This window comes from Erpetoichthys calabaricus, chromosome 1 (assembly GCF_900747795.2).
Source record: "Erpetoichthys calabaricus chromosome 1, fErpCal1.3, whole genome shotgun sequence".
In the NCBI taxonomy this organism is placed as follows: Eukaryota; Metazoa; Chordata; class Cladistia; order Polypteriformes; family Polypteridae; genus Erpetoichthys; species Erpetoichthys calabaricus.
The window spans coordinates 277,582,686-277,726,864 of NC_041394.2; the positions used below are offsets into that span (position 1 = coordinate 277,582,686).

The 144,179-nt window shown below is 37.2% G+C and overlaps 1 protein-coding gene across 2 annotated transcripts; it reads right to left on the reverse strand.

The window, feature by feature from the left end:
* Positions 1 to 10,838: 10,838 nt before the first annotated feature.
* On the reverse strand, positions 10,839 to 83,497 carry nudt4a (nudix (nucleoside diphosphate linked moiety X)-type motif 4a). Of its 2 annotated transcripts, none has more exons than XM_051935270.1 (5): positions 83,006 to 83,497; positions 33,929 to 34,039; positions 18,232 to 18,276; positions 17,852 to 17,939; positions 10,839 to 14,513 (listed from the first exon to the last, which is right to left on the reverse strand). In XM_051935270.1, the coding sequence occupies exons 1-5, from the start codon at positions 83,102 to 83,104 to the stop codon at positions 14,308 to 14,310; spliced, it is 549 nt and encodes a 182-aa protein (XP_051791230.1). In that variant the 5' UTR covers positions 83,105 to 83,497; the 3' UTR covers positions 10,839 to 14,307. The 2 variants fall into 2 exon arrangements, with proteins under 2 accessions (XP_051791230.1, XP_051791240.1); XM_051935280.1 differs by having other exon boundaries at positions 17,852 to 17,936; positions 83,006 to 83,492.
* Positions 83,498 to 144,179: the final 60,682 nt, after the last annotated feature.

A 144,179-nucleotide genomic window follows, 5' to 3' on the forward strand; every position in this document is an offset into this window, starting at 1 on the left:
ATTAAAGGCCTGGATCTTGGTTTTCATCCAGGACACTCACTCCTTGCTCAGTCTCTCGAGGGCCCTGATCAGAACCTCCATTGACTCCATGAAGATCACAGCATCGTCAGCAAAGTCAAGATCAGTGAATCTTTCTTCACCAACAGATGTCCCACAGCTGCTGGATCCCACGACCTTGCCCAACACCCAAGTCAGTGAAGAGCTGCTCAAAAAGGAGCAAGCACATCAACCTCTGAGCAAACAAATGCTAAACATACAGAGAAAGAGTAGGAAAACTAGGAATGCTCAAGTCAATGTATACACTCCATGTTATCGTGCAGTGTGCGGTTACTGGTTTCTTATAATTATAATGGTGCTTTACTAACCACAACACCATTTCCCCTTCCCTGGTAATATCAAGATGCCACACTTTGAATATGTAGTCAAATGTTGTGATTATAATGGAATTAAATCAAGATCCAAAATACAAGCTCGACAAATGTGTACACAATTCATAAACAGGAGTACGAAACAATGTAAACAACAGTTAGCAGTCCAACAAATACTCATCCTGACGATTTGCAAGTTCAATCCACAATCATAGGACGCTCAGGTAAATGAAATTGTTGCATATGCAAGATGAATGGTAATCTACTTGCTGAAGTATCGCCGGTATCTAACTTAATACGCAGAAGGAATACGACTTCTCCTGCATGATTCTCCAGTCATTAGTTTGCCAGCAATCGAATGTACAGAGTTTTATCATTTATAAGTGTGTGCCATTACATAGGCTTTATTTCTTGACTGCTAATTACTTCTTTGAACTACTACTGTCCTTTGGGGAGTGGATGTATGTAAATTGTTTTGTTTGATGTATGCACGTTGTATTGACGTAAGGGCATCATTGTTTTATTCTGCTAATGACGATGAAAAAGATTAAATATAGATGTATACTATATGACATAAGGTTTTGAAGAAAAATGCACGTTGCATGAAAATGTTACAAAATTTTGCAATTCTTTTTATATTTTAGATATATTTTTTCCCCCAACCGACTCCTCCACAATAACCCTTTTAAACTTGTCACAGAGCAACAGGCAACCCACCAACCTCCGGATGGTGAAGAACAGGCATCCGTCCTTGTAAGTTGTATTTCCTTCGACTACAAAGTTTCTCTCTTCCCACAACTGAATTGGTCCTCTGATGTTTGAAAATCCTTCCACTGCTAGGGGCTTTTGGTTTCTTTCAAACACCTTCCTGCCCTTGCAGCAAGCCAGTCCAAAGGCCATCTTCCTTAAATATGGTAGATCTTACTTCCACTTTGGGGCAAGTCAACACAGTCAAACGAATAGAAAAGCAGTAAGGGGAGACAACAACACTGTTGTGGTGACCGTCAGTTTTTATCCACTGAAACATTAAACTGGACTTTTCTAAAGTTGTGTTTCTAATGAAGTGGCGCTATTGTTGAGCAAACTCACTTTATTTATCACTATTTTAACAATTACAACCACTGGGAATTTAATTACAATGACGGTACAAACTGACATTTAAAAATGATAAAACCACTAATCATGGAAGTAATGTGCAAAATGCATGCAAAAATACAGAAGTATTGCAGCATAACATGTCTAGTGTAACACACTGATGAAATTTGTGCAAGTTTATTAGAAAGAAAAAAAAAAAGTGTTGTCAGCATTTGCCACCATGGCAGAAGTTTTTCTTATAAATTTGAATTATATTTGTTCCGACAGCCCTAGTGTGAACTGCAGTCAGCCTACACAAGAGGGTATGTCACAGCCCTGAATTAGATAAAGTGAATTTGAAATATCAAAACTTAACCTTGAAAGTGGTACGAATAATTTTTTAATGACAACACTAACATTTGCTTTAGCCTTAAATAAAACAAACCTGGCACAAAATGAACTTCGTTTCGAATGTGACACAGATTTGTAAAGATGTAGAGCACACTAGTAGCAAAAATGAGGCCACTGAGAATTTAAACCCAGCCCTAATTCTGCAGTTATTCTTTGTAAAAACTCCACATAGCAGAATGTATTTCTTTGCTACATTGCTTTTACAATTTATGTGGACACAAGTTGTCGCTGATCATGAAGAGGTAAACAGAGCACTGCACTGTCACAGGGGATTTCATCTGCAGGGTTTTTAATTCTTGTTGTGCCTGAAAAAGAGACCCAACGTACATGTTTTTTATCACTTACTGTTTGATTACATCAGTTTAAGCATGCAGAGAATCTGAAAATGTTCTCCTTAGTAAGTTTAAATCAATGACCTCATCAGCTAAAGGAGAGACAGCCCCATCAGCCATCTCCTCTAGAAAAACTAAAAAGCCTGTTTGCTCAGTGGACAGAAGGCCGTCCATTTCATTAATCATAAAAATACAAATAGGAAATCACTTGCAAGGTCAGCCTAAGGTGATAAACGTTTTAAATACTGTAATGTTGCATAGCATGTGTAGGGTAAGACATGCCTGAAAATTAGAGGACTTCTTGCATTTAATATTGTGGGGGAAAATAATGGATCCAAAAAGTTGAACTGTACAAGTATTTTGTACTGAAATGTGTGCAGCCATGCTAAGGTTAGCAGTTGCCATCACTCCTCTAACACAAATAAAGAAAAAAATTTCACAGGATATTTCAGTTCTCTCAAGGGGGAATAAAACGTCGTGTGCCATCTAAGGAACTTCAGAAGCAATGTATTTTGTTTAGCATGCATCAGGCTGGATTAAAATAAACCCTTGGTGTTAAAATACAAATTAAAAAATGCACATCTGTCAGCAGTGTATTAACAAGATGGCCCAACAAAAACGGTTGCCTTTCTATTCTGTATTGGGCTTCAGTCTGGTTTGAAAGAGTATTGTGATCTCTGTTTTTTACTACCATTACTTTTTGTCACGTGCACCAGCAGGGCCTGGCGACCCCTTTAGTGACTTACAGTACATGTCAATATTGATATGAAGTTCCAAATATGGATAACTAGGCCGCTATGATTTCTGCTATGCTAAAAGCATGGACACATGGAAATGTGTGGAATTAAGAGATTAAAGGGGTGACTATTACAAAACTTCCCAATAATTATATATAATAATAAATTATAATTATATATAATAATCGAGTAATCTGTCTTTCTATCATCCGGATACTAACCAAGACCACAGCATTCTGCGCATTGAGATAGGCAAGAAAACATTTGGCTGTATAGGAATTTTCTTATGTAGGCAGCTCTGATTGTACAGAAAGTATTTACTGTAAGTTATTGAACTGATGGGAATTGTATTTAACAGGTATTAACAGACTTATAGAAAAAATGTTATTAGTGAACTGCATTGGTTGTTAAAAGGCTCCCTTTTGCAAATTAAGAGCAATGTTTCTGGATTTAATGTTTTGTGCAATGGTGACGAGGCATACAGTGCATCCAGACAGTATTCACAGCGCATCACTTTTTCCACATTTTGTTATGTAACAGCCTTATTCCAAAATGGATTAAATTCATTTTTTCCCTCAGAATTCTACACACAACACCCCATAATGACAATGTGAAAAACGTTTGAGGTTTTTGCAAATTTATTAAAAATAAAAAAACTGAGAAATCCCATGTACATAAGTATTCACAGCCTTTGCTCAATACTTTGTCGATGCACCTTTGGCAGCAATTACAGCCTCAAGTCTTTTTGAATATGATGCCACAAGCTTGGCACACCTATCCTTGGCCAGTTTCGCCCATTCCTCTTTGCAGCACCTCTCAAGCTCCATCAGGTTGAATGGGAAGCGTCGGTGCACAGCCATTTTAAGATCTCTCCAGAGATGTTCAATCGGATTCAAGTCTGGGCTCTGGCTGGGCCACTCAAGGACATTCACAGAGTTGTCCTGAAGCCACTCTTTTGATATCTTGGCTGTGTGCTTAGGGTCGTTGTCCTGCTGAAAGATGAACTGTAGCCATAGTCTGAGGTCAAGAACGCTCTGGAGCAGGTTTTCATCCAGGATGTCTCTGTACATTGCTGCAGTCATCTTTCCCTTTATCCTGACTAGTCTCCCAGTTCCTGCCGCTGAAAAACATCCCCACAGCATGATGCTGCCACCACCATGCTTCACTGTAGGGATGGTATTGGCCTGGTGATGAGCAGTGCCAGGTTTCCTCCAAACGTGATGCCTGGCATTCACACCAAAGAGTTCAATCTTTGTCTCATCAGACCAGAGAATTTTCTTTCTCATGGTCTGAGAGTCCTTCAGGTGCCTTTTGGCAAACTCCAGGCGGGCTGCCATGTGCCTTTTACTAAGGAGTGGCTTGCGTCTGGCCACTCTACCATAGAGGCCTGATTGGTGGATTGCTGCAGAGATGGTTGTCCTTCTGGAAGGTTCTCCTCTCTCCACAGAGGACCTCTGGAGCTCTGACAGAGTGACCATCGGGTTCTTGGTCCCCACCCTGACTAAGGCCCTTCTCCCCCAATCGCTCAGTTTAGATGGCTGGCCAGCTCTAGGAAGAGTCCTGGTGGTTTCGAACTTCTTCCACTTACGGATGATGGAGGCCACTGTGCTCATTGGGACCTTCAAAGCAGGAGAAATTTTTCTGTAACCTTCCCCAGATTTGTGCCTCAAGACAATCCTGTCTCGGAGGTCTACAGACAGTTCCTTTGACTTCATGCTTGGTTTGTGCTCTGACATAAACTGTCAACTGTGGGACCTTACATAGACAGGTGTGTACCTTTCCAAATCATGTCCAATCAACTGAATTTACCACAGGTGGACTCCAATTAAGCTGCAGAAACATCTCAAGGATGATCAGGGGAAACAGGATGCACCTGAGCTCAATTTTGAGCTTCATGGCAAAGGCTGTGAATACTTATGTACATGTGCTTTCTCAATTTTTTTTATTTTTAATAAATTTGCAAAAACCTCAAGTAAACTTTTTTCACGTTGTCATTATGGGGTGTTGTGTGTAGAATTCTGAGGAAAAAATGAATTTAATCCATTTTGGAATAAGGCTGTAACATAACAAAATGCGGAAAAAGTGATGCACTGTACAAGGTACACATTTGCCTATTCAGTTTATAAACTCGTCACTTACAAAATTGGGCAGAAGTGTGAACGTCTCGTCTCCTAAGACACAAAAAGCTCTTACAACCAGGTCTCCTTTTTTTTCCTGTTTAATTGCTGGATTTAGGCTCTTTTGGATTAGTTATCATATGCTTTCTAATTATTTTAACATGTGTAGCAGACGAAGCTACAGACGTAAAGAATTTTAAGCTATAGATATAACGGACATTTTCAGCTTGTAAATATCTAAAGTTTATCAATCATTAGAAATAAAATGACAGAATTACAATTCCAGGTACTGAAGACCAGTACTTTCTGGCAGATGTCTTTGTGTAGAGGTATACCTTTTCCACTTCTTTCCAGCCAGTACATCAGTCCTTTCAAAACAGCCAGCTAAATTTTAATGACATTTTAGCAGTGGCTTTAGAGAATGCATTATACAGTCTGAAAAGTGTACCTGGAAGTTTTAAAAGCGGTTATGCATAACAGTTTGCATTCAATCTACTTGTGTCATGTCATCAGTTTGGTGGGAGAGCACTAAAAATACTTTAATGAGAGTGATGTGGGTGAAGTCTGCCTCCTTCAAAAAGCCTGCCAGGGTAAGAAGATGGGTAACCTCTTGTCAGTGAAGGAGGCTATGCAGACAAAGGTCCTCCCAAGGCAGGAAACATCAGGTGGAATTGCAGGCTCAAATCAGTATGGTACCACACTGAACATATTCATTTCTACAAAGATTTCCTTCTGGCTGAAAACTCATCAGCTCAGAGTAACAAAAAAGGAAGTAAACCTTCAACTCAGTGGGTTGCATCAAGCTAGTTACCATTCTGGATGGCACTCACCATCCTACTGCAGTCTTGGCATACAACATCATGGAGGGTCTAGGCTCCTACCTGATAAATGGAACTGCAAAAAATGATGGCCTTGGTATCAAAAATTGATGAGCTGTTGAATAAGATGGGTGTGCAACAGAGGGGAGAAGTGATTGAAGACTTGCATGATGCATTTCACCTGGCCCCTGATAGGGGTTGAAAGCTCAGGAATAAAACTATTTTATGATACGTGATTCGTTTTTTCTCCCTTCGTGGATCTCCAACTGCAAATATATAAATATAAATAATCACATATAGTCATATGAAAAAGTTTGGATTTTTGTTTATCATTGGCTGAGCTTTCAAAGTAGTAACTTCTTTTTAATATATGACATGCCTTATGGAAACAGTAGTATTTCAGCAGACATTAAGTTTATTGGATTAACAGAAAATATACAATATGCATCATAACAAAATTAGACAGGTGCATAAATTTGGGCACCCCAACAGAGATATTACATCAATACTTAGTTGAGCCTCCTTTTGCAAATATAACAGCCTCTAGCCACCTCCTATAGCCTTTGATGAGTGTCTGGATTCAGGATGGAGGTATTTTTGAACATTCTTACATACAAAACCTCTCCAGTTCAGTTAAATTTGATGGCTGCCGAGCATGGACAGCCTGCTTCAAATCATCCCATAGATTTTCAATGATATTCAATTCAGGGGACTGTGACGGTCATTCCAGAACATTGTACTTCTCCCTCTGCATGAATGCCTTTGTAGATTTTCATTTTTTGTTTTGGGTCATTGTCTTGTTAAAAATATTTTGAAACTTTGTGACTGATGCTTGAACATTATCCTGAGAAATATGTTGATATTGGGTTGAATTCATCCGACCCTCGACTTTAACAAGGGCCCCATTCCCTGAACTAGCCACACAGCCCCACAGCATGATGGAACCTCCACCAAATTTGACAGTAGGTAGCAGGTGTTTTTCTTGGAATGCGATGTTCTTCTTCCACCATGCAAAGTGCTTTTTTGATAGATAGATAGATAGATACTTTATTAATCCCAAGGGGAAATTCACATACTCCAGCAGCAGCATACTGATACAAAAAAACAATGTTAAATTAAAGAGTAATAAAAATGTAGGCAAAAACAGACAATAACTTTGAATAATGGTAACGTTTACCCCTTTGATGATCCCATGCTGTCGCTCTTCAGAGGAGAGTCAAAGGGAAGCACAACTTGAAACTGACCACCTTAAATACCATTTCTCATGATTGGACACACCTGTCTATGAAGTTCAAGGCTTAATGAGCTAATCCAACCAATTTGGTGTTGCAAGTAATAAGCATTGAGCAGTTACATGTATTCAAATCAGCAAAATTACAAGGGGACCCAAATTTTTGCACAGCCAGTTTTTCACATTTGATTTAATTTCATACAACTAAATACTGCTTCAATAAAAATCTTTGTTCGGAAAACACCCCAGTACTCAGATGTTCCTAGGAAATGAGACACACCACTGTTATCTTTTTGGTTGAAAGTAAATTATTACACAGGCTGAGAGGGGTTTCCAAACTTTTTCATATGACTGTATGTTAAATATATATATATATATATATATATATATATATATATATATATATATATATATATATATATATTTGCATAGTTTACTGTCAAATAATGGAAAGAGTACGCGACACGTGTTTTGCCCTTATTTGGGCTCATCAGGCGTACACTCTCTACTGCTCCCCTTGTGGGGATCGAACCTCGGATGTCAGCGTCAGAGACAAAGTCCTTTTATGCTGCGCCACGGCATGTAGTTTGTTTATTTGACAGCCTGTAGATATATATATATATATGTGTGTGTGTGTGTGTGTGTGTGTGTGTGTGTGTGTATGTATGTATGTATTTGTTCAGTTATGTCTTGAACTTTTTTTTTATTCATTAGTTTATGCCCTGATTTTCTATCCATTAAAGTACAATAAAGTATAGTTGTGCTAATGTGCCATTTCAATAAAATGAAAACAAAGTGTAATTTCACTATTGTCTGTTTTATTACCCATTTCTACTTTTACAGTACAAAATGAATAAAAAATTAATAAAACTCAAATCTGAATCAAAGCAAAATAAAATGAGAAACTGAAAATTTGAAGGAAAAAAAAGGAATGTGAAAAAATAAAAACATTTCAAAAAGCCCTATATACCATTGCTTCTGGTGACTTCAAAGCAAACAGGGAATGAGAAATACAGACAATGAGGTACCCGAGAACATTTTTTCACAGAACCCATTTTTAAAGTGCTGTCCAATGGCACAGCCTAAAGCTACACCTACTAGAATGTTATGACAGTTTTTTGTAAACAGAAATTTTATACATGCGAGACACTTTCCTGCAAAGACTAGTGTGCATGTTGAGAAGAACTGAAAATCTCATACTGACCTTTAAGTATTTTGACACTCTTGTTATCCTTCTGCTGTGAAACATTCTGACCTGTCATTATTTACACGTCTTAAACAACTATCATCATACACTGATAAATACAGTAAATAATAGATATAGATAATGCAGAAATTATTATATTACATATCTTATACATCAATATTGCTGCTACTTCTTTGTCTTGTCTTTACACAATGTCTCGTCTTGTTTGCGTTTTAATTTTAAATATTAATTCTATTTTTAATTTATTATTTGCACTTCATGTTGTTACACTGTGGACCCTGAGCTTCGCAATTTCGTCTATCTGTATACTTGTATATGGTTGAGATGACAATGAAGTTCACTTTGACTAATTGGATTGATGAATGGAGGTCCGGGCATTTTACTGACGACTTTAGCCATATGCAGTTTAGAAAAAGCTAGCCGAGCTCACACAGTTGCATGCAAAAGTGTGGGCACCCATAATTAAGCTGCACATTGTGCTGCATCTTTAAAATGGAAAAAGTTATATGAAAGGAAAATTTTTTGAATGCGACACATTCCTTGATGGCTTAATGCTGAATAACTAGGAGAACTATAAGTTTGGTTACCTTTTCCATTTTAGTCAAAAACAGTACACTAAATCCTCCAAAAAATCATCTTCCTCTCAATATCACTATGCTTCTCAATGTATCTAACTGAGGACATGGAAACAAAGAACAATAACACTCTTACAAAGTATGGGAAGGCTTTAAAAATCATCTGAACTTTTCCAGCTTGGGCATGATGTGCCTATTAAGTGGAAATTAAAAGGAGCTGCTGAAATCAAGAAGTTAAAGGTAAGACCCACAAAAAGATTTAACAAACTTTTTAGGAATCACAGATAACTGCAAGAAAGGTTCAGATGACATCAGAGCACAGCCCTACAGTATGGTGTTGCCTACAAAAATGATTTCCATAAAACGGTTCAGAAGATCATCATTCCTTTGACTTCATCACAAAAGTTAATAGGTGAAGTATGCAAAACAACACTTAGGTAGGCCAGAAAATTTACTGATGAAAGAAACTTTTGGCCAAATTTGCAAAAGGTACACAACTAACCAACTGTTAGGCATCAGGATGAAATCATTATAAATGCATTATACTCTAGAGCCGAGTGGCATCCACTAGAAGGAAGAATGGATTAAACTAAAAATCAGTATAAATTCTTTTAAGTTAACGCCTCCGATTCAGTGATGAGACTAGAGCTGAAATAAGGTTTGGTATTTAAGCAACACAGCTTAAAAATGCTTAAATATCAACCATGTAGTAATTACTGGGTTGAATGATTAAAGATTTGGGATGACTTTCACAGTCTCAGACTGAAAATTGTGTGGGAAGATCTCAGACATGCAGTGTGTGCAAAAATATTTCAGATTTAAAAGACTTCAGCACGTTAGTGGAGGTGGAAAAAATGACTAAAGGAAGTACAGAAACGCCTATACATAAGTGAAGTGTTTGTAAGCAACATTCTCCAAAGAGGGTCTTACCAAATCCTTACTGAGCCACTTTTTTTTCATTTTTTTAATTTGTTCAATTCAGCAAATGCATGAACTTTAATTGAGCATTAAAAGTGTGAAGAACTAAAAGTTGGTATCATGCACTGGTTGTATTAATGAGGTACAAAACACAATTTAAATAGGCATGCCCAAACGTCAATATACAGCTGTTAGCATCATTGTTTTGTGGTATTTTTGTGCTTGTAAATGTAATGTGTTCTTGGGCACCATTATAAAGTCCATGGAGTACTTAACATATTACAAAGTATTATTCCTTTAAAACTGCAGAACATGAAGTTGTATCCATTTGTCATCAGGTTTCAATGCCATTTACACTATCTACCCTTATTATAGGGTCACAGCAAGCTGGACAAATTGGGCACTAGACAAGAAAATGATTATGGACAGGGTACCAATACATCATTAGGGACACTCATATCCACAGAACAGCATTAGACACCAGTGAACATACCATCTGCTATGTGCCGTGCACACATCTGGGTGTGTGAGAGGAAACCAGAAAGGGGAACATACAAAGTGCACGCAGGATTCAAATGCAGTACTGTAGAGCTATGAGGTAGCAGTGAGAATCTCTGTACCACTGCACACATAAAGGTGAAACCAATAGATCACAACATTCAGATATGTATTGTTTTGCCTGATTCACTTAATCTAATAAAATAATAAAATGTTACCTTGTGTAGCAGGTCTTTATTCTTAACTGCTGTAAGTTCAACATGCATTTTGGACAACTTCACAGGTAACACGCTACCACACTCTTGTGCCTGTTCCTTGGAGTTTAGTAGCTACAAAGTAAAAAATTAGGTCAAGCATCAGTGGAATCCACAAGAGACTGCTTGGAATACTGTAAAACATCTTTAAGAGTGCAATTGTTGATGTCCCTCATTTCTGAACAACACTTTTCATCTTGACACAATCCTTCAATTGGCAATGCTACTATTTAGTTCAATCTGCAGAGACAATTAAAGTTACTCTTCTTTTCCCATTCAAATCACACCCTTAGACATGTTTCATTGCACTTGTTCATTTTATTTTTTTGAATATTTCAAATATAAAAATTCAAAAAGTATCTTACACCAACCATTTTAAAATGGAGAAAAAAAATGACAAGACATGCAATGCAGTCATATCACATTACAATTTAAAGAATACACCCATGTTCTTTAGTGCCATTGCTCTAAAAAATTGAAATTAAAAAAGCAGCAGCACAGCATGGATTTGAGCAGACGGTCCAGCTCTGCTCAGTAACAGACTTGTTATGTACTGTGGAAAAACTCTCACCAGTCCTGTATGGCAGGGTTTCATTAATATTTGTAATTGTTTAAGTTTGCCTGAAGAAAGCGATTTACCTGCACACTGCTTAAAAAAACAGCAAGATTTAGAACACATCAATAAGTTATATTAATTTGGAGGAAAAAAAAAAAAAAAAGAAAAAATAAAGAGGCACAGTGGTCTCCTAATACTGTTAAAATCAGCCTTTTAAGTATACAACAGGCTATAGTCTTTTAAAGGTAACTGCTTCCTTCTGTATAATAATTCACAACATCTGATACCCAAGATCAATGACATTGTCTTATAAAAAATCAGCATCATCTTTTTGACTTCTAGATGTAACACATTTTTACAAAGCCTCGCAAATTTCAAGAACTGCTTATATACATAAAATATATATGTAAGCATGCAACACCCAAACCAAGAAAAACAATCATTTTCATCAAATCCAGTTACATTTGCAAAAACCCAGCATCTCTAAGTTAACCACAGTCAGTCTTGAGTTTCCAGACAGTATGAGACAAAGCATATAGTACAATATTTCAAAGCCTCCCAAGAAATGCAAGCAGATGTGCTGTGGTGCAGTAAGAGAAGCATAGCGCTGTGTGCACTGCCACCTTGTGGTGTAAGGCCAGTATATATTTACAAGAAATCCATCCAAGAAAGTGAAATTAAAAAAAATAAATAAAAATGTTCACATCACTTAATAGTCCGTCACAAAAAAAAGGGGTGTTTGTTGAAATTTATATAACCTCAAGCGTGGCTTGACAAAAAAACAAAAAAAAAAAACACAAAAAATCTTAGCAACTGAACAAGATTTTGTTGCGTGCAGCAATACATTTTTAATCATTATTATTATTAATAATAATGCTGATTTGTGGTTTCCCTAGGTGTACACTATATTGTAAAGTCTCCTTTCAAACATTCATTTGCTTTTCCTGCAAACCATGAGATTGTCTTCTTGTAGCTGATGTCTACACGTGGGTCAGACAGGAGTTAACCATATTTCTCTTATACCCCATAGACAACTTGTTTTGTCCTGATCAGCTCAAAGTAATAAGCTATTTCAAATACTTTTGATTTCAGTTATTTGTCCAGCCTACAATTCAGATGACCACAATTGCTCTCTTGCCTTCTGCAGCTTCCAGGCGCCTTTTACCAGTAAACAGCTCACTTGTTGTCTTGTGCTGGATGGGGTTTCACTCAGCTTGATTTCAGTGTAAATTGCTCTCAGTGAGCAGTTTTGTCCTTCCTAAAGCCAATAAAAGTGTGTTATTCATTGACAGCTTGACTTTTAGTTCAAATGGAATAAAATATTTCTAACAGGTTTCCCCCACAAGGAGGGGACAAAACCACACAGAAAACATACATATGTAATGGCATTTAAGAAAGGAAAAACTGCATGTGTCACCTTAACCTTTCTGCAGAAAGCACATTTTTGAATACAAAATAAAAACCTTTTTCTTTTCCTTGCAAACTGTTCAGCATATCCATGTATCCTTGGTTTTTGATTCAACTTCTCAAAACCAAATTTGCTCAGCCCTTGAGTAACACTCTCAGTCTGCTTCATTTCCATTTCTTCAGTTTAGTACTTTTGTTTGGCATTTTTATGATAAAAAAACAATAAACCATGGCATACTGTTTTACAAGCATAAGTTGTGAAGTAGGACTGCACACAGAAACAAAAACACAATGATATTTGTAATATGGCTGTGTTTTCCTTCCAGCGAGCTGTGGCTCTAGAGTTGCACCAAAAGTGACACTCATTGCAAAAAGGGAGACAGAGGGACGGGTAGGATGGGTGAAGAAACACGACAGTGTGTTTAGGCCTTTTTTTTTTTTTCCCAGCAGCATTTTTAGTAAAATATTAACTATACAATAATAAAAAAAAGAAATAGAAAAAATGCAAAACTATTCAACAGGTTTCTGTTTTTTTTTTTTTCATATTAAAGATACAAACTGCCAAAACCATTCCAGTCCAACGGTTCAAAATATTTACAAGCTCCACTGTCCACTGTAAAAATGCAACTAGGGCACATATTAGTATATGCCACTCAACATGAGAGGGTGCAAATGAAACAATTGGGACATCCCCCCCAACCCCCCACCCCCAATATCTGCTAAGTGCTGAATTCATAAATCACAGAAAGCACGGCAGCTCATAAACAACTTTAGGAAGTTTGCTGTAACTTCAGCTCTTGCCAAATAGTTACAGTAATGTACACCACTTCAGGGGCATATAGTGATTTATTCATCAGGGATACATTGTCTCTCATTAAATCACCTACCAGACATCATTTCAAAATTAAACATACATAGCACCTGATGTGTTACATTTGCTGTTCAAGAAGATCATGTTTTAGAAGTGTGCATACTGAAGCCTACTTGTGTGAAGCTTTAACTACACACGTTATTCCAGGTCTTTCCGTATCTCAGACATCTTATTTATACTATTACAAAAACACTTGTAGGCACAAAATTTGCCATTTCAGTTACATTTAAATTTGGTTTATGGTTTTATATGCCAATCAAATGGATAGCTGATTGCACTCATAGTGAGGTAGTAGAAGAAAGCCAACAATCTCTTATTATAAAAAAGATCTCTATCTACCTAAGTTCATAGAGCAGCTTGCTGTGAACCACATTTACGAAACCTTTTGGCTAAACAGCAACAAAATTAATTCTCTCCAAACCAGCCTGTAGTAGTAAAGTAATTAAGAAATACAAACTTCCTTAAAGCTACTTATTTTATGTTTATAGTGCTCCTTTGATGCCTCTTAGCAAAATGTGTTCCCCGATAATATGAGTTCACACAGCTCTGTACTTAGGAGTAAACGGATGTTTAACTGCAAGCCTTCCAGTTTCTGAATACAATACTTATTACTCTAAAAAAAGTCTGCTTTCTGTTGAAAGCTTGCAATGCTAAGCAGGAGTATACAAATTCCCAAAAAAGCACCCTTTAAAAAGGCCAAATAAGGCAAAGTATCAATAAATGTCAGGTATGGCTTTGGTTTTTGTTTTCTTTTTTAAATACTATTTTACAAATTACAATAAAAAAATCATAAACCCAATCACCAATAATAATTACACCTTCCCAAACCCCCCTCCCCAAATAACAACTTAGTGTCAACACTGCAAGAGTTCACGCTAAAGTCTTTTTTCTTTTTAACCCTTAAATGCACATGAATGCAGACGAGTATTTGTCCTATCTCACTGTTGGAGGCTTTCCTGGAGTCTGTGAGGAGGTCACATACAGAGAGGAGTTGTCATCTGATAGGGTGGGAACAACTGAATTTCCATTGGTAGGAGAGCAGCCCAATTTGAGTTTTTCCAAGTATTCAGCATGAACTGGTTTGTGACACTGTAGAATTTTAATTGCATCTTCTACTTTAAACCATTCTCGTTTTCTTCCTAAAAAAAAAGGGAAACATATGTAAAAGTCAATTTGGTGCACTGGACTGCTAACTATGCAGGTGTAGCTCCTGCTTTGAGTAATGCACTGGCAAGATAGGATCCAGCTCTTTGCAACCCTGAAATCTAGACAAGCAGGTTCAGAAAACTGATGTATGAATAGATGTTGGTTAAAATAAAAGGGAATTTTGAGTCAAAACATTAAGACAACTGTCAATGGATGTACAAGCTAACATTTAGGGATGGCTACATTAACGATACCTTGTAATATATGTGTCACATTTCTCAAAATTAAATTCAAACATTTGTCTATTCACCATATTATACATACAAACTCGTTATGGTACATGCTTATACTGGCTCTATTAGTATGTTTGCATATATACATACACATATTTTATATATGTATCAGAATGTACGGCAGCGTATTTCAGCCACAGAGGAAACAAAAATTAGGGACACAGTGAAAAGGTCTATTTTGTGATTAAAGTGAAAATTTCTGCTTTAATCTCGTAGTTAGACATTAAAGTAGACTGTCACAAATGTCAAATTATAACCGACCCAGTTGTTAATCGCTATGTGCTTCTGGGGATCCTCCTGAACTGACAGCAGCAGCAGGCAGCGATTGCCACACAGAACACATTAAATTTATGATATTCCAGCTCTCTGCACATTTGGAATCATTAGATTTATACTTGATATCACTTTCATGATAAAATGCATTAAACTAAACTATGTATATTACATTTTACAGGTAAATCGTGAACTAAATGTATAATGAATGCTGTTAATAATTACACATGTGGAGGCGGCACAGTGGCAGAGGGTAAGCGATGCTGCCTCACAGGGAATCATGTCCCTGGTGTTCCTTGCCAGAAGTTTGCATGTTGTCCTGGTGGGTTTCCACAGCGTGCTCCAGTTTTCTTCCAAAGACATGTAGGTTTGGGGATTTGGTGATACTAAAATGATGCTACTGTATGTGTGTGATTGTATTCACCTTGCAATTCTCACCATGATGATATCTTGCCCTGCCACCTAGTGGAATCTTGCAGATTTACGTCAAGTACACATGCAAGTATAAACATTACACCGCTTGTGTAGAAGCGTCCGCAGTAGTGCACATTGCGTGAAGTATAAACCTGGCCTTACTCCTCAAGCTGGATTGTACTCTTGAGCATTCTCATATATATTAACTTCAACGAATGTGGGGGCACCTTGATGGTATAATACATGCAGTATTACAAAGAGCTGGGGCGTCCCCTTCAAGGTCAGATCATGATGTGTTGCTACTCTCTGGTTCACAAATCACAGTCAGAGAAATGCCTTGGTCATTTTAGTCACTTGTAGAGTTCAGTAAAGGGGTCAAGCTCTGACAGAACAGATAAAGCTGGGGGACATTACTGTAGTTCACAATTTAAAAAAAAAAAAAAAAAAAAAACATTCTTATCTGTACAGTGCTGAAACCGTTAAGTTCATTCAATGGGACATGTATATGTGCAGCCTGTAAACATCTACGATTGTATATAATAAGTTAAAGGAAACAATAATTCAGTGTATGGTGTTTTTGATCTAAACCTTGTACAAGATTACACATCAAATCATTACATTCAAATCTTACTGAAGCTACCACTTTTACAGAATCTTCTACGTGACGACATTCTATTTATACCCAGAATTCCAATTGTTCCTACTAATTAACTGTTTGCATTTAAAAGTATACAGTTTCCTCTAAAAAGTGTTTGCAATGACCATCGGCAAAGTCAAGCCACTAGGAAAAGCAAGAACTGATCTACAGCAGGAATATTTTACACATGTACAATTGTATGTAGCATGTCCAAGAGTGGGCAGCATGGTGGCTCTTTGCTGCCTCACAGTAAGGAGAACAGGGTTTATGTCCCAGGTTCTTCCTGCATGGAATCTGCATCTTTACCTTGCGTCTGTGGGGGTTTTCTCTGGGTTCTCCAGTTTCCTCCCACAGTCCAAAGACAGGTTAGTTGGACTGGTGACGCTAAATTGGGTGCTATGTGTAGGAGTGTGTTCACCTTGCAATGGGTTGATGCCCTGTCCAGAGATTTTTCCTGCCCTGTGCTTGCTGGGTTAGGCACCAGCTTCCATGTTACCCTGCTCAGGATTAAGTGGGCTTAAAAAATGGTAAGCTATGTTCAAAAGTAAGGAGCTTCAGTGAATTAATAATATCCCCTGACAAATATTGTATACAGAAAAGTACTGAGCTAGTTACATACTGTAGTACTTCTGACACTGCTGCTTAATCCTTGGTACTATAAACAAAGCCATTTTCATGGGTGACAATTTTCCAAGGAACACAGCTAGTAATATAAGAAAAAACAAATATATGCCAAGATGTGAATCAAATTACTCAGGGTCTCACAAGTTCCAATGTACATCCTCTAAAAGAGGTATGGATCTTTGTTTGGGTGTTTTTTTTAAATTAACTCAACTGCATTTCTGCAATGTATGAAAAATGCAGAATATCCATACCCATAAATGTCCCTATTTTAGCAAGATATTTTTCCTGAAGCATTATTCAATTTTAGTGTGTTCATGTTGAAGCCAAAGTTAAAATGAAGTAAACAATAAATAAAAACAGAAAGTGTTACCATCCCTGCAAGACAATATCGCAGGTTTACTGCTGTGAATGCAATGTTTTGTTTTGACTGGTACAGGTCCCAAAGCACTGTACAAAAACCGTAACTCATACAGGTAGGAAGGAAAAAAAAAAAAGAAATAAATAAAAAAAAAAGTACAGCAATGCAGTATTTTTCTGTGGTGATACATTATTGACATGCTCAGAACAAGTATCAGGATTGTTTTTGTATATTTATTTTTCACGATATTACAGTGAAAAAAATTGCATTTCGCAAATACTATCAAGTACTCTGCCAATGTAGTACTGTCTCTCTAACTAACTTGACACAAGTGCTTGTCAAATAAAAAACAGCTTTCAACTGTAATATATTACAGAAATGTCTAACACTTAATAAAACTGTGAAGCGTTATGTTATTATGATGAAAGTTTCAGAATAATTTTGTATTGTGGAGTCCCTGGCAATTCCCACCTTTAGCATAAAATGGTCATAAAACAGCTTGCAGGACATTTAATAAGAAAACTTAGAGGAAGATAACTTCTAAAATGTCATGAATGGTCTATGCAAAAAATCCTAAGGACACACTGATCATGTTTACTTTTCCACCTAATTCTGAGAAATAATAAACATTTAACTTTCCAAAAAGCATTTAGTAGCTGTAGCTCAGAGACTACCTTCAGACAGACATTTTCTGTACATAATCAGGCAGCTCAATAAAACCCACCAACTCACCAATATTGACAGAATCCTCCCAGTCTTCCAATGTCTCCGTCACTGTTAGGACATAAACGTATGTTCTGTGCTTCCGATCTTGGTTCTGCTTAAGAAAATAAAGTTAACAACATTTTAAATATTTTTCTTGATTTTTATTACAACTGTTCTTTTCTAGTTTCATGACGTGTGGGCATGAGAAATGTATTGGTGTAGACAAGTCATTTGCAAAATAAAATAGTATTTCTTACAGGATCTCAATGTCTCTAAATCCTCAGCTAGCAAATACACTTCTGTATAACAAATATTTTGAACATTCCCTACAATGCATGCAACATCTTCCCTTCCCCAGTATGGTCAGCATGTGAACCTTAAAATATTCTCCCTCAAAAGGTACTTACCTCAAACACTCCAAGTAGTCTCCCTAACTTGCCTTTCACACCAGCCTGTCAGAAAAAAGAAACAGCCACTTAGTTCAATATAGTACAGATAAGAGTAATATAGTGATTTATATATATTAAAAAAAATTATAGTGCCAGAAAAGATAAAAATGTAGTTAAAAGCTGGTTATTACACCCAATGTAGAGATCAACATAATGAATAGATAAGATAGTTAAATAAAAATACCAAAAGGAGCAAGCTTCAACAAAACACTCAAATAATAATAACAACATTTTTGGCTGAGTGAGGAGGATCTGCTCAAACTAGGATAGTGAAGAAGACAGAAATTAGATAAAAGCTTTAGTGGTTCATTCTTTCTTAACTTTGCTTTCTCTGGCCAATAGATATAGATAAATATGAATTAGAACTGATGTCAAAATTCATTCCTAATCTCTTCTAAGTGGCACTTGCCCAGTGAGGTAGGGGCCTCATGTTTAAAGTAGACTCTCTTGATCTAAAATAAAGTGTTAAAATCCAAAATAGTGCTTGCTAGTATCTGGCATCCCACAAAAAGACATTTTACATATAATGAGAAGGGCTATCAGCCAATCATTGTATCGTATGGACTGCAAAAAATGAATTGAAGTTAAAGCTATACTTGATACTTGAGAACATGTGGGTACATCTTGTGACGGTGCAGGTCAGCTCCACACTGCCAGGTCCTTCCTGTGAGCCTCTCAAACCTGCTACCGCTGATGATGTACCTGAAGGGTGAGCCTAGCAAATGAGGACACTCACACATAGCAAAGGGTAGGTGCAAAGTGAAAAGTGCTTTTATTAAAACAACACCAATTAAACCAAAGTGTTCAAAAGTGCAACGCTCTCTTCTTTAAATAAATAATCCATAAAAACAGTGATGGGTCTGCGAGCTTAAAATCCACATCAAAACCAACAGCGATCGGCTCCTTCATATTCTGTCAATCAAGCCCAGCACCTCTCCAATTTTGTCTTCCCAGCTCACCCATTGCTTGCTCAGCTGGCAGAGACACAAGCAGCCACGGACCTCACCACCCGACCCCTGTCTTAGCTGCCTCCAAACAGCGCCAACCAGACCAATTGTCCTCCGGTCTTCCTTCTCGCACCCCTGGCATACCTTGGATTCCTGTCGTAGGATGCCACCATGATTATTCTCACGCTGCCTCACACCCACACTGCCTGGCACATCCTACCTCTCTCAACGATGCTGTTCTCGCAGCTCTCCCTGTCCGTCTTGTTTTCCCCCCTCCACCCTCTCTGCTCGTGCAGGCTTCTTTTAAACTAACACTTCTAATGGGACACAGGTATGCTCGCACCACTCCCTCTGAGGAATTAATGAGGTACCAGCCTGACATGCACACTTGCACACGTCTTCACAATCAGGCAGGCACCCCCCCCATCCATCCAAGGAGCAAAGTGTGTTTACACACCTACCGGTGCCGGATTAAAGCCTGCACTTTGCAGGGTCTGATTACCTCTTTAAAATTAGCACAACGCCACGGACCACTTGCCACACTTTTGACATTGGGTGGGGAAAATGGTGACAGACGTATATGTAAATACAGAAGACAGACAAAGCTTGTTCAAACAGAACTGGACAATGACAGTGTTTAAGATTTCATTCATCCTCACAAATACATCAGATCATTATGAAACATGCTTTTATTGTCTAATGTTCTTGGTGTACTGATACATTGATGTTTACCGGGATTCTCTTTGTGTATTACAACTGCAAACTTATTAGCCTGTAGTTTTATAACTATTGAGCAGAATATTTTGAAAAATGAATAATTCTGATTTATTACTAAAGGTAAAATTCCATTACAACGAATATCTTTATAACAAAGTATTTTTATGGTCCCAACAGTTTCCCCCTATGACAGAATCTATAGAAATTTTGTTACTACGAAATACATTCAGCAGATACTTTCATTACAACGAAGTGCCCTTGAAATGCCTGAATGAATCATCCACAGAGCAGTTAGTTCTGTGGTTGCAGCTCAGTTGTGCACAACGTTCCCCAAACAGAAACACTGAAATTTTTTTTTCTTTCTTCAAACTTTCCTCGTACTTTTTTTTGCCGTGTTTGTTTCCTGTGATTTTCACTGATACCTTTTGCTTATTGCTTGTCAACATTTGAAGAAGATCCATTGGAATTTAACTCATTGTCACCCTCCTATAGAAATGGCAGACACGAAAAAACGACAACAGTTCACATTAGAAAAAAACTTTTTTGCGGCTCTTGATTCCGGCAAAAAGAAAAAAGCCAGTTATTTCGGAATTTCGCCATCGACACCGTCAATTTTATTGAAAGACTAAGCAAAAAAAAGAAGAAAAATATTGGGTTGCAAATGTATGTGAACTGCTGCATTTGAAGACATCGAAAAAGCAGTTTTTACGTGGTTCAGTGGTGTGCCACTCATTCAAGAAAAGGCACAGTTACTGCTGTGAGGTTTCTAAAGTCTCTTGGGACCTCACCCAATGGGACAACACGCAGAAGAGCATCCGAAGGTGCGATCTGGCTCAGCGCCAAAGCAAACAAAAAAAATCTCGATGGGTGATGCAAGGAACATTGTAAATGCAGGGAAAAGCATTACTTGGCCACTAACCTAGTCACAACCCTACCTGACTGCTGTGTCTGAGTATAGAAGAGTGGCAGATCCCGCTACAATAAATAACCATGTTGTTCCTGTTTCAACTGAATAAAGTTGGTTTTGCTAAAGTACTGAGACACAGCCTTGTGTTTTGGGGTGCAAGACAGGGACTTCCAGCACGACCACGATCTTTTAGGATTTTCTTCTGTGGTGCTTCGCTGCAGCGCTGTGAACCTTTTGTTTGTCCATTGCCGGGGCAGGGCAATCTTCCACAGATGCGGCAATCGCACTTCGGGACGCACTTCAGCGTGTTGTCCCGTTGGGTGGGGGGGGAACCCAAAAGGGTTCAGATACCCCACAATATGAAGAAGAAGAAAAGGATGATTCGACTTCTGATTGATAACTGTGCTGCCCACAACACGCGTCCACATTTAGATAATGTTCGCGTTGAATTCCTTCCACCCAATTGCACGGCAGTGCTTCTGCATTTGGATTTGAGTATCATTCGCAGCCTGAAAAAGAGTACTATTGCAAGGAAATGCTGAGAAAAATTCTCATTAGCATAACTTGTAGACAGGAGGAGATTAAAATTAACGTGAAAGAAGCTGTTGAAACGCAAACGCCTGGATGCAAGTTAAAGAAAGCACTACAATGAAAAATACAGAATCTCATTACTACAAAATTTTCATTACATCAAAATATTTTTAGATCCCTGGCACTTCGTTGCAATGGAATTTCACCTGTATATACACAAATAAAATGGAGGTGCATCTGGAAAGAAATTTAGATCTAGTCAACACTAAACACATAAATTTGAAAATACAAATAAGGGGGGGGGGTTTGGTTTGGAAGATTTTAGCCTCCCATCCAAACTGAAACAGTGTTGCTAACTAAATGGAATAATTTTTAAGACATTCTCCAAAAGATGTACCCTAAGTTCTTGTCTATAAGCCGCGGCTTATCTAAGGAAAAAAGTTGTGAAAATGAAAAAATAGAATATCGGCTTATACATAAGTCCGGCTTATACATCCATCGCGGGGGTTGCGTTCCAGAGCCACCCGCGAAATAAGAATATCCGCGAAGTAGAAACCATATGTTTATATGGTTATTTTTATATTGTCATGCTTGGGTCACAGATTTGCGCAGAAACACAGGAGGTTGTAGAGAGACAGGAACGTTATTCAAACACTGCAAACAAACATTTGTCTCTTTTTCAAAAGTTTAAACTGTGCTCCATGACAAGACAGAGATGACAGTTCCGTCTCACAATTAAAAGAATGCAAACATATCTTCCTCTTCAAAGGAGTGAAGCAAACAAATCAATATGTCTGTTTGGCTTTTAAGTATGCGAAGCACCGCGGCACAAACCTGTTGAAGGCGGCAGCTCACACCCCCTCCGTCAGGAGCAGACAAAGAGAGAGAGAGAGGGAGTTTGTTTTTCAGTCAAAAATCAATACGTGCCCTTCGAGCTTTTAAGTATGCGAAGCACTGTGCAGCATGTCTTTTCAGGAATCAGCTTTACAAAAGATAGCAACGTGAAGATAATCTTTCAGCATTTTTAGACGAACGTCCGTATCGTCTAGGTGTGCAAACAGCCCCCCTGCTCAATCCCCATACGTCAGGATCACAGATAGTCAGCGCAAGAGAGACAGAAAAGTAAGCCGGGTAGCTTCTCAGCCATCTGCCAATAGCGTCCCTTGTATGAAATCAACTGGGCAAACCAACTGAGGAAGCATGTACCAGAAATTAAAAGACCCATTGTCCGCAGAAATCCGCGATATATATTTAAATATGCTTACATATAAAATCACAATTTAAATGACCGCTACGCGCTCGTGTTGACTCGGCGACGCCCAGAGCAGAAAGAACGCGCTCCGGCCGCTCCAACCGCGCCATGCGGGGAGTGAGAGAGACGCCAATATCTCACACTCTCTCCCCCCTTAAAGAAATTAAATGGGCGCGAGTGAGACCACTGACCTCCCTCCCTTCTATTAGTTATAGGTTATAGTACGTTCGGCTTATCCATGAGTCCGGCTTATCTATGATACGATTTTATTTTAAAAATTCGTATGATTTTTGGTCTCCGGCTAATACATCAGTCCGGCTTATAGACAAGAACTTAGGGTACTGTATATTTGAATACACTAAGTCTTGCACAGCAATGAGAACTGAGAAAGTCAAGCTTTTCAAAAATGTTGATATATGTTTGTCATGTGATCAGGTACTGTCTCCAGTTTGTTCTGGTAATCCTTTTGCGCTCTTCTCATTAGTGTGAGGACACTCCTTTCCTAACTTCTCTTTATCAGCCGATGGATACAGTGCCTTGAAATACTGCTATATTTTGCTATTATTTATTTCGGTAGAACTTCCTGTTTGTGATTTCCAAGACTTCTGAAGGCCTTATTACTCATTTATTTTTAAATTTTAACAACAGGTCACAATCTGTCCACATAAACAAGTAAATTTTGTTTCCCCCCCCACCTCAGTCTTTTAGTATTTTGATTTACTTTGGATTTACCCTTTACATAATCAGCACTCTTAGCTAATAAACCATGCATATCAAATAGTCAAGATTTACATGGTTTTGCTCTATTAGAGGGGCTGACAAACTTTTAGACATCCACCCTAAAACATTAATGTGGACGGGAATGTTTTAAAACTGCTGCTGGCTATCATGAAGAATGCCACACATTTTCAGTATTACCGTATTTACGTGTGTACCGCACGCACATTTTTTCCCCGAAAATTAGCATTAGAAAAATCATGTGCACGTCATCCATCCATTTTCCAACACGCTGAATCCGAACACAGGGTCACGGGGGTCTGCCGGAGCCAATCCCAGCCAACACAGGGCACAAGGCAGGAACCAATCCTGGGCAGGGTACCAACTCACCGGAGGACACACACAAACACACCAACACACCAAGCACACACTAGGGCCAATTTAGAATCACCAATCCACCTAACCTACATGTCTTTGGACTGTGGGAGGAAACCGGAGCGCCCGGAGGAAACCCACGCAGACACGGGGAGAACATGCAAACTCCACGCAGGGAGGACCTGGGAATGTGCACTTCATAGACAAGGAAATTTTTTTCTGTAATGTTTACTTCTTCTTCTCTCTCTCTCGTTTTTGAATCAGTTTGCTGTTGTCATTCAGCATGGATAGTAGCAAGCGTTTACGCTCCTTCATGGCAGCAGAGAAACTAAAAGTGATTTTGGAAGCAGAGAAGAAAGGAAACCGGGCAGTAGGTCGCAAGTACGGTGTTCCAGAGTGGTAATGGAAGAAAGACAAACTTTCGTCATGCAACAAAAACAAAAGGGCATTTTGCGGAAAACGTGCCCTAAACGCTTCCTATACAATCACAACGCACATCGTACACGGGGTAAAACGGTTTTCGCGATTTTCTTTGTAAAAATTAGGGTGCACGTCTTACACGAGGGCGCGTGGTACACGAGTAAAAAAGGTCAATATGTGAATATCCTCCCAATCTCTTTGATTTGACTGTGACTGAATTGCGATGATTTGAGATTTCACTGTATCAGCACCTTTTATTAGCATACCGGTGAGTAGCTAAACAACTTTGTGAAAATTTAGAAAATCCCTACTTCCCCCCCACCCAAATCTTTATATAAGAGTACTGAATAAAAGTACTGCCTGTAAATCTGCCATCAGATTTTAAAATAAAAAACTTGTTAGACAGTGTTTTTAAATATCAGCATACTATGAGCATTAATATATTATATATTTATTATATATATATATATATATATATATATATATATATATTTATTATATAATGCAGTGCTTGTGTATAGCTGATTGCTGTTAATATGAAGGGGCTGCTATAACATTGCAGTTTTCACATGGGATCAGTAAAGTACCAATCCATTTATCTAATATAAGGAGTATTCAAGAGGGACAGAGATCACATACACACTAGTATCTAAAGCAAAAGTGGCCGGCTTGACTAAAGATACTATTCTATTCAGTATCATCTTTAACATAATGTCTCCATGTTTTTTTTTTTGTTTTTTTTTTAAATATTTTTATTTTATTAATTTTCATTGTAATCGTTACATACAAACAGATCAATTTATAACCCAACAAATTTGAAAACAAATCAAACCCCACCCCTGAGAAGGAGAGCTTAGCTAAAGGAAAATTTCTTTAAGCTTTTTAATAAGGCAACATTAGACAAAAGAAGGGGAGAAGTAAATATCTATATAAATAAGAGATGGAGAAGGGAGTTAAATGCAATAATAGTTAATTCTCTTATTCTAAAATAATATTGATTAAATCCTGCCAAGTTCTGAAAAAATTTTGTACAGATCCTCTAACTGAAAATTTGATTTTTTCCAATTTCAAATAATATAAAACATCGGTTTCCCACTGACTTATAAGAGAAGAATTAGGATTCTTCCAATTTAACAAAATAAGTCTGCGTGCCAAGAGTGTAGTGAATGCAATCACCATTTGCTTGTCCTTCTCCAATTCAAGTCCATCTGGAAGGACACCAAACACAGCTGTTAGTGGGTTAGGAGGGATTGTGATACTGAGGCTGTCTGAGAGGCACTTAAAAATTTTTGTCCAAAATGATGTTAGTTTGGTGCAGGCCCAGAACATGTGACCCAGTGAGGCAGGAGCTTGGCTGCAGCGCTCGCAGGTCGGATCCTGGCCTGGAAACATTTTGGACAGTTTTAAGCGAGACAGATGAGCTCGGTATATAATTTTTAGTTGAATAATTCTATGCTTTGCGCATATAGAACTCGAGTGAATTCTCTGCTTTGCTACCCTCCACTCCTTTTCTGATATATTGATTAAGAGATCTTCTTCCCAATGTCCTCTTGGATCTTTGAAAGGTAGGGACTCTAATAAGATTTTATATATTACGGAAATAGTGTTTGATTCCTCGGAATTGAGCAGTATTTTTTCCAGCATTGTGGAGGGTGCAAGGTGGGGGAAATCAGGCAATTTCTGTTTAACAAAATTTCTAATTTGAAGATAGTAAAAGAAATGTGTAGCTGGGAGGTTAAATTTTGAACGTAATTGTTCAAAAGATGTAAATATGTTGTCTATATAAAGATCTCTGAGCATTTTAATCCCAAAACTTTTCCAGGTATTAAAAACTGGATATGTTTGCGAGGGTTGAAAGAGGTGGTTCTCTTGCAGAGGTGCCACAGATAAAAGATTTTCCATCTTAAAATGCTTCCTAATTTGGTTCCATATTCTGAGTGAGTAAAGCACAATTGGGTTATTAGTATATTTGCGATAACTTTCATTTATTGGAAAGCAGAGCAGGGAATATAAAGAAGTACTACAGGATTTTACTTCTACTGCAGACCAAGCCTGTGTATGTGCATTTATTTGTGTCCAGGTTTTTATGGCTTGTATGTTTGCTGCCCAGTAATAAAACTGAAAATTAGGTAAAGCCATGCCACCTTCTGCCTGAGGTCTTTGTAGGGTCGCTCTTCGGATACGTAGGTGTTTTGAGTTCCAAATGAATGAGGTTATTATTGAATCTAACTGTTTAAAAAACGATTTATTGATATATATTGAAATGTTTTGAAATAAAAAGAGAAGTTTAGGAAGGATATTCATCTTAACAATGTTAATTCTTCCGGCTAGAGTGAGATGAAGGGTTGACCATCTATGCAAGTCTTGCTTAATTTTTTCCATACAGATGCCAAAATTTTGTTGATAAAGAGCTTTATGTTTACTTGTGATATTTACCCCTAGGTATTTAAACTGATCTGCTATGGTAAAAGGTAGGGTGTCTAATTTAATATTATATGCTTGTGAGTTCACTGGAAAGAGTATACTTTTATTCAGATTAATTCTAAGACCAGATATCTTTTGAAATTCTGTTAGTGCTGTTAAAACAGCAGGGACAGTGTTTTCTGGGTCCGATATATACAGTATAAGACCATATCATCTGCATATAGAGAAATTTTCTGTTCCAGTCCTTCTCTGACAATCCTCTTTATCTGATAAGAATTTCGGCAGTGAACCACGAGTGGTTCAATAGCGATTGCAAACAACAGTGGCGACAAGGGACATCCTTGTCTGGTACCACGTTCTAGTTTAAAGTAGTCTGAGCAAATTTTATTAATACAAACTGAAGCTTCTGGACTGGTATACAGTAGTTTAATCCAAGCACAAATATTCGGGCCAAACCCAAATTTCTCCAATGCAGTGAAAAGGTAATTCCATGTAATGTCTCCATGTTTTATACTTAAAACTCAAAAAAGATATTTACTGTATTTTTGTTTCAGCTGCTAATGTCTGTTTTATCATTACTTTTAAAGTAACAGAAAAAAACACATCACCATGAAAAAAACTTAATAAACAACAAAACCTGAAATAAGTCATATATTAAATTTTGCTGTTTAGTAGGTCTGAAACTGAACTTGAAAAGCTCATATTTAGTGTACTGTATATTACAATACATTTCTGTGGATAAATGGTGATAGGTGGGGGTGGAAATAAATGTTTAAAAACATTTGGGAAATTAAGTCTTTCATATGGTTTGCTCTTTACCTTTCCAAATATGTCCATGCTTGTTAACACTATCACAAGAATGCAACCTGACCAGAGACTGGCTGACAGTTTAAACTACTCCCTCAGGTTAGTGTGTTACAGAAACCTTCTGGCTATTTTTCACTCTTGTAAAGCACTCCACATTGGCACTTTTAGTTCTCCTGCCAAAACGTACAGCTAGCAGCTATAAGTTTACTGTAAATGGTTCTTATTTCAAGGTTCAGAATAGTAGTACCAGATAACTGAAAAGGCAGTAAATGTGAAAAGCAACAATTCAAAATATGATGCTAAAGCTACTAAAAAAAGAAACAAACAAAACCAAGCAAAAATGCTTGGGCCAATATTTTTCGTCTTAAAAGAAACTATTTATATATATATAAATAAATATATATATAAATAAATATATATATATATATATATATATATATAAATAAATATATATAAATAAATATATAATATAATATAAATATATTTATATATATATAAATAAATATATAATATAATATAAATATATTTATATATATATAAATAAATATATAATATAATATATATAAATATATATATATATATATATATAAATAAATATATAATATAATATAATATATATATATATATATATATATATATATATATATATATATATATATATTTATATATATATATATATATATATATATATATATATTTATATATATATATATATATATTTATATATATATATATATATTTATATATATATATATATATATTTATATATATATATATATATTTATATATATATATATATATATATTTATATATTTATATATATTTATATATATATATATATATTTATATATTTATATATATTTATATATATATATATATATTTATATATATATATATTTATATATATATATATATATTTATATAAGGCTTCATAAGCTCTTTTATGTTCAATGTTGTACTTAATAAGTACTAATTATCCCAAACCATCATCTTTGAATGTTGCAAGACTTTTGCCTTGTATGTAGATCGGGGTAATTACATTCATTGCATTCCTAGTCTGAATCACAATGTGATTGTATGGGTGGTTACCTGGCACTGTAGGGTTGCCACCCGTCCTTTAAAATACGGAATCGTGCCGCGTTTGAGAATGAAATTGCGCGTCCCGTTTTGAATCAATACTGGACGGGATTTATCCCGTATTTTTTTTATCATTTTTTTTTTTAAAGCAACGTCTCATGCAAATCATCCCACACGCATTTTATGAAGATGCCTCCTTTCCTACTTTTGATTGGGTAATACTTGATGTCATCGTTAGTTTGATTGGTGTTTTTAACTGTCCAGTGAGGAGGGCGTGTCTTTTAAGTACAGTCTGCAAAGTGTTGGCACTGAGATGTGGCGTCAGCGCCATAGCTGAAGCCCCTAACGTTGCGGTCAGCAAGTCGGCTAACATCCGCCATGTGCCGTCTTTCAGTTGCGAGAAGCAGATCATAGAATGGTTGAAACTGTTGCCCCTAACGTTGCGCCACGGCGTGTGGTTCGTTTATACCTCGTGTCTTCTCATTAAAGTTTTATCTCGCGAATATGTTATTGCAATCCGCAGCGGGAGCGTTTCTATAAACTTAATTTAAACTTACGTTTTACACCGTGCTTTGTTTCCCTTATGAACATGCTTGTATGCTTCACTCGCTCCGTTCTCAATTGTTTAATTAATTTTTTGCTGTTCGCTGTTTGCGGCTCTTCCTCCATTTCCCCCTACTTCGTTCTTTTCTCTCGCGAATATGTTATTGCAATCCTTAACGGGAGCGTTTCAATAAACTGATTGAAAATAGTTTTGCATTTACCTTTTTAGTAAAAGGTGAGCTTTTAAGCCTGAGAAATCACCCCGTAAATGCACACGTTTAATTGCACATGTGTTAATATGTATGCTTACACAGTATTAAAAGACAGTGAACAACGTCAGTTACCTTTGTTCCCGCGTTTGATAAAAGGTGAGCTTTTAAGCCTGAGAAATCACCCCGTAAATGCACACGTTTCATTGCACATGTGTTAATATGTATGCTTACACAGTATTAAAAGACAGTCAAAAATTAACGTCATTTACCTTCGTTCCCGCGTGTGACTCGTGCTGTAAATCTCTTCCTTGTTTTTAGTTCACGTGATTACGTAGGAGGCGTGATGACGCGATACGTGACTCCGCCTCCTCCATTACAGTGTATGGACAAAAAAATATGTTCCAGTTATGACCATTACGCTTTGAATTTCGAAATGAAACCTGCCTAACTTTTGTAAGTAAGCTGTAAGGAATGAGCCTGCCAAATTTCAGCCTTCCACCTACACGGGAAGTTGGAGAATTAGTGATGAGTCAGTCAGTCAGTCAGTGAGTGAGTGAGTCAGTCAGTGAGGGCTTTGCCTTTTATTATTATAGATATATATATATATATATATATATATATATACACACACACATACATACACATACATACATACATACATACATACATACACACACACACACACACACACACACACACACATATATACATATACACATACATACATACATACATACACACATACATATATACATACTCAGTGTTTTGTGTGGGAGAGACTGTGTGAGGAGTAAGTGAGGAGTATAAAAGAATGATCTCAGGAACCAAGCAAGAACAAAATAGGTGAAATGTATACAATATTCAAGGCTTTTATTATAAGGGAAGTTTAAAACAACCTGAATAATACGAAGTAACAAAAAGACCCAATGCCCCTAAATGACCTACATATACACATAGTCGTGGAGTGTACAAACAAAATACTCTAATAAGCACTCCCTGCTCACTTTCAACTAGAACACTTTACCGTGTCCTAGCCTTTCTTCCTCCTACCAAATAAGGCTTCCAAAGTATCCTTCCAACTCCATGCTCACTTGTAGAATGACAACTTGACCCTTAGGCCCTGACCAGGAACCATTTTTAAGTATAGAATCACTTCTGGCTAGCTAATAGCTCACTCCAGTCGTCTCAAGTGCTCATGTACCTCTATGTTTTATCCATTATAGAAAACCAATAGTTTCCCCATCTCCAGTATCCTAGAAGAGTAATGCACATTGAATGGGGGACCTATATATCCTTCTAATCCTTTGGGGGACTCCCAGCATAGCAGTGGGGATTCCCCAGTGTCCTCCATTAAATATTTCACAGCCTTGTAAGGCTCTGTAGTTGTCCAGTAGTGTCCCCTGGTGGTTACTGCTGGTGTTACTACGATTTATAACAAACAGGACAGTGTTCCCTTACTGTGTGTCTTTGCAACCAGAATGACACAAAGGAGACACATATTAAATACTCTTTTTTGAGGTTGAGGTTGGATGTTAACTTCAGTTGACATCCAGGGGCAGAGGGTAATAATCAGCTATAGACGTTGACAAAGCTCACCATCACGTTACAGGTAGACCCTCTTTGCTAGGAGGACTGTTAGACTCATTGACTTGACATCGAATCCCTGTGTGTGTGAGGAGCGTAGAGTAAACAACGTCTAGAATGGCATTGACATCGGACAAAGGAGCAAAGCGAATGTGCAAAGTAAAATACTCCGTGGGCATTATTCATTTTTTTGCTTTTTGCATATTGTTGCTGAATCAGACCGTGACTTATCAAACTCCGATTTTGATGTAAGTGATCTGGAAAATCAAAAACGAAAGGCGGGTAGCCGTTTCTTTTCCAGATAGTGCCTTTCAGAATAATAATGGTTAGACAAACAGGAATGTAATATGTAAGCAGTGTTACAGCTGATCTTAGAAAGCTAATGTTTAATGTTAAATGCATATAGTGTTTGCTTTGTATGCTTTTTAGAAAACAAAGTTTTGGGGGAAAATATTCAGACCTGAGAGAAAATGGGAAAAAAGCAGCCCCGAGAGTTAATCTTCCACAGGCTCAATTTTAAAAAGGCAATATAATACCAATTTTCCTATCCCGTAACCATGTGCTACGCCTCTGTGACATCTCTCACTGTATAAAGAGTATCAGACAACCCCAGCGCCTGCCATTTCGCCTGCCTTCTAGCATCATAGGGAAACATTACCAATTTCCTCTTAAGTTATACCACTCTTTTTTATGCCTTCATGCCTCTTACCATTGCCATTTCAGAACACCTAGCATGTGTACAGTGTCTACCATGCCATGGTGGAGCCTCTTATTTCCACTCTGGTAGGCCTACATCCTACCTACAACTATGGATATTTCTTTACTGTTTGGCAATCTGGACCCTGTTCCTTTCAAATGTTATTTTTCCTACCAAGCAAATGATTTCACACCTTGAGACCCTTCAGTGTAAAAAGATTGAATGAATATTGCTTATAATCCAAAGTCATTACAGCTAAAAAGAAAACGAGCATCAAAAATAAAAAAATGAAGAAATGGGAGCAATATTTCCCAGGGTACATTTATATTAGACAAGCACTGAATATTCTTTAACAGAGTGTCACTGCCATTGTATTGAGAACACCCCTGCATAAGCTAACATTTTCAGACCTGGAACTTTAATAAAATAAGACCAGTGATAAATAAAATTGAGAAGGTCCATATAACAACCTTTTCAGACCTTTAGGTAAAGCTTTAAATGCCTTACATTTTACCACTACTTTGGAATTCTCATTTGAACATGTTAGTTGAGTATCAAATAAAAAAATAAAAAATGCAGTTATACAACATATCAATTTCAATTACCAGCCTGAAGAACAAATATAAAATACAATATGAAAAACAATGCTCAGTGTGTAGTGCAAAATGACTGAACAGAGTTCAATTATGGTGCTTGAGCTCTATATAACAAGTACCACTCAGGGGTTAAAGTGTTTTTAAGTTTGTTGGTCTCAATTATGGTGCTGTAGTTTCATTAAGGCTGTTAGAATTGAGTACAATTTGTGCTAGAGTATCTGAAATCCTGCAGTATGGCACAGACATTGTTTCAAGTGGTGACGCAATAGACATCTACAACTGAAGCCAAGTCAATTTTTTTAAGCTAGTGTAAAATCCTTTTGTATGACCTAACTTGTGGCTGTGTTACCATATCACATGGTGTTGCCACAGTCAGGATGTTTTTTTTTTTGTTTTTTTTTTGAGAACAAATCAAGGCAGTATCTGATATCGGTAAGCCAAGGACAGTCCATCAGTGCCGACATATAGTGGAAGGCATAAGGAGTTACTTCCAACTTCTTTAATGAATAATTTTGTCCTGACATTCTTGGTCAGGATGTTGTCACAATACCACTTCTTGTATTAAGTCATTATTTTTTGTTAATCAGTCCAATCAACGTGATGTTACTTGGTGATTTTCATCCCATAAACAAGCCAAAGCCCAAGACAGAAGCCATTAGGTTCTCTGGTTTTTAAAATCTGTACAAATGCTCTTTTGTCTAGTTTTTCTTTCTGTAGTCAACTATTTAAAAACCCTATCTATAACTTATAGATTTATAGACTTAATAAAGTACTTTCACAGACAGTTTAAAGACAAGCTTAGCGGAAACATTTGTACAGATTTGAATCTGATAAATTGGTATGTATTAGCAAAAAATATTCACTGCAATAGTGAACATACATATTAAACTGAATCGTGTGGGTGGGTAAATTACATTAACAAAATGAAAGCATTTGCCTCCTTATTGTCTTGCATTATTCATTTTCAACTACTTAATTATTTAAAATTACTTGAAACTATGTAAATTTGTTTTGGCACTGCAGTACAATCTTTGTCCCCTACAGAACATTTTAAAGTGCAAGTAGAGGAGCTACAGTTAACAACCTTAATTGTAACCCAGTTACACATATTTTATTAATTTAACTGTACTTGCATTGCTCATACACAAACTTTTGCTAAATATAAGATGGCTATAATGTTCTATAGAAATAATTTTGCATATTTCATGTGACTATAAACAATTTTTAAAATTAAATGTTTCCCATTTCAGTACTACCAACAAAGGCAGAAAGTATATTTACGATATTTCCTGTAATTTGAGAATTTATTTTGCCTTGCTTCACTTCATGCTATTTGATAAATCTTTTTTAACTATGGTACTTATTGTCTAGCCTGGAAAAGTACTAAAAGAAGACTATCAGAAGAAAGTTTGACTTTCCATCATTGCTGTTGAGACATTCAATAAAGGCAATTGTGTTTTGTAAAGCCATCAGTGGAAGTTATTTTTCTAAATTAGTTGACCACTGGACTCCTTTTAATAAAAAAAGGCAATGTAAAAACCCTTGGGGATATGTATTTTTGTCATTCTATATTAACTTCATACACAAACTCCCGAGTACAAGAATTTTGCATTTACATGTTCTTTTAGAGTAAGCTTATGGAGACACAAGGAAAAGCAAAATCAATGGCATTAATGCCAATGGCATCCTGCGGCAAAATAATGTTTATCCACCTGCCTAAATAAATAAATAAAGATTTATGAAATACCACACTCCTCTCAAAAAAAAATAAATAAATAAATAAAGGAGTAAATATTATTCTGAAGAAACTAGTATTAAACAAAACACGAAGCATAAATTTACCAATTACCTCTTCATACACCTCACGGACTGCTGCACCACCGGGCTCCTCCTCTGGCTCCATACCCCCTCCTGGTACAATCCACTGGTCTGGATGTCGACTACTGCTCACCAGCAACACCTGTGACAGAGACACTCTATTACTAACAGCCTTAGGGATTATTTTAGTGTTTCTAAGTTGAATGTGTAACAAACAACACAACAAAAAGAAGACACTTCTCTTAGTAGGGTGTTGAATAAATAGTACTGGGAAACAGAAGCTGCGGCAAGTAAGTAAGATAAGAAATTAATTTTGGACCATTCATGGTCTTCAGAACTGGATGTCATAAATCATAACAGCATGTTACCATTAACTGTTTTTCATATACACCACAATAACATTTTCCATCTTCTTTGTCTGTCCAGAGAATGGCTCTCATTAAACATTTTTGGCATTATATTGTTCTCACAGCATGCATTCTCAAACATGTTTATTCAAATGCACATTCCCATCTAAAAGATACTCATAATTATAATAAAAAGGTGTTAATTAAAACCCAAGTATAACAATAGACTCTGAGAAGTAAGTTGAAAAGAGTACTATCTTCAACGATGCCTTTGCTAGAATGAAGGGCTAATTATACCCCCACCCATTTGCAGTCTGTGAAAATAAGATCTTACAAGTATCCAGGGATGTTCCTGCATACTCAGTTATATTTTTGAGCAAAATCTTCCATAACTTGCTCATTTACAACTCGCAAATAACAAGATGTACATAAATTACAGGTCAGCAACCACCCCCTGGGGAGATGGGATATTGTTGAATTAGAATTTCCTTTAATTGGAATATAGCCATGTTAAGAAAATGGTCATGAATATCTCACCCCACTAAGGTCAGGGGAGCAGGAGGAACAAAAATGGTGGTGCACATCAGCTAACACAATTTGTATATTATCATTGAGATCTACACAGAACAGCACTAAAAATTAATGCAAGGTCAAAATAGGTATTTAATAAAAATGCTTTTAAAAATTGCTCAACAACAAAAACTCCTGAACAAAATTTTGGGTTTTGAGATGCTTTACACAGTTTCTGTTATCCTCTTCTTTGTGAGTAAATTAACAGATCTAGTTCCTTGTATGTTTTTCTTCATTTCTTACTTTTCTTCTAGAGAAATATTCCAATCACAGTGCTGCATAAGATTATATATAATGCTATAATTTGCAATTTCATTGCTTCCTTAACAGGATTGCTAGAGAGTGCATGCATGGTCTACAGCTACAGTAGTCCAATATAAAATAAGACTTTTTGAGATGTATATGAAAAGGAAGAATGAAAAATGACTAACAAATACAATACAAGCAGGAAGTCTCTTAACTGTTGGGCCTATCCTGGAGGAACGTCATTCACAATTATTGTTGGGATAAGATATAGGGAGTCTGTTCTCAATCTGCTATAATAATAGCACACATTGATTGTCTCCTGCAGACTTTACTACAGTTGTAACAAGAGGATTCCATCACTGGATTCTGTAAAGCTTTCTAGTTCTATTAAGAGGTGCTTAACACATTTCATCGTCTTTCGCTAAAGGAGATTTGGTGGATTGAGAATGAATGTACCCATTGACACCAGATAATCTAAGGCAAAACAATTAACTTTGCTTTTGTATTTAGAAATGCACATGGATGTTGAGAGGAAATGTAGTGTGCCACAGTCTCCGAGTTCACTCGAAGGCAGCATGACATGAAGAAAGCAACCATTATACAAAAAGACAGCATAATATACTGTAATACTTCAAAATAAAAAGTCTGGTGATAGTATCGTGGTCAGAGTATATTTCTGCGTAGTGGCATCTGAACAGTTACATGGAAAAGAAACAATACTACCTAAAAAGGTATACAAAATACTGTATATTCATTCACATTTTAGATTTTCATTCTATTTCAAAGTAAACTCGCTAATGTTATAGCCGTGGAGAGCCCACATTTTTATTTCACAAACTTTGTTTTTCATTTTTTTGTCTTTATTTTAGAAATATATCTGTAATGCCCTGGGAATAGCTTAATTATTTTAATTTGGAATTTTGCATTTATTCATTATCCTTTCCCTTTATGAATTTCACTCTATTAGTGCTTATTAAAATAGCTGTACACTAATTTACACTTTACTTACAGTATAGCATTTTAAGTGTGTCATTAATTTAGCATACTGCTTGAGAACAATCCTCAGTTTGGTGTAATCTCATAATAAATTACAAACAAAAATAAATTCAGACCTCAAATTAGATTACAACAATGGAAGAATTAAATAAAATTAAATACCTAGGGGTCAATTGAGAATCACCAATTGCCCTGCTATGCATGTGTTTGGGATGTATGGGAAAAGCAGAGCACAAGATAGAAACCTAGTGTTGACATGGAGAGAACTAAAGACTAAATATGGACCATTACTAGCTGTAGGTTATGAACCCATTACAGTATGCTGGATCCATGAAGTAGCAGCACTAATCAGAATGCTAGCTTGAGAAAGCAATTAAAATTGAAAGCAACCTAATATACATGCACAGTCTCACGATATAAACATTTCCATTTTCTGAGGCCCTCTTAAAATGACTTGTTATAAAAATACAAGGAAATGCAAAATACACTAATTCAGATCAACTTCAGGAAACCTGTGATATTAATTACCACACTGGTCCTTCAAAATTCTATTCATTAAGCTCTTTAAAAACAACAGGAGTTGAAACCAAAAGTACTGTGCAAACCATATACCAGGTAATACAATAAAGTAAGAATTTAAATAACAATAAATAAATAAAACAAATGACAAGACAATTTTAAAATCAGGACAATAGGTAGACAAACAACTCTCAAACGAATTTAAAAGCCAGGGAATAAATGTAAGCTTTAAGATAAGATTTAAAAACAGGAAGTGAGGGGGCCATCCTAAAATTCAGGGTTAAGCCATTCCACAGTTTCGAAGCCAGGACAGAGAAAGCCTGATCTCCTCTCTGTTTAAGTCTTGCCTTTCGAGTAGTCAACTGAAACAGATCAGCAGACCTGACAGACCTGGTTGGGGTGTATGGAATAACCAGGTGATTAAGACTGGTGCGGGCCAATCCTTTTATAGCTTTGAAAGTAAAGATGAGAACCTTAAAATTTATCCTAAAACTGTATTGGAAGCCAATGGAGGGATACAAGTATTGGGGAGATACACTAAGAAGTGTGACCATGAGACATGCTGCAGCATTCTGTACCAGTTAAAGGCAGCAGAGGGAACCCTGACTGAACCCAGAATACAGTGCATTGCAGTAAATAATGAGATAAAAGCATGTATAACTTTCTCAAAATCATCAAATGATGAAAAGGGTTTGACTTTGGATAAGCATCTTGTTTGGAAAAAGCTTGACTTTATCACCAAGCTAATTTGATTGTCCATTTTAAAATTGTCATCCATAATCACACCCAAATTCCATGCAGAGGACTTAACAAAAGATTTCAAAAGACCTAGGTTAAAATAGGGGGTTGAAAAATGACAACCTCAGTTTTACTCTCATTAAAGTTAAGAAACTTGAAGACTTTGATGTCCGCCAAGCAATTTTATGAGGCAACGTGAGTAAACCATTCTACTGAATATTATTATTATTATAATAAATGCATTGCAGGGGCAAAATACTACACCTTGCTCCAATGCTGCATTTTAATCTCTAAGTGTGGTACCTGAAATATCTGAAAATCCCTTGTATCTATCAGCTGTTCTAACATTGTAGTAAACAGAATTTTTTCTCAAACATACAAACTTTATCTCAAGCATGTGCTTGGCCAGAATGTTGAAAAAAAAAAAAAAAAGTTACCCTTCCTAGCCTACAATATTTGATTGGTTAGTTTCAACTAAATTATAAATTATTATATAAGCTGGTAACACATTTTTATTCTATTATTACCCATTTGCTGTGTGAACTCTTGTCCAGTTTGGTAGAAAGACAAGTGTCAAGAAGTGAGAGTGGTAATGTTCACCCTAACATTTGTCTTATTTGGCACATCTAAAATAGTATATGCAGCTAACCGTAGAAGGGTCAGGTAAGGTCATGTGTCAGGCAAAACAATCTATGTGTGGGCAAGCAACAAAAATAATAAAAAAATTACTGTACATGCTATAAATCAGGGTTGCCCAATACGTTGATCGCGATCGACCAGTTAGATCGGAAAGGTAGTACAAGTAGATCGCATTGTATTCAAAAACAATTATTTTTAAATGTTAGTCCATCATATATCCTCCCTATGGCATTTGCCACTTGATTGACATACAGGGTGGCAAGTCTGAGATCTCTTTTCTTCTAACACACTGGTCATCCCACACGCACGATCAAACGCGTGAGCTACTGCAAAACTCCGGCTATTTAAGTGATCTAGTTAGCCTTCCAATTTATATCGAGTAATAAAGGGATTTAAATAAAAATTGTTGGTTGGGGAGGGTATGGGCTGGATGTGGAATTGGAAGAGGATTTTTTTTTCCCCTCACAATGTCACAATCAAAGCTCGGACCGGAGGAAGCCATAGAAAAAAAGACGGCACAGAAGACGGTATGTGAGACTTTTAAAATGTATCACGTCATTACGATCGGGAATATGTGACGCTTGAATATAAAAGGTCCACAAATGTATTTGAATGTCGGCATTTTGCTTCACCACATCGAACCATTCATCAAACATCGAATCGCGCACACCGATCTCGTAGGATCTGCAAAGCGGCTTTCTGTCACATGTAGGTAGTAAACAGAGACTCTGACGTCACATTTTAACTTTTAGCACACTGTGCCCCCCCTACTTTTTGCTGGTACTGCAACTCGCGCACACGTTGCATTAATTTCCGAGTATAGTATTCTGAAGTATAAACAAGCCCTTAGGGTCAGAGTCTCTGTTTACTATCTACATGTGACAGAAAGCCGTTTTGCGGATCCTACAAGATCGGTGTGCGTGCTTCGATATTTGATGAATGGTTCGATGGGGTGAAGCAAAATGCCAACGTACAGATATATTTGTGGTGCTTTTATATTCAAGCGTCGCATATTCTCAATCGTAATGACGTTTTTAAAAATCTCACATACAGTCTTCTGTGCCGTCTTTTTTCTAGGGCTTTCTCTGCTCCTGACAGCAGTGGATCGCCACACTGAGCACATTAAATGTATGATATTCCAACTCACTGCACATCTAGAATCCTTAGATTTATACTTGATATCACTTTCATGATGAAAAGCATTAAAGTATGTGTATTACATTTTACAAATAAAATCGGTAATTTCGTTTAAATAATGAATATTGTTAATAATTACACACATGGGGGTGACACAGTGGCGGAGCATTAGCGCTGCCATCTTGCAGGGAGTCACGTCGCTGATATTCCCTGCCTGGAGTTTACATGTTCTCCTGCTGGATTTCCTCAGTGTGCTCCAGTTTCCTTCCAAAGATACACAGATTTGGGAATTTGGTGCCGCTAAAATGATGCTAGTGTATGTGTGTGCTTGTATTCACCTTGCGATGAGCTGAGGCCTCATCCAGGGATTGTTTCTCACTCCTGCCCAATGCTTGCTGGAATGGATACATCCTGGATTTAATCAATAAACATCCTTTTCAAAGATATTGCGGTAAGGTGTCATCGGAATTTAATGGGTGTTCCAGGCAATTCACAACACAGCAAAGCCGAACATGTTCTCACCGTGATAATATCTCGCATTGCCACCTGGTGGATTCCTCCAGATGTACGCAAAGTACGCACACAAGTATAAACACTACAACGCTTGCGTAGCAGGAGCGTCCGCTGCAGCATGCGTCACATCGCGTGAAGTATAAACCCGGCCTAAAACTCCTCTACAGTGGAGGATGAGATTTTGACACTACAGGATGACATTCAGCTGAAGTATGGGGCTCATGGACAGTTTTGGAACTTACTAACAGAGGAAAAGTACCCAAACATGAGGAAATGTGCTACCTCCTTGACTGCATTATTCGGCTCTACTTATTTATGCGAGTCAGCCTTTTCCCACATGAAGATTATTAAATCCAAATAGCGTAGTAACCATAAATGTATTGAATTGTTATTGTGCCATAAGGGTTATTCAGTTATGCAAGGTACGACAACATGTATTTTATGTATAAAGTATACTCAGTATATACATACACATACATTATACATATATTATATTATATATTATACATATATTATATTATATTATATATATAGTGCATTTTTGATGTAGGTACTGTAGATCATTTTCACCTGGTCATTTTAAAAGTAGCTCGCAAGCCAAAAGCATGGGCAACCCCACTATAAATCATCCAATTTAATTCCTCTAGACTAAGCTATACCGCCCAATGTATTTAATAGGCCTTTGCTGCTGTCAGAATTGTGACCCTCTTTACAAAAACAAACTTTAATGATTTTTATCCAACTTTTAAAATGGGATATCATCCTTTTAAGGCTATATGTGATGAACAAATGTCAAAGTTAATAAACACAAAGCTCAGATTTCTAAAGGAAGTCAAACATCTGTTGACCAGCACACTTTCGGTAATTGCATACACTTTCTGGTTTACCCAGTGCTACTCCGATTAAAGTGTATTTTGCTGCTTTTCTTACAATGAAAGTCATTAGCACAATAATACACAAAGTTGAGTGAATCATCATTCATCGAACAATTCTATGCACTCCACTGTACACACTATGCTGGACTTGCACAGATTTATTTATTTATTTATTTTTTTAACACAACCATAAATAGGATAAACTCATTGATTTATACAAAAATAAAAGTGGATAGGAGAGCTTAACAAAGTATATATACAGTTTCTCAATCCTTGCTCTTAATTCCTATCTCCATAAGACATGCAGTACAATGTACATTTTCAGATATAAAAGATCTGAAAAGCTCTTACTTCCAAGGGATGCTTATGCACATACAGTATATACACTTGAGTTAACTTCAATGTTTAACATACTCTATAGTTTGCATAATGTATATACTTGCAGATAAGCCAACCAACAAATTTGTAACCAAAATATCATTAAAATGAGGCACTTGCAGATAAGCTGAAAATGTTTAAAAATTAATGTTAGGTTTTCCAAAACCAAATTCATTTAAGTAACAAGTAACCTAAAGCAATACTTATTTTATATAAATAAAAATCTGTGCATTACCTAAAAAAAACAAAACACATACTTTATGTTACTAGGGAAACTTATAAAAAATGCCATGTTATTTTGCTGAAGTTTTGCCTCCTTAAGATGTTGCCTGCTGCTCTCAGTGAAACACTGTGCATGTGTGTGCTCTGGCCGTTTGATGGCAGTTACTGAGGAAGATGTTCTTGCATAGCGCACAATCAAGTAAAAAAGAATTAACAAAAGTTATACGTATATATTTAATTCTACAAATGTGGAGGGATGAACAGAATCCACCTAGTTTATGGTGAAAGGGAGGCAGTGATTATTGTGGCAGTACTGAGTGTAATGCACGAAGCAAATATAGTATGCCAGTCTATTGCAGGGCATAGTCCTCACAGGTGGCGCAGTGGTAGTGCTGCTGCTTTGCAGTAAGGAGACTGTGGAAGATTGTGGGTTCGCTTCCTGGTTCCTCCCTGTGTGGATAGCGCTTTGAGTAACGAGAAAAGCGCTATATAAATGTAATGAATTATTATTATTATGATTACAATTGTACAGCCAAGCAAAAAAAATAAATAAATAAATAAAGTGTGCTACACGCAATACATTAATGCTCTGCATACACTGTGGAACTTAGGCACGGATTAAAACCTGATTTTCAGCTGTAAACAGATTTTCTCAGTCTGCTTGAAATTCAGCCAGACCAGCCATAGTTTCACATGCAGTATAAGGAGTTGCTGCGATGCCCCACTGAATTTTACAATTGAATTGTTGTTAGATTGGAAGAATTTGTGTCTTGGTCAGAAATTTCAATCTGCAGTCTTGTAGTGTGAAAAGTTTCACAACCAGATTTTCTGATATCACTATAAAATTTAAATTGTACATTGATCACAGGATATTATACACTGGGGTATATCACTGTCATGCTCATTTTCATTTTGATTTAAAAAAAAAATCAAAATAAATTATAGCAACACACACAAAATTGAATGGCCAATGATAATAGCATCTTGAGAAACCTTTACTGGAGGATCCCAAAATAAACACACACAGTGGTAAATTACATAAGACTATGTACCTCTAATTCTCTGTTTAAAATAAGCAGACAACATTGCCCATGCCTCAACCATCCACATATCCAGTTACACCTTTTTCTTTTCACAAAATGGCAAGAGTAAGGAATGAAGACCTTTTCCTTGTTGACCATCATGTTTTTTTTAATGGGCAAACTGCCTATCAGGTCAACATGTTCATACAGAACAGTTTACTCAAGATCACTCATAAAATTGCCTGAGGTGTGAGTAATTCTCAGGTCTATTTTGGTGGTAGGAGGACGGACAGGCATCCCGACTAGGAAAGGGGATGGTCTACTACCCAGATGGGAAACCAGGATGGAAACAAATGTTAAATTGCCAAGCAGGACAGAAAGAAACCCTCATGACCAGCTGGTATAAAATAATGGAAGGACCAGCGAAAGCCAAAACTGGATTGGGGTACGAACCTGGACAGGATGCCCATAATGTAAAAGGCCAGGAGAGAGCAAAGATTCCTGCCTATTGTTTCCTTCCATATACTAGATGGCAGCAGCCTTGGATATCGGTACTCATCTAGACACCTGCAGGGAATGTGACTTCGATATGATACAGAAGTGCTTCCAACGGGCAAAGCCCTGGCATCAGAATAACTCCCTGGATCTCAAAAAAAGGGAAGGCAAGTCAGAGCTGGGAGGAAGGAAGTTTAATACTCAACTGAAGAAGAGCACTGGGGTGGTGAGAGGGGAGAGGTGAACTGGAGGAAAGATACTTATAATTTTGTGCTTGTGTATACTGAGGTATTGTGGATTAAACACCCTTTGTTTGAAGCCGGGACTGTCTTGTGTGTTCGTGTCTGGGGCTCACTGGCACCCCTTGCCTTCATAGAGTATATTCAGTAATACTCAATTTTAAACGATCAGCACATCTTCCAAATGTACATTCTGATAGGAAAACTACATCTGTCTGCATCCGGGTTTGTGCCTAACTTAGACTAAGGTGAAAAACTACAACCTGCAGTGGTATGTAATTAGCAAAATTGGACAATACATTTGTAATATAGACAGTATTTAAACTAAATCTTATATATATTTTAAGTGCCTTTAATATGAAGATGTAATTCATGTAGACAACAAGACGACATGTAAAGAACACTAATGCAATTCAGGTACAGAGACAACAAGTTCTGTCTCTGTCTGCCAACTCAACCAATCTATATTACTATATAAAGTTCTGTAAACCAAATACTTTATTTTAGCTAAACACTTAAGCCTTATCCATGTGCAATACAATTTCAATCATGGAAATGCTTGCATAGTCAAGCTTGGAGCAACATACCACACAAGATAAGTAGGTCCAGTGAGAACAACATCAGCGATGCACTCATGCACTCTCTTCAGGAAAACTGTGGTCACAGTTACCATATTCACACCCAGATGACATTCTGGTAGATTTAAGACTACTAAGCATAACTGGTGCGCAGCTCCAGAAAGACGTGTATTCAAGGTGGCATTGTACACATTATTTGATCTAGAATCCCCTAGCACAAAAACAGCTTTATTTGAATATTCAACAAATATTACAATAAGGCATATCAAATTATCCAATAATTAAGGTTCAAATATTAATATTAAAAATAGTTTAAAATTCTAGGTGCTACATGTTCATTTGTAGTTTTTCATGCATTATTATATGTATACTATTAATATTTATGTTGCTTAAACGATGCTCGTGAGCACTGAAATTAACATGACAATCAGAAAAACAGCCTCCCTGAAGAACATGATTCTCTCTGTACATAAAGTGACATATCAAAAAGAAAGCAGAGAAGACAACACCTTGCACTTCCTGTACTGTACATTTGAAACCCAGACTAAATATTTTTAATCCAGCCATGCTTCTTTTTTCTCCTAGAGGTCAGAAGGTGTAGTTTGACCGCTCATTTCTCTTTTATATAAATTTAGACACCAAGTGTCTATACATCCTTCACAAATGCATCTTCAGTGGGAGTAAAATCTGCCTCAGACTAACTAAAATTAGGTAAATGAGGTCTGCAACTAAAAATCACTGGAAAGTCATGCAATGTGACAGGGCCTTAATACAATTGATGAAAGATGAACTAGGCTGCCAGCTGAGAAAGATGAAATGTTAATTTTTCTGAAGAATACTTTGCCCATCACAAAATAATCAGTAGACTAGAGATTTCTGTAAAAGAGGAGCCAATAATTTTGTTTTTAAAACTGTTAAAGCTGAGGCTGCTATGTCAATAAGTTCAAGTGTTATACACAACCGTTAAATTAATAATTGTTAAAGTGAAAAACTTATTGATTAGTATCGCTACTGGCAGATACTCAACATTTTAAAATTGGTATAGTGATAGGAAAAGAATAAGTGGTATTCTGCTCTAAAATAATTCCAATGATTTCAATCGTACAAGACAAAAATAAATCATTTAACAAATCTGCTTTTCCCCCCAAAACAAAGAGGATAACAAATAAAATTATAAATTATTAATTGTTTATTTTTTCTGTGGATTATCACTGCCATCTGTACATTTCACTGGTATTATATTATCAAACATGGCATAAAACACTGCTTAAAAAAACAACAAAAAAAAAAAACAACTATCAGATACCTAAAAGTAGAAGTAGAAATAAAAAGCAACAATTGATGTAAAATTCACCAATGTGTCTATGTAAATAATCAGAATGTCTTCTTTGGTACTAGCAGTGAGTAGACCAATGATGGGAACTGCAAACATAGATGCATGTAAACGTATCCCATTTTGGTCTATATTGTTTCAGTTACATCTGTTTCTGTTAGACATTAAACAGTTTATTCTTAGACTGTGAAAAAGGAAATACATTACACAGCAATCAGTCAAAGCTGTCAATAGTCATATGACAAGAGGTCAGCTCAGTCCTAAAATAACAGCAAGCTTATCCAGTACACTTTGGCAGGGCTACAGATATGCAGGCTGCCCTCCTCAAATCAGGCTGTGGCAATGCAATGCAAGGTTCCTGAATGCCAGAGCACAGTGCACACTGGCAAATTTACACAAAGCTGCTGAAGTACTGTCATTTTTGTAGACTAACAGGAGCTCTAAGTCTGTATGCTCAAAACTCTATGAATAAAAAAAATTGTTCTACAGTAGATTCAGAGGTAGAGAGAGAGAGAGAGAGAGAGTTACTAGAACACAGACTGCAGGAAAGGGATAGGCACAGATATGGAATTCACAATAGTTAAAAGCACTGCATACACAAAATTTATTGGACATTTTGCACCAATATATATGAGAAATCAGGTTAAGTTTAAAGACACATGAGTTCTTCAAGAGGTTGACTGTCCCAGAGGATAAACTGAAATTCAAATGGTAGGCACCAACATTAAGAATCTTGAAAAGAGTGTAAAGCAGACATATCAGGCCAGTTAAGACTGACTTTACAGGGTGTACTTTTACATGTTGTGCAGCTCACCAAGAAAGACAAGAGTCCAGTAGATGGGATAAGTGAAATACCATTAGTAAATGGTAATCCTACCCCATTTGATGCATTTTTGTAAAGGCCACTTCATGGATTACAGGATCAAATTTGTTGCACATATTTACAACTATAATGTATGAACAATAAACCACAAACAAATCAATATTTAAAAACAAACGAGCACAAGCATAGTAAAACAGGACAATTTCAGTGATTACAATAAAAATTATGACAATAAAATATCCATTAACATTATAACTGAGATGTGGCAACTGAAAAATGAGGATAACAAAACTTCCACTCAACAGCATTCTTAGAGCAAATGAACCTCTGGGAATCCATTTCCCATTTGTCCAACATTCTAATTCTCCTTAGTTCTAATAACAATAATCATTTTATAATACCATATTCAGAAATAAAGAGAATGAGTTTTGTTTTTTTTTTTGCACTGGACTGGATTAAAAAAATTTTTTTTTTCAGAAAAATAAAACATACGCAGAGGGACTACAAAATGTGAACACATAATTTTTACAATCCAAATTTTCAATTATTGCAAGAAATGACTCCTAACTAGGAAATAGATTAAAACATAGTATCTGCCATTATACCCATCTTCTAGAAACCAAGTTGCCTACTCAAATCATCTTTGCCTTCTCTTAAATATTCTTACTGTTACACTGTTAATTAGCATTTCATGTGCTCTTTGTTCTGTTTTGGTTTTCCCTTGTTACCATTCTCCAATGATTTGTTGTACCCAGAGAATTCTTATAACATACAAAATTGTGTTATAGCTACAATATGCCCTACCTTACCCTCATGTGGTTCATCAATCAACTGCATTTTCTGTTGTTTTGTTTCTCAGTTTCTTATACAGTAATTCGACTTTACTTTTACCACCAGGCGGTGATACTGCCTACCACAGTGAGAGGCTTTTCACCCCCCCAATAACGTTTGTCAGATTCACACCAAATGTTTGTTTCTCTAATTAAAATATTTGAACAGCTAATTGATTATAAAAATAGTTACTAGGTGCTGCAATAAAGTAAATAAGATTTTATTATATATTATATTATACTAGACATTACAGCCCGTTACAATAATGGGAGCTAGAACAGTAGTGCATAAACATTAGTAGGAACAGTCTATATTAAACGGCAAGGGACCATCTATTTTCTGTTACAGTAATCCTGGCTTGTATGTGGCTGTAATATGCGTCACTGTATTGTGTGCCTTTAATTTTCTCTCGCAGTAATACGTCTCTCCAGCAAGTACTGTGCAGTTCCCCATCAAGTATTTTAATCTGTGCTGGTGTGCAGCTGATTATTGTATGTGTGGCATCTCCCCAGCAATGGATTTTATGTGCACGAAAATAAATCTACTTTTAAAAGTCATCCTATTGTAATATCATGAAAATTCGTATATTTAAGAAAACCCCTTCAACGACTGACACTTTACACTTTACCGGGCCAAGTTTGTTAAATCGCAAATCTGACATCCTCAGAGTGAACACTTGCACAACAACAAACACTAATCCCACCTCTTTGAGGAAGCTGGTCTCCGCGTCTCAATACCCGATTGGATTTTTCGTGCGTTATGTTTTAGGTCTTACCTCATTTATCGAAATCCGATTGGATCAGCCGCCCGATATTTTATAGGTCCTGCCCTCTCTGTCTTGTGTGACGCATCAGGCGGCCTTTGAAGCATCGCACTTCACCAGACGACACACACACAACACAGACACATGGACGCACACAGGGGTTTTATTAAAGACGACTATATAGTGGAACCTCGGTTCATGACTGTAATTCGTTCCAAAACTCTGGTCGTAAACCGATTTGGTCATGAACCGAAGCAATTTCCCCCATAGGATTGTATGTAAATACAATTAATCCATTCCAGACCATACGAACTGTATGTAAATATATATTTTTTTGAAGTTTTTAAGCACAAATATAGTTAATTAAACCATAGTATGCACAGTGTAATAGTAAACTAAATGTAAAAACATTGAACAACACTGAGAAAACCTTGAACAGAGAAAACTAACACTGTAATAGTTCGCACTATAGCGCTACCAACCGCTGGCTAAAAACTTTTTAAACCCAGTGAAAAAAATGATCTTTTGAAAAAAATCCGTAATTTAATAAACCACCAAGAAAAAGTAACATTGCAACAATGCACGCTACGAACCGATCACTGTAAACAGAAGTGAAAACAAAATCAACCCCAGTGCATTCTTTAACTGCCTTCCTACCTTATGCATCCAGCTCTCCCTCTCGCGCTGCCTGTGAGTGCGTCTCTCTCTCTCTCGCGCTGCCTGTGTGTGCGTGTGTGTGTGTCTCTCTCTCTCTCGTGCCTGTGTGTGTGTGTGTGTGTGTCTCTCTCTCTCTTGCTCGCTGCACAGGAAATGCACAGGGAGAGACTGAACATGTACAAACCGAAAGGGAAACTGGCTTGTTCGTATACCGAGTGTGTGGTCGTAAACCAATTTGTACGTGTACCGAGACGTTCATGAACCGAGGTTCCACTGTACCTTGAATGTGTATGGCTCTTGGCAAGAGGAAGCTCAATTTACAGAACATAGAACAATTGACTGATTAAGGAACTTCATATACTTTCCAAAAGTTAATGTCAGAAAACAGCTAGCAATGTTACACAGATAACTGAATATAAAGAAATTTTCACATCGAAATAAAACCATCCCGCTCAAGTGCAAAGAAATGCTATTGTCCTGTCCATTATGCTTCCTAATCTTAGCCTAGCAACTCATGCATGGCATTCTTATTCTAAAAATAAATTGAAATACAAAAAGAAGGGAGGTGCGACTATGAAGCATTTGTTACAGAAAAAAATTGAGGCAACAGAAATAAAACTGAGCAACAAATAACTGACAAATTTACAAAAAAAAAAATTTAAAAAATTTTAAATGAAGCTTAGGATGCCTCTTTACATCAGTTGACATCTACCTATAAATCTAATTCTATTAAGTCAGAGATTACTAAAACAATTTCTAAAATGAACATCCTTAGAATTTTTAATTCACAGAAATGTGCAGCAAAGCGGCACAACAACATTCAAAATGATTAATGATGGTTCTTTCTAACTGATTTGACAAAAGCTCAAGGAACAACTTGTGTAAAAAATAGTTTAGCTCTGATCTAAAAGATTACATGCAAAAAGACAGTTTCATTGGACAGAATACATCTGAAAAAACAGCCAATCAAATGTTTAGATGCATTCACCACAAGGCAACACAACTGTCTCCATGGATAACAAAGAACACAAATAAAAGAATGCAATGTTAAAAACAGCTTCAGCAGCACCTCTAACAGGTCTATGTTATGCTAAAATAATGGTTTTCAAGCTTGATTTAAATGCTGAGATTGATAAGTTTCTAGAATACTGTTAGGTAAAATGTGAAGATTCTGCTTCCTATACTTGTTTATTTTTGAAATTTTAACGATACCTTCATTTTGATACTGCAATGTGCGCTTTAGAGTATAAGCAATGTGAAGCACTGTAATGTAAAGGTCAGGGGCTAAACCATGTACAATTTTCTACATGAAACGGAGGGTTTTAAAAATCAACCCGAAACTTAACTGGAAGCCAATGAATGAATTTAAAGATGGTAGTTACAAGGTCCGACAGCTGTTAGTTCTAGTTAATCTTTGAGTAGTAAGTGAACAGTTCAAATTGTCTGATCATAAAGTACTGCATTATAATACAGTGATCCCCCACCTATTGCAGAAGTTATGTTCCAGACCCATCTGCGATAGGTGAAAATCCGCGATATAGAAAGACCATATAAATAAACTTTTTTTTTTTTTTATAGTTTAAGCCTTAAAATACCCGCTTTAAACACATGTAAACTTATTAAAACACACTTTGTAAACACATATGATATGTGGATGTCAGGCTAAGGATATGAGTAACATAATAATAATAATAATAATATAATAATGTAGCATACCATCGATTCATTCAAGCTGTAATGGCACGCGACATCCACATAACGCTTTCCTTCCCGAAGCATATCCAGGAGTTTTACCTTCTCCTGAATGGTCAAGGTGTTCCTCTGGCACTTAGGCTCACTACTACCAGAAGGCTTAGAAAATGCAGGACGCTTGGGAACCATCATAAGGCTTAAAACAAAACGAAAAGTTCACAAAAAGTTTGCTCAACAATCAGACCACAAGCAAGGTATGTGATACGCAAAGAACTGAGATGTGTCGGGGACCCACGCTCACTGTTCTTGCGAGATTACACCAAGTTAGCAGCAGCCAATCAGAGCCCAAGAGAATGAAAATCCCGCACTGATTGGTTGAGTCTCCTCTTTCAGCCAATAACGGGCCTTGTAAGAAATCAACTGGGTACTGTAACGCGAAACTCTTTGTCTACCTTAGTGTACCATGTACGTATATTTATTGATTTACTGTATTGCTTAAATGTTAGATATGTTCCACAGAAAAATCTGCAAAAGCTGAACCGCGATATAGCGGGGGATCACTGTACTCAATTTTGCAACAAACAAATATACTAGCTTTTCAAGAACTACATCCCAAAAGAAGCATAACTTTAACAACTGAAGATTAAGTACAAGCCAAAGATAAAATCTATAATTGTGAAATTGGCCAGAAGGCATCTTGTAGTCACCAGTTTCAATTTAATAAGGTGGTAGGTGCAAAGGTTGACATGATATGGATATAGCGCTTGATCTGGACAACGACTGCTCAGTCTGTAATCAAATAGTCTATAGTTATTGCTAGGGTTGCCATGATACCAAAATTTCAGACTCTGATATATATGATATGATATTAAGTCATGAAATTTGCAGGGCAGGAATCAGCACTGGATATACTGTATGTTGGTATCAAGGATCTTTCATAGCACACACCAAATAAAAGCTTTGTTCTGGTCATTACAATAAAGGAGATATTGTGAACTTTGCTTTCCTGAATCTTACATTTACAGGGTTACATTCAGCAGTGACATTAATCACATCTTCCCATTTAATATAGGACATAATTTTTTAATGCCTCTTAAAGTGGTACGGTGTAGCACAATGACTAATTGTAAAATAGAATAAAACAGAATGGCAAAAAGCATCAAACCATACAGTTTGGGTAGCTGTTTTCTCATTCTTTGAACTTACTGTTTTGAAGAAGTATCTTCATAATATATGTAAAAAGTTAACAATTACAGAAAACCATCACTTTAACAGATGCTGATAAATTCCTTAAAAATTTGCCTTTACATGAGAAAATGTTACAAGCAGAAGTTAATCTTTTCAACCATATTGACCTATATCTCAGAAGCATGCAACATTAACAGAGATTCTAAAAATGTAACAATAATACCAATGTAACAATACTAAATAACAAAGATGCCACATGAAAGATACACCTTGCTCCAGCAATTACCACTAGAATTACCAGAGTCTATGAAAAAACTCTTAGATCCGGCCCACCTTAAAACCATTCTCACCTCTCCGCCAGCGTCTTTGGTCTTCTAAATGTGCCGATTAAGACACGCAGCGAGCAGCCGGTTATTCCATTCCCCACCGTCGCAAAACGTTCACTAAGTTTTCCCAGCTCACGCCTTGTTTGATTATCTGGTAGTGACTGAACTGCTGGAGTTTTAGAATGGAAATAATAAATCGTTATTTGGAACACACGCATTTCATGTGTGTTCCGTTTCTACAGTAATCTGTGTAAATGCATTGTTAAAACAGAAACTTTTTCATATTTTAGTAATAAATGTTGTAAAATGTAGGCATAAACTATATAATGTGTGAAGCCTGAAGTCCAAAGATCAAATAAACACTTTTACAAAAGGTTCAAGAACAATACAACACCTTCAGTGGCGTAACGCTAAGATTTGCTGACTCAGAGTACAGCAGCCCTGCCGTGCCTCAGAGACCCAAGTTCGATTCCCCACTGGGGAGAAAGTGCTATTTTGTTTTTCTTTTTAACCTCAAACAGACATAAAATTTATAAATTGGTATGCACTGTAAATTGTTAAGTTTAAAATGTTGATCGTGGTTATTTCTGTTGATTAATTCATGCTTTTTACTTAGAGTCAGAACAGGAGCTTATTCAGCTTCTGATCTGACTAACAGCTCCAGTATAAATTCACACCTGATCTGGCGCTGTTCATTTTCACATAATATTGCATTACTTAAACAATGTTTTCTGATTGGTACTGTTCGCGTCATAAAATGGATTTCTTCAAAACGTCACATATATTTATCTTTTTTTTTTTTTTTTTTTATAGAAAATGTGCGTTGATCACCGCCAGCATGTTGTAGCACATAGCAACAGGTCACCTGCATGTTCTTGCGCGCACTGAATAAGACAGCGCTATATGCAATCATCAGATTCAAATGTTAACAGTTCACACACACGCAAGGATCATCTTTCCTACATTTACAACGTGTGTACCTGTTACAATGTACACACCTCTCTATGCTGTGGTTTCTATTATACACCTGAAAGAAAGAGACAATATATGTGAAAATATCATCACACTAATGCAATATTATTTGAAAACAAACAGCGTCAGATCGGGTGTGAATTTATGCTGGAACTGGAAATTCTCTGATGTGGCATCAGTTCTGTATGGTTGTGTGTGTGGGTGTGAGTGGTGGACATAACTGGGAATTACTGTGAATGTGAGTGGTGTTTTGAGATTATGAATAGAGCTGCAAATTACAGGGAATTCTCAGATGTGGAATTCTCTGATGTGGCAAGATAAAACCTGACACACAAACATAGGTGAATCAGTTGTGCTTGATTATTATTTTGAGTGAACAGACACCGCAATAGCCACAGCTCTGTCACGAAAGAGGAGGTTGTCCCCTTCGGAGGCTTTGGCTCTGCTGCAAGAAATGGATGATTGCGACTCAGACGGTGGCGAGGAACTTATTCTTGATATCGAGGAAGACGACGAGACAGACACAGAGGAGAGTCTAGATGAGGATTCTGTATCAGAGAAAGAGAACAGAAGCCCTCCGCGCAAGAAACGTCCAGTCCAACATAAGAACAGCGCAGCTACACCAGGCAAAAAGGCAAAAGACGGCACCATTTGGATACAAAAAAATACACGTGTAATGCCACGAAAAGAGCATGCAGACACTTCAGTTCACAAGCATTGGTATGAGAATGCAGTCACAAGTACACTGCAGAGCTATAGCGAGTCTTTATGTGAAAACAGCTGTGTCAGATGGGGAGTGTCTGATGACTGCATATAGCGCTGAAGTTACTGCTCTTTACTATTCTTTCCTCTGCATGTCCTGGAGCACAAAAGAAACAGCATACAGCAACATGTGGGGACTGGCAAGATCGGTGAAAATCCTGAACGCAACTGAGAGAATGAAAAGTGAATAAAAAAAAAAAAAAAAAAAAAAAAAAAAAAAAAGCTAACCTTTACAAGTATCATAAATTACACCGGCTGTTACAGACTGAAATCAAATGTATGTTTTCATTCTAAAATAACAGCACCTCACTTCTCAAAAGGGAGTCGTGCAGGATCAAACTTGTGACCTTTTGATTCCCAGTCAGTAACTGATAATGTTGCACCACGGTGGCAGTCATAATAAACGCGTGTCAATGTCGCATGCTAAGGCAATTTTTTTTCTCCAGTTATATTTTTGAACGTATAATTATAATTATAACAACATATAATTATAATATTAAAACGTTTGTTTTAAAAATGTGTTTACACAGATTACTGTAGAAACGGAACACACATGAAATGCGTGTGTTCCAAATAACAATCTATTATTTCCACTCTAAAACTCCACTTCACTCCCAGATAATCAATCAAGGCATGAGCTGGGAGAAGTTCGTGCACGTTCTAAGTCAGTGGGGGGATGGAATAGCCGGCTGCTTGCAGATTGTCTTTATCTGCACATTTACAAGACAAAAGACGCTGGCGGAGAGGTGCGAACGGATTTAAGAAGCGATTTAAGGTGGGATGGATCTACATGTTTTTTTGTAGGCTCTTGTAATTCTAGTGTTAAGAAATCTTAATGAAATTTTGGAAAAGAAAAAAACTACACAGCTGCAAGGAAAACTGGACAGAAGTGTTACTAAAAGATGATGCTCTACCTAGACAGCAGTTTACTGCTCAGCATTTTGTGCACATTGATAAACTAATGTTTGACTTATTTTTCCTGCCAACTGCAGGGATTGCTATTAAATAACCTGTTAGCAATAGCAAGGCCTGCTTCCAAACTACACAGTTTTTCAAAACAACTTGCTTGAACTGTTTTCCCAGGTAAAACCAAACAATCTGCAACAGCAGAGCTATCCTTACTCTGAACACTGTGATATTGGGGTTTGCATAGATTGATTTTTTTTTTTTTTTTTTTTTTTTTTTAACATCGAGTTGAATGAAAAATTCAATATATTGAGCAGCCCTAAAAATGGGCTAGTGAACAAAGGAAAAACTCATCTAGAATGTAAACTGTGTTATCAATTTGTAAAAATACAAATTGTATCTACAACATTCTATAAATTACATATTTTCTGAGAATTGTATATTATATATAGGATAAATAAAGGATATATATATATAAAATCCAACATCTGTCTATATGTCTGTCTGCTTTTCACGAGAGAACTACTTAGATCATGTTTTTTTGCCATAATTTGCTTGAACCGGTTGATTTTGCAACTTCTCTCATTGCGCTAAGTATTATAGTTCGGTTTCCAGCAGCAGTTTAATTGCGCAATTCCGAAAGAGAGGCTGCGGGCCGAGTGGAGGGGGGAGCGGGACGTCAGGAGTGGGGAATTGGGCAGGGCCCTCCTCATTCATGCACTAGGCTCCATTCAAGTTGGTCTACCTCTCGCTATGTTGGAGCATACTTTGCCTTCGCTTAGCTAGCGATACCGGTTTGTTCAGTAGACACTGACATCTAGAGATTGTTAAGGAGTAACGTTTGACGTTTTTGAGAGAGACAGATCACAGCTACATGTGTTTTAGAGGGTAGCTGCTCACTGGCAGAGATATCACGGCCACGTGCTCTCTCTACAAGGGAGACACTCTACTATCAGAACTGAATACAATCAGATACAGTGCAACGTTTGACATTGGATTGCATCTACCTTCCACTTGGCCAGAGATACTTGGAAACTTTTTACATTTTTCGCAAAAAGATCATCACTACATTCTCGCCCCGATAGCAAAACCAAAAATATTGTACATCAAGATATGAAAGCTATCAATGTAAATTCTTCTCAATACAAATTTATTTATTATATATATATATATATATATATATATATATATATATATCATTTTTTTTTTTTTTTTTAAAGAAAGCTGTGGTCTAAAACGGTCTATGTCTCTATGTACAGTTTTGTTGTATGTTGCCTTCCTGATCATAAAACTATCCGATATATGTTCAATAGTGTGTCACCAGGTTCTTAGATAAACAATTGCTTAAAATTAAACAAAGGATAAAAATCAGAATTAATGGAAAGGATAAATTGTTCACCTTTTTTCATTTAAGAAAATGTTCATATACAAAATAATGATGTTTATACTCTAAATTTGGTTGAACCAAATCTAAATCAAGTTTGAAAATAAGAGTGGTTTACATTTGTTACTCCCTATATTGGAAAATATTTCAATAACATTAAAATTTTCTCTCACAGCATAAGAGCATGCAATAATCTGAAATGCACTGTATTAACATATTTGATACAATGCCTAGTCTGAGACAACTAGTTTGTAATACCTGATCACAGTTCATACGGTTTATATGACTCAGGCTCTTCATCTTAAGACTAAGAAAAATAATTAACAATTACGTCAGAATAAGTAACCCTACTTATAAAATGCATGTGGATAGATAAAGACACTTTTGTATAAAACTAGTTTTGGAGGAAGAGAGAAATGAATATTGTGCTAGCAAGTGAATAATTTAAAAATGTCACTAGAAACTCTTTACACTCTCCACACTGGTCTCCGACAAAATTAAACTAAGTTGCTAGCAATTTCCTACAGATGGGATGGCTCTGTCTGCACTGTCACCACAGGCAATTTACAGCACTAGCTTAGCCATTTGATACAGAAGGATAATTTCGACTATACAGAAAAGAAAAAAAAAAAAAATATATACTTTTACTGTAATGAAAAGTTCAATTGTAATAAAAACTGCAAAAAGCAGTTCCTTACAGCTTCCTTTACTGCTTTATCGTTTGATAGATTGTACAGTGATACATAGAAGGTTGTACTATGAATATGGTTTCAAATCATTACAGAAAAATAAGCCCCCTTCGAGTTTAATTTATTCCAGTCAAATGCCTTCAAGCTGTTAGGACTTTGGAATAAAAATTCCAGAAGAATACTTTACTCAACAATGAGAGCATGCAATTAATATAAGAAAGAACATCTCCTATCTTTTCTAACCTTTGTATATCTGGTGGAATTGTCTTAATGGCTAACCTAGCTAACCTAATTAAATTAAGATACGTTTCACCAACACTATTTTGTCATATCTATATTGATAGCCAGATGCATACCAGTATCCACAGTATTCAAATCGTGAGAAGTATAATACTGTTACAATTATTGGATCATGCCTAGTGTTCACCACAGCTTATCTCTCAGATGAGATTAAACCCACTGCTTTGAGCTCATATCCCATCAAAACAAGAGTACTCAATACACAAGTAAACTAACTGGCTAAACTAGAGAACACCTTTGGATCAGCTAGCCACTGCACAGTAACTTTTAACTTTGCACTTACAAAGCATTATCTAGTCCATCTCATTTAACACAGAACATTGCAAGTGTATACAATATTGATAATACACAAGTGAATAAAGAAAATTATCTTAAAAAGAGCAGAGCTATTATTCACATTCATGTTCCTAAATAAGGGTACATAAAAGGTCATACACAAAAGTATAATTTCTTCTTAAGCTATATGACATGCTTATACAATTTAACTGCTAATGGAACAGTAAATTCATTTTGCCCAAACATATTTATATGCCACCTACTAATGTTTTGTAAATGTCCCTTATAATCCTCTTATTTTGGCAGTACCATCCCTCTAAAAGATCCATTTCTTTCCATGTTACTGGCCTGGGTCAATCCACGCCAACATGTGGCCGATGCCAACATGGGTAACTGTATAGAATTTTTGGAGAGAAAAGGTCAGTACCTGCTACAACAGGAACAATGCAAAAAAATAGCTCAGAATCAGGAATCTGTTAGTTACTATAAAAATGAATGCATACATTGATAACTTAATAGTTAGTAAACAATCTGGCATTAATTTTATGCTCTGCTAACACTAAGTCAGCAAAATAACCCTTGAAGTCAACACTGGATAATATTGATTAAAATGTATTAAACTGCAATTCATTTATAAAACAGACAGAAACTGCTAAATAAGACTTAAACGTACACAATCATATGAAATTTTCTGTTATTGGATAACTAGGAGCGGGGTTGACTGGGTTGTCGGGGTAAAGAAAGGCTTTAGCCATGAAAAATTGTATCTTAAGTTATAGAAAGATGCAGCTGCAATTCTAAAAATTCCACTTGACAGACTGCTAGCCAAGCAACATCTTGCATGTTAGGCTCCTGAACTACCAAAAAGGTCACATGCCTGCTTAAACGATCAGCACCCTGTCTTGCACTCAAACACCATCCTTCAGGAGGGAATTTGCTGAATCTATGGAACAGTTAATGGTTTAGAATTCTCCCAGCTTGAAAATGTAGCAAATGTTGCTAGAAATTTAAGCTGCTGAATTGCAAGGAGGATTTGTGACAACTTTAGAAAGAATAAAAGCTACTACCCACCACAACCACCACCTCCTCCAAATATTTCTGGTCTTATTGAAACCCTCTTAAGTGTTCTCCTAAATGTGGATAAACAAAAATAAAAAGCAGCATTGCTTTTAGCTTTTCTAAGAGAACTATGTAGTGCAGGTATATATTCTATGTTACTCTTCAAAAAGCAGATGAGCTTCCTTGGCTTCTATACTTCCTGCTTCTCACTTTACTGCTGCTTAACCTACCTGACTATTATTCCCTGCAACTGCCTGTGACCTCTTGAGTACAATTATTGAAACAATGAGAATAAACCTAACATGACCTACTTAGTCAGTCTCCTTTCATGTAAGCCATTCCAAGTTAAATTTTAAAGTAGCTTCCGGGAGAGCAGAAGCAGCAGATAGGTAATAATTACCTCTTACATGAAAGACTTTATTTCTATGGCTCTGCTGTTCTATAATGTACGAACAAAGGTAGTACTCTGCCACAGGTACAAGACTGGAACTTTTTTACAACTAACAAATATAAACAGATTGTCTATCTTATTTTAACTGTCTGTAACTTATCAAGGCTTTGGAAAACAGGAAATAAACTGTAAATCATCTACGGAACAACAACCAACATCCTACAGCATAAACTGAAATAAAACATAAATAAGAGCTGAATTGTTGAAAGCTGCATTATTAAAAGCAGCTATCACAGTGGTACTATATAAACATTCTTAAACCTGCTTAATCCACTTGAGCGTCAAAGGGGGCCAAAAGTCTATCCTAGTAGCGCTGGTCGCAAGGCATTAAACAGGTCTGCACAGGGTGCTAGTCCATCATATAGCAATCTGTTGCCCACATCCACATACTAACATATGGTCAAAATTAGATAAACCAATCTAAATCTAACCAGGAAGTAGAAGAAAAGCTAGAAAACACAAAGGAAAATACATACACATGGAGAATATGAAAACTCCACATAGACGACAACTGGGTACGAACATCAGCACTGGACACCAGATCCTTGATTAGCAGCACTGACTATTGCCATACCATGCCTCTCTTGAATTACTATAAATAAAGAATACTTAAAAAGAAGATTAAAAGACAATTCAACTGAAAATATTAGTAGATGAAAGGAAGTAAATTAATTATTCATTCTAGATAATGAAAAAAATTATTATAAACAATTATGAACTTAAAATTGATAAATTCAAAGAAACGCCTGCATCCTATCTTACTTTAAACATACCAGGTCATATGTTAAATATTTATTAATGTAAGACAAAATAAGGAATGCTAATTACATAAAAATAATGCTTTAATATCATTCAATATCACATAGTATTATATAAAAAATAGTATATGGTAATATGAATACCATTTATTCCTTACAGTAGGAGCAAGAAGCTGATACTCTATGGCCACTTATGGTCTGTGGGAGTAACCCAGACTGTTCCACCACCTTACCAATTGCAGTAAAGAATAAAGTTAAATGGCAATCATATTATAGCAACATTAATATAAGATGTACACTTGGCCACAGGTCTTGGCAAACAAAGGCAGTTGCATAAAACTAATTAGACCACTAATTGCTGAATTACTGTATATGAAGAAAAAAGTGCTTAATTTTCAGCATGAAAAAAAATTTGCTTTATCGTTCATCTTCTAAACATAAAATGGTTCTCTAAGCTTGAGTGCAAGTTATAGTGTATTCTAGCTCAAGGAAAGTGCTTATTTACAAAACAGAAGTTCCATACAGAAAATACAAGCAGGCAGCCCCAGCAGGACTGCATTTTAAGCATGTCTAAGAAAAACAATTAATTACTGTATATGTCATCTCCATCAGATTGATTAACATAATAAACATAGCACTGATACAAGATGTAACATATCCAAGTTATATACATTTATTATTGAAATACAGATGGACTGCATGATAACACTTCAAATGATGCCTAGGACAAAGGTTGTACAGCTCTGACTGTGCATTTTAGCTAGCCCAGTGAGAGTGCAGAGCAATCAATTTGCTTAGGTCCACCAGCCTAAAACAATTTTTCCTATAAAGACTATGGGCTTATGGGTTTATTTTCCTCTCTCACTCTACATTTTTCAAAGAAAGACAAGCTGAGTGGATGACCAAAAAGTTTAATGAAAAAAGGTTACATAAATCTTAAGACAAAGTTGGAGTACTTCATTTGACTGTTTAAAAAAAATGTAAAAATGGGTCAGTGACCCATTTTTCTTACTAGCCATTCAAAAGTGCATTACATTCCAAAAAACTAAAACAAGGAAAATTCCTGTTAAAATTTGTGGAAGGTACCACTGTTTAGAAGGCTGAAGCCAAAATTAAGGTTTCTAAAAGTATAAAATAAAAACAAGTTGTCTACATTACATAGAAATGTGTCTCAAATCACCTCATGTCTCCAAGCATAAATTTATGTTTTTTTTTTTTTTTTTCCTGAAAGTAACTTCATGCCAATACAGGAAGGCTAGAGATGTCCAGGGTGAACATATTCAATACTCTTCCAAGACACTATACGGTAGACAAATCAGATGCCCAGCAAGCTGTTAAAATAGAAAAATTAAATGGTAAAGGAAAAGCACTTACAGCAGGCCCAAGTGATTTTTCTTTAAATAGGAGAGGATATGCATTGACACGTCACTTAATCCAGCAGAGGGCAGCTAATAAGTAATTGGGCTCATACTTTTCAACTAAAAAGAATGCACATGCATATTAAAGCTCCAGTCCACTTCTTCATACATAAAACAGCAAAGATAGGGATCTCTGAAATGGCTCAGGCCTCAACTAGCTTTAGTCAGATTTAAATCAAAAGTCTGCACGCCTCCAAAAAATGAAATAAATTTCCTCAGACTGCAACCCACCACAATTTCAAAGGAATAAACAGCACAGATCACCAAGAATGGCAAATCTCTACAGCTGTTTGTGTGTTACAACATGTACATTTAATTAACACTAGTGAAGCCTTAAATTATTTTCAACATCATAGTAGTATTACTTGAATATTAAGAGAGACTATGTTACAATGCACCAGACTGTTGAGAACAGTATTTCTCAGAAAGACATTTTGAATCTATCAAATAATCTCTAATTATAAAGTTGTTAAAGAGTAACCCTATTAAATACAGAAAAAAAAGAATACAGATATAGCTGATATAGAAATTAAATATTAGAAAAAAGTAAACCATACATAAAAAAAAAAAAAAAAAAAAAAAATCCTCATATTCCACAAGAGAAACACTACCTTCTAAAATACAAACTGTGTGCAAAGTCATTGTGTACATGTATGTAGCAAAATAAAACCACTAAATATCTATTTTGATAATGTAATATGTAATTATCGATATTCCCCTATCTATACATATATATATTTTCAAGATTTTACTACAACATAATATTAGAGGTTACAATTAAAAAAATACAACATTTAAAATAATGTAAACTACATCCTACAAAAATAGAAACCCTGGGAAAAGCTATATGCCCAAAGGAAATGTTATAGTGTCCAAATAAAATTACTAAATGAAGATTAAAATAAAAATAAATTAAACAAATAAACAAATTCCATGCCCCACCCCAGTGCTGAATGTTGCTCATTACCGTTCAGTACTGCCATAGAATGTAAAGATTTTTCAATTCTAAAATAACTTTCACAACAAATCCTTAATTTAATCCATCCATGTGTTTTCTTAACAATCTATCCAGAGCAGGCTTCTGGGGCAGCTGGAGTCTTATAAAAAGTCATATTTTACCCATGATTAAAAATGGTATTAAAATAGTATTAATATAAATAAAACCAAAACTGTATGCATCACTACCTCACACCCCTAAACACATAAAAGACATAAGGAAATTGGTACATTAAGACCAACTGCTCTGCTGGAAACTGATTTTAAACTCTTAAAAATAAAAACAGGCCATTAACATAAGCACAGTCCTTCAGAATAACTGTAAATATTATAACTACACATTTCAAAAATTCATCCATTTTAAACAACAGCAATTAAAAAGCTTCAAAGTGTTAAATTCATACAAGCCAGAGACAGGGCAGACTTTGGTATTCAATAGAATCTCAAACATCTCAATACTAACATTAACAGCACAAGTCTTGGCAGATCTGTTGAAAAATGAAAAAAAAAAAAAAAAAAAAAAATAGGCAACAGTGTAATCTGCTGCTGCATCCTACAATCCTGGCACTGAGACGACTATGCTGTACCAAACATTCCTTTGCAAAACATACTCGTTTATAGTAAAACTTTGAACAGAAAACAAGTACAATCTAAATCTAAAGTAGAACTGTAGCTGCCACCAAATATCACATATTTTTGTGGTACATGCTGATGCTCATCCACCCTAAACACTTTTACTACATTAAAGTAACTTGATTGAGCTAGAGTTGAATAAAGTGGTAACATATTATTCATGATCCACAAGTAAAAACATATTTGTCCATTGTATGCTTTCTTTGCCAGGTCTTTTTAAAGAGCAAAAGTAGTCTGTATGATTTAAAACATACATACAGAGGAGTAATAATAGTTGCTAAAAAACTACTGGTGAAAATCTTAAGATTTTCAGCACAAAAAGACTGCAGATTATGCATGTAAAAAGTTTGTTACATTACAATGAAAGAATGGTTCTAATTTGTTTGAAAGTACATTTATGTCAATCATGCTGGGAAAAACTTACTTTGAAAGAGACTATTTTGTCAATTTGTGAAATAAATTGACAACACCACAAGTTATCAGAACTTAAAAGAATGGAGAGTAACTGTTATGAACAATTATAGAAGGGTACAAATCAGAGTCAACATACTTGGCTACACAAATGCGAATATTATAGCTATCAATGTAATGCACAAAGCAATACAGCTGTCAAACTATATAAAAGGTACAATGGATCCTTGCAGTAACCTCTCTCTCTGTATGTATTATATATATATATATATATACATATATATATACATATATATATATATATATATATACATATATATACATATATATACATATATATATATATATATACATATATATACATATATATATATATATATACATATATATATATATATATATATATATATATATATACACAGTATATATATATATATATATATATATACACAGTATATATATATTTACACACACACACACACACACACACACACACATACATACATATATATATATATATATATATATATATATATATATATATACATCATACACACATATACATACATATATATACATATACACACATACACATATACATACAGTACTGTTCAAAAGTTTTAGGCAGGTGTGAAAAAAAATGCTGTAAACAAAGAATGTTTTCAGAAATATAAATAATGATTGTTTATTGTTATCAGTTTACAAAATGCAAAGTGAGTGGTTTGCCTTCAAAACAGCATCAATTCTTATTATCTTAGGTACACTTGCAAAAAGTCAATATTTTGTAGAATTATAGTCAGGTGTATGATGAACCAATTATACCAAACAGGTGCTAATGATCATCAATGTCACACGTAGGGTGAAACACAGTCATTAACTGAAACAGAAACAGCTGTGTAGGAGGCTTAAAACTGGGTGAGGGACAGCCAAACTCTGCTACCAAGGTGAGGTTGTGGAAGACAGTCTCATGTCATGCCAAGATTGTGTCTTGTTGCTGTGCTCAAGGTAGTTATACTGCATCAGCAAGGTCTCTCCCAGACAAAGATTTCAAAGCAGACTGGGGTTTCAAGTTGTGCTGTTCAAGCTCTTTTGAAGAAGCACAAAGAAATGGGCAACGTTGAGGATCGTAGACGCAGTGGTCGGCCAAGGAAACTTAGTGCAGCAGATGAAAGACACATCAAGCTTATTACCCTTCGAAATCGGAAGATGTCCAGCAGTGCCATCAGCTCAGAACTGGCATAAACTGGCAGAAACCAGTGGGACCCAGGTACACCCATCTACTGTCTGGAGAACTCTTCATGGAAGAGTTGCAGCCAAAAAGCCATACCTCCGACGTGGAAACAAGGCCAAGCGACTCAAGTATGTACGAAAATATAGGAACTGGGGTGCAGAAAAATGGCAGCAGGTGCTCTGGACTGATGAGTCAAAATTTGAAATATTTGGCTGTAGCAGAAGGCAGTTTGTTCGTCGATTAATGGTGTTCTCAATGCTGAGAAATATAGGCAGATACTTATCCATCATGCAATACCATCAGGGAGGCATATGATTGGCCCCAAATTTATTCTGCAGCAGGACAACGACCCCAAACATACAGGCAAAGTCATTAAGAACTATCTTCAGCGTAAAGAAGAACAAGAAGTCCTGGAAGTGATGGTATGATCCCCACAAAGCCCTGATCTCAACATCATCGAGTGTGTCTGGGATTACATGAAGAGACAGAAGGATGTGAGGAAGCCTACATCCACAGAAGATCTGTGGTTAGTTCTCCAAGATGTTTGGAACAACCTACCAGCGGAGTTCCTTCAAAAACTGTGTGCAAGTGTACCTAGAAGAATTGATGCTGTTTTGAAGGCAAAGGGTGGTCACACCAAATATTGATTTGATTTAGATTTCTCTTTTGTTCATTCACTGCATTTTGTTAATTGATGAAAATAAATGATTAACACTTCCATTTTTGAAAGCATTCTTTGTTTACAGCATTTTTTCACACCTGCCTAAAACTTTTGCACAGTATTGTACATACATATACATACATACATATACTTATATACACTAGGGAGCTTTGCCCCCTACTCGCTTTGCTCGCCAACCCCCGTGGTTGGTTTTCCGGATACACACTTTTAAGGTTTTTTTTTCTTTGAATTGTTGCTATTTCATTAGTCTCACTTTTATTTCAAAACTTATGTAAAAACAATATTTGGAATCTTTCGAGTCCCAATATGCTGAATGTTTTAAATGAGGTCAGTGAGATGTGTTTAATGACTTTGTCAGGTTAGAGATAATGAAAACTGGAATTCAAAAGACTCAAAAAAAACATAGGCACGAAACACATGCAGAGCAAGATACAGAATATGAAAGCAGAAAAAAACAATGTCAAAAAAAAAGTAAACATCACATTAACGCAAAAAAAGAGAAATTATTACTCGGAGAAATAACGAAAAGGCAAATAGAGATCGAATATATGGACACAGGTGATATGTCAGATATAAATATTGTAAGGCTTTGAAGTTTAAGTCAGAGAATTTCAAAAACGGGGTTTACCTCACATGCATTTATTGGTTACTTTGCAAAAAAAGTATTAACTGCTGATATAGATTGCTTTGTCTGTGCTGAAATTCCAAACAGAGAAACCTATCCTGAATGATCTCTAACCTGCTCTGCATGTGTTTGGCCCTTTATTTTGTAACCTCTTTATGATGTTTTACTTTGTTTTCTACTCTGTCTTTTATCTCTGACCTCGCTTTGTCCTGCTTTTTTTTCCCCCAATGACACCTGGTCTGTGGTAATTATTTTCCCTTTTTTGAGTATTAATTTCCGTTTGTTTGCGCTACTGTGATCTTTACTTTCTTTTTTTTATACTTTCTAATTTTCCTACTTTCATATTCTTTAACTTTCTCCACATTTGAATTGCGTATACATTTTTGTTTTTTTTGGAGCCTTTCGAATTGCACTGCTTTCATAGTCTGCTCTGCATTGTATAGCGCCAACGTTTGTGAATGTCTTCATGAAGTTCTACTTTGTCTTTTAGTTGGTCTTTTAATTCTGAGCCCGATTGGATGCGATTTGTTTCAATTCCTCTTGTTACAGGCTGATAATTACTTGCCTTATTTTCTGAATTTGCACCTAGATTATTTTTTCTTTCCAACGCTTTTGAGTCTCTTCTTTCCACGCTGCTTTCTTCTTCGCTTATTCATCGACGTTTCATTTATAACGTATTGTCCTTATACGCTTTATATGCGCTGAGACCCTGGATCTGTATGTGCTCAAATCCTTCACAAGACTGAATGTTTTGCTGCCCCGTTGTCTTATTTGATAGATTGTAAGTAGGGTGTGTCTTGCAAGAATCTCATGTTCTACGTCATCGCAAGACGGTCCTGGGTCAATCTCTTGGCACAATGTCTCATATTTAAGGTCCTCGCAGGTCTTTTAACTATCTTCCGTGATCTTAAAGTGAAGGTCACATAAAATCCCCTAGTCCTCCACTCCCACAGGATTTTTTTTTTTTAATAATAGAGAGATACGCACACTAATATATATATATATATTACACACACACACACACACATATATATATATACATACATATACAGTATCTAGAAAAATCATTATTTGTGGAAATGTGAAAATGACAAAAACATTTCAGTGACATTTAAATCACAAACTCATAGTGTATCATTTTGTTCTTCTATACCAATACATACATGGCTAATAATTTAATATAATGCTTTGTGATATATTTTTGGTTTTCCCCTTCAGCCCATAAATGTATAAATGTTTTGGTGTGCCCACTCTAAAGCAAGCAACATTCAGTTGACCATGGGAAAAGCAGGACTTTCTAAATTAATGCCTGCTACCCAGAGTGACTGTCCTTCAGACTTATTTATAGTCATAGCAAATGCAAGGCGCACTGGATATTGCAGTTGCTTAAAATCGAACGGCATGTCAGTGGGTATCATAGGAATGCATGGAATGAACACATCTTCTCCTTCAGCATTTTCAGTTAAAATTGTTGCTTCTATCATGGTTGGGAGGACTTTATTCACACATAGCCTTACTTCATTGCACAATTTTGGTGGGTCAATAGCACGCAACACCATTAACGGTGATCCAGTTTTAAGATACAGCTTGCTCACGATCTAGAAGAGTATTGACAAATTGTTATGCTATGGTGGAGCCTGGAAGCTTATCCTGCCTTCTTGTTATTGTTATAAAGTCTTTTATTTTTAAGCGGCAGAATTCCTCATTCGCAAACCCAATTATTGTTTTTAAAGTTGTTACGAATGTTTGGGAGAACTTTGTTCAGAACATCCTGAACTGAGGGCACTACTTTGCAAAAATCTGATGGAATAGAAATTAGATTAGTTATAGGATCAGTAGACAATTTGCTAGCACTGAGGGGCAACAGTTGCTCTGGAATGTTCTGTTCGGTTATAACTCCCTGTAAATGAACTCACATATTAGTAGTCGGTAACATTTTTTGAAAAACCTTGTAATAAATTTGACCTTGCACTTTAAAAGTAGGCATGAAGCCAGTTTCTTCAACTTTTGTGGTTGCACCTAAAGATGTCATTTGGAAACATAAATTATAACTCTTTACATTTTGTAGGAAGTGTTTAGATTCTGAAGTAGTTCCTGATATACAGGACAGGAGTGGTTTGGGAGGCAGTTTAACTTTCCACTTGAGCAACACATTCCAGGTGATTCAGTTCTGATGTTTTTTGCTTGACAATGATCACATATTACATCCACCCCCACCCCCAACTATAACTCTCAAGTAAAACTAGCAATCGTAATTTCAAATCATAATTAAATGCTTCTAATTTCAAATTGAACCACATAAATGTTAACCTTGATTAGGCATGTTGCATGCAGTCATTTTCAAGTCAGGGTTCATGCTATTGAACCATTTCAGCACCTCTTGACTCAGTATGTCACATACAGTCATTTTCAAGTTGGCCTTCACACTGTTGAGCCCTTAACACTTCTTACTTGGCTTTCTTCAAGTCATTAATAATTCCACTTTTCTTGGATTGATTTGTCCAATAGATTTTCACCTTTCAGGGTCATTTTGGAAATAAAAAGTGCTTAAATGATGTAACTCTTAAAAGGCAGGTCACAGTTCAGTTTACTTCAGTGTTCAGTGCTCATGAAGCGATATGCGACTAGAAATAGTGCTCTCAAGGATAGGATTTAAAAATTATATTTTTATTCTAGAAAAAACAGACAGTTTTCTATATTTAAGTCAATCTGATGTTACTAGTAATAAATACTAAATGTGTCAAAAATGAAAATTACAATATTAAAAACTATAATACCTGTGACAACTAAACAAAGACAATTGCAAATTACAATCACGCAGTATTGGGAAAAGACCCTGAAAGGCAACTAAAACACGTTTTTAACATTTTTTGGGGGGGGGGGAGGGGGGGGGGGGGGGGGGGGGAGAGAGAATGTGAAGAGGAAAACATTTGACAAAAGAACCATTTCAATGAAATAGTGGTGAAATTTAAAAATAATGACCTCCAATACAGTACCTACGGTTTTCATTTGTCAAGGGGATAAAATCAGGGGAAGGGAGTGGAGTGTCTAGGTTTCATGGTACCCTATCATGTCCATATGGTCCTAGAGACTAACTGTGCAAAGTTTGGTCCAGATCAGTCAAAGGGTTTAGGACTGTATATGGAACCCCCTCCCTAACTCAAAACACTCCTTACTTTACAATCTAAAAACAATTTGCTTTTAAAAACAACTTTCTATATTTATATTTATTGTATTTATTGATTAGTGAATATTGAATTTTATTAAACATACATAAAGTACTGCAGAGTGACCTGTGGTCATGTGTTTACGACCAAGCGATTATATTACAAAGTGATAGCCACCACAATGGCACGAAGAAGAACAGTAGCGACATCTCCCGAGTGTCAAGCAAATCATACAAGGTCCTTCAGTGACAAAGAAAGAGACAAGACCATGAAGCACATAGGCAAGCAAGGTGCATTTCATTATTTCATTTTTGTATTTTTCAGAATTTTGTTTCAATGAAATGATTATTTGATTTCTAGGATCATTTACATATAATGTGTGAAGCACCTATTGCAATAACCCATGTTTGTGTGTCTATCTGTCCATCCGCATGAAACATCTCGTCCCCCAGTGGACCAATTTTGCTGAAATGTGGCAAACTTATTCTTCAATTAAATTTGGTGTGGCAGTTCAATTTTCATTGAGATATCTCAAACAGATTGCCCTACACAAAGTTTTAAAATTGAAAGGCATTGGTGAATCTGTGAAATCTTATATCTTAAACAAGTGAAACATTCTGAATGACTTCAACTATAAATTACTGTTTCAATTCTACCTTGAGAACAGTTACAACAATTTGTATACTTTCCTCTTTTTCACCTCTGATAGCTTCTACAAACAACTAACAGATCCCCAATACAAGATAATGAAACACCAGCAGACTTGCTCTAAGTTCAAATCAGAAAACTCCCAATAGTGGACAACAGTACTGTCAGATTACTGAAGGAACAGAAAGATAAAAAACCCAACAACAATTCCCATTCTACTTAAAAGAATATTCAACACAAAAACACTATGCTTTTATATGTTACTTACCCAATGTACATTTGTAGTGACGGCAGAGAAAAATTTATAATCTCATTTGTTCTTGCAAAGTGGAGATATATTGTATCAGAAACTGTTTTAAGTCTATGATGACCAATGTTGAATAATAGCAAACAATAGTCGAATATCCATGAAAAAAATCTCATGTTACTTGTGCTGAACAATCCATAGGAGTATTCCTTTAACCCAATTCAAAGGTGCAGGAAGCTGGAACCTATCTTAGGACCACTGGTCCAAAAGCAGCAACCAATCCAGGACAGACTGTCAGTCCATCACAAAGCCCATATAAACTAACACTCACCCTGGGACCCAGAAGCTCTGGTGATCCCAGAACCCCATACTCTTGTAGTATCTTCCATAACACACCAAGTAGTACACTATTACCAGCCTCTTACAAGTTCATAATGCATATGGTTACAAGATGGGCAAACCAGCACAAACTAATTTATCTATGCAAGAACAGAGTTTGTCCACTGTTCTATGGCCAAGATCATTAAAAACACAATATTACTATAGTAGAAAAAGCACAAGAAAAAATGTTGCTAAGAATTGTAATTTAAGGTAAAAATTATCTCATCTGTCAATAAGAATATTGAAAAAGAAATCAAAATGTGATTATTTCCTGCTTTAATATGACTATTATATAAATATTAGAGCTGGGCAACAATAAAATTTTTTAATCGCGATTAATCTCATGATTGTCTGCGATTAATTGCAGACAATCACAACAAATCACATTGTTATGCACAAAATTCAATAATGAACTCAAAAGTAGTATATTGTGTGTATTTGGTTTGCAAACACTTTAAACAAATAAGGTGTTTTTAACAGCAGTATGCCCTTCACATAGTAGAAGTTCAAATATTTCTTGTAAATCTCAACTTAAACATTAATGTAATCAAATCAAATATAAAACCAAAGCTAATTTGCCACTGCCAGGGCATTAACGTTTTATCTAGTTTGTTATAGAAAAACAAGTTACCCTCAGAGTCCAGAGCCACAATCATAACATCATAACAGGCACCTTCTGAGCAATAGCAAGTTAACATTTCTAAATCCGTTTTCTTTTTTATCTGAACAGATACCAGCAGAAAACATTTTCTTTTAATCGGGGAGCAGCATAAACAGTCTATGTTCAGTAGCAACTCTTCGAGGGGCTAATATTTTTTTCCAAAAAATTCAGTTTTCTGAAATGCGCACAAAGCATTGGTTTCACACATAAATCAACATAAAACGTCTGTTGCTGCCTGTTGTGCCTGCTGTTGGCGCCTGTTTGCAGTTTGCAGCAGCAGTGGCTGTGCAGGGGGGGGGCGGCTCAACAGTCGGCAAGAATACACAGTGGGCTGGCTGCCTGGCTGTCTTTCTGAGACAGGTGCGCAGGAGTGGCAGTTGCAGTGAGATGCAATATGGCTTGTACCTCCTGTCATCGTGTCTGTCCTCCCAGGCGAACATTGCCAGAGGTGCATCAGCTACACGATCAGCTGATGCTGGTACCTCACTTTCGTTTTTGATCTACATCTCCAGCTCACTTGCATCAAAATCGGAGTCCGACAAATCAGAGTCCAATTCAGTAATAATATGAGAAAAGTCATCCACGGATTATTTTGCTTTGACCATTCATTTTGGTATCTCTCCACATGCAATTTTAGAAGCAGTTTGCTCTTCACTACTCATGCACGCGCAGGGAATCGAGGTCAAATCAACAAAGCTAACTTTCTTTCAAGCTAAACCATATAGAAAATCGCTGTAACAAGAAGATCAATGATCTCTATCAATTGCTAGCGAGACGGAGGCTTTCAAAATAATAACAACAACAAAAACTGCGTTAATGCGTGATAAAATAATTGTCAGCATTAATTAATGCATTAACGCGATAATAACACGTTAGCTTGCCCAGCCCCGATAAATATACAACTTTAAAACCTCCAATAGGTCTTCTCTGTCTGTCAAAAACGGAGGCTTGATACAACTCTCTTAAGGAAGCAGTACCTTGACATTATTCTTTTGGATATATATTGTGTTGTGTGTTGCAGACAATCTCACCATGAGTATCTGAATACAGAATATCTTGAATATTTGAAGAAAGACTAACTCCCAAACAGCCACCAGGGTGACGAAAGGTGACAAACATAATTGCTGATGCAGATTCTGACATGCCTGTCATTGCAGTTGTGGAAGGAACTCAGCCAGCATACTCCACATCTAACAAGAGGACAAGCTTCTACCACGGTTGTTAGTGATATCCTCAAAGACCCTTCATTCTCACCCCGCAGAACAACATCAAAAAGTCATTTGTCACTTTTGTCTACAGCTCCACCACCAACTGGTTATGAGACGCCACCAAAACATTGTGCAAAAAATTACTGTATGAAATGTTTCTGAACTTAAGGATATGATAAAGTTTTTAAGCAGGCAATGAATGGATTTGAAATAAATGAAAGAAGGTATAAAATGATACAAAGATTGAATGAAATGCCTTGATAAATGGCAGAAGTAAAGACAGGAAAAAATGGGGAATGAAACAAACAGTAAAATGTACATGAATGGTGCCCAGCTCCACAATGCAAAATATGTGCGAAAACCCCACATTGAACAGAGGGCAACTGTGACAAATTAAATGGTGATGGTCTTAGACTACAAATCTAAAACTTTTTATAATAAGAGATTCAGAAATTAGAATTATAAACTTTTTTTCTATCTTGCTCTTAGAATTCCTAAAGTAGTTGAATGTATAAATCCTACTGAACTGAAGTCAAGAGTTGTTTTCAAAAATCCTTAGAAACATAATTAAAAAAGAAACTGAAAGAACACAGTGCTTAACTGGAAATATTCTCCAAGGGCTTCAATTGAAAAATTTGACAGTTTCTGAAAAAGAAAATGTAATATGCTATTGCAGAGAAAAAAATTTCAATAAAAATATTCAGATATATATCTTCCCAGATATACAGTGCATCCGGAAAGTATTCACAGCGCATCACTTTTTCCACATTGTTATGTTACAGCCTTATTCCAAAATGGATTAAATTCATTTTTTTTCCTCAGAATTCCACACACAACACCCCATAATGACAACGTGAAAAAAGTTTACTTGAGATTTTTGCAAATTTATTAAAAATAAAAAAATTTAGAAAGCACATGTACATAAGTCTGCGGTGGGTTGGCACCCTGCCCAGGATTGGTTCCTGCCTTGTGCCCTGTGTTGGCTGGGATTAGCTGCAGCAGACCCCCGTGACCCTGTGTTTGGATTCAGCGGGTTGGAAAATGGATGGATGGATGGATGTACATAAGTATTCACAGCCTTTGTCATGAAGCTCAAAATTGAGCTCAGGTGCATCCTGTTTCCCCTGATCATCTTTGAGATGTTTCTGCAGCTTAATTGGCGTCCACCTGTGGTAAATTCAGTTGACTGGACATGATTTGGAAAGGCACACACCTGTCTATAAAGGGTCCTACAGTTGACAGTTCAAGCCAAAGCACAAACCAAGCATGAAGTCAAAGGAATTGTCTGTAGACCTCCGAGATAGGATTGTCTCGAGGCACAAATCTGGGGAAGGTTACAGAAAAATTTCTGCTGCTTTGAAGGTCCCAATGAGCACAGTGGCCTCCATCATCCGTAAGTGGAAGAACTTCGAAACCACCAGGACTCTTCCTACAGCTGGCCGGCCATCTAAACTGAGCTATCGGGGGAGAAGGGCCTTAGTCAGGGAGGTGACCAAGAAGGCCAATACCATCCCTACAGTGAAGCATGGTGGTGACAGCAGCATGCTGTGGGGATGTTTTTCAGCGGCAGGGACTGGGAGACTAGTCAGGATAAAGGGAAAGATGACTGCAGCAATGTACAGAGACATCCTGGATGAAATCCTGCTCCAGAGCGCTCTTGACCTCAGACTGGGGCGACGGTTCATCTTTCAGCAGGACAACGACCCTAAGCACACAGCCAAGATATCAAAGGAGTGGCTTCAGGACAACTCTGTGAATGTCCTTGAGTGGCCCAGCCAGAGCCCAGACTTGAATCCGATTGAACATCTCTGGAGAGATCTTAAAATGGCTGTGCACCGACGCTTCCCATCCAACCTGATGGAGCTTGAGAGGTGCTGCAAAGAGGAATGGGCGAAACTGGCCAAGGATAGGTGTGCCAAGCTTGTGGCATCATATTCAAAAAGACCTGAGGCTGTAATTGCTGCCAAAGGTGCATCGACAAAGTATTGAGCAAAGGCTGTGAATACTTCTGTACATGTGATTTCTCAGTTTTTTTATTTTTAATAAATTTGCAAAAACCTCAAGTAAACTTTTTTCACATTGTCATTATGGGGTGTTGTGTGTAGAATTCAGAGGGAAAAAATGAATTTAATCCATTTTGGAACAAGGCTAACATAACAAAATGTGGAAAAAGTGATGCGCTGTGAATACTTTCCGGATGCACTGTATATCTTCCTCTATGTCACTGTTACAACTGGTAAGATCAGGCCACAGTATAATGGATATTGTGTACCCATATAACTTGAGGTGATTGAAGGTTGCACCCACACCTGCATTTCACCTGAGAGCAGATAATTTAAAAATACCACATTATTATTATTTTTTTTTATCTAAACTTGAACAAGGTTTGGTCAATGGCTACAAATGATACAAATGAACACAGACAAGCAAGTTTTTAGATGCTGCCGTGTCACAGAAAAATACAGTATGTTGGATAAAGTCTTGCAAACCATTAATTAATGTATTATTACCCCATCCCTACCCAGAACATAACCCTAGCATTAACCCTATCCCTACTCTGTACTGTACTAGATGACAATTCAATGTTTGTTAATTTATTCTTAATAAATTATTTACCTGTCTATGCCTTCCATGTCCAATTCATTTTGTTTTATTATTGGTTACTCTTCATCTGGTCTTCTTTTTAGCTTCTTTTTTATTACTCCTCTATACCTGTCTGAACTCACCTTCATATGGCTTCCTGCATTGTTTGATCAATCACTTGCTTAAAAATGTTATGCTTTCAAATTTTCTGTATACTTCTGCTTTGTCATTTCTGTTTTAAATATAGAGAAAGTATAATTTGAATTTTTGTTTTGACTGCTTTATTGTTAGGTGTGGTTTTAATAACTAGAAACAATTGATATCTCAGCATCTTCTTTGGGAAATGCAATGTCTAGTGTAAAGTCAGAAGACAAACTCTATAAATGTTTAATCGTATTCTTATTTTTGGAAGCAAATTAGGAAGCAGGGGAAAACAAATCATTTCAGAGAGAACAAATCATTTGTGTCTTGTTCTGTGCCCATGCTCTCATTCTGGGGCACTACTGATTGCAGGGCTTGGCATCTGAACCATTTCAAAAATTCCAAGGAGGCAAAAAAAACTTACAAGTTAAAAAAAAATGAAAATAAATTAATTAAATATTTTTATTTTACTATCTTGAACTATATAAAAATAAAAAATTGAATATCAATCACTATTAAAACATAACCTGGAACATTAAGTTAAATGCAAGAAAACAAAAAGTCCTTTCTTTATCTCCACTCTTTGAAGTCAGATATAGCAGTTTTGCAGGAGTCCTGTTTAAATAATGTGGCACAAACTGTTGAAAAGAAATTGTGTGAGCCACTTTTTTCACTATATATGGTAAACTGACCAGAGTACTGGATATTTTGATTGTTAAAGCAATTCCCTTAAGTGAGGTATTATCAGAATCTCAAGAGTGTTAATAACACGGAGGTGTGGACACTAAATGAAAATAAATTCGATATTTTCTATATAAATGCCCCAAATTTAGATGATAAGTAGTATGCTTAAAGATCAGCTTATAATGATCAGAGATTCTAATATGCAGTAAACCCTTGTCTAGGCAGGTCATCAACAACTGCAACTACAATATCTAAATTTGGCACAGTAATTTCAATTGTCTGATTCTTGTGGATTTCACTTTTTCCACAGGTGATCCTGGAACCTAACCCCCATGACGAGCAAGTGACAACTGTATTATGTAAATGTGTAGAAAAGAATTTCATTATATTTGTAGATTTCTCTATTAATTTGAAGTAATTTACAAACACGTAAAAATCCAAAAGAACCATCAAATTACAAATGAAGATGTGAAGAATCAGGTTGAAGTTACTAAACCAGCAAGTTTGTTGGCTGAGGTTCAGATGCAGTTTTATCCTGCCAGGTAGTTTTTGAACAATTTCACTTGCACAGGTCTCTAAAATGCACAGGGCACAAAATGGAATCCAATCTTAGTTGGAGTACCACTCTTGTAAGCATCCACTCTTACTCAAAACAGGCCTATTTAGAATCATCACTTAACCCAACCTGTGACTCTTAGGAACAGAGTAAGAAAACCAGAGTACCCTGAAAGAACACTGTAACCTCCAGAGGACAATGAAACTCCACATGGAAAATGTCAGCTACAGTCACATCACGTAAAAATCAAGACAAGTTTCAAACTAAGTGATCGATCTACAGCTAGTCTATAACGGAGACAAAATAAGTTGCTGGGTCTGTATATTAATTCCAAAATAACATTTAATGAGCCAGTGTTTAAAAACAAACATATTGGTCAGAAATTCAAGCAGCTACCTCATAATGTATAAGGATTTACAAGTAGAGTGCTGCTAAAACCATATACTTAATTTTCTGAAAATAATTTTGCAAGCACTAAGTTTGTAGTGATCATTTAGTTTTTGAAGCCAACACAGTTAATATGGCACATATTTACATGGTGTTAGAGTGAGCAACTGGGATAAAGTCCAGTTACAAGTATATTAGGGCACTTTAGCCCAGTTCAGTTCAACTGCTAATTCTGGAATGAAACCACATTGAAATAATGACTTAATCTTCAAATCAGAAGCTTAATTTCATAAAGGTATATTTTGAAGTTGCAAAAAAATGCAAAAAGAAGAATTTGGAGAACACAGTAAATACATTAGAAATTTGTGACATTTGTACTTTTTATTAATTAGACTTGTCCACTAAAAGTTACTTTTCAGTGACTGTTACCAGCCAGCTAAATTTCCAGCAAGTAAGGATGTATCACAACAGCAAATGTCTCAGACTTAACAAAATGACTAGCTTACAAACCTCACTTTGAAAGTATGTTAGAAAAGCAAGGTTAAATAGATTTTGTAAATTCAAATCTTAAGCATTTACTAATTTAAATGGCATCTGTAGTAATGTCTGAATTTTGGTTTTTAGTATTAATTTTAATTAGCACTTGTTTCCTCAGTTACAAACCTGAAAAAGTCAGTGAATAAATATGGTATTTGTACATAGTAACATACATCCAACAGTCTATATCATTCTTTATAAAACATGCCCTGAACACACACAAAACCTTTAACTAGCACATACCCCGCCCCCACCCTGGCAAAGAAAAGCTTATACTCATACGCAGCTCTGTGAAAGCTTTCTACTAGTTCATGCATTTTGCTAAAAATAAATTCCTTGTAGGCTATCTAGTTTGCCGTTATGCACTTTTTATTAAACTGATGTCTAGTGTTTGAAATTAAAGGAAGTATCAGGGAGTGTTGGTAAACAACATACCCTGCCTACTACGGGCATCCAAACCACTGAATGTTTTATGCATGAAACCCTAATTTTAATGATCTTTAGACTGCTTGCATTAAAACATTTCAGATGAAGAATTATTGAGTAGCACTTTGTAACTACTGCAAGCATAATGAAAGGTGTTTATTATGCTTTAAATTCATTTTTGAAAGCACAGAACGTAAGTAAACCTTTGCAAGTGTAATTTTAGTGATATGACATTACCATTGACTTCAATTATATGTACGTTGTAGATGGCACTACATGTCATTGATACCACTGAGGTACTGAAAAGGAAAAAAAAAAACACATGGATTGGGCATGGATTCCCAAAGGATGTCACAAGTTTACTGTACTTGCAACACACTGTTAGATATTTTTCAAAAGACATGACACCATTTTTTTTTCATAAAATGGTAAAAATGACTTTGTAGGACATAAAACCATAAATGAACAAGAAGAAAAAAATCATAAGAGTTGTGTAATAAAAACAAAGTGCTAGTGCTGAAACTGTAATTAAATCTTTTTAATTGGACACTACATAAAGACATCAAAAACAAAAAATGGGGTAAGATAATAATTGTAAATGACCACCAGAACTGAACCATAGCACTCAAAAATAAATTTTTTAAAAATCCAAAATGTAAAAATGCTATAATTTTCATATTGGAGAAAACATTCTTCAGTTAGTTCATTTTGTGGAAAGCACCAGGCAACTGTTCAGTTTCACTAAGCAGTACAAACTAAAAAGGTTGCTATAACTTCACATTTTATTTTCTTATAAAGTTTGAAGGAAACAGGATTATATATTTCTACCAGACACATTTACCCATAGTTAGGAAAAAAACTATTTCATTAAAAATGTAAAGTACATTTGGCCAATTAAACTTTAAAATCAAATGACATTCAGATTTAGTGGCCATTCCATGCTCACAGCATAATTAGTGGTTGCACAAATTTTATCGACAATGAAGTTTAAAAACTGCTGGAGAAAAAAATGGAAACTTAATGAAAAAAGCCTTTACTGCATCTTATCTAATTGCAAACTATGAGGTTCATTAAATATACTAATGATCCATACACAAGTAAAATGGTCAGTGTTTTTTGCTCTAGGGAGTTACACATGAAAAATACAAAATACAGGTACCTTTCAACATAGAATAATTTTTTGAACAATTTGAATTAGACAGTCCGCATGAGTGACTTAATTCAGTCTCTTACATTTCCTTTTCTGGAAAAACAAATGACTACTGTATGTCAAATATGGTCACTGGGTCAAAAGGGTATGCTGGCACTTCTGGCGTGTTCATCCAGGATCAGTTCTGGCATTCTAGGTAACTAATCTCTTGAGTCTGAGTGAAAGATAGGAACTCATTTGGAGTAGGCTCTCTGGTGTGTATCAGTACTATAAATTAGGCATAAATATATGAATTGGGGCTAATGGTTGGCCAACATGAACCAAGACCAGCCAGGGATTCATATAATCTATTTTGGTAATCTTATCAAACACACCTTTATACAGTATACTTTAATTCTGTAGTCATAAATTAAAGCAATAAAATGTGCAGTTATAAAATTATTAATCTGCCATATTGCTGCTGCTTCAGGATCAGATGTACAATAACAGTCTTTCACTCTTTGGTCACCACTCTGGTGGGTCATAGCAATCCGTTACCCAGGACTTTGAGCCCTAGGTTACAGATGGCATACTATAATGTTCATGTATTTAAATAAAAAAATAAGTCAGAACATAGACAATGTCCGTTCATTTGTGTTTTCCTTGAATACTTGAGTTTTCATTCGGTGTTAACACTAAATCTGAAGTTTACCGTTGACTCTAAGCTGCCACTATACAAGTATGTGTAGACAGGTGGAGTTTGTCCCAAAAAGGACTGCATACGACTGAGACATGGACATAGCCTTTCATCCAAATATTCCAGAATTGTTACCAAATTAATCCACTTCTTTCAAGAAGCACACATTTTAGGATATAAAACCAAGAAAATTTAAATAAAATTATAATAGGTACAATGTGGCTCAGCAAAGAATCAGTAGCCATCTCCAATGACACAGATTAAACCTTTTTTTGTGTTTTTTTCTTTTCCATTTATCCAACACTTTCACAGTTTTCACTGTACAGAAAATGCAACTGAATACATCCGAAATTTAAATTTATCTGGTGAGTTACAAACTAAAAAGTTCTAATAATTTAGTTAATACCAAGTCAAATAAATCACCTTATGAACATGTCTCACAGTACCTCACAAATAAGCTTGTTGCAAACATTGAAGTTATTTTAGCAAGGCGGCTTAAGTTCATCTTAACTTGCTTATTCACTCTTGCAGTTTGCTTTTAAATATTTCAATGCAAGAGAAGAGTGGGTTTGAAGTATTAATAAAAGCTTACTACATTCAATCTGACAGAAATTCCATCATTGGATCACTGATAGATGTGTAAGCATCTCATTTTACTTGTACTGTAAATAAGAAATAATGCAATAATGTAAGTCTCATATCAATTAACCCATACTATAAAACAATGAAGTAATTCTGACTAAAGTGTCAGTAACAGCATTTTGAACTGAACAGCTCCATTTCATATTTTGGCTGTAGGATAGGCCACTTCCTGTAAACAAGAAGAAATATCTAAAATTTCTCTCCAAATGTAGCAATGGATTCCTTGAAAGAAAATGCTCCATCAGTCCTCAAGTATAAAATTGCACAACACCACCACAGGGGACTCTGTGCGTTAGTAAAGGTTTTACCTCCACACAGCACGTAACCATAGTCAAGGAGGGATGCACTGCCTGACTTGTGGTTTTTGTAAGTGGTTCCAATGATTTCCAGTGGCTAGGAAAAGATCGGGTATTAAAGTTTTTGCATACAAATACATATTTTACTGTTCCATGCATGTTTAAGGAGAGACAACATCATTTCCAAAACAGAATAATTCAAACATGTTTCACTCTTTAGGAAGTACCAACAAAAGGGTTTGCAAAAAGTGAGCTACAGAGCTGAATTTTTTTTTTTTTTTTTTTTACACATACACCTGTACTTGCATGCCAATGTAAATATTTTGGACTGTGATGAGTGGAACATAGACACATAAAATGACTTTCTCAGTACTAACTCAGTGAGAAGGACTGAAATAGCAACTATTGCAATTTTAGCCCTCAGGACTGCACAATTTTGAAACTCAAAATATAATAATACTAAAACTGTGCCATGCTGCTCCTGTAAGAATGGAGATGATCCCTTTAGTTCATTCTGAATTGTAAACCTCTTCTACATCATTGGGATGGAATACAAATCCACAAGATATCAAAATAATAAAACTCTGGCAAACCATTACTATACTACTTTTAGCTTTAAACCAAAGGGTGAGTTGCATGTCTCCATCAAGCTTTAAATAATTGTCACTAAATCCATCCAAAACTACGTGACAACTGAGATCTTCCATCACAGCTTTCACAGTGCCATGGCACAACTCTCTGAAAACCCTTAGCTTTTCATACCAGCTATCTGCTTAGGTCCATCCATGAACTGTCCCTTTGCTCTCATATCAAGGATGAATGCCAAAACCCTCTCTATTCCATTTTAAAAGAAATCTGTTTACTGTACTGGCAATGTTACTGAACATGACTGACGATTTAGCATATTTTATATATATATATATATATATATATATATATATATATATATATATATATATATATATATATATATATATATATATATATATATACAGTGGTGTGAAAAACTATTTGCCCCCTTCCTGATTTCTTATTCTTTTGCATGTTTGTCACACAAAATGTTTCTGATCATCAAACACATTTAACCATTAGTCAAATATAACACAAGTAAACACAAAATGCAGTTTGTAAATGGTGGTTTTTATTATTTAGGGAGAAAAAAAAATCCAAACCTACATGGCCCTGTGTGAAAAAGTAATTGCCCCCCTGAACCTAATAACTGGTTGGGCCACCCTTAGCAGCAATAACTGCAATCAAGCGTTTGCGATAACTTGCAATGAGTCTTTTACAGCGCTCTGGAGGAATTTTGGCCCACTCATCTTTGCAAAATTGTTGTAATTCAGCTTTATTTGAGGGTTTTCTAGCATGAACCACCTTTTTAAGGTCATGCCATAGCATCTCAATTGGATTCAGGTCAGGACTTTGACTAGGCCACTCCAAAGTCTTCATTTTGTTTTTCTTCAGCCATTCAGAGGTGCATTTGCTGGTGTGTTTTGGGTCATTGTCCTGTTGCAGCACCCAAGATCGCTTCAGCTTGAGTTGACGAACAGATGGCCGGACATTCTCCTTTAGGATTTTTTGGTAGACAGTAGAATTCATGGTTCCATCTATCACAGCAAGCCTTCCAGGTCCTGAAGCAGCAAAACAACCCCAGACCATCACACTACCACCACCATATTTTACTGTTGGTATGATGTTCTTTTTCTGAAATGCTGTGTTCCTTTTACGCCAGATGTAACGGGACATTTGCCTTCCAAAAAGTTCAACTTTTGTCTCATCAGTCCACAAGGTATTTTCCCAAAAGTCTTGGCAATCATTGAGATGTTTCTTAGCAAAATTGAGACGAGCCCTAATGTTCTTTTTGCTTAACAGTGGTTTGCGTCTTGGAAATCTGCCATGCAGGCCGTTTTTGCCCAGTCTCTTTCTTATGGTGGAGTCGTGAACACTGACCTTAATTGAGGCAAGTGAGGCCTGCAGTTCTTTAGATGTTGTCCTGGGGTCTTTTGTGACCTCTCGGATGAGTCGTCTCTGCGCTCTTGGGGTAATTTTGGTCGGCCGGCCACTCCTGGGAAGGTTCACCACTGTTCCATGTTTTTGCCATTTGTGGATAATGGCTCTCACTGTGGTTCACTGGAGTCCCAAAGCTTTAGAAATGGCTTTATAACCTTTACCAGACTGATAGATCTCAATTACTTCTATTCTCATTTGTTCCTGAATTTCTTTGGATCTTGGCATGATGTCTAGCTTTTGAGGTGCTTTTGGTCTACTTCTCTGTGTCAGGCAGCTCCTATTTAAGTGATTTCTTGATTGAAACAGGTGTGGCAGTAATCAGGCCTCGGGGTGGCTACGGAAATTGAACTCAGGTGTGATACACCACAGTTAGGTTATTTTTTAACAAGGGGGCAATTACTTTTTCACACAGGGCCATGTAGGTTTGGATTTTTTTTCTCCCTAAATAATAAACACCATCATTTAAAAACTGCATTTTGTGTTTACTTGTGTTATATTTGACTAATGGTTAAATGTGTTTGATGATCAGAAACATTTTGTGTGACAAACATGCAAAAGAATAAGAAATCAGGAAGGGGGCAAATAGTTTTTCACACCACTGTATATATATATTCCATTTACATTTTGACAGTTTTCATTTGCACAGTACCCTGGCTGATATACTGTTAACAGTCTGAACCAGTTACTGTGCATGTTAAAAACATAGTTTAATTCATCTTGGAATTTTGCTGGGTTTTAAAGTTTCTTGACATACTGCTGATTTTCAGAGACTATCTCTCACCATGTACGTTATACTGTACTTAAAAGATGTTATTAGAGGATTGTGACAACAGACTACAAAATATCAAATTTCATATAAAGAGAATGTACAGAGGATTTGTACTGTTAAAAGTGCCGCTGACCAAAAGATATCGGTTCCGGTAAAGTCTACAACTAGGTACATTCCTATGTCATTCATGAAGTCTGTATTTTGAACACAAACACGACCCCCTGTATACATTACAACCACCAGTTTCTTGTTGGGAAATTGTAGATGATGATGCTATACTCGGCGCCCTGCGAATTTTACGCAGGTACACTGGAATGCACAATGCCACTGTATGGCAGCAGGACAACTAATTTTCAATCGCAGCCCCGTACTTCTTTACTACACTCTTGTCAAAGGTCTCAGAAGGACAGATTTAATTAATGCTACCGCATACTGCAGCAATCACCTCACTGATAGCGAAAATACGGACAAAAACCACTATAAAAGCCACGATCACAATCCAGGTCTCTTCAGAGATCAGTGCCACATTTTATTTCTAAAAATTGTATCAACTTAAAAAAAAATAGCGAGTAATAGAGAAAAGTAAATGTTTAACATATGAAACATCAGCAAACCGGTTTCGATCGTGTTGCGACAAATGTAACAAACGTGCTTACTGTACACGCGCGCAGATACAAACGCAGACAGAAGTGCGCGCTCCTGCTCGTGTACTCCCACTGACACTCACACCGGTGCGCGTCCCCGCTCACACGTTAACATCTTCACAAAATGGCCACTACTCGTGGTATCTTGACACCAACAGATATGCTAGAAAGTTGAGAAATGGCAGCCTGGTAGCTTTTAACAAGACAGGTTAATATAAACGAAATTGGTCACTTTGCGCGTTCACCGAATAGATGGGCTGGGCCAATAAAAGCAGTTAACCCCTTAAGCACTGTCGCCACCCTACTTACGAACGAGCACGCGCACTAGCGATCTGTGCTCTAGCCGAGAAGCAGACACTACAGAATTAGAAACCGAAATCAGGTGAAGGAACTCTCACATCGAAAAAGCAAGACAAACACCAAATATTGTAAAACATGCTAGCAAAGTGGCGTTTTCCCATAGACCGCTCTCCAGCAAGCTCCGCGCAGTTTCTATGCGCTGCCTATCTTAGTTCAACAGATTGCAGCCACTAGCGCGCGTGATGCGATTATCACTTGGCATCCTCGGCGCCTTTTCTGTCGTTTCTCTCCGCTTCACTTCCCTCCTCTCCTCACCTCGTCCTCTCGCTCATTCCTGAAACACAGACATGCCGCTCGCTTCTTGTAGCCTTCCCCGTCATAAGTCCGTGTCTGGTTTGGCTTGAACTTCATCATATATACCCGATCCTCTGTCCGGAGTGCCCACAGGCAACAGAGAAAGAAAATGCCCAGCAAGGATGTGCTCGAGCCAGAGCCCTTCGGATGAAAGGGTGGGACTAAACCGGCATGAACAGAGCGAGTAAGTCCGGCTGCCGACACTTCTCAAGTTTGTAGCCGCTAGCACTAAAGGGCCGTGGGCGCGGAGTGTGCCTCCTCCATGGAGTCTCTTCGTGAGTCTGCTCGTCTTCACCCCACTCCGCCCGAGCTTCTAATGTTCGTTCTCTCCCGAAGTACGTATATGTGCTGCGCCTCTCAGGCTAGAGCTCCTATTTAAGAAGACTCTCGTTTCGCACAACACCTCCCACTGACCCCCGCGTGCAGCGCGTAGCCACCGCCTCCTCAGCGTCGTCGTCTCGGGCTTGGGGTGTTTGCGGGCAGGCGTGCACGCGCCTGCCAGTCTGCGGAGGCCCCTTGTGACCTGACCTTACTGTAGGCAGGCAGTCCTTCAGCGAAGCGGGAATTTAACAATGCAGTCAGTCAGTTGGTCGATCTGTCGGTCGTGCCAGCGGACAGAGTCCCTACTATATATTTTGGTGATTGTGTGGTTTCCTTTGGAGTTTCCTTTACGAACTTTTAATTTTGATGTCACCTTGAATGAACAGCCCCTACTGTAAATAAAAAATAAATGGGTATCATAGTGTTTAACACAATTCCAGGATAGCAACCCAGTGTTGGACTAATATGGATGAGATTTGGTGTGTTCATGAGTACACCATGGACTGATGTTCCATCAACTGACGCTTCTTTCCTCCCTTTATGATGATATGGCGTTTATCACACCAGCAACCTTTTGAACCGGGTCAAAAATGGAATAAGCAAGCACAGAAAACCGATGAACAAATGAATGGAATCTATTTCACACCAGAAATATTGGGTCAAATTTACCCTAAGTGAGTCTGTGTGTTTGTCACCTTCCAACTAGCTATCCAATTTTCTTTTAAACCTTTACATCTGTACAGGTTTGTGGGGTGCTGCAGCCCATCCTGGCAGAAATAAGAAACACAGACTGAACAGGACACCAGTCAAGGGTAGGGTACACTTGGGCACACATGCACTCAGTAAAACCAAGAACAATTGAGGTTTACAGATTTCTTAGAGGAATGCAAGAGAAAACACCCACAAACACAGGAAAAACCTGACAATTCAACACAGTGACTGGGCCAGGATTTAAACTCAACTTTCTGGAGATGACAGTTGACTCTATTATTCACTGAGCCACCATGTTCACACATCATCATTTTTAAAAAATCTAGAAATAAAAAGTAAGGAGGAAATGAGGAAATTGTCACAGTTGCATTCAAAACAGCAAATATACTATTCTGTATAAAAGACACATATTCACTGAAATTCCAAAAAACTTAAGCATTCAAGGTTGGCAGTGTGATGTAGTCCTTAAGGCTTTGGATTCCAAACTGTGAAGTTATTGGTTGAAATTCTGCTAATAACAATGTGTATTCATGAGAAAGGCTCTTTGCCTACCAGTGCTCAACGTGGAAGAAACAAGAGAAATGTAACCAATTGGTATTTCAAAGGTCGTAAGTCACTTTGGATAAAGGTGACATCCAAATAAGTAAATGTAAACATGGACTAATAAATGATGAAACAGATTAATAAGAGCACCAATCAACACATACTCAACTAAGGGTAGAAGCTGGCTTCTAATTATGAATTTGGTGAACTGAAAACCAAATTTTAGAACATTTGAACAATCTAGACAAGAACAGGCCATTCAGCCCAACAAAGCTCTCCAGTCCTATCCACTTAATTCTTCCAAAATAACATCATCTAGTTTTGAAAGTCCCTGAAATCCTAATGTCTACCACACTACTTGGTAGCTTATTCCAAGTGTCTATGGTTCTCTGTGTGAAGAAAAACTGCTTAATGTTTGTGTGAAATTTACCCTTAAGAAGTTTCCAACTGTGTCACTCTGTTCTTGATGAACTCATTTTAAAGTAACAGTCTCGATCCATTGGACTAATTCCATTCTTAATTTTGAATAATTCAATCATGAAGGGAATTAAAATGTGGAAATTTGGGGTTATGTTAAGGTTTAAAATTGTATACAGTATCTGGAACTTACCTTCCAAAAAACAGCAGACAGCATCTTCACTACATTCAGATACAGTTTGTATCAAAAATACATGGACAACTGCATACCATTGGAGAAAAAAGTGTAACTGAAGTCATCTATAAATTGAAGCACATTTTGATACCAAATGGAAAATGATTTTTTTAACAGGTGATTAATAAATATTATTTATTTTAAATAAAATGTTTTAAAGAAAATGAATTTTTGCACTGTTAACAAAATCAATAACTTACCTTGCAATGTATTCACGTCTCCTTTAATTATAATTTAATATTTCACAATTGTAAATTAATATTTATTTGACTTATATTGCACATTCCTATTGTTCCCTAATACAAACACAGGCCTTATAGAGTGTTAAGATGTGTCTGATTTTGTTTTGCATACCTGTGCCAAATAATATGTTTCAGGATACCAGAATGTGATGGTCAGCCCCAGCGGGATGGAAGGACCTGGAGAGAGAGCACCTGTGAGGCATTACCTCCCCTGGGATACTGGAGGACAGCTCTCCTGGACAGCGGTGTCACCACGGGTTCCTCCAGCGCAGACTGGGAGTAAGGCTTCCATGCAGTGAATGCTCATCTGTAAGTTCAATGCATAGAATGTAGCAATAAGGAATAAAGGACATTTGTGTTTTGAACCTCACAAACAGAAGAGACACTCAACTGTTTGATGCATTATACAGTATTTTATATACCATAACAGAATGGACAAAAAGTCATGTAATGTGACATCCATTTGAGGTAGAGATATGATATTTGTTTATTGTAGAATAATGAAAGATTGTTGAATGCAGAGCTAAAGAAATTAGTATGCTGGCAAAAAATTAAACTTTAAAACCTATTTTCACTAAATTTGGAATAAATTGTAACACTGATATATAAAAGAAATTATTACATACACATGGGACTAGTAGATTCTTAATATTTGTAATAATAATAATAATAATTTTATTTATGTAGTGCCATTTTCATGCTCAAAGAAAGGAATCCAAAACCATTCGTATGTTTATTATTATTAGAACTAGTCATTTAGCCCGTTACAATAACGGGCGCTAGAACAGTAGTGCATAAACATTAGTAGGAACAGTCTATATTAAATGGCAAGGGACTTTGACCTCATTCTTTTTGTTGGTCGTATTTTTCTTTCTTTCAGCCTTTCTTTTGCTGATGTTTACTTGCTGAGCTGACCGTTCTTTGTGGGCTGCCGCCGTGTATTGTGTGTCTTTAATTTTCTGTGACAGTAATACTGTCTTGTACGTCTGCTGGCTTGTATGTCTGTAATATACCTTTAATTTTCTCTGACGGTAATACAGGCGTGCACGTCGGTAATATGCCTTTAATCTCCTCTGACAGTAATACTGGCTTGTATGTGGCTGTAATATGAGTCACTGTATTGTGTACCTTTAATTTCCTCTCGCAGTAATACTGGTTTGTATTTTCGTAAAACGCCTGTAACTTTCTCTGACAGTAATATCGCGCATCGCACCGTACCCCGCGCATGTGCACTTCATCAGAAGACACACACACACAGACACCTGGACGCACACAGGGATTTTATTAAAGAGGATGACACACTTCAATGCAATATAGCATTAAATCAATAAGGGTCAGGGTATTTCACTGTAGAATCTCATGTTATGCCTATTAGGTTTCCTAGTCAGATGAATCATAGGTGAAGAGAAGAATCCAGGTGTCTTCTAACACTGGTCTACACATGCTCACTTGGTTTAAGGTTTGGGAGTCTGGCAGGGCCATTTGGTACCTATGATGCTTCAAAGGAGCATACTTTAGTACTCAGAACTATCATGGCATATACCTTAAAAGAATACCATTTAGAGAAGCCACTTCTCTGGGCTTTCAGCAGACCCAACACTGTCCAATACTTGGCTACAAATAGAACTGAGGCTGATTACTGAAGATTAATTGGTGCCACAATGTTACCTTGTGTGTATTTTCTTGGCTTCAAGTGAACATATGTAACTCAGTTCACTCTAGACAAGGTACATTCACACTCACTCACACTGAACTAATTTAAAGTGACCAGACAGCCTAACCTGCATTATTTTAGGATATGAGAAGACAATGGAGCACTCATGAAATGCCCATCACAACACCAAAAAAGTGTACAAACTACAGAAACAAAGACAATTCTGGAATTTCAACCAAAGATTTTGTATTTTTTAAATTTACGACACTGCTGTTTAAAAGTAAACTAATGTCACTGCTATATTAAAAGTTATATTCAACAATAAAATGCTTTTAATGAAAGGTAAAATAAAACCTTTAATAGTTCAGTAATATAATTTTGTGAATTATTTGAAGTTATACATTATCATTGTTTTGATGCTATTTTACACATACTGTAAGATTAAGGGACTGTCCTGTAAAAGTGAAAAATATGAATTGTATGTCTGAGCCCACTTTGGGTCCAAAGTCATACAACATAATAATATGGGTGGAATCCCTCCAACAGAGCTTGATGAGGGGAGCAAGCAGTGATAGGGCACCTAGTACTGCAGTATTTCTAGTAATGATTTACAGACAGCTTCCAGGAGTTCAGTGATCCTCCTTTTAATTCCTACTAATGGTATAGAAATAAAATATTTTAATTTGGAACTAGACATGAAGCAATGTTTGCTTGTATTGTTTCAGTTTAATTGTAGAATAATAATATTTATTTGAGAGACAGCATAAACAAACAGTTAGTTGAGTTGGCAGTTGATCTGTTCAATAAATGTCTCCACCATTGTCACATTCTGTCTTCTTTTAAGAAAAGTTAGCTTGATAACATGTCACTACTTATCAGTACATACTTAAAACAATGACTTCCATTGATGGATGACCTATCTCTTGTATCTTATTATCAGGTATGCTTTGTGTTTGTTAGTTGCTTTGTTACTTTAAATGCCTCATTGATTATTTTTAAGTTAGTTTAAATAAAGTCTCATAAATACAAAGAAAAGCAAACTTTGTAGATAATCATTAACCTACAATTCATTTAAAACAGATTTCAAGTTGTCCTACCAAATATTGTGGCATGCAGGAGATATCACTATTGCTGCTTTTCAGTATAATTTACAAAAATGTTCTACTCAGTATACTGCAGTGATCCACCAAGTGTCAAGTTATTATTATTATTATTATTATTATTATTATTATTTGGCAGATACAGAGATTTGGAAAAGCACAGTTTAGTGCACAAAGCAAAGCTAAAAAGATTAAGTGAGAATAAACAGTCTTTGGTAGAGTGTGAAAAGTGAAACACTACTGTTAAAACCAAAACTGAAGGATCATCAGTTTCTAAACCAATTCAGGGTTCACAAGAGCCAAGGCTTATAAAAGCAGAATTGGACAAAAGGCAGGAAGATGCACTGAAGGGACACCTGAACATTGTAGGACATACGCATACCAATTTACATCAGTCACCATTTAAACTAACACTTATGCCTTTGAATTGTGGGAGGAAATCTGGAATACCCAGGAAAAAAACATCCATAAATAGAATGGACCAGGATACAAATTTAGGCCTTTAATACTTGAGGACATCATAAAACAAAGAAGACGGCAGTAATGATGGCAATATAGAATATAATGTTTTACATTTTTTATAGGCAGTAGATCAATCTGAAGTAAATGGGAATCAAATCCTTTAAGAAAGGTTAGCTCATTATTACTCTTGTAAATGGCACTGTTGATACTCCAGTCCATTCTTTATCAATGACTTGTAAAACAGTGTAATCTAACTGACCTCCGTACCCCTTTACTCTGTAAAGCTGATGTCACATTATGTGACTTCTAGTAGTTTGGTTTGTCAGACTTGCTATCTACAGGTACAATGAGTTCAGCTGCAGTCTTAGACCTCTTTTTCTTTTTTCCATTCTGTCATTGTACGTAAAACACAAGACATCAAACATGTAAGCTTCTCTTCTGTTAGTGAGGTCTAAAACACCTGCATTCCTTTTTCCTTGTTGTTGCATTATATGCATTGTACTTCTGGATGAGCATTCATTGGTTGTCAGCTCTCATGCACACAGAGCCCAATTCTATGACAAAAGACAGAGTCAAACTTGTTTGATTTTGTTGGACAGAGTCTCTGGACTTGCTACATTATGCAACTGGCCTTTACAGGATCATGTCGCTAATTGATATAATTATGTAAATGAAGGCTATGACTGAAAAATTGCTGAAAAAGTCGTCTAATGGGACTTGGCCTTTAGTCACCCATTCAGCACCAAAACTCACTGTACGTAATGTACAGCGTTCACAACAGTTCTTGTAAATCAAATGTGAGAATTTTCTTAAATTACTTAATCATTCTTTCATTATTGAACCTACCCAATCCTAGCAGTATTGGGTACAAGGCAGGAACTAAGCATTAGTTAAAAATTTTTTATATATTTTTTACTGTTGACAAAATGAAATGTAGCTAATAGTGAAATATGGGTATAGGGTGTTTTGTGGAAGTGATGAACCAAGAAATATACAAGGATATTATTTATTTTTCAATCTGCTTATTATTTATTAACTAGCAAGCTATTAGTTAACGATATTAGAAGATAATAGACAGACAAGAAACAGTTCTTTTTAACCAATAACAGTTAAAATGATTTTTAAACATTCCATTTACAGGGTGACTTGGTGATGTAGTAGGTAGTGTGTCGCCTCGTGCCTCCAACCTTCGAATCCTGCTCTCGGATATTTTCTGTGTAGAGTCTAAATGTTCTCCCTTTATCTGAATGGATTTTCCTTTGGGTAATCAAGTTTTTCTCCATCATTCCCAAAGACATGCCAGTTATGTAAAAGCTGATTCCAGTTTGGCACTATGAATAAAGATGTGCACAGGGATTCTGTGATGGATTGACACCTTGTTCAGGACTGGATCATGCCTTGCACCCATTTCTGCTTGGATAGGCTCTTGCTCCTATAACCCTGAATTGGATTAAACAGATATGAGAATGTTGTATTATGTACTGTATTGTCAACATTTCTTGCATTGTTAATAACACTTTAAATCACTGAGATTTTCTAGCACATTTTAGGTCTCTTCAATAATTAAGATTTGGGTGAGAAAAGCAAACTATTAAAAATTCAAGCAAACATAAAAATAGTTTGAGTTGCCGGATCAATGAGCTCATATGTCAGAAAGGGTGAATGTCCTGTTTAAACTGGGGTCCAAGATATTTTGAAAATGAAATGCTGGCCCAGAGCTATTGAACTAAGTCAGGTACGGCACACAATGCAAAGATATCTCCCAGATACAAAAAGTAATATGGGAACAGTGCAAAAACTAGCTTATGAACGTGACAGCTTCCAGGTCAATACCATAGTTCTTTTAATTTGAATCCCTAATTGGACACTCAGTACCCTGCTGCATCAAATACCAAATAGAACAATGCAAAAACTGCAGTTTGATGTCCCCCAACCTGCACCATTTTGCCCATGAGGTTTCCAGAGGAAAAAAAATCAACATAGAGTCAGCTTTTTAAAAATCTAAATTTAGTACTCTGTGAAATAAATTTGAATAGCTGCTGTGACACTCTACTACCTTAAAATGTATTAAAGTGTTCCATCTATCTATCTATTTTTTTCTGCATCCATATTTTTCCAATCTCTGCCACAATTTCAGCTTTGGTGATTTCAGCTGAATTTTGTACCCAGTGAATGCACAATGATTTACTGCTTTATGCATGTAACTTCACTGTTTGATAAATCACTTGACTTTATATTGTAAATTCTGTGAAGAGTTTATTGTGCAACAGGCTACCAAAAGCAGTAGCCCTGCATTTGTCTAATTATAAAAACATAAGATAGTTGACAACGGGAGACCATTTAGTCCATTAGGCTTGTTTTGTTAATCGAGTTGTCCCAACATATCTTCTAGAAACCTTTAAAAAGTTTTCAGGGTTTCCTCTTCAGCTATGTGGTTTGGTAGATTTTTTTTAGATTATCATAACTCTTTGTAGGCGGCACGGTGGCGCAGTGGGTAGCGCTGCTGCCTCGCAGTTGGGTGATCTGGGGACCTGGGTTCGCTTCCCAGGTCCTCCCTGCGTGGAGTTTGCATGTTCTCCCCGTGCCTGCGTGGGTTTCCTCCGGGTGCTCCGGTTTCCTCCCACGGTCCAAAGACTTGCAGGTTAGGTGGATTGGCGTTTCTAAATTGGCCCTAGTGTGTGCTTGGTGTGTGGGTGTGTTTGTGTGTGTCCTGCGGTGGGTTGGCACCCTGCCCGGGATTGTTTCCTGCCTTGTGCCCTGTGTTGGCTGGGATTGGCTCCGGCAGACCCCCGTGACCCTGTGTTCGGATTCAGCGGGTTGGAAAATGGATGGATGGATAACTCTTTGTGTGAAGAAGTGATTCCTGACTTCCATCTTACATGTACTTCTCCATAATTTCCACCCATGTCCGTGCATATTGTTTTCAACATTTAAATAAATGTATTTTGCTGGATCAATGTTAACAATGTCTTTGAATATGCTGAGGACTTGGATTAGGTTAGTAGATAGTTGTGTTCAGAAAATTACTGAATAAATGAATGGATGGATGAAAGCTACTGTGTTTCTCTTTAATGACGATAAAGCTTTCTTTCTTTCTTTCTTTCTTTCTTTCTTTCTTTCTTTCTTTCTTTCTTTCTTTCTTTCTTTCTTTCTTTCTTTCTTCGCCTTCAGACTGGTTTCTTATGATGTATTAGACATTTTTGTAGCCTTCCTCTTTGAGGAACAGCTGTCATACAATGCTTATGTCATTGACATTGAAGTCCTCACCTGTAGCCTTTCTGGCTGATAATTGTGGCCAACAATATGCAGCCTGATTACATACAGCACATCAAATACAGTAGTTAACAAGAGGACGTCTCTAAGGAGATTTGCATAATTCATAAAGCATACATGCAATTCTTGAATGTGGCTGTTGCCATTTTTTACCCACTGTCTATAGTTTAGGTAAAAAAATATGATGTATATTGTGTCTTGTAGCTTTTTTTAAGTTTGACCTATGTTTAAAGAACAAGTCCTTACATCCATCCATCTTCTGTACCCACACGTTGTAATTTAGGGTCATGGGAAGCTAGATTACCTGTTGTAGCAGCAAATAGGTGAGAGGTAAAAATCAAGTCTGCATTAATAGCCAATCCACTGCAAAGTATACTCATGTGAATAGGCATGGTTCCTCACAAAAGGCTGATGGCACAACGGCAAAAAAATAAGTTGATGTCCTAATGTGTGACACAGTATTGGCCTAGAATCTGTAACATCTGTTCATTTTTTATCCTTCTTAGTCCAATAAATTACAACATGGTGCAAAGACCATCACTAGATGAGACACCTGTCTGTAACAGAAAATATTAACCCAACACACCCATTTTTGAGAAGTGAGAAGGAATGTAGTCTATTGTAGTATCTGGTTAGTTGATGACTAACTATAGTAGAACAACAAAGGTTTTATTTATATACTGTAGATAGAAAAGGTGATCTGGCATTTGAGTGACTGGGAGGAGACTTTCAAACAAGAAGGAGCACTGGATTCAGGAAGAATGGAGGCCAGAAACACAGTATCAGTAAGTAAGAGCAGAAATTATAAGTGGAATACCAGGTCAAAGTTTTAGGAAGAAAAAGGTGGTCATTAGGCAGGGAAAGTTAACATGTTTTGGACATCTTCCATAATGCATATTACAGAGCAGAAAAAAGTGAATTGTTTGTTTAGCATAGCAGAACTACTCTAAAGTTTTAAAGTTCTCCAGCATCTTAGAATCTTGTGAGGCTGGTCACAATGCCTGGAGAAAACTCCTTACAGGCAGTGGTCAGGCAGAGAACTGAATGACTCACAATTCCAGCGTGTTGGTTTTGAATCTCATTTCACTTTCTCTTTGAAGTTGCGCTTTCACCCATTGTCTGTTTATTTATTTATTTTTTTTTCACATATTGACCACTGCTTCCCTAGAGGTAGGTTAAATCAGCTGGGTGAAGCCCAGTGGTAGGACAAGCACTACACTCCTCAGAGTATCAGAACTCCAGACAAAGCTCAATCAGGTACAGATCCACCAAAGGTCATGAGCCCAGAGCCCACCCAGCCATGGCCATCAGTAAAAAGGAGAATGAATGGAAGAAAGCCTCAAATCCTTTGGCCCAAATCCTGCCAGAAAAATGAATGGGCAATCATCAACATAGATCTTGTCCAGTTGCTAAAAGGTCAGACAGGAGATGTCAAAAGAAAACTGGAGAAGATGGGAGAGATTATTTACTCCTATGGGGTTGAAAGATTCAGGGTGAAAAACAAGAGCCCAAGGGCACAGTAGGAACCATCAGCCTAGCTGAACTCTAGGAGATTGCAAGAGACTGAAAGACTTATGAAAGAAAGAAGGAGCCTGAAAAAACAGTGGAAGAATGCCACATAAGTGGAAAGGAAAGGTATTGAGACAGTACAGGGTGACATCAAGCAGTGTCTTGAAGTGCTGTGAAGAGGAGAGAGCTTGAGGAAGCAACATAAGAAGAAAGAGCGAACTGTAACTGCCTTCTACAAAGATCAATACAAATTCCTGAAATGCTTCTTTGTCAAGGAGAAAACAGGGACCCTTAAAGTACCAGCACAGGAACTTGAGGAGCATCTATTCTGGAAGATCTATTCTGACAGTCAGAGGCATGTGCCAATCACCATTGCAGATGGCCTGTCACCAATCCAACCATTTGAGCACCAGATATACACAAGGCCCCCTACATGGAGCAAATTTAAGAGCACTGTAAAGGTGGCTAGATCAGCATCTGTCCCTGGGACCAACTGTGCTTCATTTAGGTTTTATAAGAATATTCCTGGTGTCCTGAAGTAGCTATGGAAGCTAATGAAGGTGGCATGTAAAAAACAAATCATACCAATGGCATGGCAAAGGGCAGGAGAAAAACTCCTCAGCCATTAACCAGTTCTGCCAGATCAGTCTCCTGAATGTGGTAGGAAAGATCTTCTTCAGCGTTGTGGCATGAAGACTCTCAGTGTCCTTGTAGAACAACAACTTTGTCAACACCTCAGTGCAGAAGGCAGGGATAGTTTGCTTTTTAGTATGTTTGGAGCATGCTAACATCATTTTGCATCAGGTGCAGGCAGCCAAAAAGCAAAAGAAAGATCTGCATGTGTTTTTTATAGATCTTACCAATACCTTGGGGTCAGTTCCACATGAGATTCTGTGGGCAGCATTCAACTTCTTCTAAATTCCAGAAGGTACAGTATAACGAAAATGGTCAAGGTCTACTTCCAGTTCTATATTACAACACAGGACAGTACCACTGCCTGGCAGCAGGTTTAGACTGGCAAAATGACAGGTTGGACCACCTCTCCCCTGGCCTTCACCATGTTGATGGAGCTCATCATTTGAAGCATCACAGTGGGTGGTTGGAGGGGAACGGTCTTTTTCCAATCAGGGACATGATGACTATTACAATAACAAATGCATGCACCAAATGCCTGCTGTATAAACTTTAAGAAAACATCAAATGGACACAAATGGAGGTAAAACCCAGAAAATCCCACAGCATCTCAATTGTCATAGGCTGCGTCACCAATGAGAGGTTCTGCATAAACAATAAGCCAATACCAATGACCCTGGAGAAGCCCATCAAAAGCCTTGGACGTTGGTACACTGCAGACTTGAAAGAATGGTGGAACAACTCATGCAGGGCACAATTACAAGAACAACAACAAATATATTTAATTATATAGCACATTTTCACACAAATGATGTAGGTCAAAGTGCTTTACAGAATGAAGAAAGAGAAAAAGACAAAATATAAAAAATAAAATTAGGCAATACTAATTAAAATAGAATAAAAGTAAGGTCTGATGGCCAGGGAGGACAGAAAAACAAAAAATAAAAAAAACTCAAGACAGCTAGAGAAAAAAAAATCAAATCTGCAGGCGTTCTGAGGCCACGTAACCACCCAGCCCCCTCTAGACATTCTATCTAACATAAATGACCTCAATCAGTCCTCATGGTTTTCAGGCTTCACATGGAAGAACTTGATGATGATGGTCATGTGGACCTCTGGCCTTTAATCCATCAATGCAGGTTAGTGGCCTTAAGAAAATTAACAGCACTGCTTTCCCTGGAAAACTGAAGCAGTGGTGCTTCTAGTTTGGTTTGCTGCCTCATCTCATGTGACCAATTACCATCTACGAGGTGACACTAATCCCATACCAAATTGCTGGAGGGACTGGTGAGCATACATATGAGGAAGTGGCTTGGACTGCCAAGATGCCTCAGCGGCATAGGCCTGTATGGAAACGGAGCCCTCCCTGCCTATATCAAGTCTTGTGGAGGAGTATAAATTCGCCAAAGCAAGACTGGATACAACACTTAAAGAGTCCCATGATTCTTTCATAAGAGACGCTGTGCCAATCCTAGTGACAGGAAGGAAATGGGATGGAGCTTTGGCAGCGGCAGAAGTAAAGGCCACCCTCAGATACTGGGACATTGTAGGGCAAGTATAACATGGCAGAGGGGACCTGGTTTGGGACCAACAACACCCAAATGGCAAAAGGCTACTCCAAATGAACACCGGCATCAGGTTGTGGAAGAGGTGCACGAACAGGATGAAGTAGCCAGATGTGCCATAGCAGTCTCCCAAGCCCAACAAGGCTGCTAGATGAGGTGGGATGACATAGAGTGACATACAATCACATGGAGTGAGCTGTGGAACATGGAATTGAACGGGGCTAAGTTTCATCATCAGAGCCACTTTTGATGTGCTGCCCTCAGCAACAACCCTACATCTTAGGCATTGAGAGGACCCAGCCTGTCACCAGTGTGCAGCTCTGGCAACCCTCAAACAAATCTTGGTGGGATGCAAGAACAATTTAATGCAAGGAAAATGCACATGGTGCCATAACAAAGTACTGAGGTGCTTGGCTTCAACACTAGAGGACAAGACAGTGTTAACTAATGCCAACCCCCTAAATGTCCAGATTAGCTTCCCACAAATGACAAACTTAATCCACGAAAGGAAAAAACAGCAGACCAAGCCCTTACCCCCCTATACTCATGCCTGCTGAATACAGCCAGGGATTGGGAAATGCATGTCACCTAAATAAGTGACTCACCTTCCCATCTGAAATCACATTCACCAGTCAGTGCCCAGATTTGGTCCTGTGGTCTAACTCCTGCCATTGTATCTTCATTGTGGAGCTGATAGTCCCTTGGGAGGATGGCATTGATGAGACATATGAAAGAAAAAAGCTACGGTATGCCAGTCTCGCAGCTGAGGCAGAGGAGCGAGGCTGGAAGGTAAAGGTGCATCCAGTGGAAGTGAGCTGCAGGGGCTGTGTAGCCAGTTCCACTACAAGGCTGCTGAGTGAAGTGGAGTTCAGAGGGCAGGCCCAGTGGAAGGCAATTAAAGTAGTTGCCACTGTTGCTGAAAGAAGCAGTCACTGGTTGTGGCTGAAGGGAAAGGGCTGGCAAATTTCTACTTAGTAACCATCCAACACACATCCAGGTCTGATCAGCCTGTGGTGGGCCTGCCTTGGCTGAAGGTGTCTTGTGGTAAAAGGTCAAAATACCCTTTGAGGCCGGGGTACACCACTAATGATGTGTTGTACAGGTGGAAACAACGCTAAGTGTTCATCACCAATGTCATTCCAACAAAGAAGTCATCTCCAGCCCCACTAAAGGGAAGTGCTGTGCTGAATCATTAGGGATTGTAACACCTAGTCCTATTTAACAATCTGTGTGTCCTCTTACATTCCAAAGACATACAGTATATGTTAACTGGTGACTCAAAATTGGTCCTGTGTGACTTAAGTGTACTCTGGTGTCAAATTCAGGGAATTTCCTTTCTTGATTAAAGACTCTATCCCCCTGTGACTATTTCCTAGAATATGTGGGTATAGTGAATGAATTTGTTTTACTAAATTGGGTATGGGAAGTAAATAAAGCATAGAGACATGTGTAAAATGTCAGTAAAGAAATTGTAGAACTGGAAAAAGCACCACTGTGAAAATGTTTACCAGACAGCTGTATAGGAACACAGACTTTCATTGGTAAGGAACCTCTAGCCATCAACACTCTAGGGTGTTACCAGTCTCTGCTAGGGGGAATTAACAGTGTGCTATTTGTGTCTGTTTTCCGTCAGTGCCATGTTATGGTGGATGATCCAGAGATGTAAGAATTGGCCCAAACATTCACAGTTCAAAGGCGACATGTGTTATTAACTAACCCCATGCCTTGGCTGTTCTGATTCTGAACACAATGCACTCTGTGAGGAGCCCACGTTATGATTAGATTACTCATTCTGTTTGTGAAACATTGTGCTGGACAGACTGCAAAATCCTTGAAACAGAAGTATTCATATTCTGAAAATAACTGGATATTAGCTTTCCTAACTCTGGATAACCAGTGGGCAACAGTAAGCTCTCAGGAACAAGATGGATCAAGAGTTAATTTGATGCCCATTTTTATGGGCTGTGTGGAATGGCTTGATTACATTAATCAATCAATTAGCCCATCAGTCTATTTATCACTCAATCAATTGATCAATCAGCCAATTAATCTGTCAACTATCAAAGCAGAACCCACACTTTATTTGGGTGCCACCTGTATTGCAGGGCTCCAATATGCATAAGCCCACACTTACACTCAAACAGTTGCCAGTTAACCTCACCTGCATGTCTTTATTTTATGTACCACCATCAGCAATATGCACCATCTCATGACACTTTGCAGAAATATTACAAAACAGTATTCAGCATACAAAACATGCAGTACAATAACCAATCCTTCCATTTACTAAGCCCACCTAATCTCATTTTAGGAAGCAAAATGCAGGGACCAACTCTAGATGGGATACCAATCTATTGCAGGGCAAAAAGGAAAAAAGCAGCTCAGCATGTCCCTTATAGACTTAAAACATCAAGGAACAAATGGATCTAGAGTACTGTAAGAGCCAATCTTAGAACGTTAAAGTTTTGAGTTAAACTCATATTAATGTTTGCTTAATTTGAATAGAATATAGATTTCTTCCATAGTCATTGACAATGGTATAGTCTTTTCCCCCTATAAGTTAGTAAGAGATAGAACTTTCTTTCTATAACTGAGATATTGTGTGATAATTGTGTCAGTTGTTGTTTAGAACAGGTCCCAGTACACAGAGACTTAAAAGACCCATTTTCAACTTAGAAATGGGGTAGGCATACAGTTTTCTGACCGTCGTCATTTTGAATTGGTTCAGAAACGTTTGAAGTGATTTATAACGATTTGAAATGTAACAAGATTTAAGCTTTGAATAGAACTTTTCTTAACAAGAATTTTTCTTTTCTTTGCTATTTTAATTTTCTTTTTTGTATGAACTGTTTTACTTTGAAGTTTAACTAAAACTTTTAAAAACTAAGATATTTTGTCTGTGGAATCATTTCAGCGCATCAGGCTTTTGTTGAATCCCATTTTTAAGTTAGAGCTGCTGAACTTTGGCAATTTTGGAAAAACGCAGCTACAAGTACAAAGAGAGCAGGGTTCAAAGTAATAGAACAGGATGAATGCTGGGCAAAACGTACAAAGATAGCAGACCAAGTTAGCATCACATTGCTCATGGCAATAGCAGTACAATCTCATTGAACAGCAGAAACATAACATAACATAAATATATAATTCTCAGATTTATTTAATCAATTTCAGACTCAAGGAGGGTTGGGGGTTGGGGTTATGGTGGAGGCTGGAGTCTGTGCTGTCAACTTTGGGTGCAAGATGGTAAACAAACCTGGAAAGTGTGTTAGGCCTCACATACAGAGATACCAATATAGAGTCACCCATTAACCTTGCCCAGAGATAGCCAGAGATAAACCTATGCAGACATAAGAGTAATGTACAAACTCCACACACACAGCAACCAAGTGTGGGATTCCAAATCAGGATGCTGAAAGGACTATAAATATAACTGAAAAATGTAAAATAAGACACAGTCTGGGGTTTCAACCCGGGCACCCACAAGGGACAAGACTCTCCCACTGCCTGCCAGGGTGATTCACAAGAAAGAAGCATACTGCAAAATGTGTTAGTAGGATGCTTGCTAAAGAAGTTTGTAAATACAAAATACAGATTTTGAGAGTCATGGATGCAGGAAACAACCCCAGAAAAACATTTACTTCAATCCTGGGTGCACGACTCTTAAATGTGAAGAATCCCTGCTGGGTATAGATACCATCTGTGGTGGGCATAGTGGCAACTGCCATCCTCCAATAATAAAACAATGCAATGGTAAAAATGAGTCAAAACGCGTGTACTGGCTTAATGTGAGTCTATATTTTGCTAGCGGCTCTAAAGGCTGTAATTAGATGGAAGTTAAAAGTGTCAATTCTAATTTTTGACTCATATTCAACTTGTGATTATTCAAATTACTTTTGCAAATCACTCACATCAGATGGGGCTGTGTACTGATACCTATCCTGGATCTGCAAAATTAATAAAAATCAATTCATCAGACACATGCACCCCAATAGATAGCCAAGAATGCCAATACACCAACAGTAACTGTTCACAGTGCAGGACATCTGTGAATTTGTCATCTCAAATTCAAATTGAGCAAGTTCTCAAAGATGTGTTGAGTGGAATCAAAGATGTGTTGTGTAGACACAAGAGAAGAGCCAGGACTGGTGGGAACAACTTGTAGAAGAACTTAATAGAAAATAGTGGTTTGACACTTTCAGAAGATCATGGACATTCGATTACTTACAGTACGTCAATATCTGTCTGCAGGAATCTATTGGAGGCACAACATTTCAGGAAACAAACAGCAATTGGACTGTATAGCAGGCTTTCTCTTTTTTTTACTGCATTTCACATTTCTCTAAAAAGATTTCCTTTGTGTCATATGTGTGAAAAAATCACCACTGATACAGCAGTATAAATGAATTTTAGGAAATGGTGATTTGAGCCACACTATCAGAATACTACCATACAGTCCCATACACCATAAACGTGTTATTTAAAATGAAGATTCCTGAAATAAACTGACTAGCCTAGTATAATCACATAATTCAATTAAATCAAAGTATAATGATTACCTTTAAACATTTATTCTTAATTCCTATTTATTGTATCCTCATAAATTTATGCAAAGAATGCAATATCACCATACAATCAAAGCACAACATCTGAGAGTTTTTCCCAGTGATAGATAGATAGATAGATAGATCAAGTGAAGAATTAAGCAATCAAGTCATAGATGGTGGTGGACAACTGAGGATGAAATTTGCAGAGTTTTAATAGAAGCCAATTTGAGAGATGCTTATACTTTCAATTAAATCAGCCTTTAGCAATGTGATCAAAGCCTCAAGTTGCTGTGTTGAACATTTAATTTTATTTTGCCACATCTTTGTCTCCTATGCTATGCCGATTTGAGGATTATTATCATTATTATTATTATTATTATGGGAATGCTTATACAATTGAAGGATTATTTTCTATTTTGTAGCCCACCTCCACCCCCAAAATTATGAGAAGTTGGCACCTGCCTCAATTGTTATCTTAAAAGATGCCAGCTTGTGGAATTGAAACAGTTCAGTTGAAAACAAGAGCTTGGTGAATGAAAGCATGCAGCCAGTGTGGCTCTCTGCAGGCTAAGCTGAGAAATTGGGGCTATTAAACCTCCTTTTAATTTAAATTCCAATATCTAACCTTGGAATAGTATCACCTAGCACCTCAGTGATTTCATACAAAGAAGCTCTCCATTTTTATTAGCTTTATCCATTAAAGTACACATACTTAACTCATATCTCCTTTATTACTTTCCGAAAGACAATTTCCAGTATTTTTTTCAATACATTTTAAAATGAGAATGTTATTGATTGCATAATTACTTTTGTGAAGTTCCAGTTCCAGTTTTCAACATCATTAAACATTCCAGACTATCTGCAATATTACACATCCTACTTCATAATTTGCAGCCTGATTATGCTGGAATTTGTAATCTTGGCCAGAGAGACCCATTAAAACTGTGAAAACTTTAGTGTTTTTAGAAAACAATTTATTTTTATTTTTATATCATATGCTACTGAAAACACCACCCATCTCCTTTCAGAAGCCACATAATCCAAAATTTATTTTTATTATTATATCATATGCTACAGAAAACACCGCCCATCCACTTTCAGAAGCCACATAATCCAAACTGTTATGCTAACAGCTGAATTTGTAATAACCCCAAACGATTATATGACTATCCGTCTCATCATTTTTTAAAACAAGCTTTATCTAACACAGGGATAGAGGATCTCCCAGCAGCAACTGGCATAGGGCAGGAGCCAACCCTGGACGGGATATCTGCTCATCACATGTCACACTCACTTATTTACACTGATCGACTGACTGACTGACTGACTGACTGACTGACTGACTAACCTTACATGCATGTTTTTGAGATGTGGGAAGAAACCAGAATAAAAATGCTTGGAAATGGTGAGAAAGAGTGGAAATTATGGAAAATGGAGCTATGAGGCAGCAGCTGTAGCTGTATGTTTGGTAGCAATAAGGAATAAATTAGTCAAAAGTATGTAAATTACAGTTTTATTTCTGATGCAGCTCAGTCTTTGGGGAATTAATGTAGCATTAAATGTAATTTCCGGCAGTCAATAAAAGCATCTCATTTACTGTTTGAGAGGTATTGTTTTAGTGTTTTAGGCCACGTGTGTCTGCTGTAGTGTTTATGGAAACTCTAAAGGTTGCAAACAGCTTTATAGCTTCCATGTAATAGATTTTCTTGAACTCTTAAAACAATGGATATTGGTATTATATAGAAATAAATAAATATGTGGTTAATGTTTAGCTCAATGATTAAATGCTATAAAAAGAGACATGACAACGTGAAAAGGTCAGGGCACCACTCTGGTAACCCCATATAATTAAAGGTTTTCACAATATAAAAAAAAACATGCAATTACTTGCAGAAATGTCTTTTCAGACTCAAGTTTAAAACATAAGTAACTTCAAGATGGCCGAACTGCTGGTCATATGTCTTCCTGGAAGGAAGGGGCAGGTTCAGGAGGGCAGACAACAGAAGTAACGTCAGTGGTGGAATGGCCATCAGTCTTCTGTTCTGCAGAGGGAAGAAGAGAGAAGGCATTAGCAAACAGCGCCAAGCCCAGGTTTGGTGGGTAACAACCATCACCAGAGACTTTAAGCTGTCTCCCAAACACATGTGCGTGACAATGTATACAGTATACAAATATTGGTCAATCTGCATACATTTGAAAAGGAACTGGATTACCATACACCATCCATATAGTCTTTATACAGCAAAGTATAATTTACCATTGTGGATGTTGCATTATGGTCTTATTTAGCACAATTGTTCACTTTGCTGTCTCACAGGCCCAGGCCCAGGCACTTCCTATATGGAATCTGCATGTTCTGTGTGTCGCCTGTTAATTTAGCATTTCATCTAAATCTAGGGTTCTTTCATTATAACTTTACTTTCAGCATGCATTGGCAACCACCATTTGTCCATAGGTGTAGTAATAATATCACTGTCACTCAAGAAGCAACAATCTAAGCTTTCATCATCATTGAAGCATCTACCAAACATGCCCCTTCTATTGGCTCCAAAAGTTGGGGGATGACTCTAGGGTACTATACAATCAGTAAAGAAGGTGTTGTTTGGCGTATCACCCAGAATATCACACAAGGTAGTCATACCAGGCAGAAAACAGAAAATGGTGGCTAAAAAATATTTTTAGTTACTTTTAAATTTGAAATTCCAGTCCTGAATTACAAAAATCCCATAATACTGCAGACAACTGTCATCCATCTGGATTAAAAGGTGGTTTTGCCATTAAAAGTGTAAACATTTTCCTGTGCTTCATGTCTCATTGTGCACACCAAAGACTGTTGTTTACTATGGGAACAGAGTGAGATTTGCCATAAACAAATTTCTTGCTTGGTGTAGACTTGACTTTATTGTGTGTTACTGATGGTTACTCTGTTTGCACACAGAAAGACAGTTTTAACATGTCCTAGCAGGGACACCAGATTGATAAAGAATGGAAGGATGCCTGGAAATAATACGATATCTGAGATACTGAGAGCCTTGGAATCAAATGACAGAAAGATTCAATCACCATATTTGATGGCCCAGCACAGACATATACTGCAGAATGCCCAGCAGTGACCAGTTGGCTTAGGATAGCAGGACTGAGAATGTGTCTGATTTTGGCTTTTGACGTTTATGCTATCTATAATTGACAATGTGCCCCCAGGAAGTCTTTTTTTCTCCAGGGATGCTGCTGAATGGAGTTTTCTTTTCCTCTCCTCCACTGTTAACTGGCCATGGCTCAACAATAATGTTAATGGACAGATATCACTATGTTCCTGTAGGGAATTGCTTTGCTTTACTGTACTATCAAACAAACACGTGTCTTTATTTATTACATTTTGAATAAGTAAGTAAGGTGATAATTGCATTTTACCTGTGAAATTGTTATGGCCTTTTCACCCATCACTCAGAGTTCTTCAAAAAAATAAACTGAATTGAATTGGATCCTATAACAGAAAAACAATTGGGGACAATAGATAATAGATTAATGGTCTCCCAAAACTGATAGGTGGCTACAGGGAGGTCCTTTAGGTAATATATGACTTATTGTCCTGTTTTGTTCTACTTATTTAAAGGTATCTTCTTGGTTGATTTAAACAGACCATTTAAACTCTTGATCATTGCTTTTATTTTGATTTGTGGTGTTTGGAAGTAACTCTTTGTTCCATCTAGCTGCACCTCAGTTAAAAATCAAAGAATCAAAAGCTGAGTCTTGGTTCTCTGCACATTTCCAATTATGTATGACAGGAACATATCTTGGTATGCTGGTGCGCAATTAAGCAATTTTCATTTAGGTCAAAGTGGCTGTAAAGTAGTCATTGAGCCAACCTGAAATTGTAGTTTCACAGAATGTGGAAATAATTAAAACGCCTGTGACTGAGTGGGTTGTAAATGACACATTACAACATTGTGGTTTTGTTGGCAATTTATCTTCATACCTTTCTCTCTGTTGTAATTTTCTTGATTATATTGGTTATACCAAAGTATGGGAAGTATCCTTTACTTCATTTAATGGATTTTATTTCAGATGTTTGGTCTTGTTGTTCAAGAATTTGCATATAGATTATTATGGTGCACCTCATTAAATCTCATTTCATACATACCTCTTGGATAGTTTCATTCATACCAACATGTGGATTCTGTAGATATTAAAAATATTTTAAATAAATAAGAGAAAAATGTTAACATGTTAGCTCTAAAAAACTGCTGAATAAAATAGTCCTTAGATAAAGATTGGTAGTGGCATTAGAACATAATTCTGATTCAGAGTGCTGCACATAAGTTCCTTTAATAACCTTCTGTCTAAAGTGGATGTTATTATAACATACTGTATGTTAAGGGGGACATGTCTGTTCAAGTTAGGAATACACCGATAACGCCCCACTTCCCATATTGATGGAGGCAATAGTACACCCACTTTTTAAAATACAAGCAAAATTCTCAAAAGAGCAAAAATAGGCAAAACAGAGTTGCTCTAAAAACAACCCAAAGCAAACAAATCCAATTCCATAATCTAGGGGAAGAGGGGCAGAAGCAAAATAGATCAAGAAAACCTGAAAATACTCCAAAATAACAGTATTTATAAACTTCTTCACAAACACAAGTGCAATGATCTCAGCTTAACTTACTCAGCTGCAGCCTTAAATAGCCAGAGTCAGAGATCAGAAGGAGTGTTGTCAGAGGGGCCCCGCCTCCTGGGGCTCCATCCACAAAGCACAAAGAATGGAAGCACAGCTAAAGGAACAATATACAATTATGAATATAACAAAAAAAAACATAAAATTTAAAAAAAAATAAAATTGAACAAATAACAATATGACAAAAACAACATAAATACAGACCATAATATAAGAGTAGCAATTTGGAATTGTTGCTACCAACAACATGGTGACCAATCCGGAAAAGTAACCAAAATGAAGGTACCCAAAAGAAAGGACATGGGGGCTCAGATCTCTCTATTAAATTAAAAAAAGTTTTCCATCATGTCCATGTAATTCAGCCTTTCACCACTCCCCTCCACACTGCTCGCCCAATCATTACTCCTACTGTGCAAATCCTCTCTCCATACGACCCCTTGACACTCTCAGTGGTAACTTGCCCTTCAATGCAGTTGGATATAATAGCAAGGCAGAGAAGCAAATTATCTATTCAAGAATGACAAATTTTACATTGCGATACATAAAGAGTGGCAAGAGCTAATAATGAACATTGAAAAAATGAAAATCAACAAAAAAAGCTGCATATAATAAAAATCAAGAACAAAGAGAATCATACAATAAACAAAAAAGACAAAAATATCCTGCACAGTATGCGAACAGAAATGCTAAAAAGTAACGTTTATAGAATGTAAGCTAGAGGATAATTTATAATACTGTTTTTGATGAGGCATTAATGTAATTTACTTTTTATTTTTTACTTTTGCTTTTTACTATGTTTTATTATTCATTGATATTTGAAATAGACAGCTGTGGTGAAATACTCAAATAACTGATTTTCTGTCTATAATAACTAAGGACCAAACTGTCTTCCTCCCGTGCCCTGCATACTCTTCTATATACAATCTCTTTAAATACAATCGCTTTCTCCTGACACCCTTCAAGCAGCTAAGTCTTGAGATAGTGGGCACCCAGCACCCACTGGTGGGGATGGTAAGCAAAGTGAGTAAAATAAATGAAATAAATAGAGTAAATAAATAAATAAAAGTAACAATAAAATTTTGTTACTCCTTGAAAATGAAAAAAAAGTTGTTACTAAACAACTGCCATGGTACAGCCAGTATTTCATCCCTGGCTTAAGCATGTTTTCTTTTTCTTTAAAATTTTTGTTATTTTCTAATTATTATGTAATACATATTTCTTAATTTTTGTAGTATTATATTAATATTAAATTAGATCATATGATATAAACTTAATGATTCCATGGAGAAATATAAAGTATAAGTATAAATATAATGAATTTTATCTTTTTATATTTTATGTTTTGATGACATTTTTTTATTTACATATGATGTTAGTTTTGCTGTGTATTCTTTTTATGGAGTTTATGGGAGTGGGGCCACCTATATCTGCAGCTGGAGACCTGCCTCATGGTAATTTAAAAACCAACAACACATTACATTCCAAATGTAATGTTCCAGCAACACATTTCTTTCAGTACCTTCAAATTAGAAACTTTGTTAAACAGAACCTGCCCAGTTTTCCCCTTTTTCCACCTTCCTCTATGCTGGAAAAAGTATTGCTCAGTCTCGAGGACTCTGCCAGCATTTCTGCAATATATAAAACTATTTTACAGTCCCTCCCTTTCAAAGGTCCAAGAGGACAATGGGAAAAGGATCTCTCACTCAACATATCAGAAAAGGAGTGGAAGGTAGCAATACAGAGAATTCACTCGAGCTCCATATGCGCAAAGCATACAATTATTCAGCTCAAAAATATATATCAAGCACATCTGTCTCTCCTGAAATTGTCCAAAATGTTTCCAGGGCAAGATCTAACCTGCAATCAAGTTCCAGCCTCACTGGGTCACATGTTTTGGGCCTGCACCAAATTAATGTCATTCTGGACCAAAATCTTTAAATGCCTTTCAGACAGCCTTGGTGTCACAATCCCTCCTAATCCACTAACAGCTGTGTTTGGTGTCCTTCCAGATGGGCTTAAAGTGGAGAAGGACAAACAAACTGTGATTGCCTTCACTACACTAGTGGCGCGCAGACTTATTTTGCTAAACTGGAAGAATCCTAACACTCCTCTTTTAAGTCAGTGGGTAACTGATGTTTTATACTATTTGAAACTGGAAAAAATCTAATTCACACTAAGAGGATCTGTGCAGAACTTCTTCAAAACCTGGCAGGATCTAATCAATAATATTTTAGAATAAGCTCTTAAAGCACTGAGGAAGTAGATTCTCTCCCCATTTCTTTTTCTTCTCCATTTATCTGTATCCACCTATTAAACTCTTCAATTTATTTATTTTTACTATTTTTAAGTTTTACTCTGTTGGCCATGCTCTGATTCTCATGGGTGGGGGTGGATTTGTTTTCAATCCTATTTTTTGTAAAAAATTATCTATTTGTATGGAATGATTACAATAAAATCAATAAAATTAAAAAAAAAGAACCAACAGCATATGAAAAGAATGCTTCAGCACTACATTTGTCTCCTGCTCTTTGACTTTTGTTTTGACATTGTGTGATTGAATTCCCTGATTTACTGACATCTGGCTTTCATATAAAGGTGCCGTTTTTTTTTTTTGTTTTTTTATTTTGTCTTTGTCGCATCATCCAGGTGGATGCTGCACATTAGTGGTGGGCAAAGTGGCTCCCCATTCACTATGACAAGCTCTAATGTTTGGAGCTGGGCTGCTTTGGATTGGCCTCAGTGGGATTTCAGGTCTGACTTTTTTTTCTTGAGGCCTTTCACTTTTTTGAGATTTGTGAACAGGCAGCATTATAACAAGTACAAATACGAAACCTGTGTTGTTCAAAAACCCTAGAATTATGACAATGGGCCACTCTTATAGGCATGCCGCAGTAGCCATTTATTATGACCGCGGTGATTGGGTGTTTCTACTTTAAAGCAAGGAAATGTCAATATGGTTGATTAAACTGTCTGTCCAATCATTGACTGATTCTTTGAACAAAAATTGGTAGGTATTGTAGGATGAGAATGTGAACTTTTGTTTTAACTCATGACTTTCACAGAAATTGATAGTTTCTGGTTACAATTTGAATGGTTTTCTGAGCTCATTGTGATAGGTTCTACAGCCATTTGAGCATGTTTTGTGATGTTTGTATGTGTTTCTATCATTCATGTATTTTGTTTTTTTCATGTTGTTTTGTCCACTTGCTTATCTCCCACTGTCTTCCAGGATTCAAGGAGGGTGTGAAATAGTAAGCATAACAATAAAACAGCAGCATGTGACATCTCAATAGCCATTTTCCTAAATGAAGGTCTGCAGTCAATGATGAGTTTTCAGGTTTTCTGATTCTTTTTAGAAAAGCCAGATAATTTGGTGTTTGTTTTTAACTTATTTTTGTTGTTTAGCCCCTTTTTGATTGTGGATTTGCACACTTTGTTTTACTTGCTCTAACATAACTTGTTTTTTCGGACTTTCTTCAGCTCTATTGTGTTGGTACCTCATAGAAGCTAGACTGGCTAGGCAGGCACTTTCACTGTCCACATAAGGTAAGATAAGCGCTTGTAGTCTCTTCAATAATGTATCAGTCTTAATTACATCTTGTACTGGCCACTGTGTTCAGTTTCATTCTTTTTGCTCTCCCTGGGACTACTTTTTCCAAGGTGACATTTTGAGCCTTCTGAAAGTGTATTTATGTATTTATTTGTTTGTTTATTTGATTGTTGTAGTGACTACCAAGCAGAGCTTTACTCTACTTTACTCTGCCAGTGTAGTTTTCTACTGTCTTTTGAATAAGATACAGCTTGGCAGTGGTCTGAAAGTATATATCTATGGAAGCTAGAGTAGGAGAGTTCAATAAATAATGTGCATTGTATATTGTAATCAAGTCATTAACCTTTTAATACCTAGTCAGTAAAGAGAGAGAGAGAGAGAGAGAGAGAAGGGGGAGAGTTTCATGCATTCAACTGTTCCAACTAAACAATCTTGTTCATTTTATTTTTTTATTTGGTTGTTTTTCATGCTGCTTAGCTAATTAGGACACTGTTTAAGAATGTACTCTGCATTCAATCTAAACTTGTTCTATTTTTTTCTTGAATGTATTTTACTGATTTTATTGTTAATTTCTTGACCTTTTACCTTGCGTTTTTTTTTATGACGTTGTTCTTAAAACTTTTACTGTTGCATTTGACTCATAAATAATTCCAGAGACAAAGAAAGATCAATGCAACTTAGAAGTGTTTTAAACAACTTGAGCGAAAGCTTCGTGTTAATAAGCGCAGACTAGAATTAGTGGGGTAAAATAAGTAGGGTTCAAGCTGCCCCACATAAGAACTGCTACCACCTACTGCCCTGGGAGAGCTCTGCTGGATTTATGCCAGATCTCCATGGTTTTCCTGGTCATTTTACAATTTGTACTGACCCTTAATGGCTCCTTCTAATGTACAAGATAAAAACTCTCATTGAATACAGACAAGGGGTTAGTAGGGACACACTTCAGCAGTTCAACCCTCCTCAGCCAATAGAGAAAGGGGGTGGATGCACAAGAAGAGGCATCTTCCATCACTTTCTAGAAGGAGTGGAGTGCTGTTTCCTGAGAGAAAACTCATCTCTCTGTCCTTGAGAATTGTGTTTGGTTCAACTTAAAGAGTGTTGAACACAAATAAGCTGACAGCATTAGGTAAAAATAATGAATACTCTTAGAAAGACTTAGTCACTGCCTAATGGAAGACAGAAAAAAAAAAGAACATGAAATATAGATAAATGATATTTTGCATGTACTATATATGAGATGGCAAACAATATGGAACAGGGATCTGATGAAAATAAAAAAAAGTCTGACTTCATACAAGTCTAGTTTGAAAAGACAGTGTTGCTAGAGATAGGGAGATGTCAGTTGCAGGCTAACAATTTGAACCTTTTCTCCCTTTTAGGCTTTTCCTCCTGGGGGTTAATTTCTCCATCTTGTTCTTATCCCTTAAATTTTAGATATTCTGTATTTTCCTATTAATTATAAGGTCTCTATCCTACAAAGTTCTTGCCCACTGCTCTGGTTTTCTTTGCACAATATTCATAGTGGTGCCACATTGCACAATGTCATCTGCAAAAAGCATACTGTATACTATGGGGCTTGATCTACTTTTCCCCTAGCAAAAACATCTATAACTAGAGTAAGAAGATATGAGCCTTAATGATGATAATCAATGTAATCCAACATTAACTGCAAATCCTTCTGTTTTTTGTACACTTCTCCAGCACTCCTTTCTGTCTACTTAGGCCAAATTTTAGTGGCCAATTAGCCCAAAATACTCAAATCTGTGATGTTGGAGGAAAACTAGAGTGCCTTGACAAACTTATGAAGACACGTAAAGGACATGCAAATGTGGCAACCTGGAGAGATTATTGACAAGCCAATTTCTGGAGGTGTAATGACTTTATCATAGCTGACAAATCACCTTTGCTTTATTTTCCACTGAAGCAGCCTTGTTTTGTTTTGTTGTTCTTTATTTCGCCTTATACAATTTCTTGTATTAGGAATTTGTTAGTTTTCGCATACCCAGGGGGTCAGAGTGCAGGGTTAGCCATTGTACAGCGCCCCTGGAGCAATTACAGGTTAAGGGCCTTTTCAAGAGCCCAGCAGAGTAGGATCTCCTTTGGCAGTGACGGGGATTCGAACCGGCAACCTTCGGGATACCAGCGCAGATCCTTAGCCTCAGAGCCACCACTCCGCGCTATGTACTCAGAGGTGCTGTGTCATAGCTCCCCTAGATTGGGATGGTACGCCTGCCCCAGTGTCTCTGTGTAGTTTGCACCTGTGTCTGTAAAGGGTTTTCATCAGGGATCAAGTCTTCATCCCAAAGCAAGATGTTAGTTTGGTTACATTAACCCAGTACAAGTAATTCTGGGTATGTATGTGAGTCTGCCTTTCAATGGACTGGAACCCCATCAAAGGTTAGCTTCTGTTCTGAACAAAATAATACTAAGGCAGGGCCATTTCAAGCCTAAAAACAGATTAAGTAGTTTAATGGCTGGATGAATTTATGTTTTCTTTTGTCACTGCTGGTTGGCTCTGTAATGCTAGCTTGTTAGGAGAGTTGGCTGCAATTAGACTATGGTGAACTGTTCAGTGTTATCTCACTGGTTCATTTTCCTTCAAGGTTTCAAGCATTTGGAGAGACTCCAAAGTATGTCAAAATGCCAATGCTAACATACTGAAGAATTACTTAGAGGGTACCCTCTGCAAACCTTACTATGTTACTATTTTATTACAATTGTAAATTCAGTAATCCAATTTCAGTTTTAACCTTGTCCAATTAATGATTACAGGACTCAATATTATTATTATTGTCTCTAAAAAACTCTCATGGGGAGTGATGACTAAATGATCAGAAAAGATCTTCACTTGTGATTCTCAATTTTGTACCCCTGTCCTGTCACACTTGTTCCTAAACAGTCCCCCCAACTTATTTTGTTGAACTCTTTTGTAAGTCACTTTGGATTAAAGCATCTGCTAAGCAAATAAATGTAAATGTAAAATACAACACAGGATAGTGGTAATATGCATCAGTTCATTCATTTTCAAACATCTTACTTATTCACTTAGACTTAGGTCCTCCTGTGCCAGTTGGTGTTGTGTTGTGTTGGTGCACTGGGCAACTAATGCCTGCTTTCAAATTTGATGTGCCGCTACATCTTCTTCATCTTCAACTTTGATATTAACAGACTGGAGATTTTCTTGGAACATTGCATGCCAGGTCTTGTTTGGTCTTCCCGCCCGAAAGACTGCCAACACCTTGCCAATTCTGCTATTCACATCCTTCTCAGTGCCCCTGTCACAAGCCACAAATTTGCCGAGCTAGGTGAAGTACTGGACATTCTAGATTACTTGCTGGATGTATCCAATCTGTATCTTGATCCTGCAAATGACTCTCATTGCCTTGGTCTTTTTGGTGCTGATTCTTAACTACATTTTCACAGCATCTGCCTCTAGTCTGGTCGTCATTTCTTGCAGCAATATGATGTTGTTGGCGAAGTCCAGGTCCATGAGTTGCCACCCAGGTCCCCAAGGGGTACAAAATGTTTGCTATTCTGAACAGGAAAGGAGAGAGACTGCATCCCTGATGCAGACCAATGTTAATGGTGTTGCCATCCATTATCCTGATGCAACAGCTAAAATCCTCGTACAGGATCCAAAAGATATTGAGGAACTGCACAGAAATGACATATACAGTAGCTGCACAATGTTCCAAAGTGGCTCTTGCTGGATGCTGTTAAACACTTTCATAAAGTTGGTGAAGTTTATAAGGAGTGGCTTCTGAAACTCCAGACTCTGCTTGCTGATTGGCCATAGTGTGAAAACTTGCACACTGCATGACCAGACTCAATGAAAACCCATTTGCTCTTTTCATTGCATCTGCTTCATGGTTCCTACTAAGCAATATAGAAGAACAACACAAAAATCTTTGTCCGGCAATGAGAGCAAGGCAATGCCTTACCAATTGTTGCAGTCTGTTGTGTTGCCTTTCTCTGGGAGCTTTAAAATAATACCCTTTCTCCATTCACTCGACGTTGCCTCTACATTTCAGCAGTTGTTGAACAGTCAAGTCAGATTCTGTAAAATGCTGCCACCACAGTGCTTCAGGATCTCAGCTGTGATTTGGTCCAGGCCAGGTGCTTTGCTGTTTTTCACGCTCCGGATCTCCCCTTTTGTCTCCTCTACAGTAACTGCAATTAGTTTCATGTCTAATTCCACAGCCAGGTAGAGCCATCAAAGTATTGAGTTGCTGCTGGCGCAGGTTGACTTAGCTCCTCTGTGAAATGCTCAATCCATCCCACATTCTGTTTCTTCTTGGTCTGCAGTGTCTTGCCATTTTCATCTTTGATCGCAGCCATTCCACTACTAAAAAAATGGAGATCACAGACAATGTGGTAAAGTGTTTTGGTGTTGTTTCTGTTGGCTATTCCTGGGCCTCTGCCTCCTTGTGGTCCAGCATCATCATTTTATCTGCATGGCAGTTCTGTTTCATCCAGTGGTCAAGGTCCTATTAGAGGACTGATGTCGCCCCCACCTCTGCTTGCATCTTCACCTTGTTGTATTGCTGTTTAGCAGACTTGCCATTCCTCAATTTTCAAACATCATCATCAATAAATTATTGATCCAAGAAATCATCAGCATCCTGACTCAATAAAATATCGCCCAATTGCACTTATACCTGCCATCATGAAATGTTTTGACAAACTAGTCAAGTAACTCATTATTCCACCTACATTAGAGCCAAACCAGTATGCCTACTGCAATCACAGTTTCACTGAAGATACCATCACTGCTGCAGTAAATCTGGCCCCATCCTACCTGCCACATAAATATTATGTTACAGTGCTGTTTCTAGATTTTAGTTTAGCATTATACCATTATTACTCACCAATTGGTACAAAAGCTGTCCTTGGTGGGAATGGATATTTCAATGTGTAACTGGATTTTGGACCTTTTGACCAATAGACCCCAGACAGTTTGGATCCACAATAACATCTCCCGCACTGTCATTCTGAATGCTGGTGCACCGCAAAGCTGTGTGTTGAACCCACTACCTTAAACCCTGCTAACTCACAACTGTGTAGCTAAACACCACAGTTGTGGCCTTCATCACAAACAGCGATGAATACATTTAAGGGGTGAAGTGGATTGGTTTGCAGCCTGGTACGAGGTGAATAACCTGTCTCTCAATGTTGAGAAGACCAAGGAGATGGTTATTGACCTTAGAAGGACATGAGCTAGCCACACCCCATTGTGAATTAATGGTTCAGTGATGGAGACAGTGCACAGTTTTAAGTTCCCAATTGTTCCATTTCCAAAAACCTTTCTGGGACCCATGATGCATCATGCCTTGTCAAAAAGGCACAACGGCATATTTACATTCTGAAGAAGCTAAAAAGGCTGCACTTCCATCTTCCATTCTTATCAGTTTCTATAGGTGTACCACTGATAACATCCTGACATGCTACTGTATCTCTTTGACATGGGAACTGCAATGTCTCTGACTGGCAAGCCCTGCAATGTGTGGTGAAAACAGCCCAGTCCATCATTAGCACTTCACTGCCCACCATCCTGAATATTTACAGCAAGCGTTGTGTCAGTAGAGCAAACTCCATCATTAAAGAACCTAATCACAGTTTTAACAGTCTCTACACACTGCTGCCTTCTAGAAAACGATATGGCAGCCTACAAGCCAAAATTACCAGACTCAGAAAGAAAGTTTTCCCACAGATTGTTAGATTATTGAATTCAACATAGTACACTAGTCTGATCTATTTGTTTCAATTATCACTAATATGTCAATAGTTATATGCCCAGTAATGCTTGTGTTATTGTGCTGTGTCATATTTTGCACCAGTGTTGTGTAGGAACAACATTTCATTCTTTTTTTGTGCAATTGTTTAAATGTAGAACGACAATGACCAGTGAACCGAACAGTGAACAGTGCTTCGTCTACTTCAGGGTTGTGGAGATCAGCACCCATTTCAATTGCATGAGGCAGCTGGCAGAACCCAAAATAGGATTGGGTGCCAGTATTACCACACCCACTGACACTAGTAATAAGATCATAGGGAGGATGGATATAATGAAGTCTAAAGTGAACAATAAAAGGGATAAAATATCTAAATTGTTAATCTGATTTTCATAAAAATGTATCTTTTAAAAATTAAATTGTGTAGAAAAATCATATGGTTGACATTGTTATCACTTTACATATCTGAAATTCTAGCAATACAATGAAGGTCAGATGTTAAAAGTGCTGTTTTTGGGCTGTACAAGCTTTCTTTTCAGTGAATGTTCTCCACAAATATCAGCTCATTAAAGAATTATAGTGAGAGGGTGGCAGAGGGCTAGTTAGTGGTTGATCAATTCAGTCTTAAAACCTTAAATTAGGAAATCTTTAAAAAAACTTGCTTGACTTGTAAATAAGTAATGAGCTAACGAACGAGTGAAGAAAACCCACAGCTGATACCTGTGTTTTTGAATCGTGACTCATCTGCAACCCAAACCTTCAATCACAGCCGTGGTTTCTCTGTCGCTTCACTGCATGATGCTGTTTACAACAGCGCCTAACACAATTACAGCTCTCTAATTTATCGAAGCAATCAAATTTCAAAAACATGTAATTGTTGAGTGTTCCTTAAGAGGACACAGTTCAGACGCTGGGTTTAATTTCAATGTAGATGCTTATCCTAACATATGCAGATGAAATGTAAACAAAATTGTCATTCTTTCGAACTAGTCTTCAACTTAGTTGTGCATAATTGGTGTTTTCTAAAAAGGGGTTAGGCAGTTTATACTTTCCAGAGAATATTTCATGGAATATAAATTTAGAGAAAACTAAATGTAATGTTTCAAACCTATAATCTGGGGAAAAAAAACTTGTTTATCCTGTTAATGTGTATTTTCCCATAAGGCATTGCAGTGTTTCTTTTTCTTTTCATCACATTATTCAGGCAAGGGTTTGACAACAGATAGAAGGATGAATTTCATCCTGGTGTGTTGGTTAATATTTCATGAATACTTTCCTGCTAAAGTACAATTGATTCTTCTCCATTTGTATTTTTCCCTTGTCATTATTTTAATCTATGATGTACAGGTATAATGTAGTTATTGATATACTTCAATGGTGAAAACTGTCTGTTTTTTTTATTTTATATGTAGAAAATATTTTGGTAATGAGTTAAGGGGCATCTTTATGGTAGAATTATTTAAAGGAATAAACACAAAACAAATCTCACTGGTGTTTGTTTCCTACCTAGAGAAGACATAAATACAACCTGCTTATAATAAAATCCAATTGGCTCAAACAAATGTCCTCCTCCATGTCTATTAGATTAGATAGGAGTGGAGGATGCAATTATCTGTCTGTTCCACAAGGCGTATTCTCACCTGGACAAAGCTGGCAGCACTGTGAGGATTATGTTTTTTGATTTCTCCAGCACCTTCAGTACCATCCAGCCATCCCTGTTAAGGGGTATGCAGGTGGATGAGCCTATGATGTCTTGGATAATGGACTGTCTGTCAGGCAAATCACCGTTTGTGATACCTGATGACTGTGTTTCTGATATGGATGTGAGCAACACTGGAGCACCACAAGGAATAGTCCTGTCTTGTTTTCGACTTGCTTTATACATCTACGACTATAAATACAACACCAGGTCATGTCACTTGCAGAATTCTCAGATGATTGTGCCCTTATAGAGTATATTGATAAAGGAAATGAGACAGAGTATAGGAGTCAGGTGGAGAACCTTGTTTATTGATACAGAAAGAGTTGTCTGCATCTTAACATCAGCAAAAACAAGGAACTGGTAATTGACTTTCACCGCACCAAAGAGTCTCTATGTCTGGTCACTATTTAAGGAATGAATGTAGAGGTGGCCCACTTCTAGAAGTACTTGAAGCTCCACATTAATGACAGGTTGGACTGGTCTCAGAACACAGCAGAACTATATAAGAAAGGGCAGAGCAGGCTCTTTTTCCTTAGGAGACTGCATTATTTTAATATGGGAAGTGACATCCTTCATGTCCTCTATAATTCTGTGATGGCCAGTGCCATTTTCTTAATGCTGTGGTGTGCTGGGCTGGTAACATCACTCCAAGAGAGGCCCACCGAATCAACAGGCTAATTAAAAGGGCAGGCTCAGTTATAGGATGCACTCTGGACCCCCTGGAGGTAGTAGAAAATGAGAGAATTAAAACAAAGCTGACTGCCATTTTGAACAATGCTGCACATTCTCTCTGATTCTCTCCGACACATGAACACTGAGGACTTTCAGCCAACAAATTATTCAACAGAAGCTGTCAAGAAATGCTACTGGGGCACATTTATACCAATAGCAACACATCTGCATAATGACTGTGACTGTAAATTTTCTTCTTTTAAAGTCATTCTGGTGCGTGTTCAGATCATAACAAGAATGGTTGTCCAAGGGAATTACAGGTTGTGATAAAATAAATGTTAGTGTACTAACCCTGCTGTACTGTTTACTTTCAAATAATATAAATAAACAAATGCATGATGATGTCAAAACTACAACAAAGGTTAGCCTCTTTAGAAATTGAGGCAAAGTAATCCTGTTTTAGGTGATAGAGCGCCGTCTTGCTGGTTGCTCGGTCATGAAGTGATCCCTCCTCCCAGGCGGTCATTTTATGGCTCGTGGACTGGAAGGGCAGAGTCAGTTGCCCTCACTGGTTGGTTTCTCGGTACTGTGGGGAAAATAAAGGAAAAATAGTTAGTAGCGGTACCCCTTCTTGGCCTGTGGTGGCACTAGATACCTGGTTGGAATTAAGAGAAAATTGTCATGCACATGTGTAACACAAGAAATAGGGAACATTTTGAATAAGAGTATGCAGAAATAGCCAAATTGGAAGAAGAGCATGTACTCATTCCTTAAAAACTCATCTGTATCCCAAACAAACAAAACCTTGGAAGTTCTTAAATTTTCATAGTGTGCACAAAGACTTCTTTTTTATGGTTTGAGTAAATATATATGTGGTCCTCGACTTGATGTTATTGGAGGGTGCTGAGTCTTGTTTCAGACAACTGATACTACATTTGAAAGCACTTAGAGCTTTTTGAGGTTCTGTCTGTAATATCACTCTTCCCACATACACTTCTATTAAAAGTTTTGTGAGAATTATGCAGCATCACATACGTATTCAGTTTGAGTTGAAAAGGCTACAGCATCTAGAAATGTTATTTGTCTTTCTTTTGCAGCACTGATGTGGTTTTCTTCCCTTAGCAATCTGAGCGAGCCTATTGGACCAAATGGAATTTCAAGACTGCATTATGTGAGCAGGAGCATTAAGTTTGCCTTCTTTTCAAAATTTGTTGAAAATGTTAATGAAATACACTACATAAAGATGAAAAATGGCTAACTGCATGGTCTCAGTCTTCAGGTGGCCTCTGCCAGGCATACACTTCACCACCCAGTCTCTCCTCCCAACTTATGTCACCCACCCATTTTGAGCCTGGGCCTGACAAATGACGTATTTCAGGTATTCAAGCCTTTAATGCAGCTTTTATGCTGGATGGGAATATTGTGTAGCTTGTAATGGAAGAGAAAATGAGCATGAGCTCACTAAAGTACAATCTAGAGTGGATAACGTTTATCCAGTAAGTCACATTTCTAATCATAGCTGCTCAGCAGCTGAGGGCTTATGGCTGCCCTGGATGTCTTTAGATGCTAGGATCATTTGATAATTATTCACCTCCAAGTTAGCAGGTGGCCTTTTACTGCAAATCTAAAGCTTATTTTGCCTCAACCAAAGAGTTACCAATTACGTTAAGCACCTAAGCCTTAATTGCACATTTTGCCAGTGCTCTGGTTAAATAAGTAGCTTGTTTTTCTTCTAGGGATTGTGACAGTAGCTAATGTCGTCAGCTGTAATGCTTCCCTGTCATTCATTAATTGCGCAATTTGTGGTGTTTGTTATGGTATAAGAAATAAAACAGCTGTTATGCAACATCCTGTACATGAGGTCAAAACTGTGTGAGTCAAAGAGGTTACACTGCTTGCTTTCTTTAATTCAGGATACCTATATTTGACTTCAGTGTGGCGCAGTTTTAGGTACGCTGGACATTTGAGAACTCGTTCAAATGTTGATTTTCCTTACTTGTAGGGGCACCATGGTGGCATACTGGTTAGTGTTGCCCAACAGCTTCAGAGTCCTGGCCTGTGAACTGCTTGTGTGGTGTTTACACATCCTTCCCATATCTGTGTGAGGCTTGCTTTGGGGGTTGCACTTTTCCTCCCTATTTTCTTTTAATTACTTTAACAGACGTGTGTTAGATTAGCTGGTGACTCTAAATTATCCCAGAATAAGTGAGTGTGCTTGAATGTGCCCTGTTTATTGTTTGTTCCATTCTGGCACCCAGCTCTGCCAGGACAGGTTCCTGCTTCCCACATCCCGGAACTGGACAAGTAGGTTTGACACAATGGATGAATGGGTGAAAGGGTGTGGAAAATTAAATGAATGACCGCTTTTGGCACAATATGTGATGTCACCTGGGCTAAGTACCTACACATAAAAACAAAATACATTGGTAGTAATTCACTTCCTATTCTAAAGTGTTACTGAAAAAACCCACAGAAAAATCTTACAAATGCTTGTTATTAAGGGAAGAAAGACTTCTGTTGGTGAAATATTACAAACAAGTGACAACAGTTTATGGGCTTTTACATGTAAGTGTGGGTGTAGTCCTTTAAACAGCAAATACAGCCCAACATTGAATCCTGCAGATGTAAGTGTCAATATAGGGAGTATGTCATTAAAATGTCATGTCAGTGGATATCTGTGGGCAATGAACGCTAATTGAATTTGGGCGTGTAAGACAGAAGGTTTAAAAGTCACCTTAAAGTATGGGAGTGTTTTTGGCTGAGAGCTCTGTAGGAATATCACATTGGATTAGAAATAAAAAATGGCATTACAGATACAAACAGAGGAAGTGGGACATTACTATTGCAATGCCAGCAGCGCGATACAGTTGCAGATATTTGAACCCTGCTTCCTGTACCTTTTATAAAAGAGAAGAATAAATATATCAGAGCTACAGGTGAAAGTTCACAGAGAGAAAAATAAATACATGAAACATAGCTGTGATCCTGTAGTCTACATTTGTTGGGCTCTGTGTGGCTGTCTGAAGGTCTGGGGGGAAGCTCTGGTGCCATAAGGCACAGGATGGCACTTCAGGTTATTTGTAGTGAAAACAGATTATTAAAATGTTCCCATCTTTACCCAGTTCAAGCATTCAAAACATTCTTAGCCCATATCTAAATATAAATACTCTTGGTATAGCAGGAGCAATGTCAAGGCTCTGTTTCTCTGACTAGTGGAAGATTCTTTATCTGTTTTGTGCTACACTATGAAAACAGAGCATTCCTTGTACAACTTGGAAATAATAAATCCTTTAATTACTAGTTTAAGTGAAAGGAATTTTCATCTTGTGGCAGATTAGCCCCGAATATGCATGTAACTCCTGGATAAAGCTTGGGAGTTCAAATCTACCATATGAAAGATTTGGGGCTGAAAACTTGCATGGTCTAATATTGTGTTTGTTGTATTTCTTTAAATGAAAAAGATTCAAAGCAAATGCGCCCAGAGAAGCAACAAATGACAGATCTAATTAAACCGGATGCTATTGTTAATCCTATCTGTTTTCCATATGTTCTTGGGCCTGATGCCTTACATAACAGATTGCGTCTATAGTAAATAAAGACATCTATATGAAAAATCAAAACAAAACAATATCTGGTTTAGCTTTTTTAGAAAGCTCTATCAAATGTGAACAAATTTAATTGTAAACAACATAAATTGTGTCAAACCTTGACATAAAGATCCTTTCAAATGAGTCAAAAATAACCTCATACCACGTAGTGAAAGTGGCTTGTGGGTATGGACTCATCACAGTGGACATGGCCTTAGAAGCGATGGGCACAAAATCCACAATGATGCATGTAGGCATAGTACGTGGTGGCCAAGTCAGTCCCCACTACTGACTCTCCTAGTGTGGACATATGAAAGTATATGGAGTGTGCTCTTAAAATTTTTAAGCTGCTTTAGATACAAATATCTCTTAAATGTAAACAATGTGCACCAATTATTGTTAAAATTTGAAGGCAGGCAGTCATGTGAAGAGCCAACAGGAGGATTAAAATCTGCAATCTTGTGCTTTAACATCTAACTCCTCAGCCCCAAGGCTTTACTGGTAAGTTTTGTTTCACACATTTTAACACTGCATTGCAGTGTAGTATAAAACAATAGGCTTAAGAGGTAGGATGAAACAATAGGCTTAAGACTTCTAACAGAACAAGCTTTGGTGTTTCAAATGTTCGAAGCATGAGTCAAGTCTACTAAGGCTACTGTGCCATTTTAGAATGACCTGCCAGACATGTGACACCTCCAGGAGACTATAAAGAAATAAATTATAGAAAAACTTCAGAAATCTCAGAGATAACCTCATTTATGGACGTTAAAGCAAGAAAGTACACTAGTGCTGCCTCCTTGAAGTTGATTGTGTTGGGAAAGATGACCCACGGTAATTTTCTGCAATTCTTATACTGTAAGATATGGAAAGGGAGGAAAAAATATGGATTACAGGCAGAATTAATGGTCTTCTTTCAGTCAGCTTTCTGAAATTGATAGACATGTGAGCTGCTCTAGAACATTCAAATCCTTCTTCAGTGTCTTCTGTCAAGATTATTTTAGATGCTGGCCATAAAGGTAATTAATAAAGGGACTGGAAGAAAAACATTTGGCAGGGGCAAAGCTATTACTGTATATACTCATGGATAAGTTCTCTCGCGGATAAGTCGGGACTTGATTTTATCGTATAATATCTGGTATTTTATAATGTCGGTCGTATAAGTCTAATGTGGAAAACTCACGCTATTGGTCCAAGAGATTATGATATACTAACGCCCACCTGAGAGAGTAACCACAGAGCACACTGTCTTTTTTTTCTATGTTGGTGCAGTAATGTGCTGTATGAGTGTGTGCTCCTAACTTCTCTCTCTCTCTGTTGTGCCTGCGCGACCACACGGTAATACCCGAACAATTCCGAAGCAGCGTTTGCACTGATTTGTGTTTTTTGTATCTCACACCCTCATACACCCCTTATCTACGATGGTGCATTCGATCAGAAGAAAATATGAAGATGGTTTTAAATTAAACGTCTTTGAAGTAGCGAAAGAAATTGGTAATTGTGCTGCTGCAACAAAATTCGATGCTTCTAAGAAACTGATGCGAGATTGGAGGAAGCAAGAAGATGTAAAAAAAATAAATAAATTTAAGTGTCGCATTTTTGAACGGGTGTATAAGTTGGGGTCTGATTTTATGATCGATTTTTCGGGTTTCAAGACCCGACTTATACGTGAGTATATACGGTAAATCAGTTTTAAATCAAAATACCAAAAGGTAGATTCAAAATAATGTAACCCTAATTGACTGATTCACCAAGTCTTAAGACAATTATCCACAATCCTGGACAAAATTCTATACTGAGCTCCTGTTTATATGTCATTGAGACTTCCAGGACCACATCACCTAGCAACTGTCATCACTCCATAGCAACCATGACCCAAAATGGTGGCAATCTTTTAAATACAAAACAATTTTTTCAAAACTAAAATGTTCAAACTAATGGAGCGGAGATTAAAGTTCGGTAAAAATGTATAAATCCCAAAAAAACTAACAAAAGGCAGCAAATCATAACACAGTGCACTCCTCAAATTAGTCCATATAAAGGCTGAGACTATTATGGATACTTCAATAGAAGAGAGTGCTTTAAGACAAAATCTGAGAAAAGGACCAGGAGATGGACAAACGTCAAATGAAAAAGCAAAAATCTTAGTCTACAGAAGGGACAGAGTCAAAATTGTTGTTCAAAACTAAATGAAAATAACACAAATTCTGAACACAAATGTAGTCAAAATTGACATAGCAGAAAGTCCTAACTCATGCTCAAAATCCTTAACTCTCACTCTAGAAGTTGAAATAATTAAGTAATTCCTGGATAGCTGAAGTGGTACACAGCTACCCTAAGGTGGTCATAATGACATGACATGACTATTGTTTCACATGACAGCAGCAGTAAACAATATGACTCTAGCCACCACAGCCAAAAAACAAATTGATGTCACTGGAATAATAATAAATCCTATCAACAAGAAAAATGCATTCAAAATTCAAAACAGTGGAACAAATAGAGACCAGAGAAGGCAAAGTCCAGATTCATTGCATCAGTATGATTACACATGTGACAAGGTGTAATGATAGCCTGACATCTTGTCACTACATAGAAGCACTCCAAAAAGAAGCCTAAAAAGGGTAATGAGCTGACTTGATTCTGTATATTCCTAGCGAGTCACCACCCTCATCGCAAGAAAAGTTATGCTTTGTAACAGATAGCCTGGCCACAGATAGACACAATGCCAATGTCCACAACACATGTGTTTATTTACAAAGTGTACAAACTGGTTCCGCCAACTCACACATGACTACTCAGTCCTTTTCTCTCTTCGGCAGCCTTCGCTCCTTTCTCCCAAGCTCCATCTTCCTCCTCCTGACTCCGGCTCCCCAAATGGAGTGAGGCAGCCCCTTTTATAACGCCCCGTATGTGCTCCAGGTGCTCTGAGATGGTCTTCTGGCAGCACTTCCTGGTGTGGCAGAAGTGCTGTCCTCCAGGGCTCGGGAACCATCCAGGCACCCCCTGGGGTTGGCCATGGACCCCCACAGGGTTGAACTTCCCAGCTCCGTATCTGTGGTCCTTGATGGAAATCAGGGGGCTGCCCTCTTGCATCCAGGGGAGATATTGCCCCTCTCCCGGTCCTTCCCTGATCCAGGCGTCCCGGTGGGGGAAGGTCCCTGGTCGACTGCCACAGCTTAAACACGGTTTACAACAGTAACATTCACTGTATTAAAGTAACCATTTATTAACAAGGAGTCCCACCGGCAGGACATTGCCATATTTCAACGCTGTGTGTGTATGTTAGAATAAAAGTCAATCAAAAACAAAAATTGTATTTGTACATACCCATTGGTGTCTTATTTCAAATAAATGATAAGTTTCCATTTTGTCTGCTCTCTTTCATTATTAAAATATCCAATTTACACACATATACGCTGAGATAGATAGATAGATAGATAGATAGATAGATAGATAGATAGATAGATAGATAGATAGATAGATAGATAGATAGATAGATAGATAGATAGATAGATAGATAGATAGATACTTTATTAATCCCAAGGGGAAATTCACAGCTGAGTCTGGAAAAATGTCTGGAAGAATGATCTCATTACCATTACCATTGGATAGCTGAGTTTCAGCCCATTCTAATGATTGTCTATGATTGGTCATTCATATTACATATCACAGCTGTGCATAAAAGACAGGAAATAAACTGCTTCTGCGACAGCTCATCTTTACACATTGTTACACACAAAACAGATTCTGATCACAGTTCTGTCTCTGTTGAGAATGACATGTTTGATGAAGGAGTTGAGGCTTTGCTTGCTTTATAAGTACCGGTTTGAGAATGACTTTGATGCATCACAGTATGCAATTTTACAGTTCAAGCCATATACAGTGAATGGCTCTTTACCATTGGATAGATCATCATTGAATCATGGGTTGAATTACTTTACCTGGACGCTGTCTGCTGAATGTTCTCCCTGATCTGTGGTGGGTAGACTGTAACTAAAGCTAGAAAAACTCGTCAAATGTCTCTTTTGGGCTATTTTATTATTTTCACAACACGTTGCTGAATTCTGTCTTTTACACCCTGGCATATGCAAGTGAGAGTCCACTGGCTTTGGACAATAAATTATGGGAACTAAAACAAATGTATTGGTTGGTGTAAACTTGCAGTAGAGATTGAGTGACCAAAGGTTTCTGACAAGCTTCACTGGAAAACTCAAAAACACATGCAGTCCAGAATAGGCCAATAACTATTTTTCCTCCCCAAATATAAAAATTAGCAAAATGTCTGGTTCACATATAGACTGCTCACAATACAAGGTGCTTGGACCCCTAGGAGCTGAACAAAGAAAAGGAACAATTTAGGTGGCAGGTCCTGAAGCCTGCTGATGTCATACCTGAGCAACTACAATCTGAGCCAAGTTATTAAAGAGGCTAAAAATAACCATTAGAACCACTGGGAAAAGGAGACCCAATTCCAAAGTATCCTGGACTGCTTACAGGCTCTAAAAAGATATTATTCATCACCTTCTAGTGGAGTTAAGAGGCTGAGTAAAGTACCGACTTAGTGAATGCAACCTGGCCATTAACTGCAGTAGAAGAAAAACATACTTCTCTAAGAAAAGACTTACTATGTGTCACTGAAGACTTACTGTATGCAGTAAAATGCCCAAGCTGGCACATCGCACAGAGCAATAAAACTTAGAACAAAGCAGTCAATCAGCATACTGTGTCTGTGAATAAATCATTTACCATCAGACTGAAGGCTGGGATTTTTTCCACATTTTTAATTTATAGATAGCTTCAGTTTTTAGAATAAAAAAAAAATCTCTTGGTCATACTATAGTAGTTTGTGTTCATCTGTATCAGCGAAAAGCAAATAATGTATATTCATTTTTGATGTGTTTTTGAAAAAAAAAGTAAAATGTGATAGTTTTGCTGAACATCAATGCACTGCAATTTTGATCACATGGCTATGGCAGAGACTCAGTTCCCACGCTTAACTAATTCAACTCTTCTAGTGGTGAGTTTTGTGGTTTAACAACTGCTATTGTATATACAGTATGTGTGTTCTACCCACAGCCAACACCAGGGCAAGTCTGTGAAATTCTGTTTATTTATGGGTTGTGATGGAAATGGAGTTAGTGAAATTCAGAAAAACTTCAGTAAAACCGAATACTCACTATTAAAAATCTCGTACTACAAAATGAGTCAGATTTTATTTAATTAATAAATATTCAATTATCATACTAAAAAGCTCTGCCAAAAAAGGTAATGTTGTTGTTTTTGACTTCATCCAACATACACCTACTATAACGAATTCATAAATCCTCAGGACAGTATATTATAAATGTTAATACAAGGTAAACATAAATATGTGGAAAACACACAACTATTGTGATTAAGAAGTTCAATTATCTTGCTAAACAAACAATACAAACATAAAGCAAAAATAAAATCTCCAGTTATCCCATGACTGATACACAAAGACATTTTAAATAAAGAGCCGAGTCAAAGTAAACTGGACAGACCAACACTTACACTGTACTGACAGGTCACTTTGTTGGGGCTGAGGGTCAGTGTGGTTCTCTGTCCACAGACAAAGTCCAACTATTTTTTGAGCACAAGTTCATTTGTTGATAGTCTTCAACAGTCATTGTATTGAATGTTGAGGCGGTGGAACAATTCTCTTGTCAGTCCAGGGCCGTCTTAACATATGGCTACAATACGCACTGGCCGGGAGCCCCAGGTGCATAGGGGCCCATGATGTTTGTGATGCCTTTGTATGTTTCTGTTTTGCGATCAAAACAGGCACAAAAATGCACTACTTTGCCGGGGGCCTAGGATGCTGTTAAAATGGTGCACAGTCTTTTGCTCTGTGATGCCGTCCAGCCTGGTTCTACTCCAGCAATATCATGCAGCAGCCTTGGTGCAATTTTACTTTACATACAGTGAAGTGTTCTGATAGCTTAATGTTAAGCAGGTTTGTTAGCACCATGTAATTTTAAACTAAGCTACAGAAGAATCATTCTTGAATGTCCACATTACATTTTGATTTTGTTTTAATTTTGTTATATTTTATGATATATGTTATATTGTACTTTAAAGCATATTCAGTGATATGTGCTGTGTTTTCTTTATGCATGAGCTCATGTGAGTGCCATCTAATGTGTGTATGACAGATGCACCCTCAGCTTGGTTTTAGGCTTGCTGATCAACAACCTGTGGTGTTACGTTGGGTAAGACGAAGATTTGTTTACAGTCTCAGGTACATTTACTGTGAATTCAAAACATTGTAGGTTTTATTTGTATTGTAATCACGCATCACACCCCCATAAAAAAACCCAATGCCTCTGCTAATTTGTTTCTGTTGTTGACTATCTGATATGGCAGGCACTATGGAGTAGTGGTTATGGCTTTAATCTTCAAACACTAAGGTTATGGTTTCAGTTCCCACTACTGACACTGTGTGACCATGAGCAAGTCACTTCACCTGTTCTGTGTTGCAGATGTAAAAGCAAACAAATTGTATCTCAAATATTGTAAGCTGCCTTGGATAAAGGTGCCAGCCAACTAAATAATAATGAAGCAACATGACTCTGTTCCAAATTACAAATTACAGTATGCACCATCAATGAATGACTGGGATACACATGCCAACAAAAGCACAAAATGATTGCATACAGTGCAAACTGTACTAAACTATGCCCCAGTGGCTCAGTACAATGGCTGCTACAGTTTCATCAAATCTGGCAAGACTGAAAGAATTGTTCTGGGCGATACCTATAAAAATCCTTCGGGTTTGGATCACTTTAAAAACAGTCACCATAGTGAGAGAATTGAAGAACACAGCAAAAGTAGCTGCCCAATACTGTATGTGCTGTTTCCAATAACAGATAGGAGAAGGGGGGCAAAAATGAATGGGATAAAAATGAATGAACACTATCGACAAGACAAACTAAATCCCCTGGAGTGTAAAGTACTCAGAGGCTCAACTAATGTTAGATAATGGGTGTTTTAGGTGAAGACCGCTGGCACACATTCTGCAAAGCTTGTCACATATAAACTAAATGCTAAAAATGCCTTATATTAAAAAAAAAAGCCAAAAAAAAAAACCAAATTCTAAATGAGAGTCAAAGTGATTTAGAATCCTGTCAAATACTGCTTTTGGTTCCCATGTTTATTATGAGTTTTGCCACATACTTCTCTGTCCTTTGGATCACTTTCCAGCTCTTTTCTCTGTTGATTCTGGGGTTTTGTTCACATCAGCTTTTATTTTTGTAACTGTTTTGTACTACTTGTCATTTTTTTGTAATCATTTTTTTACTGGTACATTCATTTATTGTGTAAGGTTTCTAAACTCTTTTGGGGCTCTCCCCCAATGGGACGACACGCTGAAGAGCATCCCAAAACGTGATCGCTGCGTCTGTGGAAGACAGCTTATCAGTTGCTGGGGTAACCGCAGGCTCCCAGTGCTGTAGCAGCTCGCTGCGAAAACAAATCCTAAAAGATCACGGTCGCACTATGAGCACCTGTCATCGATGGATGATGCAAGGAACATTATAAATGCAGGAAACAGTATTACTTGCCCACTAACCTGGCCACGATCCTGCTGTGTCTGTGTATAGGAGAGTGGTAGATCCCGCTACAATAAATAACCGTGTTGTTCCTGTTTCAAGCGGAATAAAGCTGGTTTTGCTAAAGTACTGAGGCTCAGCCTCGTATTTTGGGGTGCAAGACAGAGACTCAAACATCACAATTGTTATACTGCTATTTTGTTTCTCAAAAGCACAACAATTTTGGGTATATCCTGAGAACACTACCTTGTTACTACCATGTGATGCCTTATTGTGATTTCATTAACCAGAAGGTATTCAAGATGACAGCTCACTATTCCTAGAATCAAGATTTTGGATTGCTTACCAAAAACTCTCATGGTTCTAAATAGTTAATTATGTACAAACAGGCCTTTATGTGTTTGTTCAAACGTTATTTGTGGTTAAAGTTTTGGACTTGGTGTTTCAGTACTTTTGTGACTTCCTTTCTTTTGACCAATGCCCATTTAATAGATCACAATTTTGGCTTAATCTTTTTTCTCTTCCTACTGATTTCTACAACTTGGTAGAGTATCTGCATTGTTTTAGGGACGGTGTAGCCCACAGCACTGTGCCCATGAGTTCCAACCTCAATTAGCTTTTCTATATGATGCTGGTATCCCTGCATATAGCCCTCCATATTAGCTTACCAAATGGTGCCCAAGCATTTGTATTGGCATTGTGATTTTACATTATCATCATCCTTTATGGCCCTATCCTGTATCCCTCCACAGGAAATTTATTGTGTTGTTTTTATGGCTACCACATAATACATTATTGTTATATATATTACAAAATAGGCTTGTCCTGAAAAGCAAAAAGTAAATTCCAAGAGATGAACATAGTCAAAAAGTATGCAATAGTAAAACCAAACATGCAAGACAAAAATCTAAAGTCCTAATCCAAAGTCATTGGTGGGGCCAACCAAAAAGTCTATAATGAAAATAAACATGAGCAGAGATTCATTCAGAATATCCCGATACTGTGATACCAACAATACCAACACCTACCACAATTTGTACTCACGGCGATAATGTTGGGTCATGTGACTGGCAACAGTAGACAAAATGGACACGCCCATGTACAAAACACAACAAAACTGGAACTTCCATGAAAAAAATTAAACACTTGAAAATATTTTAGATTAAAAATAGAACTCAGAGGCATCATGATGTATATTGTCACTAAATATAAAGAATATAAAGAATTATGAAATGTCTACTGTAACATGCAATGACCTGAACGTAACTTGTAAACTCTTATTGTGACTGCAGAGCTCCTACAATTAACTGCAAAAGAGCTTACATCATGTAATTTTAAGAGGAACAATCATTCTGTTTCAGTTTCTGGTTTAGTGTGTTTAGAATTCCAAGCACGCTGTTGAAATAAATTTGTATTGAATTATCTGCACCACTTCATTACAGAGAGTCACATTTCTCTGGGTTGGTTGTCCAAACAAAACAGCTCAAATACTGAATGTCATGCTAATAAAGCATCTCTGAAAGAGGAAGGTGATGCAGAAGCAACCAAATAGAACTCAGTCAGCACTTTGAGTGGATGAGCCTTGAGTGGATGAACTTTTCTTGTCTTATTTTTCTGCACAGTAATTTGTTGGTGTGAATCAGTATTAAAACTGGGGTGACTGGGCTAGTCCCCATAAGTTACATTTTATATTTCACAGATATGTTTACCCAAAGTGGCTTTGGAGATCAGAGAATGTTACAATTCTTTATGTATATTGCAATTTAAGAGAAGACTGGCATTGTAACATAAAGAAATTTACAACAAAAGGTAATCTTCACCAATGCTGCAGATCTTTCTTTCTGTTCACACCTGCTTCTCTACTTGAAGGGGTATTGAAAATTCCAAATGTTCATGGACTGTCCATTTGTCACTTAAGAAAGAACATGTAATGTAAGCATCAAGACATACCCATGAATTAACAGTGAAACCCTGGATATTGTAGACTCGATGCAGCAAAGTCCCAGCAGGTAAAGGACCTCTCCTTCTAGTTATATGCTTTGGAGAGGATATGAAAGGCCACAGGCCAGCCTGACAGCAGCTCTTTTGAGCTTCTCAAAAGGATCATATTGTGCCTGAGCTGGAAAAAAAAATAGTTTAAAAAATGGATCAGGAGAAAAAGGGCTAGGCCAAAGCATTTGGGATCTAAACCAGTAGATAAAAACAAATGCTAACCAAAATCAAAGTTGGCAGATAAAAATAAAAAGTCAGAAGTATGTTTGCAGAAGTCAGTGATTCAAAAGGCATAACCAAAACTAAGCACACAGTAGGGCAAATTCATTAGGAAATGTCAAATTCTTGGATGTAGACAGTGTTATTTCTTGTCAAGGTTTTGGCCTTTAATATTGCTGTGTTAACAATGTTCAATTATTAGTTAGTTTTGTTAAATTTTTGCTTTATTTGGTTTTGCCTCAAGGACCATGGTCACTAATTAAGATTAATTATATCTTTAACAGATTAGAGTAGTCAAAGCACATGTGCGGATAAGTGCCCCGTGTTGGCATTCCCACATCTCAGCCTACTTAATTCTCTTTGCTTTTGCTCCTGGGTCTTAATTTGCTTGGGTCTTACTCAATTTAGGTATGTAAGAAAGTAAGCTTTAGTCTTTTGCTTATAGTTCCTTATTTGAATTTACTTTAAAAATATGTACTTTGTTAAATTAATTTTTTCCAATGGATTTGTGCAGCAGTTTTGAGTTTGAGATAATGTTCTAAATTTAGTTAATTTTATTTTATATAGGTAGAACTTTATTTGGCTTTTTACATAAATAAATAAACACAAATTGTGGTTCAAACACATGCCAGAATGACTATAAAGCAAGAACATTAAAAAGAAAGAAAGATTTTGACTTGACAGTCCCAGTCCCAGTGGGGCATTATGCAGACATATTGCTGTTGGTATAAAGAAGCCCCAGTAGAGTTTCTTGACACACTTTTGCTGAATAATCTGATGGCTGAAAGTCCTCAGTGTTAGTGTGTCAGACAGAGGATGTGCAGCATTGTTCATAATGGCACTTGGTTTTGTTTTAATTCTCTCCTTTGCTTCTACCTTCTGTGGGTCCAGAGTGTGTCCTATAAATGAGCATGCCCTTTTAAATAGCTTGTTGATTCGGTGGGCCTCTCTTGAAGTAATGTTACTAGCTTAGCACACCACAATGCTGAAAATCACACTGGCCATCACAGAGTTATAGAAGATGTGAAGGATGTCACTACTCACATTAAAAGAATGCAGTCTCCTAAGGAAAAATAGTCTGCTCTGCCCTTTCTTATACAGTGCATCTGTGTTCTGAGACCAGTCCAACCTGTCATTAATGTGGACCCTCAAGTACTTGTAGGAGTGGACTACCTCAACATTCACTCCTTGAACAGTGACCGAACATAGAAGCTCTTTGGTGAGATGAAAGTCAATACCCAGTTCCTTGGTTTTGCTTTGCTTTTGTTAAGATATAGACAATTCTCTTTGCACCAAGAAACTAACTTTCCACCTGATTCCTATACTCTGTCTAATCCCCTTTATCAATACACCAAATAAGTGCACAATCATCTGAGAATTTCTTCAAGTGATATGGGTTAGTGTTATATTTATAGTCTTGTGGTGTACCGAGTAAGGAGAAAACGAGACAGGACTGTTCCTTGTGATGCTCCAGTGTTGCTCACCTCCATATCAGAAGCACAGTCCTTGACCAAAAAACATAATTCTCATGGTGCTGCAGCTTTGTTCAGGTGAGAATATGCCTTGTGGGGCAGACAGATAATTGCATCCTCCACTCCAATCTTTGTCCGATAGGCAAAATGTAGTGTATCAATTTGGTCTAAAATAAAACGACTCATATAGATCAGGACCATTTTGTTAAAATAATATGTCACTTTTCTTTTTAAATTTACTAGGGTGCTTTGCCCCCTGCTCACTTTGCTTGCCAACCCCCCTGCCTGCACTATGCGCCAGCAACTTTGCGTTTCTGCCACTCGTGTATGTGGATTTCACTTTCACCAAACAACAAATCTTTTACTTCTCGCGAATACGCCTCTTCATTGGGAAGAAACACTACTTTTCCCTGATGGCAACACGAATTAGCCCATCTACAAGTTCCCTAGTTAAAGTGAATATATTGTTCAGATTTAAAATCTCTTTTCGCTGTTCCGTTATTTCACCGAGTAATAATTTCCATTTGTTTGCACTAATGCGATCTTAGTATTATTTTTTTGAGACTTTTGAATTTTAGTACTTTCATTATCTCTGACCTACTCTGCATGTGTATCGTGCCAACGTTTTTGAACCTCTTTACGACGTTCTACTTTGTCATCTACTCTTTGTCTTTTATTTCTGGCCCTGGGCGTGGTTAAATCTCTTGGCACAAAGTCTCGTCTCGCGGGACTTGAACATATCTCTCTGAAAAAGTCACGTCTTGTCCCAGGATTTTTTTATATAATAGAGAGATATTTCAACCTAGTTTCTTTACTAAGTGGGTTTTGTTAATTTGTAATTGCTCTCCTTCAGAATAGATTAAGTCTTTCATTTATTAAGAAAGTCTTTTAAAATAAATGGTCCCATTATTAGTTCTATTTGAAGACAGACAATACGCAGTGGTAGTGCTGCTGCTTTGCAGTAAGGAGACTGTGGAAGACTGTGGGTTCACTTCCCGGTTCCTCTCTGTGTGGATAGCGCTTTGAGTACTGAGAAAAGCACTATATAAAGGTAATGAATTATTATTATTATTATTATTATTATTATTATTATCCATCCATCCATCCATTTTCCAACCCGCTGAATCCGAACACAGGGTCACGGGGGTCTGCTGGAGCCAATCCCAGCCAACACAGGACACAAGGCAGGAACCAATCCCGGGCAGGGTGCCAACCCACCGCAGGACACACACAAACACACCCACACACCAAGCACACACTAGGGCCAATTTAGAATCGCCAATCCACCTAACCTGCATGTCATTGGACTGTGGGAGGAAACTGGAGCGCCCGGAGGAAACCCACGCAGACACGGGGAGAACATGCAAACTCCACGCAGGGAGGACCCGGGAAGTGAACCCAGGTCCCCAGGTCTCCCAACTGCGAGGCAGCAGCGCTACCCACTGCGCCACCGTGCCACCCTATTATTATTATTATTATTATTATTATTATTATTATTATTATTATATGGTGTCACTGTATTTTATATTGACGTTATGATGTCACATGTCAAGCACTGAATGTCAAATGACCAGCAGTTGCCGTGGCAACTGTAACCAAAATTGAAGCGCCCATTAAATTTAATTCCAAAAGAATTAGCCCCAGAGGATTACGACAGACAGAGACTCTGTCAGGTATCACTGTAGGAAAAGGAACAGTCTAGAGGGACAAGAAAAATGGGGGGTCAGATCCTTTTGTTTTGATTCTGAATAAATTACCTCAAAGACATACTAAATGCACATGTCTCTAGTGGGTCGCAGTTAAATGAAGCAAAAAAAATTACTCTTCTCTTGCCAGGCCTAAGCAAAAATTACTTTGGACTTGAGCAGGCTGATGAAAGCTGCCTAAGTGAGTGGATCAAAATAGAGAAAGGTGAGAGAGGAAGATGGTAAAGCGAAGTTGGTGCAAGCAAAGGTAGGTTAGGTATGTAGACTTTATTATCCTAGATAGGCAATGAAATATTGTACATACTGTACATAATCAAAATGTAGAAAATAATCCAGAAATTCAAAAATCTTACTGAAGATTAAAAAGAAAGAAAACAAGACATTATTTCAAAAGTATGATCAAGTCAAAGTGTTTCCATACAATAGCAAGCTGACTTCTAAATCCTAGAGGACATCGCAAAAGAAGACATTGCTGTTTCATAAATGAAGTTAAAGTGCCAACAAAAGACATTATGTCAGCACTGAGCATAAGGCAGAAACTATGTAACAAGAGACTTAGACTGGTTTAAGGATTGTTGTAGTGAGGGAAATCAACAATTAGGACACCCATCAGATATCATCTAAACTCATGACCTTAAAGTAACACCATTGTTTGGAATTGATTGCCAGAGAGATTCCTTATTAGAAATAGTAGATTTATTAGACACAAAAAGTCCAAGATGGAATAAACAAAGTAACAAGGTAACTGTCTGAAACAAAATTACTTCTGCCTTCCTTGGCCTCTCTTTGGAAATTCTTAGTCCTTATCTACTCAGTGGGGTGGTTGGTCTTCTTTCCCTCTTTCCTTCTTTCAATTATTTTCTTAGTCGAAAACAGCACTGACAAAATGTAAGAAAACTAAAGACCGAACTGATTGAAGTAGAGGAAGCCCTTATTTTAATGTCCCAATAAATGAATTCCCTTAAACAAAACAAGCATTAGAACAAAATCCCTTTAATTAAAGTCCAAATAAATAAAGAAAACTAAATTTAAAAATTCAAAACACACATTTAGAAGGATAAAAAGTATATAAATAAGCTATGATCTGAAGCAGAAAACAGGTCAAATTATATATTTGAGAATAATTGAGGAATTACTGCAAGAGAAAAGGGCAAAAATAATTCCACAGCTAGGAGCTGAGGATGACTGATGTCTCTCATAGTGCCCTCAGATGACTGCAGCCCTAATTGCTACAACACCTGAGACCCCTTATATGATATAAAGACCTCAGTATGTGCGTCTTGGGAACTGCACGTCTGACATTGTGGTCAGCAGCACAGGAGCGCCACAGGGGACTGTACTTTCTCCGGTCCTGTTCAGCCTATATACATCGGACTTCCAATATAACTCGGAGTCCTGCCATGTGCAAAAGTTCGCTGATGACACTGCTATCGTGGGCTGCATCAGGAATGGGCTGGAGGAGGAGTATAGGGACCTAATCAATGACTTTGTTAAATGGTGCGACTCAAACCACCTACACCTGAACACCAGCAAAACCAAAGAGCTGGTGGTGGATTTTAGGAGGCCCAGACCCCTCATAGACCCAGTGATCATCAAAGGTGACTGTGTGCAGATGGTGCAGACCTATAAATATCTGGGAGTGCAGCTGGATGATAAATTGGACTGGACTGCCAATACTGATGCGCTGTGCAAGAAAGGACAGAGTTGGTTATACTACCTTAGAAGGCTGGCGTCCTTCAACATCTGCAATAAGATGCTGCAGATGTTCTATCAAACAGTTGTGGCGAGCGCCCTCTTCTACGCAGTGGTGTGCTGGGGAGGCAGCATTAAGAGGAAAGACGCCTCACGTCTGGACAAACTGGTGAGGAAGGCAAGCTCTATTGTTGGCATGGAGCTGGACAGTTTAACATCTGTGGCAGAGCGAAGGGTGCTCAGCAGGCTCCTATCAATTATGGAGAATCCACTGCATCCACTAAATAGTATCATCTCCAGACAGAAGAGCAGCTTCAGCGACAGACTGCTGTCAATGTCCTGCTCCACTGACAGATTGAGGAGATCGTTCCTCCCCCAAACTATACGACTGTTTAATTCCATCCGAGGGGGTAAACGTTAACATTTAACATTATACAAAGTTATTGTCTGTTTTTCACCTGCGTTATTATCATTCTTTAATTTAATATTATTTATTGTATCAGTATGCTGCTTCTGAAGAATGTGAATTTCCCATTGGGATTAATAAAGTATCTATCTATCTATCTATCTATCTATCTATCTATCTATCTATCTATCTATCTATCTATCTATCTATCTATCTATCTATCTATCTATCTATCTATCTATCTATCTATCTATCTATCTATCTATCTATCTATCTATCTATCTAAAGTATCATCCCTTTAAACTCAACACTAAACTGGAAGCAATTAACAATTACAAAGAAAAGGAACATGAAAAAAATAAAAGAGGGAAAAAAGGTGGAGTCAGGGAAATCCCCACAGCCAATTTGAGCCCTTGCAAAACTCACCTTACAATTCTAAACTCAAACACTGCCTGGTCAAGGTAAATCATTAAAATCAATCCTGGAGGCAATTCCCAAGGGTAATCTCTGGAACTACTGTCATTGCCAGGAATGAATCCCAAAATGCCCCATAGTCCCTCTTTAGGGCTCCCCCTTGTGGCCCCAGGTCTTCCTGCACTACTAAATTTTAATATTTGTTAAAGCGTCAGGCACATTTTGTCTTTCTAGGCCCATACTCTTTTTAGTGTAAAACAATGGAGATTAAAACTATAGATTAATATTTAGATGTCTATAGATGAAAGGATGAATTGGAATAACATTATTAATAATGGCAAAACAATATTCAGTTCCTGTGACAATAGAAGGAAAGTGAAGATGAAATCACAAATTAAAGGGTTATGCCTGAAAGGGTTGCATTTGTGCAAGGACCAAGGGCTGAGCCAGTAAATCAGGTTAGAATTAATAAGAAGAAATGGCAAGTTAATGGTAACACATTCAAAGAGCCAGTGGATGAAGAAATGTCACTGAAATGAAAAAGTTGAGGAACAAAATATTTCAAGTAGAGATAGGGGTCTGAGACAGAAAGACAGAGCACAAGGCAATGCAGAATAGAAAAATTAGCCAGAAGCATGTTATAAATGGCTGAGCATGAGAGTGCTGGCTTGAACTTGGTGAAGGTGCATCTTGAGAATTTAAAGATTTGTAGCTGCTCTTAAAATTTGAAAGATTACTCAGGAAAAATGAAATGGCCTGTTCTGCGCACCTCAGCTCCTTGCTAATGGTAAAGTTTAATAATAAAGGCCTCTTAAAGTTTGAGGGCTTGGACTTGATTTAGTGCACACAACTGTATGCTGTCTGAGATGGCTAAACAAACCACAATTCCCTTAAGTAGTGTAGAATTATGAAATAATCTAACCCTGTATGTATATACAGTACAGTATGTGTTACTTTTTCACAAAGTATGCCTACTGCTGTGGAAAGCATCCTGCATTGTTCCTATTCCAAAGAAGGCACATCATGGAAACCTTTGAGAGACTAGTCCTGGACTATATGAGCCCTCTTGTGGTAGACCACCTGGACCCACTACAGTCTTCCTATCGGACAAAATTGGAGTGGAGGATACAATTATCTCACTGGTCCACAAGGCATATTCTCACCTGGGCAAAGCTGGCAGCGCTGTGACAATTATGTTTTTTGATTTCTCCATTGCCTTCAATACCATCCAGCCATCTTTGTAACCTCAGAGATATGCAGTAGATGAGCATATTGTGTCCTGGATAATGGACTATCTGTTTGGTGACCACAGTTTTTGAGACTCAAGGGCTGTGTTTTGATACGGATGTGAGCAAGACTAGCGCACCACAAGGAGCAGTCTGTCTACTTTTCTCTTCACTCTGTACACTACAGACTATAAATATAACAATAACTCATATAACTTGCAGAAATTCTCAGATTCTGCACTTATGGGGTATATTGATAAAGGGGATGAGAAAGAATATACAGTAGGAGTCAGGTGGTGAAGTTTGTTTCTTGGTGCATAGGGAATTGTCTACATCTTTTTAACATTAGTAAAACCAAGTAGCTGGCTATTGAGTCTCGATGCACCAAAGAGCCTCTATGTCAGGTCACTATTCAAGGAGTGAATGTAGAGGTGGTCCACTCGTACAAGTACTTAGGGATCCACATCAATGGCAGGTCTTGGAACACAGAGGAACTATATAAGAAAGGGCAGAGCAGGGTCTTTTTCCTTAGAAGACTGCGTTCTTTTAATCTGGGAACTGACATCCTTCACATCTTCTACAACTCTGTGATGGCCAGTGTGATTTTCTATATTGTGGTGTGCTGGGCTGGTAACATCAGCTCAAGAGAGGCCCACAGAATCAACAAGCTAATTAAAAGGGTGTCCCGGAAATCATAGCAAAGGAGAGAATGAAAATTAAACTGAGTGCCATTATGAACAATGCTACACATTCTGTCTGTGACACACTAACACTGAGGACTTTCAGCCAACAAATTATTCTGCAGAAGTGTGTCAAGAAACACTACTGACTGCGACTGCCAAATCAGTGCTTTTCTTTCTTTTCGCATTTTCTTGCTTTATAGTCATTCTTGTGTGTGTTCAGACTAGAGTATGTGTATATATGTATGTATTTATTTATTTATTTACTTACTTATCTACCTATTATGTATTTATTTATTTCAAGAGCTTCTGTAAAAACCCAAATTTTCCCCTGGGGTCAAATAAGGTTATATCTAAATATCTAAATAATTTTATTATGCAGAGAAACTAGACATATCAAACAATAGGCATTAAATAAATGAAATTATACAAACTACATTTTTTAAATCAAATATTCTCACAGCAATCTTCATGTCAGCAGAGTTTGCAGTCATTTCTTCTTAAGCCAGCTAAGATGCTCACGTTCATTGGGATGCTATTGTGAGTGGCAATCTTAACAAAAAAGTCAAACAAGCGCTCTCAAACTCCTTCTTATATATAGTGCCTCTATGAAGTAATTCTATTGGAAAAGTTCTGGTAAAACGAGATGACACAATGAGTCATGTAGCTTACATAAAGCAAAAGTTGCATCATGTTAAAATCTGACAACTGGTGACTTGTCAATGGACTTGTTACTTTCCAGTAAGACCAGTTTGATCATTACCACATAGCAACAAAGGTTATAGTCATACTATCTAGAACAAGTGCCAATAATGTTATATAATTTATAGTCATGGCACTACAAATCATTTGCTTTTGTATTTGCATAGCTGCCATCAGTCCTCGGACTGTTCCTAATTAGTAATATGCACACTGCTATCATCCTGCCTAAAAACACTTGCCCAGCCCATCCAGTCATGTAAATCTCCAGTCAAATGCAACATCAGGCTTTTCCATTATGAGTTCTATGTTGTTCTTTACATATTTTATTCACTTTAAAGCTAAATCTCATCTAAATAATTCTTAATTCCTTTATTAACACACCACACACATTTAAATATTATGAGTCTTATTTCCACATAACATAAAAAGTATTATTTTAACCCCTAAACAAATCACACATTCATTTTTGGTGAGGAAAGTGAGGGGGAAAAACATCCTACTGCATTCAAATCTACACTTTGGGTGGACATAATCATCAGGAAAAGATTTATTAAGTACATTCCCAATTAAATTTTGTAAAAGTTCTAATTAAATTTAGATTAAGATTTTTTTTAATATTAATTGCATTAAATTTCAGACCATTGTAAAAGAGGATAAAGATGAGATAAAGGTTTGTGATGACACTGCAACCCTCTATATTGTAGATACCTTTCATGGAGGAAAAAAAAGTGTTGTAGACGGGAGAATAGACTACCCAAGACAGCGACACTTCTGGTTAACTACAGGCTAGGCAGGAAGAGGCGGGTCCAGCTGGACCCACACCAGAAGTGATGTCAGAGGTTGAAAGGTTGTTAATCATCTGTTCTGCAGAGGGAGGAGCAGAACAGATGTTAGTTTATAGCGCCACCCTGTGGATCAGCAAGGAAGCACCACCACCAGAGCCTCTAATGCGCACATGTGTGACACCATCTAATCTGGGATAACCACAAAAAAGACAGTGGATATTTACAAATGGAACCATTAAAGAAGGATTTTCTTATTATTAAAGCGATTAAATACCAACAACATAGCAGAAGAGGATGGTGTTAGTTAAATATTCCAATAATAACAATAAAAATAAATAGTCCAATAATAACAGTTAAAAGCCTAAAGTTTCATGCAGATCTTCTGTAGACTACATGAAATTAAAGTACAGATAAAATTAGTTTTTGCACTGAAAATTCTGATGTACTTTAGGCTTTATTGTCTGAAGCATATCAGACACAACCACTGGCCTCTGGAAAATGGCATTTTAAATAGAAATTATGTGCTGTTTCTATTAGACAAACTGGTTCACCTCCCAGACACTTAACACACCCATAAATGGGTTTTGTTACACTTAACAGGACTGTCTCAGTTTTGGCCATTTTCTCTTACTTGCATTTAACTAATCACAAGTTTTTCATACCTCATTTAATATTCATGCTCCATACGTCAAAGTAAAGGGCTGACATATCTCTTTCTGCATATCTACATCTGGAGAATAAATGATGTTGTGAACATATGTTACAATTACATCTTGCCTGAAGAAGGGGCCTGAGTTGCCTCGAAAGTTTACATGTTGTAATCTTTTTAGTTAGCCAATAAAAGGTGTTATTTTGCTTGACTTCTCACTACATTCATCATGGCTAACATGGTACAACACCCTAGTACTACAACCCTATAAGCTGAAAATTATGCAATGTTTTTTATCTAAAAATGCTCTTTGAATGTATGTCTTGTAGAAATGGGTATCGGACTAAACTTCCAATTGCCATAGCACAGAATATATACTATGTAATATATACTTTATATACACTATAGAGATTTATTGCTTTGAAGTAGTAAAAAACTAGTTTTTTTCTCTATATTTACTATTTTCAAATAAGTAACCATAGCTTCATCATTCTTTATTCATCCCTTTACTCCATACAGTATGTCTAAGTGAAACCCAGGCATTGCCTTTGTAGAATATGTACATCTTTTTAATGAATTGCTGGGTGTATGAACATTACAACACCATTGGATGCAAATTCTCTACCAAACACATGCAATATGTAAAATAAAACCTTATAATCAGAATTGTTTGCAGACCTCAGTCAATAAAGAAAACCCGGGCTTCTTTTATACTGAGGTAAGGAATGCTCTTTAAAAATAGGCATTAATACAACTTTTTGCAAAGAACTGTAATGTGGGTATTGATATAAAATCCCAATACAGAAAAAGAGAAAGGGAGAAAACAACAGACAAAGTAGCAATCAGAACCTCATAATCTGAATTTTGGATTTTTTGTACTCTCTTAGTTTGTTTTTCTGTTTTTATAATTTTTAGATAATTTTAACATTACAACCTCATTTTGAATTCTGTTTTTGTTTTTTTTTGTGGTTTGTGGTATAGCGAGTGAAGTCCATGGTGTTGCACAATTTTAAATAAATAAATAAATAACGGAGCACTCAGGCTTCAGAGGGCTGTAGCTGTGCATGGCAGAGCAGCTCTGGAGTGTTGATGGGGTAAAACACTGATTGTGCCATGTGAAGACAATTGCGTGGGTTCTGTGTTCAGCTCCAGCACACTTACTTCCCTAGTAGTATAAAAGGAGCCTGAGTAGGAAACAGGGGAGAGCAGAGAATGGGAGAAGAAAATAAAGAGAAGCACGGAGGTTACAATGAAAATGAACGTAAAGGCAGAATCTGAATGGAGCAGCTGCTGTCTAGGAGTGGAAGCAGGTGGTTGGTAACAGTCCCAAGAGGAGCGCATGGCTGGTCCTTGAGGTTGCGCCTGCTATGGAAGTCTATGAGATGGAGGGAGATTGGAGCAATGCTTGGCACAGTACCCCGCTGATGACAAAGGACCTGAACCAGAATTATAGGATGATCTCCTTGAGCTAACAGGACCTTAACAGTGAGCTGAAGAGACGTCAGATTAGAAAGGTAGCACAGTGGCTCAGGTTGGTTTTAAAGGATTGCATTCCGCCTTGTATTTTAACCTCATTTTTATGATTGGAATATTTATGGTTTAAACTATTTTTGGAATGTTTAATCTCCACAAGCACATCACGTTTTATTGGAACTATTTATTAATTTATGGTAGAAGCCTTTACTGCTCTTTGTATTGATTCCTTTTCTCATCTCTCTCGATCTCTTCCTATTAATGCTAGCAGAAGCTGAAAGTCGTATTCTCATAACATGCATTTTTTGCAAAAATATTGTTAAATAGATAATTCTGGAGTAATCAGTGTAAACCATAAACAAAAAACAAATTCCCATGATAAGTCGTTATTGAATTGAAGATCTCCCACTGTCATTGTCATTCATTGGTCAAGAGTCCTGTCTTGGAGCAGAGGCAGATCTTCAGTTCAAAAGTGCAGTATTATAGGACTGTGTTTCCTGTTTTTGATATGAGTTAATTAAACCAAAAATATTGGCACTGATTATTCCAGGATAATATGGGGTAAGCAACATATACAATAATATCATTTTTGTGTGCAGTATTCCTTTAACTTTACCAAGACAATTTGTAGTACTAGGGTGTTGTACCATGTTAGCCATTATGAATGTAGAGAAAAGCCAAGCAAAATGACACCTTTTATTGGGTAACTAAAAAGATTACAATATGCAAGCTTTCAAGGCAACTCAGGCCCCTTCTTCAGGCAAGACGTAACCAAAGACAATTTGAAAGATTATCTTGAAATTTAGGGATTAATTAGAGTCAAACTATTAAAATTTAATTCTTGTCCTGGATTAGTCTACCATGTTCTCCAGTGAAGTTAACTGGCAGACATTTTCCTTTGGTCAGTGTAAATAACTTTCTGTGCTCCCTCTAAGATACCTTGTGCTGCTAACTGTCTACTAAGAAATGATAAATTGTTTGCCCCACACGCTGTCTGCAGAGAAAAGCAGGTCATGAAGAGACACAGCCAGAGAGACAGATAGTAGTAAGTTAGTTTTCTTCTACATTGTGATGCTCTAACATTGGTCCAGTTGTATGCATCCTTGATTTTAAACAGGTTTTTAAATGATTCAAGCTGTTATTTGTGATGGCCTATGACTAAAAACCAGAAATATTCATGAACATTTCAACATTATCTGCACTTTTTTGTTAAAAAGAATTCTGGTAGAAAATGTTTTGACATAAACATTATGCAATATTCTAGGTGAGGTTTTGGTTTACACATGATACGAGAGTTTAAAACAGATAAGACTGACATTTTCTTCAGGCTGTTGTGTGAAGTGTGAGAGGGAAGGTAAGGTCCTCCACGTGATGTGTAGGTCAAGAAGGGGGAATGATTAGGGTTGTTTTGGTTCATGCCATGTGGAAAAAGCTTAATGGCTTTTAGTTTAATGAACTCTAGCTAGAAAATATTCATAACTCTTTTTTTTTAGCACTGACAATGATCTCACAGGGAAATGCGGTGTGAAGATTTTTGCAAATGAAGGCCATACAAAGAAGGAACAGAAAAGGAGCAATTGTCAAGAAACCTATAGAAAATGCGTTTAGCAAGTGTTTTTCAGACACTTTGGCTATGAGCATAGTCAATTTTACTGCGGTGGGTTGGCGCCCTGCCCGGGATTGTTTCCTGCCTTGTGTCCTGTGTTGGCTGGGATTGGCTCCAGCGGACCCCCGTGACCCTGTGTTCGGATTCAGCGGGTTGGAAAATGGATGGATGGATAGTCAATTTTATGTAGTTGATCTAACAACAACAACAACAACATTTATTTATATAGCACATTTTCATACAAAAAGTAGCTCAAAGTGCTTTACATAATGAAGAGAAGAAAAATAAAAGACAAAATAAGAAATTAAAATAAGACAACATTAATTAACATAGAAAGGAGTAAGGTCCGATGGCCAGGGTGGACAGAAAAAACAAAAAAAACTCCAGAAGGCTGGAGAAAAAAATAAAATCTGTAGGGGTTCCAGGCCACGAGACCGCCCAGTCCCCTCTGAGCATTCTACCTAACATAAATGAAATAGTCCTCTTTGTAGTTCGGGTTTTTCACGGAGTCACTTGATGCTGATGGTCATACAGACTTCTGGCTTTTAATCCATCCATCATTGTTGGAACATCATGGTGCTTTGGGTAGATGGTGGTGGCGCACGCCACCACCAACAGGACACCGGAAAAGGAAACAGAAGAGAGAGTAGGGGTTAGTACAGATTTTGAATGAATAGTTATTATAATGAATTAGATATACAGAGTATCAGGATTAAATTACAGTGAAGTTATGAGAAGGCCATGTTAAAATAATGTGTTTTCAGTAGTTTTTTAAAGTGCTCCACTGTATTAGCCTGGCGAATTCCTACTGGCAGGCTATTCCAGATTTTAGGTGCATAACAGCAGAAGGCCGCCTCACCACTTCTTTTAAGTTTTGCTCTTGGAATTCTAAAGAGACACTCAGTTGAGGATCTGAGGTTACGATTTGGAATATAAGGTGTCAGACATTCCGATATATAAGCCGGGGCGAGATTATTTAAAGCTTTATAAACCATAAGCAGAATTTTAAAGTCAATTCTGAATGACACAGGTAACCAGTGTAGTGACATCAAAACTGGAGAAATGTGTTCGGATTTTCTTTTCCTGGTAAGGATTCTAGCAGCTGCATTCTGCACTAGTTGCAAACGATTGATGTCTTTTTTGGGTATTCCTGAGAGGAGTGCGTTACAGTAATCTAGTCGACTGAAAACAAACGCATGAACTAATTTCTCTGCATCTTTCGATGATATAAGAGGTCTAACTTTTGCTATGTTTCTTAGGTGAAAAAATGCTGTCCTAGTGATCTGATTAATATGCGATTTAAAATTCAGATTACAATCAACAGTTACCCCTAAGCTTTTTACCTCCGATTTGACTTTTAGTCCTAATGCATCCAGTTTATTTCTAATAGCCTCATTGTATCCATTATTGCCAAT

Excerpts from the sequence above, each read along its gene's own strand:
- nudt4a (XM_051935270.1), bottom strand. The coding sequence starts at position 83,104 with ATGATGAAGTTCAAGCCAAACCAGACACGGACTTATGACGGGGAAGGC. Across the intron at positions 18,277-33,928 it reads TCCGTGAGGTGTATGAAGAG|GCTGGTGTGAAAGGCAAGTT; the intron begins GTAATTGGTAAA and ends TTTTTCTGACAG. Across the intron at positions 14,514-17,851 it reads GGAGGATTCTGTCAATATTG|GAAGAAAACGAGAATGGTTT; the intron begins GTGAGTTGGTGG and ends CTTTTTTTTTAG.